Source organism: Cupressus sempervirens, chromosome 1 (assembly GCF_028749045.1).
Source record: "Cupressus sempervirens isolate cs-2001-9-10 chromosome 1, ASM2874904v1, whole genome shotgun sequence".
In the NCBI taxonomy this organism is placed as follows: Eukaryota; Viridiplantae; Streptophyta; class Pinopsida; order Cupressales; family Cupressaceae; genus Cupressus; species Cupressus sempervirens.
The window spans coordinates 526,242,944-526,387,122 of record NC_143118.1 but is presented as its reverse complement, the minus strand read 5'-3'; the positions used below and the strand labels follow the sequence as shown (position 1 = coordinate 526,387,122).

At 34.4% G+C, this 144,179-nt stretch overlaps 1 protein-coding gene across 1 annotated transcript; it reads right to left on the bottom strand.

The window, feature by feature from the left end:
- Positions 1-34,173: 34,173 nt before the first annotated feature.
- Positions 34,174-122,760, bottom strand: LOC149578537 (peptidyl-prolyl cis-trans isomerase CYP21-4-like). The gene is made up of 8 exons (XM_089829701.1): positions 122,552-122,760; positions 122,137-122,312; positions 105,811-105,850; positions 87,570-87,641; positions 80,781-80,866; positions 69,834-69,971; positions 36,013-36,163; positions 34,174-34,869 (listed from the first exon to the last, which is right to left on the bottom strand). The coding sequence occupies exons 2-8, from the start codon at positions 122,286-122,288 to the stop codon at positions 34,783-34,785; spliced, it is 726 nt and encodes a 241-aa protein (XP_089685827.1). The 5' UTR covers positions 122,289-122,312; positions 122,552-122,760; the 3' UTR covers positions 34,174-34,782.
- Positions 122,761-144,179: the final 21,419 nt, after the last annotated feature.

The window sequence follows — 144,179 nt, the reverse complement described above, 5'->3', positions numbered from 1 at the left end:
GCTAGAGAGTATTAGAAAATCTTTGACCTGGCTACAACATACAACTTATCTTGCAAATCTAAAATTACTTCTCAGCTCATACTCTTGCATGGCCTTCAATCTTTGTAACTCTAACAGCTTGCCCTCCTTTCAAGCTTAGTCTCCTTGAGTCTCCATGCTTAATGTACCAATGCAATCATCTCTTTATGACCACTCATAGAAGTAGAGCCTCTGTGCTCTTCCTTCTCCTAGATGTCTTCTCCTTGACACCCTTCTAACCACTTCACAGTTTGGCTCTTCAACAGCAACAGTATCAATAGCTCTTTGCTTCTTGGTCTATGATTACTTAAATAGAAGTCTTGGAGTTCTTTTTCCCACTTGATTCTTCCATTCTTTAATTTCAATTCGCATGGATTAGGTAGGATTCATTGCATCTAACCCATATTTTGTTTCCTCTAGAAACTTCTTGAATAATCCTTTAAAATTTTCCCAAAAATTCTTTACATAGATTTTTGTGCCACCAACTCATCATCCTTATCTTCCAACTCATTCACAAAATTCAAGACAACCACTTTGTCGACTCAGATTTGGTGAATCTTTGTCATTTGAAATAATGTAGCAGCTCAGCACTATTGAAATACTAGTGCTCGGCACATACTATGCTACTCGGCATCAACTATGTTTTTCCTGATGCTCGACACTTGAAGATCACTCGGCACACACTAGAATTTTTTGTTACTCAACTCCAACTGAGAATTTTCTTCGCTTCAACTAACTTTCTTGGCACCCACTAATGATCTTAGTTTAAGCTTTACAATCAACCTTGTTTAACTTATTCCTCCAATGTTTCTAAGTATGACCAACCTCTGTATCCTTATGTATGTTATCAATACATCATTTAACCATTTTCCTAACTAATCCTTGCACTTCAGTACAACATCATTGTTAGAGTAATTAGTTGTTTTCACTTATTAATTAAATCACTTTGATTTAATTAATTAAGTTGCCTATTACTCTAGTTTGCTTAAGCTATCTTGTAGGTACATATAATTAATATTTTATTAATTATAATTTTCAACCCTAGCTTTTTTAGGCTTTATTTTACCCTTTTTGGGTTTCAATCTCCTTTATAAGGATTGATCTCTTTGTAAATTTATCAAGAATCTGTTGAATAATATTTTTCTTCTTCGTCTGAGTTTTTCAGATCGAACCCTTGCCTCTTCTTGTCTTTTTATTCTCTGTGACAAGTTTTCTGCATGTAGGTTTTCTTAGGCTTCGTGGATTTGTTATGCGCTTTTTCTCAAATCCTACATGGTATCAGAGCCAAATCTGTTGTAGTTTGTTCGGTGTTTCAAGAAAAAGGGAGAACAAGGGTTTGGTAGATTAGATCTGGTGTTTTTTCAAAAAAAAATTCTGAGAAAATAGGGGGGTCACTAATTTTTGAAGTAGTTTGAGGCCAAATGGATATCACCGATGGATTTAGAAGGCGTCAAAACTTTCATTTCGATATAAAATTTATCCGATTTGGACAACGTTGATCTGAGAGGCAAAAAAAATTGTCATGCAGGGTCGTACGACCTCTACATGCACTCTGAGGCATAGAAAATTTTAAAAATCTCAAAAAAAATCAATTTTTCATGGTTTTTAGCCACGGTGGTTAGAAAATTGTGGCAAAACCGCTAGCGGTTACCACTACGGCCACTGTTGGCGGTCTGCCAGCGGCCCGTAGTGGCTCCGTCAGTGGCTCCCACTATGGCCCTGTCCAAGGTAGCCCTCCACTAGCCCACCACCCCGATTGCTGATCCACCGATGGCGCAGCGATGGTTGAGTTTTTTTTGTTTTTTTATTATTTTTTATTAAAAAAAAAATTTAAAATTATGCATTCTGAAGGCCCTGGAGGTTTTTTTCGTAACTTGAGCATACAGACATATTTTTTCGTTCCAAAAAATGTGCCAAAAATCTGGTTCCGAGATGGAGATGCTAGTATATGTATTTTTGAGTTTTTGTTCAGTTTGGTTGCCTATTTTGGCAATCAAACTTGGATGTTCTATTTTGCACTCTAAGAGGCATATCTTGAGCATTTGATCTCTAATTTTGGACTTCTTTATATTGTTGGAAATCTCTTTTTGTGCTCTTTTTAGTGATGTTGGTTGTTATTTTAGATTCTTCTCTAGGCACATTTTATTCAGCCTTCTGCATTTTTGCATGCTAGTGGATATCTAGGCTATTTCAAGTTCGAGGATCAATTTTGTTGCTTCAGATGCTTTGTTTTAGGTTGTACCTTCTGTTGTATCAGCCTTATGCTTTTTTTGATCATTTTTTATATTCATTGTAAGCATCTTTATGCAAACGCACTAAGATAAAGTGTCACTTCTTGCATTTTGAGATCCTTTTCATCATTGTGATTTGTTGTACTCGCACTATTTTATAAAGTGCCATGGGGGGATGGTTGATTGCCATTTAGACCCTCTTCCTTTGTCAAGTGAGTGTCCCTTCCATGACATTAACCCCATGATGTGTCAATGACACATGCCTTTATAGTTGTCTGCACCTCACTCTTGATGTGTTTGGTTCCTGTGTTGTAGGAGATTTTTGGGCCATATTTTTAGTTGCCTGTCATCTCACCCCATCTACATTAAAGGGGGGTTCTATTATTTTTCTATGCCTCCTTGGTTCAATGGTTCGTTAGTGTGAGCTATGTATTTAGTACCTGATCCTACATACTAGGCGATTGCAGTGGCTGGCTACCTATGCATTTCGATGAGATGGATCATCTACCATATAGACACACTTAGTCTGTGCCTTCTATTTCTATGGAGGTTCTATAGATCAGCACCTTTTGACAGAGTTTTGCGACTTTTTATGCTTCAATGGTTCTCCTCATGATCTCTCTTTGTTCCTATCTTCTAGAACATTCTTTGCTATCTCTTTTTGGAGTAGGGTTTTCCCCATGTGGTTTTCTCTATTTCTTTGATTTACAAAGATTTCCTTGTATTGGGTACCTGATCAGGCCTTATTGTCGAGACCCACTTTTATGCTTTCATAGTTGTGCTAGGTTAGCTTACCTCCTAAGCTTCGCTTAAGGGGGGGCGTTAGAGTAATCAGTTGTTTTCACTTATTAATTAAATCACTTTGATTTAATTAATTAAGTTGCCTATTACTCTAGTTTTCTTAATCTATCTTGTAGGTACATATAATTAATATTTTATTAATTATAATGTGCAACCCTAGCTTTTTTAGGCTTTAGGTTACCCTTTTTGGGTTTAGATCTCCTTTATAAGGATTGATCTCTTTGTAAATTTATCAAGAATCTATTGAATAATATTTTTCTTCTTCGTCTGAGTTTTTCAAATCAAAACCTTGCCTCTTCTTGTCTTTTTCTTCTCCGTGACAAATTTTTTGCATGGAGGTTTTCTTAAGCTTCGTGGATTTTTTATGCGCTTTTGCTCAAATCCTACAATCATAACTCAACCTTTCCCTTAGGTACTCTTGTTACATCTTGTCGATCAAATCCTCTTCATTAAGTGATAGTACTTGGAACTTATAAGAAAATATCATTCCTACAAATAGCAAGTTTGACATCAATGAAAAAATAATGATTGAAAACATTCTTTTAACAACAATCTTCCTTCTTCACAACAATCCCCCTCTTTGATCTTCAACAATAAACTTTTCAATCAAATTTTCAAAAATCTTCCTCTTTGGCATTGATGGAAAATCAAACTAATCAACTATCAGACTAAACTATTCAACCACAAGCTTACTAGGTTAGAACAATAAGTCAAATGCCAAAAAGTAAATTGTAGCTTCACGTCTCCTTCTACTATTCTGATTGCTTCGTTTCAACTTCTCCCTCTTTGTTGTTGTATCCTTGTTTTTTGTTTCTCTCCCTTTGTATTACTCATCTTCTGCTATTCTAATCAACGTCTCCCTCTATCTTCATTTGATCACCATATTATTAGCATGTAATCAGTTTCTCACAACTTCTCCCTCTATTTTGATTCTTATCTTCAATAGTTGTTGATCAATTTTATGTTATTTCTCCCTCTTTGACAACAATGCCAAAGATGTATTAGCATCTTAGTATGCAAGTGTAGCTTCTACAAGTTCATTCAATGTCTCTCTCTGTCACCTTGCTTGTGACTGATTTGGAACTTCAGTACATCTACTACTTTAGGTATGAATCCTAAAGTGAAGATCCTCTACATCAATGTGTAAAATCTTCTATAATCAACTCATTTGATGCAGGGCATTCTTGCTTTTGCCTCAAGTAGCCTAGCTAGGGGTATTACCCCTAACTTACCTCTAAGATATTCAAAAGCATCTTTAGGTAGTGCTTTTGTGAAGATGTCAGCAATTTATTCCTTTGAGCTAACATATTCCATCTTCACTTGTTTATCTTCCACCAACTCTCTTACATAGTGATACTTGATTGCAATATGCTTGGTTTTAGCATGCATTACAGGGTTCTTTGATATGTTGATAGCACTTGTATTGTCACAATAAAGTATCATAGGCTAAGTTACCTCTTCCTTCATACCTTGCAGCAAATGTTTGATCCATACAATATTGGTGCAATTTATAGCCATTGTAACAACTTCAGCTTCAGCAATAGACTGTGAGGTACAGCTTTGTTTTTTGTTGGTCCATGTAATCAATATTTTTCCTAAAAAAAGTGCTTCTCCACTGGTGCTTTTTCTATCATCAATATTACCTCCCCAATCTGCATCAATGTAGGCTCTTAGTTCAAATTTCTCACTCCTTTTGTAGTACAAACCAAAGTCATCAATTCCTTTTAGGTACCTCAATATTCTCTTTACTACCATTAAGTGATTTTCTCTTAGATTTGTAGAAAATCTTGCTATTATTCCAATAGCTAATGCAATGTCTAGTCTACTATGTACAACATATTACAGCTTTTCAATCATTGATCTATACAATGTCTAATTTACTTCAGTAGACTCATCATTCTTGGATAACTTATGGCCTATTGCCATTGGTGTTCTAACTGGTTTTGACTCTTCTAAGCCAAATTTTTTTAGTATCTCCTTGATGTATTAGGATTGGGTCACAAATATGTCATGTTTCAATTGATTTAATTGTAATCCAACAAAGAATTTGATTTCTCCAAACATTGACATCTCAAATTCATGCTTCATTTGATCAACAAAATCTTTGCAAAGAACATCTTTTCCTCCAAATATTATATCATCAACAAAGATTTCTAATATCAAAATGTCTTTACCTTCTTTGAATTTGATGTACAAGTTGTTGTTGCCATATGTTCTCTAAAATCCTATCTTCACAAGATATTTTTCCAGTCTCTCATACCATACTCTAGGTGCTTGCTTCAATCCATAAAGCTCTTTATGCAATTTGTAGACCATTTCCTTGTTCTTCTCATCTACAAATCCCTTTGGTTGTTCTATGTAGACTTCCTCTTCTAGTATACCATTTAGAAAAGTAGACTTCACATCCATTTGGTAGACTTTGAAACCTTTATATGCAACATATGCAAGTAATGTTCTTACTCCTTCCATTCTTGCAACAAGCGCAAATGTTTCCCCATAATCTAGTCCTTCTTGTTGTGCATAGCCTTTGCAAACTAATCTAGCTTTGTTTCTTGTTATCTAACCATTCTCATCAAGTTTTTTTCTAAACACCCATTTGGTACCAATCACATTCTTATCAGCTAGTCTGGGAACTAGAGACCATGTTTTGTTCTTCTCAATCTGATCTATCTCTTCTTCCATGGCTTTATACCAGTCATCATCTTGTAGTGCATCTTTCACTATTTTAGGTTCAATCTTGCCTAGTAGACATGATTCATTCCTCAATCTATTCCTTGTCATTGGTTTGGCATCCTTGTCCAATGATTTGATCTGTAGGGTGATATCATCTCACATACTTGGCTAATCTAGATTTTGTCCTTCTTTTCATGTTTGACCCTTCAGCTTCAGAGTCATTTTGTTCTTCCTCATTTGGCACTTCATTGTTCCTCTCATGTATACTATTTTTAGAATCAAAATGTGCATTCTCTACATTCTGCAGCTCAACTTCTTAATGCAGCTCGACATTTACAGTCTAAGACTCGGCAGATACTGAAATTTGTTGTTAATTCCCACCTTGATTTGCAACATTTTCTTCAATAGTCATTCCTTCATAGAAGTATACAAAGGATCTATGATCCTCTATTTGTTTTGACTCTTCAACTTGAACTTCTGCATGTTCATCAAAATTTACATTTGCACTCTCCACAATCTTGTTAGTGTTAGTGTTCAAACACTTATATGTTTTGCTTCTAGTGGAGTATCCAAAGAATATGCCTTCATCACTTTTTGCATCAAACTTTCCATTTCTAGTATCTTTAAGAATATAGAATTTACAACCAAATATTTAAATGTTTAACATTGGGTGAGTGACCATACCATAATTTAAAATGTGTTGCATTTGTACCTTTCTTGACTTTAACTCTATTCAATGTGTAGATTGCAGTACTTACAGCTTCTCTCCAATATTTTAGTGCAACATTTTTCTCCATCATCATGGTTCTAGCATAGTCAATCACTGACCTATTTCTTCTTTCAGCAATACCATTTTTTGGTGGAGTTCTTGGTGCTGATGTTTTCCTTTTGATGCCTTTGTCATTACAAAATATTTCAAACTCTCTTGATGTGAACTCACCTCCTCTGTCTGATCTTAGGCATTTCAGGTTCTTTCTTGTTTCCTTCTCAACTCTAGCCAAATACCACTTAAACATTTGAAATGCATCATATTTTTGCTTCAAAAACATAGTAGTCATCATCTTGGAATAGTCATCTACAAATAGCATTATGTATCTGTCTCCTAGGTAGCTTTTCACTTCTATTGGACCACATAAGTTTGTATGGACTAACTCTAGTACTTCTTTGGAAGTGTATGTTTTTCTTTTGAAACTAGACTTAGCCATCTTCCCTAGTTGACATTGTTTGCACATTGTGTTTTTAGGTTTCTTCAACTTGGGCAACCCTCTGACCTTCTTCTTCTTGCTTATGCTAATCAGATTATCAAAGTTAACGTGACACAGCCTTTTATGCCACAACCACACATCATCAAATCTAACAACAAGACATGTTGCATCTTCCATATCTAAGAAAAATAGATTACTCCTAGTTTTTTCACCTTTTCCTATCAAATTTCCATCAGTGTCATAGATCTTGGCAGTTTTGTTTCCAAATTCAACTTTGCAACCTACATTGCCTAACTGTGATACACTCAACAAGTTGTAGTTCAATCCTTCAACATAGTATGCATTATCACATGAAATTTTCTTTGTGAGTTTAATAGAGCATTTTCCTTTGATTTTACATGGGGCATCATTACCAAATCTAACACTATTCCCATCATATTGAGTAAAGGTAATGAACTTACTTTTATCTCCTATCATGTGATGTAAGTATCCACTTTCTATGATCCACCTGTCATTCTTGTTTTACATAGGTAACCAATGTTGTTGCTTCATCTTCATCTGATTCATCGTTCATGGCTACATAGACTACTTCATCATCATTCTCATCAAAATCTTCTTCAACAATGTAGCATCTATTGCCTTTCTCCTTGTAGTCTTTGCAATCGTCTTCCCTCTTGTTCATGTACTTGTTTCCTTCTTTGTAGTTCTTCTTCTATGTACATCTTGCTACAATATGACCTACTTCATTGCAATTGAAACAAATGATAGGGAGCTTACCTTTGAATTTATCTTTGCCTCTATGGAATCTCCTAGCCAGTAGTACTTGTAATTGTTACACATTTTCTTCATCTGTGTTGCTATCACTGGATGCATGTTTTTCTTTTCTTCTCTTTTTGCTTAATGTCTCCTCCTTAGTGTATTTTATTGTCATTTTGGCTTTGAAGGTAGATTCAAGGTTCTCAAGTCTATAGTTGTCAAAATTAGACAGCTCAAATGTAGTAAGTCTTCCCACTATTCCTTCAAAGGTTAGTGTGTTTCCTTGTATACACCTCAACTCTTGGATGGCTGAAACTCTAACAACATAGATAGGGACCAGAGTTCTTAAGTATTTTTTGATGGAAGTTTCTTCTTCTAGTTGATCACCTAGACTTCTTATTGCACTTACCACTTCTTTCATTCTTGCAACATATTGAGCAGAATTTTCACCTTCCTCCATTTTCATGTCATCAAACTTTCCTCTTAAGCTTTCTCTCTTGGATCTCTAGACCTTCTAATCTCCTTCATAGATATTTGATAGGGCTTTCCACATTTTTCATGCAGTATCACAATCTTTGATGTCATCATATTCTACATAATTGAGTGCAAAGGCAATCTCCAGCATTTCTTGATTATGCTCCTTCTATTACAATTTCTATAGAGTATTAGAAAATCTTTGACTTGACTACAACATACAACTTATCTTGTAGATCTTAGATCACTTCTCAGCTCATACTCTTGCCTGGCCTTCAATCTTTGCAACTCTAACAGCTTGCCCTCCTTTCAAGCTTAGTCTCCATGAGTCTCCATGCTCAATGTACCAGTGCAATCATCTCTTTATGACCACTTCACAGTTTGGCTCTTCAGCAGCAATAGTATCAGTAGCTCTTTGCTTCTTGGTCTATGACTACTTAAATAAAAGTCTTGGAGTTCTTTTTCCCACTCAATTCTTCCATTCTTTAATTTCAATTTGCATGGATTAGGTAGGATTCATTGCATCTAACCCATATTTTGTTTCCTCTAGAAACTTCTTGAATAATCCTTTAGAATTTTTCCAAAAATGGTTCACATAGATTTTTGTGCCACTAGCTCATCATCTTTATCTTCCAAATCATTCACAAAATTCAAGCAAACCACTTTGTTGGCTTACATTTGGTGAATCTTCATCATTTGAAATAATGCAATAGCTCGGCACTATTGAAATATTGGTGCTTGGCACATACTGTGTTACTCGGCATCAACTATGTTTTTCCTGATACTCGACACCTGAAGATCACTTGGCACACACTAGAATTTTTTGTTACTCGGCTCCAACTAAGAATTTTCATGGCTTCAACTAACTTTCTCGGCACCCACTAATGATCTTAGTTTAAGCTTTGCAGTCAACCTTGTTTAACTTATTCCTCCAATTTTTTTAAGTGTGACCAACCTCTGTATCCTTGTGTATGTCATCAATACATCATTTAACCATTGTCCTAACTGATCCTTGCACTTCATTAAAACATCATAACTCAACCTTTCCCTTAGGTACTCTTGTTACATCTTGTTGATCAAATTGTCTTCATCAATCAACTAAGTGATAGTACTTGGATCTTATAAGCAAATATTATTCCTACAAATAGAAAATTTGACATCAATGACAAAACAATGATTGAAAACATTCTTGTAACAACAATCTTCCTTGTTTGCAACAATCTCCCTTTTTTTATCTTCAACAATAAACTTTTCAATCAGATTTTCAACACTCGCATGGTGGTTAGTAATGTTGAGGGTAGCTAATAATTGGAATTTAGGGATTTGCAAGTTAAAGTTATGAAGAAAAAAAATTAAAAATTAGTATGTGTCATTTTAGTAATGTTTATTGATTAGTAGGTAAGTAGTGGTTACTTAAGATAATTAGAAAATAAATAAGAAATCACTATTAGTATAATCTTAAATAAATATATTTGATTATTAACACATTGCATATATTGATTATATATGTATAGTTCATATATCTAATCTATAATAACTTTATATAATTTATTCCTTCTAGAATTTTAGTAATACAGGTAATGCATAGAATGTATTGAAAAATCAATACTGATATTAATAACAATTATTTATTATCAAATGAATAATTAATTCATATTATATGATAGATATATATACTTATGAAATGAATATTAAATATTTATGTAAAATTAGCTTAAGGGATATTCACATAACCTAGGAATGTATTGAATTTTATAAATGTATGTTTCATAGGAATTCCTGAGTAGATCAGGTATGAAGTCAAGTGAAGTGGTTGTATAACTCAAGTTGAGCAAAAAAAATATAAATAGGGTTTTAATTTACAAATGATCAAATGAAACGTTTAGCTTATATATTCCACTTCCGTACCATAGAGTAATTGTCACTATAATATATATTATAATTTTTATACATGTGTTATTAAATGAGAAAGCAAGTTGGCATAGTAGTCCAATGAAGTGTAGTATGGTTGATCCAATTTATCATAATCAAGTTTACGACATGTGCTCAAATTATGATATCCTAGTGAGACCTCCAATTGAAAATGAGAATAACATATAGTCCAAACCATGATATGATTAATATAATCATATACATTGATAAACAAGATATCATATACTGTAACCCTACCCTAGATGTAGAATTCAAGATCATGTGTGTCTAAAAATTCATTTTCGTACTCTCATCTAGAACAATGCTATGATGAACCTAGGTCCGAAAAGATTAGTTGCCTAGTCTATATGTCATAATTGGAAACCTATAAACCCTAATTAATGCTAGCACCAAAGTCTTATAGAAGGTTCTAAGTCTCTTTGGGATGTTGAATTATAAGACATGTTGCCTATTAGTGTTAAACACTTAGTCATTTCCTAGGCAGAGATGGTCAATCATCACTATGGTCGAGCCACCCAATAAGAAGGTTCTAAGTCTCTATGGGATGTTGATCTCTAAGACATGTTTCCTATTAGTGTTAAACACTTAGTCATTTCCTAGGCAGAGATGGTCGATCATCACTACGGCTCAGCCACCCAATAATGAAGCTATAAGATACTTTGTAGAACTTATGAGATCACCAAGAACAACTAATGACACTTCTAGACTAGGATATTCCAAACACCTATCATCCACTGGAGAGGGTGAGTGATCAAAGAGGGGAGAACGAAGGAATGCAAAGCCCAAGAATGACAAGCCTACATGTCATCATTGTGGGAAATTTGGACATATAGCCAATATATATAGGAGAAAGAATGGTAAGAAAAATCATAAGCCTAAATTAAATGGACATTGTTTGAACTATAAGAAACAAGGACATCAAGCAAATGAATGATTGTTAAAATCTAGCAATACAGAAGTTGCATCTAGATTTGAAGTTCATTGCTACAATTGTCAAAAATATGGACATGGAGCTCAGGAATGCATATCCAAGTCAAAGTCCAATTGGAAAACCAAGAAGAAAGGGAATGCATCCAAACAAGGTAACTTCTATAACTAGGATTATAACACATGGTATAGTTGTCATTACTGTGGAGAATATGATCACATTGTAGAAAATTGCATTAAGACACATTTTAGAGGCAAATACAAGAGTTGGTTGAATGGCAGCTTAGATTTTTTTAGTTGTCACAAGATTGGACATATAAGCAAGAATTGTAGGACTTGAATACCTGCACCTAACAATGAACACAAAAAAGGACAAATAAAGGTTGATGTAGAACAAACAAGCAAGGAGATGAATAAAACTTGGAGAAAGAAGGTAGAAGGTGGAAGAGGTGGAACTAATGAAGTTGAGGTCACCCAATCCAATGGATTAGGTGATCACACCACCTCAAAGTAAGCAAAGAAGGTATGTAAGGAACTATATATTCAAATGTTACATTTTATATTAGTTCCTAAAATAAGATATGTTAAAGTCCATAACTGCATGAATCAAATACTAGGACAAATTTGAGATGAGAATTGAACCAAAGATATTCTTATGTGTAATAGATGTCGAGTATTAGTATTAGTGTCTATAGTGACCAAGTATCACTATATGTACCAAGTTCCTATACAGATTGGATTGATATAGAGATCGAGCCATACTAGAAATATCTATGGTGACTTGTTGAAGTTGATGAAAGATCAACCCCATAGCTCCCAAGAATCACCTGCATACAAACACATGTCAAAGAGAAAGAGAGAAGCAAAAAGCTATGGAGGCTAGAATTGCCAGATCCATAGATGAGACATTCTTGATGAGCAAAAAGATAAATTGCTATTATCAAAAGTGAATGAATAAATTACAAAGATATCAATCCTTATAAAAGGAGATCAAAACCCTAATAGGTAACTAACCTAGGTTGCATGATAATAATTAATAAAAGAATTAATTATTATATGCCTAAAGTTTAGCTTAAGTAAACTAGATATAATAAGTGGCTTAATAATTAAATCAATATGATTTAATAAATAAGAAAATACTTTACTACTCTAACACCCCCTCCCCTAAGATAAATTTAGGGAATAGATAAAAACCTAGAAACTACTATTGAAATAAAATTTGGGTCCCAACAACAAGATCTGATGAGGTACCCAAGCACAACCAAATCTTCGTAAAAAGGAGAAATGGAGAAAACAAAGTGGGAAAAATCCTACTCCAAAAAGAGATGGAAAACATGCTGAAAGAAACTAGTGAAGGACATAAGAAGCCTCCAAACTAGGGAATGTCCCAGAAGATAGGAATAAAATATGATCATGAAGAACACCATTGAAGCATGAAGCTACAAACACTACCAAATTGTTGATCAAAAGAACATCCACTATATAGAACATGACTAGGTAAAGAAGACTAAGTCTAAAGAGTTGATCAATCAAATATGGAAGGTATCTTCATGGCCTCCAAAAATAGGAATGAAAGAATGCCTATATGGTAAGTGATCCATCTCACCAAAATGCATAGGTATCCAGCCATTGCAATTGCCTAGTACATAGAATTAAATACTAAATACATAGTGTTGGTCATGGGTTCATTTTGTGCCTTTCTAAATATATATTGAAGTGAATATTCTCATTTTTCTTTGTAAAATTAGGGTTTGACTTTCTAAATTTCCTTAACCCTAGAAAAACCCTAATTCTATTTAAATTTGAAATGTGTTGCCCTAGAGAATTTTTGAATTAAGTGTCTCTTCTTGTTTTTCCAAGCGGGAGAATTTTTTTATTTTCCCCTTTGTATTCTCAAGAACCTGTTTAAGGTGGGTTGCATCAATTTCTAAGGTTCCCAAGATACTCTTCGCTGTCAGATCTCTCCAAGATCGACGGTGGTCACATTGTTTCTATGAGAAATAGCATGCCTTTTAATGTTAGTGACATAACGACCAAAGGATGGTTACAAGTGAGACCCACTTGGTGAATAAGCAATGATTTTAAGATGACTTGTTTGTAATGTCAGATCTCCTTAAGATCAATGGTGGTCGTGTTATCACTACCGAAAGTTGTAAGAACTTTATCGATCGCAACATGGTGACCTCTTGTGAAAAGAGAATACAGTGAGTTCCAAGTTTGAAGGTAGCACCGTAAAGATTACATGCCATTAATGGTCATGTCAACATGTTAGAATTGTATGATGTAATATGACACTAAGGAGCCTCATTCAAGGAAACATACTTGTTGATCTATGACGTCATATCTCTTCAAGATCGATGGTGGTCACTATGTCATTACGAAAGCTTGCTTGATCTTTACTATTCACAACATCGTGACCAAAGGAAGGTTAGATGGACCCACTACATTTACAATATAATGATCATGAAATGTTCACCATCTAATCAAGGCATCATCAATGATGATCGCTATGTCACTATCAGAAGTTGCTCAATGTTTATGCTTAGTGACATAGCAAGAGCATGACATGTGTCTAGAAGCACAAGTGGGTCTAGTGTAAAGAGTTAGTAGTGAAAAGAAAAGCTTATGTGGATGGATTCAATTGGTTTGACTACCAACTTGTAAGGAAGAAGCTAATTCATCATAGCTTTAATCCCTCAATCATCATTTTTTTCACAAATTGATGGCTTATTGTTAAATTTAGAAGGTGGTGCCACCCTATTTTTCCTTATGATCCATTTATGATAATTAAGGCCCCCCCAGTGAAGTAAAACTAGAGATATAGTGCAGGATTTTACAATCTTTCTCCACATAAAAAAATTTCTAATTTTCAGAGAGCCAAGAACCTGTTGAAGAAATTTTTGTGCCTAGTCAAGTAGTGAAGAAATTTTTTGCATTAGCAATTTATTGCAGTATTCAAAAAGAAGATAGTAGAGAGCCAAGTAAGTACCTTAGTGCAAAGCATTTTGGTATTCTGCATTATTGTCAAATATGCCTCCAAAGAAGGGTTTCTCCAAAAAAGTAGAATATGATAGTAGGAATATACATGATGATTTTTTGGAACAGTTAACTAAGTCCACAAATGAGTTAGCTCAAATTAAAAAGCTAATCCCTGTGAACCCTAAGCTTAAGGTGTAGATGGTTTATATGATAAAGGAAACTGGGTTAGAGATGTTATTACCTCAAAAATAGGACTTTAGCTTTTCAAGAAATGGTTCTCAGAGAGGAAGTTGTTTTCCCCCCATGGGAATATTTGGAACTTTGATTTGGGTAAACTAGTAGTCCCTAGGGTTTATATGGACTCGAACTTTCTTGTAGCCATAGCCCAAAATTATGACCCCATAGCCAAGATAGTAAGGAGAGTAGATGGGAAACCTCTGATAAGGATTAACGCCAAAGAAATTTCAGAGGTTTTTGGTTTGGAGCCAGTTACAAATTACCATGAACCCATTGATTTTTAGGGTTTGGAGAAGGAATACTTGTCTAAGAAGGATCAGGTCAGGCAAGGTGCATTGAGAGAACACCTGGCTACCATTGGGAATTTGATCGTTGTTACAGCATCAATTAAAGAGCCTTTTAAGAAGGAATGTTTCACTATTAAGGAAATAGATATCTGCATGACCATGTGTAGGGTTTTTGGTGAGGATGAAAAAAAAATATGCCAATAAAGTTCATGTATATGATGACACAGATCTCTTCTTTTGGTGTGAACATCATCTTTTCTTTTGCATCTTATATAGAAAAGGAGATTCATATAGAATTAAATGGGATTGCAAAGAGCAAGGTGGAAAAAACATTTGGCCATTACTCATTATTGATGCACATGTTCTTATTTAAAGAGGTTACTTATTTCAAAAAAGAGATGGTTTTAAACAGAGAATATGAGGGAGAGGCTCTACCAGTCCATTTGTGGAGTGCAGATATGATTTGGGATGAAGAGGATGGTAGTTTTGTTAGATTTGATAGATACTTTGCATCTAGGTTGAGACACCTCATATTAAGTGACAATCCCAGAATTCCTAGGGCACTATTGGATTTTATCAAGCTTATGGAGAATCCTTCTAGTTTGAAGGTATCCCACAATTAGGTAGACATTAAACCCTACCCTATTTCTACAATTTTTAGAGTATATGGTTTCCAAGGTAATCCCCATGTACTTCCTTACCAAGTGCCTCTAAAGGTAGGGATAATTGAAATGCTATGGCAAATAGATAGGTTGGAGGAAGCACAATTAATTGGTAGGTCTAGGGGCTCAATTTTTCCCTCTTTTACTATTGCTCACCAGTTCATAATTACTAAGGGTGGTTGGGTGTTCCTACATAAATTTTTGGACCAGTATAAAATGGTTGTCTCCCAATGCTCATATTTGTGATAGTGAGGGATTTTTTGATGTTTTTAGATGAAGGGCTAAGACTGGTGCAAAGGATCATCAACCCTACTTCCCTAAAGACATAATAAGGAATGAGTTCTCTTTGAATGTGTTAGGATAAACCACGGACGGAAATAAAAAACTACATGCAAATATAACCAATAACAAAAATAATAGAACACATAGAAATGAACACAAGGCACCAAGATTTAACATGGTTCACCCAATCCCTGGGCTACGTCCACCAAACAGCAAGTCCGATCTTATTACAATCCAGTGATTACAACCTGATTACAATCCGTAATCCCTTACAGCTCAATACCACCGCAAGAACCAATTTCGTATCACCACACATAAAAAATACCCAACCCTACGCCATTTTTATACAAGTATTAAACCGCTTTAGGGTTATAACATGTCAGCCATATGTCGGCCATAATATGTCGGCTACTTCCAAAAAAAAAAAAATTCGGGGCGATGCCTTGAACCCCACTATTTATGAAGTATGTACAGTACTTTCCTGATCAGTCACCACAATCTAACAGAATGAGCAAGAGATCAAAAAGGAAAAGTGGAGAATTTATTCTAGGGGTTTGAAATTCATTAATTATTTTGATAAGAAGTATAAGCCTCTAGATGATGCAAAAATAGAGGCAGATAAATTAAATAAATTGATGACTACTTTTCTTGAGATTATGGAAGTTATGAATGAGAAGGTAATTATTCTTTATTAATTCTTATCCTGAGAAGGCCCGATAGGTCATGAGAAGGTTGTCTTTCACCCCTACAGTAGGATCGGGGCAATTAGTTGATCAAAGAAGACCTGGATACAACATAACTTAGAATAAAAGGCCCATAGTTGTTAAAGGAAAACAAATAATAGGCTCAACCACTGTTATTTTGGAGGAGATGCCTAATGATCCTATGCCCAAGAGGCAAAAAGTAGAAAAAGAACAAGTGCCTCAAACAAAAGAGTATTCACCCACTCAATAATCATTACGCATAGGAGATGAACAACTCACTAAGGAGTAGGTGGAACAGTTGGGATCCCAAGGGGGATTTTTCATTACCACATCAGAATTGGAGGAGCAAAATCCTTATGAACCTCCTATGCCAAGCCTTGAGTTGACTGTTGTTGATAATAGAGGAAGGGAGTTGGACCCTATTTTTGAATAGGCTAGCCAAGAGTTCATTTCTGATGACAACTTTGTTAAGTCTAGAGCCTTCTATCAGTTTTCTTAGAGAACAAATATTGGATTGTTTGAAGAAAGGTGTAATAAAATGAAAATAGAACATCTTGAGATGGAAGAGGTAGTATACAAAACCAAATAAAGGATGAAATGATGCAATAATTTAAAATTCTAACCCCTAAATAAGGAAGGAAAATGATAAAGTCATCTAGGGTTCTGCTACTGCCAAATTGGGATATTACAAATGCAATGGTTTTTAATTTCATTACCAAGAAATTAAGTGTAGATGAGAAGGCAAAGAAAGAAATGAAAGGTGCCAAATTTAGTGAGGATCATGTTGCATTGGTAATTTGTTCAATGAGAAAATGATCTAGAACTAGCTCTTCCTAGCCTATTAACACTGACTTGATAGGAAATTTAATTGTGAAAAGAGTTGAAGAAACTACAAGTGAAGAGGTTGTAGAATTAGGTGTTGGATCAGCCAACTTCACCTTAGCCTCAACTCTAAGAGATAAAAGGGAAAGGTTAGAACTACAGGACAAGTTTGAAAAAGTCTTGGTTGCCTATAATAAAGAAGTTCAAAAGAGAATTGAACTAGAAAATAAATTGATGGGACACCAAGGGAAATCTAGTAGGCCTAAGATCACTTATCCTTATCCACCAATGGAGCCTTTTAAATCCACTCCTCTTATTGAGATTCCAGACACACCACAGAGACCTCATTATTACACTACAAAATATTTTGAAGAAGGAAGGAGTAAATTTTGGGCATTGCATGTAGAGTTAGAGATCCAATATGAGGATAGGTTAAGAAAATCCATCATGTATTTAGTTGATAAAATTGACTGGTTGACTTTCTATGAGCAGTTAGCAAAGGTAATAAATATATGGGATGAGTTGAAAGCAAATGATGATGCCCTAAAGCCAATTGTCAACAAATGGAGTAGAAGCGATAAAAGTGTTAATCTTCTATTTTTTTTGTTATTAGTTTATCCTGTGAGTATATAGAAAAGACTTATGATCTGACCAATGATCTATCAAAGCTTGATGACAAAAGAATTGTATTGCAAAAGAGGATCATAAATTATCTTGACAAGTATAAGAGTACTAATTTTGAACTCTTCCCACATGCCATAGATAAAAAGGATAAGTTGAAAAATGAAGAGGAATGGGCCCAAGAATTGAATGACCTATTATGTCTTTGAATGAATAAGGTCATAAATGAGAAAGGAAATGCATGGTGGACAAATACAACTGAAGAAGTTGTAAAAATTAGAATTATTTTTTGATTCTTTGAGAATAAATTTTTATTGGAATTGATAAAATAGGGGAATTTGTGATGAGAAAGTAGCATGATATTCTAAATTTTAATTGGCCAAATGACACATTTTTTGACAAGTGGATGGAAAATTTCATTCATGCAAAGCAATTAGAATATGGTGAAACTGATGATGATGAAATGGAACGGGATGAAATACAAATAATTGACCCATCAGTAAAAGTAGAAGAGGACAAGGGTAAACAACCAATTGCAATTACTAGAACAAGGACCCAAATAGATGACTTGGCAATAGAACAGCCAATGCTAACTGTCAATTTGTCAGTACAAGATGACATGGATGGAGTACCTCAGGTTTAGCTCAGCCTTCAAGTACCAGAACAAGGCTTATCACATTAAAAACCAATCATCAAACACTCTAAGGAAGAACAACAACAATAAAGTCAATCATAAAATCCTCAGTAGTGAAAAGTGTAGCAAAAAATGGTCCCCACTAAAGAATATTCATGATGGTGACATTTTGTTGCACCAAAAAAAAAATTTGTGACAAGAACATTGTAAATATATTTTTTGTCTTAAGGATATTTGTCAAATTCTCTATGCCTGAAGCTTGTTGCATCTCACACTATATAAGTGAGATTCCAAGGCTACAGAAAGGGTTCGATTTATTGTATAACTTTCAGTTTTGTTAGTTTATTTCAGTCCAGTCTTTCTTGATATCAACTCTTTGATGTATTTTCTCTACAAATTTTGAGAATACGTTAATTTCCCATGATTATGGTGTCTTATTTTGAGTTGTTTTGAATATTACCCAATGTATATGATTTTCAAAGAAGATTAATGCAAAAATGAACTGTCCCCATTATCTTTTCTCTCTAAATCTTGTCTCCATATTTAGTGGCTAGTTTTTTTGAGATTGTATGAGTAAAGCTTGTTCATTTTAATGCAACCAGGATGAGTTGTATGTCAATTCATTATTTCTTTTGATTCAATGAATTGAGTAAATATTTCAATGAATGTGATAGGATCTCCAAGCATTAGGAAGGATTTATGTAAGAATGAGTTGTAGAGAGAATTGTTGATTATATTGATTGCAATGTAGTCAATTAGGTCAAGAAATTGGATAGACTCAAAATCCCAATGGATGAGGCACTAATCAATAATTTCAGTTAGCACATGAAAGATCTTAGATAGATGTCAAGTAAACATCTAAAAATCAATATCAATTTTTCTTTAAATGTATGAAGAATGTCATAGGTGGTCAATACTTGTTTGTATTTAATCTTTGAGTCTTAGTTAGCTGCTATTGCCTAGAATTATTTGTAGATCTAAGAAGAATTATGACCAATCTATTGTAAGGGATAAATACTATTATAAAATGTCATGAAATGAATGAGAGGTGAATATAGTATCAAATTGTAAATCTTTTATCCTAGGTGCACCGGCCTTGGTTTTGCAGAGCCAAAAGAGTAGAAAATATTTCATGATTTTGTTGAAGTTGGGTCTAGATCTAAAGAACATATAGCTATTTATAGGAAGTACCTAATCCTTAGGTTATTGTGATCTTCACCATATTGGTATAAGTATTTTGTTGCTTAGTAGTCTAAAAACACCAACACATAGCTCACTCCATCAACCCAAGAAAGCAATAGAACCAACATAACTCCCCTATAATGCTAAGAGGTAAGACATGGACACTGAAACTAAATGCAATATCTCCTGCAGAAAGAAGAACCAAGAACATCGAGAGTGCAAAATAAGTACAAACACCTATAATGGCACATGTCATCGACACATCATGAGGCTAATGTCACGGAAGGAACACTCACTTGACAAAGGAAGATGGTGAATATGGACAACATGAAACCCTCCAAGGCACTTTATAATGTATTGTGAGTAAAAAAATTATAAAGATGTGCAAGATCCTAAAATGCAATAGAGTGGCACTTTATCTCAATGCATTTGCAAAAATACTACAAAATGATGTCAACAAAGATCAAAAGAGACATAAGGTTGATACAATAGATAGTACAACCCATGAAAAATCACTTGAAGAAACAAAATTGATCTACAAACCTGAAATAACCAAAATATCCATCACAATGCAAAAAAGCAAAAAACTAAATTGGATGTGCCTAGAGTAGAATCTAGAAAATAAAATATCTCAAGATATGTCTCCCAAAGTGCAAAATAGAACCTTTGAATTTGACTACATAAACTAGAAACCAAACAACATTAAAATTCCAAATAAATTATATCATCACAATCGACTTGGAATCAGCTTTCCAGCACTTCTTTCATATAGAAAAACGGAGTCCAGATGAGCAAGTTATGGCCAAAAAACTACATGTAGGTCAAAAAAGTGCTAGAAAAGCAAAAGCCTCAAGATCTGTGCCAAAATACATCAAAATGTGTGTTCAACAGTACTAGAAATTTCCTCAGGAAGTGTGTTAGATTCATACCAAAACTATCTCGATATGTGTGCCCAAAAATCACAAAATCACCACCTCTAGAAACCTACCAAAAATCTTCATTTTCAAACCAAAAATTTTGATTTGCTTGCCAAAATTCATAAAATCATTGCCTCGAGAAATGTGCAAAAATCTCAATTTTTGAACCAAAAAATCTTGATTTGCATGCAAAAATTAGAAAAATTACCACCTTGGGAATCATGCAAAAAAAAGAAAATTTTTGCCTCGAGAAATGTGCCCAATTCGGGAGCAATAGTTTTTTGCCTCAGATTCCAACTATATCCAAATTGGACAAATTCCATATGAAAATAGGGGTTTTGGGGTGCTCTGAGCTCAACGGTGATGTCCATTTAGGCTCAAAGTGCACCAAAAAATGGTGACCCCCAGATTCAATACAAAAAATTCTAAAAAGTGTAACCCTCTGAAAGAAATAACACAGATTTGAAAGCCAAGCCAAACTTCTCATGAACATAATAGGGGCATAAGATCTGGAGCTCCAATACCATGTTGAAGTTGATGAAAGATCAACCCCATAACTCCCAAGAGTCACCTGCATACAAACACCTGTCACAGGGAAAGACAGAAGCAAAAAGCTATAGAGGTTGGAATTGCCAAATCCATAGATGAGACATTCTTAATGAGCAAAAAGAGAAATTGCTATTATCAAAAGTGAATGAATAAATTACAAAGAGATCAATCCCTATAAAAGGAGATTAAAACCCTAATAGGTAACTAATCTAGGTTGGATGATAATAATTAATAAAATAATTAATTATTATATGTCTAAAGTTTAAGTTAAGTAAACTAGAGGTAATAAGTGACTTAATAATTAAAATCAATATGATTTAATTAATACAAAAAAAAATATTACTCTAAAATGACCAAGTGATGGCCTTAACTAAGCCATGAAACAAAGATATTGTGTTGAAATCGAAGACAGTTGTAATGCAACTACCATGTACAAAGCATTTATTGAAAACCTATTTTGACCCATTAAAGGTATATATTGAATTTTGAATTTCATTTTTATTCACCAAGTGATTTTGAACTCACATTACAATTTAAAGGCAATCAAAAGAGTGATTTGTGTCAAAGATTGTGATTCTAAATCGTGCCGTCGACAAATTGCAAAGTGAAGTAAGGCTTGTGAACTAAGTTGAGTTGTTTTGCAAAATTGTTGAATTTTTTTAGAAGCCCTATTTTGAAAATGACATCATCTTCATATGGTACTGACAAGAACATGTTGAAAGATAACAATGCACAAATTGTAAAGAATGGTCAATGCTCTCCACCAAAATTTAGGGCATACCTTGATATTGCGTTGACTGAAGACACATCAAGCTCTTTATCATTGATTCCTCCCAAATTCATTATGGTGCATGATGTTCACTCATGCTACATGTGCAAGATAGGGGAGATTAGAGACTTTGAACTTAGAAATGCATATGAAAGATTGCGTTAAAATGGAATGTTGAAGGATGAGAATAAGGTTGTTTCCAAAAAAGAGCTTATTTGTGCCCTAGCTTTAAATAAAGTCTTTAGAGTTGAATGGATCAAAATCATTTTAAGAAGGGTTCATGATATGAAATTATGGCTAGAAGGTAGGCTAGTGAAAATCAATAAGGCAATAATTCATCATGTGACATGGTATCCTACCCTAGATCGAGTGAAGACCTTGTGTTGCCTAGCAAGGAATGTTATTGAAGAACACACTAAGACCAAGTGGAATGGCCAAGGCATGTTTATAGATGGCATTGAAGATCATGTTATTGAATTAGTAGTACATGTGATTGCACAAAAGTTCTATCAATCAAGCCAATTGAATAGTGTGTCATGCATTGCAGCGGACTTAGGGGATAAAATTGTTAAGAAATATCATAGCTATGATCTTCTCAAGCTGCAATTGTAACAGTTATCTAAGAATCTTGGAGAAATCAAGAAAGCAAAGAATACATCATGTAAGATTGGATCACTCCTGATGTGCATATTTTTCTATGTGCAAAATTCATTTCCAAGTATAGGTATTGTAGTGTGGGATAAAATAAGACTAGTGATTAAGAAAATTAACAACTTTATTGAACAATTGGGAGAAAATTTTGAGACAATGTAATGCCCCGCCCGGAGATCCTTGGAACAAGGATGAAATACAAACCAAAAAAAAAATTTGTTGAACAAGTATGAGTGCACATGAAAACATCATACACAGATCACATAGATTGCAATGGAAGACTTAAACACCATCCCAAAAACCAACAAATCTCCAAATGCCACTACCTAAACTAACACACACAACTGAAAATGGAAACCCAAAATGACAACAGCGCCAAAAATCCAAGATATGTCCAAGTAAGGAAAATTGAGTAAACCCAAAGGGTACTAGAATCACCAAAAATTGATCCCCAAAAACCAGTGGAGATGACCCATGTTTTCACGTGAGGACCACAAACTAACAGAGTCTCACATGAAGAGGTGTAGCATGTCACACAAGGAAGTACCTTCTACTTGAGGATGTGCACCAAAAAACACAAGGTACTTGGCCAAACAACCAAGACACCCAAAACTAGTGTTGGGTTTTGTGTGAGAAAGTGCCAAAGACCATGCAAGGAAACCCACCCGCCATGTGAGATCTTGCATTTTCACATGAGAAAGTATGATTTCATGTGAGATCCCAAGATAGCAAGCCAGAAAACAAAAAGGTAAAAAGCTAAGACATAAAGTTCCTCTGCACTGGGGAGTACCGAATCCACATCTCGAGGCAAGGACACTTGAACAATAATTGAAAGACGAAAAGCTAGAATCTAAATCTAAACATCTAATCAAGCAGTGAAGGGAAAGTACAAAAGGAAACATCGCAGTGTATTGAAACATCACATTAAACTTAAACAACATCGTAATGAACAGTACAACCAAACTAAGTACACGGTTCCTCCCAACCATAATAGCATCATAAAACCATCATGGGCCCTAGCCATCCCCCGCACGTAACATCCCAAGCTACTGATTATATCATCAGTACTATCATATAAGGATGTCACCACTAAAATGTGCTACAACATAAGCATAAGGAAATCTAACACGCTAGAAGTAAAACATAAGATAATCCTAAAATTACAGATAACATCATATATCATATGCTCATCATCATAATAAGGAAATGCATCAATAACTAACAACATCTAAACATGATATACAAGCATCCCAACAAAAGCATAAATCACAAGAAAGCATACTCTGGAACCCAAAGCACCAAGTGAAAATATCTAGCAACGGTTGCACTAGGATAGTAGATTGTCTTTGTACACCGATCCCTAGTAGTGGTATAGGTAGCTATGCCTCCCAGCCACATGGAACCTATAAGCCCACTCTCGTTGTGTTGATAGAGATAATGATCCAACCACAAAAACACGCAAAGAAAATGTCTATGGCTAACACACAAACCAAACAGTATGATGATTGAAACGAAGAACATAGACAATGTATAAACTATAGTTCTTGGTTAGACACTCAATGGGCTACTAAGTAGGGGCTAACATCATGGAGAGTTTCTTGGCATCGACAAGCCCAAGCTCGAATTTGTGTGGACTCAACTTCTGAATGGAAGGCTCACACACTGAAACATTATTTTATTATCATAATTTTTATTACCACAGAGTGGTTTATTTAGTTGCCACTTACTTAAAAAATTCTCTGCCAACCCTATGGCATCATGACACCAAGCTGCGAGATAAAAGCCCCTCCATATGCTACCTTACCCTACCCATGCTCATCTAATGATGAGTGCCCGTAGGCATGCAAATTCTCAACCCAACCTCAAGGATTATAACTTTTGGAAGTACCACAGAAGATTGGGCCTCACAAGTCACCCAACAAATCTATGCGCATGTACTCATGTGTAGTGCACCACCATTATGAAGATCATAACACAAGGACTATATGAGAACACAAGAAGAAAGTCACTCAACCGAAAATAGACTCAAGAGGACGGATGTGGTAGGCACTTCAGTGCAACATAAAAAGTGCAAAAAAGGTCCGACCAACATCCAAAATAGATAATCCAAGTCCATGACCAAACTCATGCCAAGAAAACCTAAGAAAATAGGGTGGCATGCAAAATGAGGTAAAAACCCCAAAAACTAGAAAACTTCAAAAATAATAGCCATTTGGTCCTTGGGCACAAAACTCTCAAAAATCCAATAATATTTGAGTTCGGACACCATATGCAAAAATGGCCAGTATATTGACACGAAACCCCAAACCCCTATCCCAAAAATCAAGAAAATGTTCATACCCGACCAACCAGGTAGAACTAGCAAACAGAAATGGAGGGGAATACTAGTTCTTAGCCTCCTAACAAACTACTACTAGAAACATAAGTTGAAATGAAGCAGAAACAAGAAAACTAGAAAGCCCTACCTGAAAGCAAAAGGAGCAGAAACTAAAATCAGTCTGATAAAATAAATAATCCATCGATGCTATCAAAAGTGACAGCAAAGCAAGGTCTCCCCAAGCTGTATCCAATGAGATTGACCTCGTGAAAATCTCACACTCACAGCTCTTAGAACGAATAGATGTTCATCCTAATGATGGATCACTGTGTGTGATCTGAAACATTGATGCTAAAAAATGCTACACAATCAAAAAACTCCAAAATAGAAATCCAATCCTTCAAAAAGAGGATTTCAGAAAAGCTCTCCAATTTCTAAATTGCAAAATTGAAAAGTGAGAATGCAAATCCCTTTTTCAATACTTATTCACTTTTTGAGTGAATAGTTGATTAGAGAAAATAGCTAGATAGACTAGCTAGACTCCAAATCGACCCAAACAAAAGTAGGTTATTCCTTGTAATAGGAATTCACCTAAGAAAAAGCTACTAGAAATTAAATTTGAGAAGATTTAAAGCCCAAAAATCCAAAATCACAAAAATCACTTAACAACTTTTGTGATAATGCAGACCTCTAAATGCATAGACATGCTCAATGGTCTTATCACATAATGCAGATGAGTTCGGATTTAATAATCACCAAAAGGTTAATTTAAACAATTAAAATAAGGATATGTCGACCATATAGGGACAACATTGGTAAAATATGATTAGCTGAATCACTAACTCCATGTGCCATTGCTAGGGATATAATTCCTGCACACTAAAACACACGATCAAGTGCAATTGCATATAATATAGTCGAAGAAATAAATGCATTAAATAACTAATTTAACCATTTATTCAATTATACTTAAAAATCCATTTACATCACTCATATTCACATAAAGCATAAAGAGACAAGAATGAAGTAAATAACCATAGCACAAAATCCATCACATAACATAATTAGATAACATGTCCAAATACCAGATAATCAAATATCATCACAAATCTACTGTCATCTCAAAATGGCATCAACATGCAAATATGATAAACTGAATAGCATAGCAGTACAACATCTATGATACTGAAATCAAAGTATAACATTCGACCCTTGAGTCATCTCAAAGTACATAGAATAAGAGTATCGAGTATCTCTTAAATAAAAAATAGACAAGGCACAAACTACAAACACGAGAGGCACTACAAACAATCTAGGATGAATATTTTGAGGAGTTCAAAGGAAAAATGAGGAATAGATTGACAATTCCCCAATCAATCATTGATTACTATTATGATAATATATGCTTCATGGTGGACACTGACTATACATATGCACAGGCTAAAGATTACAAAACGAGAGCCAAATAGCTCTCCATTCAGTCTATGTTGCTACCTTTTGTGGACATGATGAAAAAGGAACTTTCAGCTACACAAGAATTGGTTGAGAGAGATCATCTTTCTACAACAAATAGTTTGGCTAATCTAGTTGCTCAGTTAGAAATAAAGATACAAGTTTTGGAATCATTCTAATCTAGTTGGGATCATACATTTGCAATGCTTATGCAGATTCATAAGCCATTTTTGAAAAGTTTAATCTAACCCCAACACCCCAATAGCCATAAGTGTCAAAAAACAAGGGGGAAATAAATAGAATAGCTAAAAGGGAGAAATTGATATAGATCACAGATCATAACAAGGGGAAATAAATTGCATACGTGATATTCCCTTATTTTTGGGAGAAACATTTTTGAGAGATATGTATATATAATGTGTGTAGATTGAGTCATGGTCATGGTGGGGTATGTATTTTGTAATTTTGGATGTAAAAATAATTCATGAAAAAATGTGTTTTCCACTAATGTCAAAGGAGGAGATTGTTGATCTCTAAGCCATGTTGCCTATTAGTGTTAAACGCATAGTCATTTCCTAGATAGAGTTGGTCGGTCATCATAGCAACCGAGCCATCCAATAAAGGCTAAGAAATATATAATAGACTTGTTCACATTTCATTTTGAGTCGTGTTGGTCTTCAGTTGTCGAGTACTCTAGTTTATGCCAAATGTGATAGTGTAGGTTGAGCATGTCATAAGTCAATAAACATTAAGCAAAGAAGGGTTAGTTTATGTCAAGTGAGAAAATTATTGTCAAGCATTCAAAAGCTGAGGAAAAACATGTATATCGATATGAACCGAGCGTCAGGATGTTCAAGTGTCAAGTAAACCAATTTTGACATATTTGTTTGTGATGGCACAAACACTTGGGTAAATCATTTTTTTTTACTTCTAGACTTAATTTACAGATTGTAGAGACATCTAAGGATGTAATTACATGTTTTATTAGGACAGAAATCCATATGAAGGCAACATAACCAATCAGAAAAAATGGAAGGACTAAATGAAAAAAGGGATGAATATAGATCATTGATCTTGAACTATAAGGTTCATCAATTGTTTATTTAAAGAGGGACCCAAACCCTAAATTTTTTTTTTTATTTTTAAAAGGATGAGAGCAGCATTTGTGTGATGTAGAGTGATAGAAAAGGTGACTATGTTTGTTAGAAGCAAAGAGATCAGACAGAGCAGCAAAACAGACAAGTGAAGGGGAAAACTAAATATATTTGATAAGGAGATCAAATCAAGATTGGAAATAGAAGATCAATAATCTAGCAATAGAGAGCTAGCTAAAGGATCGGGTACTGAGACATTCTAACCAATGTATCAGGGTAAATCTCTTAACAAGCCTATTCAAATCTCCTAAAAAAGTGCTTACTTAGTTGTAAGTTTAAATCCTTTAATCAAGGTAGACTGAATAAGTCTTCTAACAGGGCAGACCCCTCATAGGGTAGATCACCAGAAGGGATCAAACATTGTAGCCTTATCAGGAACAATTTATTGCAGTTGTAGTGAAGATTTGTGGGTGTCATCCCCACTCAAGTTTTACCATCACCTTGGAGGGTTTTTGGGTAACCAAATTTCTTGTGTTATGTGTGTACATTTACTTTCATGTTTATGGATGTGATGCATACTTAGGACTATTACATCATTACAGTTATATGTTTAGTGATCTAGATATGAGATGAGTAAGTGGTGAATGCATTCGTTTTGTTTGAAGAAGTTAAAAGTTTTGTAGATCTTGATTCACCACCCCCCCCCCCCCCCCCCAAAAAAAAATATCTTACTTCCTAATGAGACTTCCAACAGGGACTTCACATAACAACTCTTAGCAAGTGGGGTTAACTTAGGCACTCTATTGGGTTTAGTTTTAGGTTAAGTGTTTCTTGTCATTTACACATAGGCATTACAAGTGTGAAGTGACGCCATTCAAACACATTACAAGTCATATGTCACTAGTTTACAAAATGATTTTAATCTAATGCATAGATTCAATTTACATTTACAAATTAAAATACATAACAATGAGGGTCAAATATTTTCAATAAATTCGACCTCAGCTTTACTATTGCACAAAGGTTTGGTCATTGGTTCTCCAATTTAGTACCATGGTTAATTCCCTGCACACTCAATGTGAATATCAGTAACTCAAGAAAAGGTCACACACACAAACACACACACACACACACAACGTGCATGATTAAATTCAATCTTAAGCATTCCTTTTTTATTTCAATAATATTTTCATTTCTAAACAATGGTCATAAGAAGCACTTGTATAATTAAAACCCATGATATATCTATCAATTCAACTCTTAAACTTTCAACCATAATTCATCCAACGCTCTAGATTTAATCGTAAAATAACTTGCATCATTAGAATGAGCAACCAAATGCATATAATGTTAATCATGAAAGGGTATAAGGTAAATATTAATTATCATCATAAGTAAAATCATTATAAGGTAAATCATCACAAATATCTCACTAATATCCATTTCCATTTAGATACCTAAATCATAGAAACCCCTAGTTCATTTTTGTCTTCATTAACATCTAAGTCTATTAATTTCATAACACCTAGGGTATACAAAGGTACCTTAGGTCAATATTCAATGTTTATAATTTATTCACATTTTTGCACAATCAGTAAACTCATCTCAACCTAGAATTATAACCTTTTGTAACACAAAACTTTTATAATATTAAGGCACAGTGATTCACTATTTCATTTACCAATTAAAAACATCTAGTTCATCCTTCTTTAAAGCCTATAAGCATCACATTATATTTCTATCTAAAACTTCACATAACACCTTAACAATATATTTCAAATACTAATCTTTATTTACCATAGTTCAATCTACAACATCACAATAATCACCTAAATAGATATCATCAACACATATGCAATAGCTTCTAGCATCATCAAGAGATGACATGTATGGATAAATATTAACACGTGTAGGGGGTCTTAGCCCCATCCTAATTCTCTAGTTCCATCAATCGTAGAATATACATATAGCGTATACAAAGGTGTCTCAATCCTATAGCATTTAATTCATGTTTCCACATAGTTGGTCCAACTCAACACGATATAGTGTTTTAACAGTTAATAACACAATATTCTCCTACAGTTACTTGCACAATAGTTTACCCTAACTTCTAGTATTAAGTTATCTTATGAACACTTTAGAGTGTGATAATAGTTTAATCTTCGAGTTTCTAACAATCCTTATGAGAGTGTATTAAACCATAATGCCATAATAATTGTTCATTGCATCTTCTCGTCCCACTCTTCTATCCATTTTATTCTCTTATAAAGAGAAATAGTAGATAAATTCACATTTAAACAATTGCATGGAAGGAGGGGTCTTACAATAATTTGTTTTGGATGGGAGATAGAATAGTAGAAATTACAATTGAATTGATTCATAAAGTTTCTAGTTTAAATAAAAATGGCATAATTCCCATAAATGAGAAAAATGTAAAGAAGATTGTAAAACAAAATTGAGAAATGGAGTGGAGTGGAATGGAAGAGGGATGATGCTAAGTAAAATCAAACAAGATGATGTGAGGTTTATAAGTAAGATTTTGCCATACAAATGAATTCTAGTTCTAGGGAAGATGAAGTGTTGGCTAGATTTATCAATGCAGCATATACAATCTGTGTAGAGAGGAAAGAGGTTAGTCTGTGGGAGATTCTAAGGCATCAACTAGTTGACAATCTAGAAAGGATTAAGAAGAGTAAATATGCTACATTCATATTTGAGTCATTGATTACCTACCTATTATTTCATGTCTAGAAAAGATTTCCTAATATGCCCAATTAGAATGGAAATCTGGCAAATGTACAATGGAACTAGAAACATAAATAGCTTGATCAAAATATTTTAGTCTGATATGAAAAAGAGAACGAAAATTCCTAAATTAGTTGTAGACAAGGAAGAGATTGTTAGAAAGTAAAGTCCACCAAGATAACTGAGAGGGAGGGGTGGGGGGTGAATGAGTTATTCATTTAAAACAACTCTCAATATCTTTACTAACCTTGAAACATGTAAACAATAGATGCAACAACTATAGAAAGATAAACATACACAGTAACACCAAATATGTTAACTAGGGAAACTCTTGATTAGAGGGAAAACCCCGGTAGGAATGATGCCCAAGAGATGATGTACTAATATAAAAGTTCCTTGTGAAAGAATACACCCTGTTAAGAGTCATTGAAATACAATAAGTACATATGAGTCCATATTAGGAGACTTTGAATCCCTGTTAGGAGATTTCACCCGTGTTAGGAATTAAGAAGACAACTGAATCCATTGTCTCAATAGCCTCAGTACTATTCTTTCTGAATAATACAAATATGAAATAACAACTATCCAACAAGCAACTTATCTTTCCATATCAATTCCTTTTAATATCACTGTGCATCAACCGCACCAAACTCTACTCTAATCCTCACAAGCTCACATATCAAGCTTGCACATTACATATTACATAGATATACCGCATATCACACTTTGCATCCAAGGAAAATATATTTCCTCTGTACCAAGTCCTAAAGAATAAATATTGAGTCACCCTTGAGGCTTTCCCAATTTAAACTAATAATAGGACCATCTTAAGATATTACAATACATGTTACATTACAATTTTACACTTTATCTAAGTTTACAAGCAAATTGTTGGCTCACAATCTGTATAACTCTTCATTCGATGATCTTCTGATTATAATAGTATTTAGATAGAAATTTTTCTAGGTTTAGAATTTCATGCATGGCAAATCAAGTTATAATCGATCCTTACTAAAAAGGATATGTGGGATGTAGCAAGTGGTAAACTAACAAAGTCAATTGATGTTGCTAAACTTGCAAGCTGAACTACCAAGGATCAAAGGGCACTACTCTAATTGTTCTCACACTTTCAAATGCATACCTCCATATCAACTTAACATAATTCTCAAAAGAATTGTGGTATAGTTTGAATGCTTCTTTTGGATCACAAACAGCAAGTACAAAGATGAGTTTAAAGCAAAAAAATTATGGGCCAAAAATGATACAAGGTGATAAAATTGTTCAACATATTAGGAAATTTCAATCCCTGTTTAACCAACTAGCTAAGACAAAAGCTAAAGTAGATAATGATGTTTCAAAGGCTAATATGTTTTATAAAAAAACGTCTCCTAGTTATGGCAACATTGTTTTCACACTAAACAAAGTAGATGCTACCCTAGAAGAAATAAGATCTACTTTGATTGATGAAGAAACTAAGAAAACTAAATGAACTACAAAGAAAATTGTAATGTATGGGAAAAATAAGCCTAACCATTCCCCCAAATCTAGCTCTTCTACATCAAAGGAAAATAGTTTCATCAATAACTAAATTTTGTGCCACTATAGCAATGGCACTCATCATGCTATGAATGGCACTCATCATGCTATGAATGGCACTCATCATGCTAAGGATCTTTTTTATGGCAAACTAAATATAGATATGGCATTGGCTACAGAGGATGAAGAATACCTTCATAGGATGGCTACTATAGAGCCTCAACATGAAGATAGTAAGGATGAATGTGTTCTCTAAATAAATTCAATTGGAAGTTGGAGGCACCAGAGGTTAGAGGAAATTTGGCAATCTCTCATTTGTGACCAGCAACAGGGTCTCTTATCAACTTTGGTGACATTTTTTTTTTTTGTTATTTTCTATATGTTGTGTGAATAAGTGCTAATTCCACTTGGGGGAATAATCACCAATGTTTTATTCCCATTTTGTGCTAAAAAGACTTAAGCCAAGACCATTAATGATAGTTGCATTCACAACAAGGACTTGGTTCTCAAACCTTTGATATTATGGTTGAATGTTTTTGTTCCCAATCATTATTGTTGGTTGTATGTGGTTATGTTTGTCTGTAAAATAATATAATGTGTGAGACTGGAAATGTTTGTCTCCAATTACATTTTCTTGGTAATTATCATTGATGTATTTAAAATAGTTGTAAGTAAAAATATATCCCTATTCATAACCTTGTTTTTGAATAGATGTGTTTGTCATCATCCACATTTGTAGACCTTGGATAGATGTGCCAATCCCTCTTCATAGTTCTATGAGTAGATGTCCTTATCCTTACTCTTATAGTGTTTGGTGAAGTGAACAAGTGATGTTCACACTAAGAAGTGTTAGAAATTAGTGCTTACATAAATAATATGAATAAAGAGTATATATGAGTGGTGATAAATGACAAATAAATTTCATAATAATATTAAGTTGTTAAAAAACTTAATATTATTACTATTCACAATTTATTTAATGTCATTTTATTAATAATCGTATGTTAAATTATTAAAACAATTCAATCTATCTATTGAAACGTGTTGTTTCTATATGTAAGTGTATTGAAATGAAAAACTGTAAAGCACATATCATATTTTTAATTATGTTTGGTGCCTTTATTTATCCTTAAATTTTTATATCAACGAACAAATCAAACAAGTTCAAATCATTTGATATTAAGGACAGACATTTTTAACACATCCACAAAATGTGATAACTAGATGACCAAAAAAACATTCTTGACAAGTCACTATGTATACATGAATATGAATATTAGTGTGAGTTCATGAAAATTAAATTCAAGTGAACTACAGACTAGGTCCAGGTATATATTTTAACAGAACAATTAAATTTAAAATTAAAAGTTCTTTTAGAAGTTAGTATCTATACAGTAGAATATGCATATAATGTTCCTTTTGAATTAGTTATGAACTTATGTTAAATACATTTTTCTCCTAAGACTGACATCTCTATATTTTATATTTTATAGCCAATACCTTTGTTCATAAAGATTAAATTCAAGTGAACTACAGGATAGGTCCAAGTATATATTTTAACAGAAAATTAAATTTAGAAGTAAGCCCTTTTGAAAGTTACTATGTATACAGTATAATATGTATACATGCTCCTCTTGAAGAAGTAATGTTAAATACATTTTTCTCCTAAGGTTGACATTTCTATATTTTATAGGCAATACTTTCATTTCCGTGATAGCACTTACATACACACAAAACAGCTATCATATAGTCACGGGTTGCTACTAGTTATTTGAATATCAAGATGACAATTCAAATAGCATTCGAAAGTAATTACGTTCATAGCTTTTAAATTCAACATGGCAACGTCCGCACTGGTTTTCTTTTATCGAGTATTTTCAATGCATTACTTACCTACAGGTAAGTAACTTGTTAGAATTCATCAGCTGAAGCTCCAATAATTAATGGTCAGTTTAAATTAACAGCCAAAAATATACAGCTTTGATTTTTTCATAATTCAACCAGACTAAACACTCCACACTGGTTTTAACTTCTATCGATTCTGTTTGATGCATTAAATGAAGCCAAGTAACTTGGAAATTTAATTCAACACCAATAATAATCTCAGTGTAATTAGCAGCGAAAAATATACTGATGACGTCTAGGACCTCAGAAACGTATTACTCGGTTGGACAAATTAACATGGTACTAACTTTGTTATACAAGTAACATCGGAGTTGCTCCTCATTATTGCTATCCGCGATCATCTCTCTCCTGAAACTCTTATAGCTGCAAGTGTCCGGTCAACATTTGGAAGATGATACTTCTGTTAGTTTTTTTTACAAGCCTGGCCAACTTCAAAATATTTAGTTTATTTAGAAGAGGATGACACAATAATTTAGCTTTTGAATGGGAAACAGAATTACTTTAAGTAATACACAATCTCTCCCCTTTAGCTGTGGAAGCATTATAGTACTTTGCAGTTGATAACTCTTTATTCTGTATATTGGGATAATGGACAACTTCTAAATAAATATTCTTGGAAGATATGCTTCTTAAAATATTCTCAAATTGTACAGATTTCAGTAGCAATATAGAAAATTATTGGGAGATTTTTGAAGTGCGATGTACTTATAATTTCAAGACAACAATTTTTTAAAGCAAGACCTACAAAGGAACTGCCTCTAAACAACGGATATTATATTGTTCTGCACCATTTTTACAATAAACCCACAAATTTTCCCAAAGAGTACCAATGCCCTTGTATTGTAAGAATGGTATACTACAATCCTCAATTTCAAATCAGAACTTCCAGCAAAACAGGTTAACAAACCTCACTCCTGTCAAACTTGGACCCCAATCTTTTCCTTTGCTCCAAGAACAGGAAGTAATTCAATGTTCATTTCCCCTTTAGTCATTATAGCTAAGTCACTTTCAATGATTTAATCAAATCTATTGTCAAAAGAATTAGCAGAAAATTCAAATGTTACTTTGCAAGACGTGATAATCATCATATCAATCTGTGCTGAGAACATAGACTTAAACTTCAAGCCCTGACATAATCACAGCCTAAAGGAATCACAGCTCTATTAGTTGACAATAATATTCAATATTCGGGAACTACATGTAAAACCTCTATATAATCAATTCTTCCACTTAGGGCCTCCACTGACTACATTGAAAAGTCAATTGCTGAGACATGAAGTCCATGGATTCTTGCCCACTATTCACAGCTCTGCTTTTTGTATGGAATAAACAGCACTACAAGTACAAATTGCAGCAAGCAGCATTTCTAGAAGCTCAAATATAGATCAAGAATTCCTATATGAAATCTGACTTGCATCTCTCATAGCTCATCCTTAAAGCTAACATCATTAATCATGATTTGAGACTTTGGCCGAAAATGTTCATCTGTGTCCACCTCTTCTATTTCCTGTGAACATAACCATCATATTCAAAAGAGGGATCATTTACATTTGTCCTCCAAATATTAAACAAACATGGAAGTTGAGTTTTGTAAGTAAATTATACATAAGTAATGACAGAAAAAGTCTCGACTATAAGAAACAAAATCATTTGAAAGAAAATGTTTAAAAAAACATGTTGGGTGCCTGAACACTCTGAAGAGAAAATAATACCAAGGTGAATTACAAATCTGGTGAGTCGAAATATACATATACAGTAAAGAATCCAATTACGAAATATTCTCTTATCAAAGAAACCAAAAAATCGTTCTTTATACAGTTCTACATGATGTTCCAGAATCTTAACTTCTGTCATATAAGACAAGTGCAATACCTTAAAAATAATTTTCTAATGAAGCCCAAAAAATTTCAAACACTAAATACTATTTATGGAGCATTTATAAAATCAACAATAAGAACAATCATTGGTCTCACAATTTTTGCAAAGTTCCACATACAAATTATACCGAAGTATAACAAAGATGGGCAAAGAGAAAAAAAGCCTGAAATATAAAAACAAAATCATTTGAGAGAAAATGTCACAAAAACATGTTGGGTGCCTAAACACCATGAAGAGAAAATAATACAAGGAAATTTACAATCACAAATCTGTTGCGTGGAAATTCGCACATACAATAAAGAGTTTGGTTAAGAACTATTCTCCTGTTAAATCATTGGAGAAATAAATAAATCGTTCTTTGCATGGTAAACATGTTGGTTGCCTAAACACCATTAAGAGAAAATAATATGAGGAACTTCTGAATCACAAATCTGTTGAGTATATATCCACACATACAATTAAGAATTCGATCAAGAATTATTCTCTTATCAGACCACTGGAGAAATTAATAAATTGTTCTTTATATAGTTTTAATATTTACACATCACAGAATCTTTACTGCTGTGAAATCAGAAACAAAAGTACAATGCCTTAAAATTAAACATTAAAAAACATTTATAATGAAGTCAGAATAATTTCAATAACAGGTTACTACTCATGGAGCATTTATAATATCAATAAGCAAATGATATCCTAATTTTCAGAAATTAGTCCCGTGTATAATATCTCATCTCAGAAATCAAATGGAATGATTCGGATCAAGATAGTGTACCTGAACCACATCTTCACCCTTTATAACACGCCCAAAGACAGTCAGTTTATCATTTAAATCTGGAATGGGTGCTGTTGTGATGAAAAGCTCAAAACCATCTCCCTGGTCTTCTGACTTTGACGTTCCCAGCATGAATGCTTCATGCTTTGGACTGAGTATGATTTCAATGGGACCAGAGAAACCAATTAGGTAAGAAACATAAATAGGAAACCATAAATTTTAAAGAATCTAGTAAATGCACAGCCTTGTTTAAGCAATATTTTTGAGCAATCCTATGTTATGAAGTCGAAGCCTTCATCTGAAAGATAATGGCAGATTATTTTTTGATAGACAAGAATTGAGGCATCTCATCAGATACATAGATAAATAGTACCACAATGACCGAGATAAATAGTATCAAACCATCCTTTATTAGGGACTGAGCTAAGAATCCTAATAGCGCTATGGTGCAAAATACATAACTCCAGGTCCAGTGATTCCTGGAGTTACCGCCTGATATTGCACTAAGGATACATGCAAAAGGAATGAGATTATTACTCTTACATATAACAGGAGACAAAAGGAATAATTATTAACAATAATAGTGAAGTTTTGTAGTCAAAGTGCAATTGTCTAAAGATTTATATTCAAAATACTTTTTAAGGGGCAAATCACAATTAGACTTATTTTAACAGCCTCTACTTGGCATTGAGATATTGCCTAACCAGTGTATAGCCCAAGGAGACTTCAGTGTTACATTTAAAGTATACAAACATGGGTTCACCAAAGAGTCTACATTGTGATAAGAAAACCCTACCAAAGGGGATAGATAGCCAAAATATGCTGATATACTAAACCATCACCATTGGATAGGGAAAGAATAGTCTTTTGAGGTAGATAATCCATCCTCTACAACAGCAATACAGTAAAAGTTCACAGGATTAACCATAATGTAAGGTGGCAACATGGTACTCCAAACACATTTTGGCAATCTGTGCTCTACTTAATCCCTTTGTATGCACAGAATTGCTGTGATTCCACATTTGGGTTGTCTGATGGATCTTGGACCCTCGAGAACAAAAGCACATACATTGTTTCTACACCTAGCCCCAAGGAGCTTTGTATTCCTTTCAACTGACTTCCAGCCCAATGTCATATATTCCTGAACTAGTCTTGGCCTTTGTTCGGTGCTCCATAGTCTTCTATGTTTTCACCTTGTTGCACATTTTTTCCCCTTGAAATAGGCAAAGCTACCATGACACAGATGCAGCCTGATGCCAATTGCAACTGTATCATGGCAGTTTGGCCTTATTTTCTTTTGGAGGAAAATGAATGATGAGCTAGGAGGTCATTCAACCTCCTGCAGTCCTGAACAAAATTATCCAAGTTGATGGAGATGGTTTTATGAATCAAAGGATGCACCATAAATCTCTTCAAAGGTCCCTAGCACTGTATTTGAAGGTACTAGCCACAATCCTCTACAATGATATTATGTTTCTCCTCCTCAATCAAAACATGTTTATGCAAGTATCACGTATCACTGAAATACCTAGTTATAAAGAATTATTCTTTAGGATCAAAATAACAACTTCAACAAAGCAGAAGCAGGAAACTTATTAATCCACCCAAAACATTTGAGCTCAAGTAAAACTCATTGTTAAGAGTTATATTGCGATACTATTCCATTCATATTCGTTACTCCTCTTGGAACAACTCCTCTTGAACTAATGTCACAAATTTAATCCATCCCCTCTAAGAAAACTGCAAAAACAATTAAATACAGGAACCCATAAAAGCTGAAGCAAAATGCTTCTGGGTTATTATTAATAAATATTCTACCTCTCATCTTGATAAATGTTCAGCAGAACTGGATTCCCCGGATAATAAGAGATGGAACTGATATTGTTTCTCCAAGCCAGCATGTGTAGTTTGGCCTACTACATAGCTTTTTTTTCAATTTAGAAATGTTTTAAATAAAAAAGAAATGTGTCCCTAATTTCTTTACGAGCAAAAAATCCTTCCTTCTGCCTTTATGAAAAGTGTTCCCAATAGGCACCCTCCTAACTCGAAACAAAAATAATGCTAATTCTTTTGCAATAGTGGGTGAAGACCACTGATATGTATCATTAACTCTTACTTTTCGTCAATGGTGTCTTCAAAATTATAACCAATTTTTGGTGCTCCAAAATATAATCCAACACACTTTTATGTTGGTGACAAGATTGTGAATTTATCCTCAGTTGACATTCTATGTTACCTAGAAACACCTACCTAGTCGAAATTGGGCTGTCATAGGGTAGAATAAATGTGGGGTACATGGGGATGGCTTGAATGTCCTTGACCATCCCCAAAAATCCAAATAAAATTTGGACACATTTCTAGTACATCCCCAAAACATCCGGAAATGTCTAGGATGCCTAGATGACTCCCAAACATCTTGGAGACTTACGGAACAGGGAACAATTTGACGTCCCCGATACAATAGGGAATGCCTGGATGTCTCCCAATTGTCCTGGCCGCATCCCCAAAAGAAAAACAAGGGAATGTGCTTTTACTCTTTAAGTATGAATTTGTTTGTTGCATCAACTGCATAGTTAACAAGCTTTTGAATAGATGACAAATGATTTCCACCAAGATATAAAGGAATTACCAATTTGACATGCGAAGAACCAATAAAACATTCAAAAAATAAGAGACGAACTCATTCGGTATTATCTTATGAGACTGAATACAAAATTTATCATAAAGTATCTCCAAATATTTCTCCAAAGTTACCCCCTCTATAAAAATGTCTCCTTAAACCAACCAGCATTACGATATTTGCATGTATATTTGAAGGGTCACGACCCCCAACCATCAAAGGAGTATATAAAGTAGACAAGTAACAGAAGAAAGGAGGGATATAGAGAAGGGCGGAGAGAGAAAAGGATCAAACAGAGTGCAGGAAGGAAGAGGAGGCTCAGAAAATAAGACTACATTTGGGCCTTATACAATCTAAAAAGAAGAAAGATATACTGTACTCATAATACACGTCGACCAATCATAGGCGATCAAAGGACAAAGGCATATCAATCAACAAGGACAGGTGGATCGTACATACAATTGTATCTCGCCCAAGACACATGTACCATCCACGAACATAAGACAAACGAGAAACAAGGAGTACATGAGTGACGCGGTCCTGGCTAAGAATAGGAAAGGTGCGTCAAACATTGAGGCACCACCACTCTCTTACACGTTCACCACAACCACAAAGGATAAGCCAATACTGGCTAGAGCAAACATAAGAAGACCTCATATATTAATAAGGGGAAGTATTAAGGAAGGTGACAACCAAAGTGAAAAGGCTAGGCCCTAACCATATTAAAAGCATCAGGATCCACACATCCTGTGAAGGTATGTAAGGATCTTTCTAAATTATTAATAATCTAACAAATATACATATATATTTTGGAATCCATAATTATGTAGTAATAATAATAAATATTTATTTGAAGTTTCTTTATTTTTGGGATTATGAATATGGATATTAGTTCTATTTATATTGTAATATAATAAAATGAAATTGATAATGAAAAGTAATAAAAGGTTGAATTGATATAATATCTTCGATCCAAGCATGTCTTGGTGGAGGACATTCAATATGAGCATTATGATCCAAATGTACTTGGTGGAGAACAATCCAAGTATATCTTGGTAGAGGGCATTCATTGCAACTGTCATAAAATGATCCAAGAATAACTTGGTGGCAAATGATCCAAGTTTTCTTGGTGGAGGGCATTCCATATGTAATAATTTGATCGAAGTTTTCTTGGTGGAGGGCATTCTAAAGGAATGTCATACATGATCCGGGTTATTCCGGTGGAGAACATTTGTTGCAAATGTTAATTAGTTCTTAAGGATATAAGCTATTTAACTAGATTTATTGTGATCATATCAATCTTTTATAGTTTTTATGTATCCCAATCTAACCATAATAGTGGGGACATTACAACTATTCACCCCAAGGCATTTGAATTTAAGTATGCAATTAATGTATCAAACAACCATTAGATTGTGAAAACCCAACTACCATTACATTGTACATGATGATATTCCTCTTGAGGCATTCATGTCAAATAGTTAACTTGCCTTCTCTACGCTTTGATATTTTGCATTATGTTTTACTGGAGCAATAGTAACTACCAATGCATGGAAACATTACTCTGACCTTCACATCATGATGGATTCCCATATTCTGTTCAAAATCTCTGATTTTGGCATGGCCGGGTGTTAAATTCTGAACCAGAAGTAAGAGATGAAAAAATAAACGCACAAATAAGCAGTCAGCGCAAATCAACTATCCTGGGAATCAATCCAACCCACAAGAATCAAATCTTTTATTGAAATTCTCAGATATCAATTACAATTTCTCAGCACCTCACAACCAGAGAATCAAACTTAAATATGAATCAACAAGCTTTTTATCAAGTCGAATAGAGCTACTAGTCATATGCAGAAGATAACTTCAATGAATAACTTTATCGCAGAGATAAATAAACAAGCTTGTTCCAGAAAGAAACAGATAATAATATAATTACAAAGCTTATACGCTGTCCTGAATAAAGGAAACAGAGAATACTGTCAAAACTCAGCCACTGCTTCAAAACTATGACCAATCATTTCCGATTGGCAATAATTATTCATTTATTGTGATGCCAGGAAACTAGATCATAATGCAAATTTCTGTCACTTTGAATGCCCAGACGGGAAGTAGAATGCAGAAGAATGAATACCAAAAAAAGACGTACATATCCAACCAACCACGACTGCAGAGAGAAAAGAAAACGACAGAGGAGACTCTTAGCAGAAACCATAACTCCCGCAAGAGAGCCTCTTCGCATTCCATAAACTCATCATGGTCTCTTAATAACATAACGTATGCCGTCTGCGGGAGCATCAAAAGTCTGACTAGGCAGATACGTAAGCACGAGCTGGTTGCCACAACATCACCCAAGGACAAGACAAATATGCAAGAGATGGACAATACAAAAATTGTCGAAAATAAGTGAAGATACATGGAACAAGCGGCTGTGGAGGAAGATGGCAATAGATACATTCATGATGCCTTTATTCAATGACTACCTGCTCAACAAAACTGAAGAAGAGTTTGAGAATGATAGAGAATACTGAACAGAAAGGAGCTAATTGATCAAACACACTGTAGCAACACAAACAATAGGTAACTGAGAGTGAAGAGATCTCTCGCAGCTACATAGGAATTCAACACTCCCTCTTAGCAAGAGAGAAATCTGTGGAATTTCTTCCTATGAGAAGCACTCATGACTGCAATCAACAGAAATGTCAATACAAGTCTCATCAAGGATTAAAACAAAATGTTATCTCAACGTAACAATGAACCAATACTTATCTCATCATAACAATGAATACTATTGTTATCTCATCATAACCACAAAATAGAAACTCACCATAGCTACTCCTAGAGGGTGAGAATAATAAAACCTCAAACTTAAACCATGCCTCCACACAGAGGGTGAGAAATAGGAGCTTAAAACTCAAACTTCTCCCAGAGAATAATGCACTTCCATCATGCCTACTCGCAAAGGATAGGATTGAGGATCTCACCTTGAGCTTCTCTCATAGAGAAGAACACATCATGCAATGAATCACTATAGCTGAGGCTCTTTCTCAACAAGAACGGCATTCTCCACAAGGTCAAGCTTATCCTAGAAGTAGCAAAACTTTATTCTAGGAAGAGGCTTGGTGAGAATGTCTGCAACTTGTTTTCCAGTACAAATGTACTTAAGCTCAATAGCCTTTCTTTGAACCATATCTCAAAGATAATGATATTTGATTTCTACATGTTTAGATCTGTCATGAAAAACAGGGCTGAATGAAAGCCTTATGCAACTTTTCTTATCACACATAATCATAGTATGATTAGTGAGATGACCAAAAAAAACAGCAAGTAATTTGCGAAGCCACACAATCTTTTGCAGCCATACATGCTGCAACATACTCTGCTTCAATAATGCTTTGAGCTACGCAAGTTTTCTTTCTGCTGCACCAAGAACCCATAGCTGATCTCAAGCTACAACAACCAGAAGCACTTTCCTATCACGCATGCACCCTGCCCAATTTGAATCGGAGAAGCCTTTTAAGGTTAATAATATTCGAAAATTTTAATCCATATCCCACTGTTCCACAAATGTATCTTAAAATATGTTTGGCACCAACAAGATGAGTCTGCCTTGGCTCACACATAAATTGGCTCTATGTAATTTTTTCAGATTTCTTTCCATTGGAGTGACCATGGATTTACAATCTACCATTCCAAATCCTTTCATAACATCTATAGCATATTTTTTTGACTTAAAATAACACCCTTTAATTCCTGCCATATCTCAAGCCCAAGAAAATAATGCCACACACTTATTGATCAGATTGTTATCACCTGTCAGAAATAAATCATCAACATATAGCACAAGAATCAACACCTTGTTATCATTCATTTGAAAGTACAAATTTGGATCAGCATCATTCTTTCTGAAACCCAAACTTAAAATAATTGTCAATTCTTTCACACCAAACTCGAGGGGCTTGCCTTTTACAGCTTGCATACATGAGATTCTTTATCATAAATAATAAATCCTTCAAGTTGTTCAAAGTAGACTTCCTCTTCAAAGACTCCATAATGATGTTTTAACATACATTTCATGAAGTTTCCAGCACTTCACTGTTGCAATAGCAATTATAGTTCTAATAGAAGAATAGTGAGCTACAGAAGCAAAGGTCTATTGATTACTCCTAATCTATGTCTTCCTTTGGAAGAAACCTCTAGCAACAAATCTAGCCATATATTTCTCTATACTACCATCAGCAACATGTTTAATTTTAAAGAACCATGAAGAAACTATAAATTTACCTTTTGGCCTTGGAAAATCTCAAATATCATTTTTAAGAATAGACTGATACTCTTCCATCATAGCATCTTTCCATACTTGTTGGTTAGAAGCTTCTTCAACACTAGAAGGTTTTGAAGCAATAATGCAACATAGCCAGCAAATTTTTGAGGCCTCTTACTTTCTCTAAAAGTGCCACAAGGAACTGCATAGTTTTCAGCTTCTTCCATGTTGTTCCTATCCCATAAAGACCTTTTCTTATTGGTTGAAGAAACGTTAGGACCTGCTGAAATATCAATGGAATCAAGAGGATAAGAAGAACCATTATGAAACTCTGAATCTGCAATCTCACTCTGAATCTCTAAAAGTGATTCTGGATCAGTCATCACAAGGTCTTGAGAATCTTTATTACTACCTTCATCATTTTCAGAATTTGAGGCTTTGGATAATTTACAAGCCACAATTTCATCAACTGGGATATCCCTGCTGATTTCAATTTGATTTTGACATGGAACATTAATTCTATATGCTTTTGAAGAATCACTATAGCCAGCAAAAACTCTTTTCTTTCCTGAAGGTTCCAACTTTGTCCTTTTCTCATTAGGAATGTGAATGTATGCTGGACAACCAAAAGTTCTGAAATAACTAGAAACTGGTTTGGTACCTAAGAAAGCTTCTTCAGGGGACATGTTGTCAAGAATTTGATGAGGACAACAATTCTGAATGTGTATGGTTGTCCTGCAAGCTTCTGCCCATAGAAATGTAAGAAGACCTTGATCACGAACCATTGCTTTTGTTGTTTCAACAATTGTCCTATTCTTCCTTTCGACCACACCATTTTGTTGAGGATTGTAGGGAACACAGAACTCACTCTTAATCCCAGCTTCAACACACAGAAATTATGAAAAATTCTGGACACAAACTCTCCACCATTATCTGATCTTAGAATCTTAGTTGTTTTATTGGACTGATTTTCAATCAAGATTTTGAACTCTTAGAAACAAGACAATACTACATCAGATTCCTTGCACTTGAAAAAATAGATCCAAAACTTATGGGAGAAATCATCAATGAAGGAAATATACTACCAATATCCACTAAGAGATGCAACAAACATTGGATCACATAAATTAGAATGTATAAGTTCTAGGGTTACTTTAGATCTAGATTCACTATTATAAAAAGTGCTCCTAATGTTCTTACCTAGAGTGCAACCCTTGCAAATTCCTTCATGATCATGATATACTATAGGAAGACCAACAACAACATTTTCCATAGAGGTTAGAGTTTTGAAATTTAAATGTCCAAACTTCTTGTGTCATAATTTACTTGAATCAGAAGAACTTAGAGCAAGTGCATGAAGAGGACAAGCTGAAAGTTTGTAGAGACTGTCAATCTGTCACGACAAACTCCAATGACACAGGCTGATTTAAAATCAGAATCATTTTTCCATGCCAAAAGTTTACCATGAACAAAAGCCGCATGATATCCTTTATCTTCTAAGGCTGAAATTGAAACCAGATTTCTTTTTATACCCAAAACAAATAACACCTTGCTTAGATGAAGGGGAATACCGAAATCCAATTTGAAAGAAGTAGAACCAGCACCTTTAACTGAATAACTAGCATCATCATGATGACTTGCAAATGAGAGTCCTTATCCTTTAAATCAGAGAGCTGTTCTTTGAAACCAGTAATGTGACGAGATGCACCACTATCGATTCACCATGTATCACTATTTGTGGGAATGTTATTGAAGTGTGCAGAAATAAAAAGAATACCTTTGAGATTTGTAAAAGACTCCTCTTTAGGAGAAGAATTTTCCACATTTGCAACAGCAGCTGCTTCAGAAGGTTTTATGTCCAACATTACAATCTCTTGCAAAGTGACCAAATTTATGGCACCTAAAACATTGAATACGAGAGAGAACTCTTTTCCTTTTCTTGAATTCAGGAACGGATTCAAAACTCTCATCTCTGAATCTTTTGAAGCTCTCTTTCTTTCCCTTTCCTCTTGAGATGTGAGTTGCAAGAACATGATCACCTTTAGAAGAACTTCGAGAGCTCCTTCTTGCTTCCAACCTACATTCTTCTTGAATGCAATCAGCCCTTAACCGATCGAATTTTGGAAGTTCATCTCTTCCACTAATGCCTTGAAAGATTGAGGAAGACCGTTCACAGCCAACATAACAAGACCTTTGTCACCAATAGCAGCAAGTTGATCTTTACGTTCAGAAATCATCATGGAGTAAGAGACCACAAATTCTCCTCTCAACATCTTAATAAGCAGCAGTTGATGCCTTAGAGCTAGGGCTTTGTTGGTGTTATTATTAAATTCATATAGATCTTTTAGAGTGTTGAACATTTCTTTTGCAGATTCCAACTTTGAAATAACTTGAATTAAATGACACTTGACAAAGTCAATCATGATTTTTTTGGCCATTATTTTAATCTTCTTCCATTGAGTTATACCAGCATCATTAGATGGTTCTGCAACATCAGACGTTTTATATTCTAAAAGATCTTTTCCTCGAGTAATCAGAACTCTTGGCTTCCATGAAGCATAGTATGAAGAACCCTCTAACCTGTCTTCAACTTTTAAACCATTCACCATCTTCACACACTGATAGAGAATAAGAGACGATCAAGATGGAACAGCTTTTGGCTTAGGATCAAATTGCTTCAAACCCGCTCTGATACCATGTTAAGTTCTGAACTTGAAGTAAAATATAAATAATAAATGCACAACTAACCACTCAACACAAATCAAGTATCCTGGGAAAAACCCTCCTCAGCAAGGGAAACAACCTAGCCCACAAGAATCAGATCTTTTATTAAAATTCTTAGATATCAATTACAATTTCTCAGCACCTCATAACCAGAGAATCATAATAAAATATGGTTCAACCTTTTATCAAGTAGAATAGCACTCCTATTCATATACAGAAGATAACTTTTGTTGATGTTGTAGGTTCAGTCAGATTGATTTGATCTAGTCTCGATCCCCTATGGTTATTGTTTAATCGTTATTGCATTTGATTAATCACCACTTATATATATATATATATATATATATATATATTTGTTAAATGTTTAATAAAATCTAACTTAACAATAACCAATATTAATTAATGTAGAGACAAGTCTCTTCATGAGACATGTCTCTTCTATTTATATACCTTGGATCTGCATTTGAAAAACACACAGCACAAAAATGGCAGTGCCATTACATTGCAGTGATCCCAGGAATTCAACATGGTATCGAAGCCAAACTATAAATGTAAGAAAGAATACACCACTCACAAACCATTGATACATCTGATTGTCATCTTCACCAAAACCATAATCTCTGATGTAATAAAATATATCTGGCAATGACATAAAACAAAGCAAAACAAAAACAAAGAATATTCAGGAAAGTAACCCACATAATGTGAATGCCACATAAGCAGAAGACAAGATCGAAAGACACAGAGGTTCAATTTTACAGAAGAAATAAGGAGAGCGGACCAGATAGCAAACACAGAGAAGTAAGAAGTGTGACAGGGAGAAATGAGATTGAAAGACAAGCATTCTTGCAGAAAGACACGTAGATTTTATATGAATGGATCATACTCACCTATTGAATATTGTCCACATCAGACAAAAACCTTTGTTAGCAAGTAATTACTATGGACTACACTCAAGAAACCCGCAAGTGGGTTTCACCACATACGAAGCAAAGCATTGACCAGGCATAATATAAACATGGGCATCAAGGATATAGAAAAGAATATCACAGTCATTAAATTTGAAAACATGTGACACGGAGGACAAAGAGAGACTGCACTTCACCCACCTAGGTCCTCAATAAAGTTGTCACCGCTTGGATTGAGCACCAAACTTTGAATGGGCGCGAGTTGCATTCATCACATGAAAGGTCAGCTTCCAATAGAGTAGCCAAATCATATCAGATCGCATGGGACCCATACTACAAAAAGTCTTGGTCATAGCTCATAATATATTATTAAGTTGATTTGTTTAGTCATAATAACATGTGTTTGATAAGGTGGTAAATATAATAAAGTTGAGATATATGATTATATATATCAAGAGGATATATATGATATATATATATATATATATATATAAGAAGCCTATTGGATTAGATGGAGATATAATTATTATTGTTTTGTTAGATAATTAATTACACACACATACACATACATACCCTTGTTATTAGATTAATAACATTTCTAATATTATCATTTAAATTATTTAAATCTCTAAGTATTGTATTTCTAATGTAGTACATCTTTCTTGTGTTTATTTCTATAAATACTATAAGAGTTACTTGTCTTGATCTTTTCCTCTGAGTATGTTCTTGTAGAAAAGGGGAAACTAATATCAAATTCAGAGGGAGTTTGACACGTCTAAAGGTGACGGAGCTCATAAGACTCATGATTTAGAGGAAGATTTGACTTCATGTAAACTTTTGATGTCATACGTGTGACTATGTGATTTAATGGACCTATCCCCTATGTACATCATGAGGAAGTGACAACTTTCAAATGATTATCACTTGCATCTATCAAAGTTATTGAAAGATGACGATCTCTCAATAACTTAACCTTCTATTGTGATAGACATTTTTATGATGTCTGAAATAGATCATAATAGATTGTAAACTTGCATGGTCGATTAAGTTCCTTAAACAGACCATGGCCATCTATTATGATTGACATCTTTTGATGTCTAAACAGATCATAATAGATGATATCTTGCATGGTGGATTAAGTTCCTTAAATAGACCATGGCCTTCTATTGTGTGGACATCTTGTGATGTCTAGGTAGATCACAATAGAAGATTACTTGCATGGTGGATTAAGTTCCTTAAATAGACCATGGCCGTTCATATGGTAAGCATTATGAGAATGCATGTGCACACACCTTATGAACATTTTTTTTTTATGTTATGCAAATGGATGTTTTAGAGGCCAATGATATCAAAATGTTCAATATCTTCTAATTAAAGATATTCTTATATTACATTGAGGTGATATATGGTCATGTGTTCATCCTCCCTAACTAAGAGGGAGTGTTGATGTTGTAGCTTCAATCGGATTGATTTGATCTAGTCTCGATCCCCTATGGTTATTGTTTAATAGTTATTACATTTAATTAATCATCAATTTTATATATATATGTTAAATGTCTAACAAAAATTAACTTAACAATAACCAATATTAATTAATGTAGAGATAAATCTCTTCATGAGACATGTCTCTTCTACTCCTATTTATATACCTTGGATATGCATTTGTAAAACACATACCACAAAAATGGTAGTACCATAACATTTGTAGTGATCCCAGGAATTAAATAGCTTCAATGAATAACTCGATCGCAGAGATAAATAAACAAGCTTATTCTAGAAAGAAGCAAATAAAAGAATAATTACAAAGCTTATATGCTTGTCCAAAATAAAGGAAACACAAAATATTGTCAAAACTCAGACACTGCTTCAAAACTCTAGAAAATCATTGTCGATAACTATTCATATATTGCGATACCAGAAAACTAGATCATAATGCAAATCTTTGTCACTTTGAATGCCTAGACAAGAAGTAGAATGCAGAAGAATGAATACCAAAAATGGCATGCATGTCCAACCAACTGCGACCACAAACACATGATTAGAAAAAAGAAGCCCACGGAGGAGACTCTTCGCATAAATGTAATATCCCTCCTTAAGTTGTCTCTCAATGAGATTAGCCTACAAAAATTTGTTATCAAAAACTATCAAATTTAATTATAGTAATTTATATTTTGCTATTCACTTGTTTCTACATAAACCTTAAAGATTCCTTTCCTATATACTAGAGAATGGTCCTCAATTACTCTATACCTTCTTCCTTGAAATTGTTATTCAAGTCAGACTTCATAACCCTCTGGGAGGAACCCTGTATTCTGCAGAATGACCTTCGATTAGTTAGCCATCTTTGAAGGGCATCCTTTAAGGTCTATAGGATTTGTCTTTCGAATCCCCTACATTTCCCTTAAATGGGATCACCTGAATCCATGTCCTTCCACATTTTATTTGTCATCTATGTCTTTTTGAAAAGTCACAACTCTTTATAATCATAATCCTTTTGAATAGTCACATCCCTTCATAATCACAATCCTTTCAAAAAGTCATGACACTTCATACCTTACAATCTTTTTGAAGAGTCGCAACCATTCATAATTATAACCCTTTCAAAGAGTTACATCATTTCATCATTGCAACCATTTGAAAAATTCAATTCCTTGTTTTCTTCTCATTCCTTTCCTCTTCCAGTAATCCTTCTTTAACACCTATATTCTCCATCATCCTTCATCTTTAAAATGAACTCTCCTCCTTTTTATATCTTAATTTGAAGGCGTAGCATCTTTTCGTTATATATCTCTTGACTTTTCATTAGATTTAGTTAATTTAAACTATTCTATATATTATATTATTTATTTACTTATTACTTTATGTTTATTATCATTTATTTCAAATCCCATTAAGAAAGATAACATATTTTCTACAATATTCTCTCTTGTATTTAATTTTATTTATTTATTCATTCATTATAATTTTATTATTATTTAATTAAATAAAATCTTATGCTAAATATTTTTTTAATATTTTTGGTCGGTATACTAAATATTATTTTATTGATAATAGATTATATATAGAATTATTATTTTTTATTTTTATATTTATTATCATTATTTATTTGATAATATTGCATTATCTAATTATCATAAAAATTCTATCTTAAAATGAGGACATGACAGTCCACCCTTACTCTAATTCCTCAAGCAATTAGATAATTTCTTCTACTGATTTTATTGGCTAAAATATTTTGTAAGTCACTAAAACTATAACTTACAAAATTGTGATTTTAGGCAAAGGTGTAGTGAGATAAATCTCTCCTCTCAGCAATAGATGAGGCTCCTTTCTTACTGTATGTAGCTCCAATAGGATCTTAGCTAAAATTACAAAAGGGGTGGTTCTCTCAATCTTTTCCTCTCCTTGGGAAAGATACACAAGTGAAAACTTACGATTATACAAAAATCTCCTATTGCTATGATAATACTGGTGGCTCAATGGTTGACGTAAGAACTCCTAAGACAACAATTTACTAATAATAACTACAGTGAATTAAAAACCGGAATTTAAAGTCTCCAGCGATTAATTCGAGCAATGATTCAATAACCACAACACAAACAAATAAACTAGATAAGAATGGAAAGTATAGCTCAAAATCTATTACTAAATTTCTTATAAACTAACACACTACAACCACTTCTAACTTCAAGATTCATTCTTTATTCAAGAACTTACCTAAATTGCTCCAAAGATTCATATGACAAGCTATAAGCTGAAAAAAGGATGAACAATTGATGAAGGGTTGCTTTGATACCACTTGATGAACGGTGCTCGCCTTAATACCACAATAAATAACAAATAAAGAGAAAACACAAATTGAGAAAACAAAATATGGGCTTCTTATTATTGCCGCAAATGCAGAATTACAAAATTACAATATACAAACCCACATGGGCGCCTTCCTTACAACAATCTACAAGACAAAGCTGGGACTACCACCCATAACTGCTCTAGACAACTTACGGGCCTTCCCTATATAGGCACTTTTTGCTACCCAGGAAGGTTATAGACACTAAGCCCTAACCGTTGAGGCCAACCAACCTCGTATTATATTATTTCATTACACTTTATTACATAAGATTGACTTAAGACAATTTACAAATTATATTTTCGGATGGGTCCACTTCTGGAGACCATAACTAGCAAATTATTGACCCGATGGGCAATTATAACCCCATTCTAGAATCCTCGACTAGCAACCTACAGCAACTAATTGTACAAGCTTCCATAAGTCAAGGTACTGCCTCGTTTTGGAGTCATTTAGACCTTCATCCCTAGACCTAAAGTTTGGATAGCCAAAATTCATACCAAAAATTTGCAAAGTCTGCACCAGTACATATGATATGACAATAAAACTCAACTGGTAGACTGATATGTCTAAGATAAACCTCCACATATTTGATTAGAACAATTTGAGCACATAATACCAACTTACTAAAATTAGCAAGCTCCCTCAAATAGCAACTCTGTATAGGAATAGCCCTTATTAAAAAAACAAAAATAAGAAAACAAGAAATAGAAATATTTTTGGGTGATGCAAGATTGCCCATATACCTAACATGCTCCTGCATCAGATACCCAAGGTAATTTGAGAAGTGACTTTGTCGCGCCTCAAGTAGTCAGAGGAAAATCAAGATGATCAACCTCCTCCCGTACTTGCCATGATGAATCCTCCACTGGCCTCCCTTTCCATTTGACCAGATACTCTTCATATGTTTTATTCCTTGTGCTTCTTTCCTCAAAACTGTCCAATATCTCCTCAATCTCTTGTGTAGCTGAAGTAGATGCCAGAATACTCCACTGTGCTTCTGCAACCACACCTCCCTCATAATATATTGATAAATTTGAAATGTTAAACACTGGTGAAATATTCAATTCATCAGGCAACACTACTTTTATGAGCATTTCCAGAATCATGCTTTTTCACTATCTTGCATGGTCCAAACTTTTTCATTTTCAACTTATTATATGTACCCACTAGAAATCTATCCTTCCTCAAATGAACCATGACTTCATAGTATTATCTTAGCCAAGTTTGGTGCTCATCCCTTCAGACTTGCAGCCATATCTAATTTGATTTGGTTTCTCCATCGCTTTCGTGGTTTTGCGGATTTGACTGCTGATTGACAAAGATATTCTTACCTAGCCTACTGCTCCTTTGTTACGATTATGAGCTCTGATACTAGCACTAGAGCTTGTTGTTGATACGCTCAGGTCACCTCTCTATTGAGCTCGATTGGGATTTATATTGATCACCTTCCTCCATATCAGTTCTTGTTGGATGCCCTGGCTCACCTCCTTCCCTCACGTCAGGAATTGAATGAGCATGTCAAATTGGATATCTACAAACAGTACATTACCGCTACCTAGAGTAACCCTCCCGGAGGGTTACGTCTAAGGATGGCCTTCTATGCAGAGAATTTTTTAGAGATCCATGATGGGGTTATTGTTGGCCCTATCTACTTATCTCGACGTTGGTGTCATGCCCTACGTATCTCTCTGGGCTCCTTCAGAGTTGGCTCCCACTGTCTTCGAGCCCATATCAACCACCATATGGATAGAGATGACTGGATCTGTCGACTATGTAGTTTGGCGGAGGTTGAAACTGCGAGTCACTTTATTTTCTATTGCCCTGTCTACTATAAGATCAAAGGGAGATTTTATTGCCTATTCAGAGATTGTTTCTCTTTCAGCATTCTTCAGCTACATTGACCAATGGCGCCTTGCACTTTACCTCTGAGAGGTCACCCAGCTCCGCAATCATACCCTACAATTACTGCTACCTCAGTCATACCTCTAATCAACTCATCACTCCCTTTTCTTCCCGTTGTGTCCGCCACAGGGTGTGAAAAGTTTGTCCAATATTGTTGACTCCAGATCTGTGATACATTGCACTAGTATTTATAGGCAACAACACTCCTCTAGTGGTTCTCAGAGACGATCCAAGGCTCTAGATCGCCCACGGTTATACCCTTCCATGATCAATTTCTTTTTTCCAAGGACCCCTAGTTCTTGCCTTGGCTTTTCTACTCTTGCTTCTCATTTTTTCTCAGACACCATTTGGTGCTCTCGCTTTTGTCAACTCTCTTGTTTGTATGCTCTTAGTCCCATAGACCCTTTGTAGTCTTTCGTTGGACATTAACAATATTATCTTATCTTATCTTATCATCTCTAATCTGAAATTCCTTATATCTACTTTTCACATCTTCATTAGCCTTATACTGTGTATTCATCTTTGTAATGTGCTTTCTCACCTCCTCATGGATGTTCTTCAAGTGTTCAGCAAAATCTTTTGCTTTAGCACTACTTATTTCTCCTTTATCCAATTGCCTCAATTTAGAAACATTTTTGTCAGCAAAACTTGTCTTCTACTAAGAGCATCTACAGCTTTGTTAAACTTCTCGTTCCTGTGTTTCAAACAAATGTATAACTCTGCAAAAACTCAACCAATTTCAAATACCTTTGATTCTTTCCTTGACTATTTAAATATTGCAAAGCTTGGTGATCAGTATACAAAACAAACTCCTTAGGAAGACGATAGTGCCTCCAATTCTTCAAGGCCTGGACTATAACATTAAATTCTTGATCATAAATAGAATACTTTCTTTTGGCATCATTCAATTACTCGCTGAAATAAGCAATAGATCTACCTTCTTGGCTCAAAATAGCTCCTATTGTAGTACAACTAGCATTACAGTCTACTTGAAACACCTTATTAAAATCAGGAAGTGCTAAAATAGGCTGCTCTGTAACTTTCTATTTCAACAGATTAAAACTCTTATCTACACCTACTGTCCACTTAAATTCTTTTCTATCCCCTCTCATTGTTTCAGTCATACTGCTAAAACCTTTGATAAACTTTCTGTAAAAACTAGCTAGTCCATGGAAAGATCTTACTCAATCGCACTCCTTGGAGCAGGCCATTCAAGGATAGCCTTCACTTTCTTAGGGTCCATTTTCAAACATTCTAATAATACCACAAATCCCAAGTATACCAACTCCCTCAACTTATCAAACACATTACAAATGTGCACCAAATGCTCCTCTAATGTCTTACTAAAGATCAAAATATCATCTAGCCAAAAAATCCTTTAGTACCTCATTCATGAGCCTCATGAAAGCGCTCGGTGCACTAAATAGCCCAAAAGGCATGACTAACCACTTGTACAATCCCTCCCTTGTCTTGAAGGCAATCTTAAACTCATCTCCTTCTCTAATGCGAATCTGATGGTACCCACTCTTCAAATCTATCTTTGTGAAATACACAACTCCACTCAAACAATCCATAATATCGTCCATCTGCGGCAATGGAAATCTATATTTGATTGTGATCTTGTTAGTAGCTCGAGAATCTGTACACATCCTCCATTCTCCATTCTTCTTAGGTGTCAAAACTGCTAGTACATCACATGGACTCAAACTCTCTCGAATCAACCCCTTCTACAACAACTCATGCACTTGTCTATTCAACTCTTCGCATTTTGTTGGTTTCATTCTGTGCATTGCCTTGTTTGGCAAACTGGCTTCTAGAATCAAGTCCATGTAGTGGCTAGTCTTCCTCTCTAGGGGTAATCCATTAGGTACATTATCTGAGAAAATATATGGAAAACTCTTAAAACAAATCTACAACTTTTGTAGATACCTCCTCTACTTCTTTACAATCCTTTGGAATTACAACAAAACACATATGCTCTCACCTCATCTCCTTGAGAAACTCCTTTCCGTCAACAAAACATATTCTGGCAGCACTACATATCTTCTATTCTTTCTCCTTCGATGGCTTCAACTTATGTTTCACCCCATCCTTTGTCAAAGTGTAGGTATTTGCAAGTCCATCATGTACAGGATGCTTGTCAAATTGTCATAAACTAGCCAGCAACATATGAGATATGTCCTTAGTTATGATATCACACAACACCTCATCCTAGTAGCTTCCAATCTTGAACTTCAGTAGGCACTGCTCATTGACCATGACCTTGTGGCCATCCTACACCCAGGCAATACAGTATGGACGCAGGTGTTTCCACCTCTTCAGCTTTAACTTCGTGGCCATCTTTTCTAACACCAGATTGTACTACTTCCACCATCAATGATCACATCACAGCACTTATCTTCACAATTACACCTTGTGTAAAACAAACTCCTCCTTTGATCAGGTTTATTTTCACCACTTAGTGAGACTCTTCTATTGACTAGGACTTCTCCTCTTTCAACATTTTCAAAATGTGATGATTTGGCATCTTAATCAACATGCGCTACTCTATCCTAGCCTTCACTCCTATCATTCCTTCCTTGGTGCTGGGAACACTCAAATGCTCTATGCCCTTTTTCACTGCAGTGAAAACATTTTCCACAGAAACCTCCTCTTCCAAATCCTTGCCCTCTTCCAAATTCTCTCTGATCTTTGTTGTTTTGACCATGGAAACAATTGGAATTGTTTCCCCTCAGATTTTGACTACTACTACTGGCATCATCCTTGTTCTTCTGGACATCATCTCGGCCTCCATAAGACCATCCACCAAATCTTCCACCATGACCTCGGCCACTATTTTTGTTTTCAAACTTCTTGTTTAGCGTTTCCTCAACTCTTAGTGAAAACTGGTATGCCTCTTCAATATTGATCATTTGAATCCGACTCAATTCCTCCTGAATGCTTGGCCTCAACCCATTAAGATAACATGCAACTTTCTCCTTATCAACTTCCGCATGGCCAGTTCTAATGAGAACTCAGTAGAACTCTTCTATATACTCCTGAACAGATCTTCCCACTTGCTTCAACCCTTGCATTTTCTTCAATAAATCAAGCTCTTAGTCCACGAGAATTGAATTGTCACTTCAATTTGGCTATCATCTGGTCTCATCTTGTGATTTTGTCCTTTCCTCTTATATTTTGCTCTAACTAGATCTCCTGCCACCAAATTGTTGCTTCAACCCTTGCATTTTCTTCAATAAATCAAGCTCTTAGTCCACGAGAATTGAATTGTCGCTTCAATTTGGCTATCATCTGGTCTCATCTTGTGATTTTGTCCTTTCCTCTTATATTTTGCTCTAACTAGATCTCCTACCACCAAATCTTTGCAAGACCCTTCAGTTTGGCCTTTGTAAATTTGACCCTATTCAAATCTTCAATATCTTCATACTCAAAAGTATTCCTCCAATTCATTGATCCAATTGATCAACTCCTCAAGGTTAAGATTTCCCAAAAATGTGGGAACCTCAAACTTAGATCTTTTACCAATCTTGGAAATGGCCCTAAAAAGCCTCTCTTCTTATGGGTTCAAAACGGCCTCTTCTTCACATTTGCTTCTTCATCCTCAATTTCATCTCTTACAGAAAGATTTATTCCTCTGCACATTTGTTCTTCCAATGTTTGCATCTATCTCTACGGGGCTCTAAAATCCTCAAACGTAACACCTATGACTCTTCCACCACACTCTCTTCATGGAGGCATTTTTGCGCTACTGCTGAAACCCTAGTGCAAACTACCTCACAATCGGTGATCTGTCCATACGCTTAGCCCAAACCACAGTCTTGGGGAAAACTACCTCCCAGTCTGCGATCTGTTTACACAATTAGGAACTCCAACTCTAATACTGCTTGATGAAGGATTTCTCTGATACCACTTGATGAAGGGTGCTCCCCTTAATACCACAACAAACAACAAAAACAGAGAACAACAAAAATTGAGAGAACAAAATATGGGCCTCTTATTATCATTGAAAATACAAAATTACAATATGCAAACCCATATGATCACCTTCCTTACAACAATCTGCACGATAGAGCTGCGACTATCCCCTAGAATTTCCCTAAAGGTCTTCCTTATATAGGCACTTTTGCCGCTAGGGAAGGTTCGAGATACTAAGCCCTAACCCTTGAGGTTGACCAGACTAATATTATATTATTTCATTACACATTATTAGATAAGATTGACTCAAGATAATTTACAAATTATATTTTCAAATGGGTCCACTTCTGGAGACCATAACTAGCAACCCATTGACCCGATGGGCTATTATACCCCATTCTAGGATCCTCGACTAGAGATCTACAGCCGTTGATTGTGCAAGCGTCCATCAGCCGAAGGTTTACCTCGTTTTTTAGCCATTTAGGCCTTCATCGCTAGACCCAAAGTTTGGGTAGCCAAAATTCATACCTAAAATCTACAATGATTGCACTAATACTACATATGATATGACAATAAAACTCAATTGGTAGACTGATATGTCTAAGATGAACCTCCACATATGAGATTAGAACAATCTGAGCACATAATACCAACTTACTAAAATTAGCAAGCTCCTTCAAATAGCAACTCTGTACAGGAATAGCCCTTATTAAAAACACAAAACAAAAAGAAAAATGGAAATAGAAATATTATCGGGTGATGCAAGATTGCCCTTACACCCAAGATGCTCCTACATCAACAATCAATGCAACATAAGAGGTACACTAATTAATGCCAAGAATCACAATGCCAAGTTTGATAACTCTTGTTTCTTTTTATTCAATGTAGAAAGTTCGCACCAAGAAAGACAAAGTTTTCAGGAAACAAGAAATTCCAGCATAGTCTTTCTTACACAAAGCCAAAGATGATTATTTACAACGAGCTCTCTCCTTTGTATAGGAAAACAAGGGAGAGAAAGGTGAAAGGAAAAGGGGAAATCCTCAACCACCTTGACTTATTCTCTAACAAACTTCTAACTAACTAATTTGACTTATTCAAAGTTGCATGGCTAATGCAACTACAACCGCAACTTGACTACATGAGCTAGTTGTATAGGTAAATGTTTCCTGTACTTACAAAATAATTGCTCTTTACATGTAATCTGCCAAAGATAACTACTATCTATGAAAGCATGATAAAACAAGAAGAACACTTCAAAGAGTTTTGGCAAAACTTCTAACTTCTTTATGGATTCTTGTAAAACAGTGGAATCTGGTTCTCAATGGTTTTTTATGTCTGTCACTTTCTGACTTGTTCTTGCATCTTCAAAAAGAATTTTCCCACACTCCCTTACTTTTTCCTATAATCCATTCATAGAAGCTTGATATTTGGACAACTTCTTGAGATAATTGAAATTTAACATATATGCACTAAGCTCCTTGCGAATCAAATCCATAATTTCTGACATTAGACTTTTGTCAGAAACCAATCCACTATTTTCAGTCATGAATCTGCATGTCAACTCAACAAAGGATTCATTGATCATACCCTTTATACTGCCCAACTTTTCTAGAGCAACTTCAATTTCTGATTTTAATCGTTGTATAACCCTTTCCTCGTTTGCCAGCAGACGTAAAAAATTGTAATACATGGTGATGCAAGAAAGGACTTGATATTCACAAAGCATGTCTATGTCAACTTTGAGCATGCTTCTCCATACGTCTAGATCTACATCTAGAGATGCCAATTGTTCACTATAAGATGTCAACAATACTTTCATTCTTTCTATCACCTCCTCTCGTTTCAGCACCCTATATGTGTCATGAATCACTTGAATTCCGTGTGATTCAATCATTGCACACCAGTCATCCACCACCCTAGCTTTCCTTTTGATTTGTTCAATGTTTTCAAGATAGGTTGTGGAAATAGGAAGGACGTTCTGTGAAGAATTGCTCACCTTTTCAACGGATTCCACAAGCTAAAAGTTTTGAAACTGGAGCCAATTCTTATTTTCCCACAGCTTGTCATTTCTTTGTGCGTGAAACAACTGCATCCTGAGCATCCTGCTAGCAGCCAAGATGTGTTTGTCTTCCAAGTTCAACCTTAGTGAATTTGAAGCCACTGGGTTGCATCTTTTCCATACTTAATGGTTCAGCAATCTTTTGGTCGTCAACCAATACTCGACAAACCATCTTAGCTTTCTTGGTTTTTGGAATCTTAGGCTTGGTAATGTTCTTAAAATCAAAGTCCTCTAGGAGGACTTTTTCCTTCTTCCTCTTTTAAATGATTGAACTTAACTATGGTGGCAAATAGAAAAAAGATGGCGCAACTGATATAGCAATCGATGAAGTATCAACAAGGGTTTGTGTTACCACTATAACAATAGCAAGTGTCTCGATGAAAACCGCTGCGAGAGTTGGGCTATTTTGAGTCACCACTTCCATGAATTGCTCAAAATGTGTAGTGGTGGTATTTATGAGAGGCAAGGATGCAACTGACATAGATGGGATATTCATAGCATAAGCATCAAACACATGCTCAAACTGCTCCTCGGATGTTGTTAGAAGTGATGAAGAAATGGGCAAGGCATTGGTGATGCCGAATGAGTTCGATGACAACTCTTGTGCGGCAGTGAAGGAATCCATATTTGTTTCAATAGCTGACTCAGGTGATTCATCTGATGCTGATGCTAGTGCTGACTCTGGCAATGTGGTTGTCACTGGCACATGCTCAAGAAGGGGATCCTTTGTAGTATGCTCTTGTGGCTCAAGTTCATTGATATTCTCATCATCATTCTTTTCCGATTTCTACTTCAGCAGTTGAAGTTTCAAGAGCTTTGACTGTAGTATTTCCACCTTTAATTATTAGCTTTGGAATAACTTGTGTTAGAGGCTCCGATATGGAAGTAGAGGTACCATCCTTACCTCTTCCTCTTATTTCAGATCTTAAGCCGATTAGACCATCAAGATTAAGGTCTTTGCTTGATCTGACTTTGATAGTTCAAAAACCCCTTTTCTTTAACCAAATATTAGTGTTAGCTAATATTGACTGAAATCTGCCCCAAATTGAAACACTTTCTTTTTGAGATCATGTTGGAGGCAAGATAGAGAGATTTTGAACATGAAGTTCCTCATAGTCTGGATCTAAAATCTCTCCATCATCTTCAACTCCCACAAGGATTTCTGTGAGATTGACGTCCACAATTTGCCTAAGGATAGGTCTATAGTAATATAGTTTCATGATCTCTGCTTCTGGGCATAGATCAATCCATAGATCCTCAAGACGATGTACATGAATGAATGGCCTCATCTTGTCATTCAACCCTCTCTAGTCGAATAGCTGCAAGACATGAACTTCTTCAAAGTGATGCATTGAAGCTCAAATTCCATGATTTTGGCTTTGGGCACCGTATCCAAAGAGTAACCTCTTATCTTTAAAGGATTTCGTGAAGAAATCCCTACTCCTGACCTATGCCAACTATTTTGATGTACTTGTACGACCATCAATTGCCTCAGCAACTCCATTAGCAAGATCTTATCTGTAGGATATCTAGGCAGGGTATACGGTTCACCATGAAAATTGCCAACCCTCATCTAGGTGAAGTTTGGGAACTGAAGAAATAGGCAGCCGTATTCATTAACCTTATTCTAGGCTTCATCTGACACTTCTTCTTAAGGAGATCTTTTTCCAAAGACACATGAAGTGTCTGAAGAATGTGTCTTGCACTCTCCTGTAGTGTGAGCAACTTGCCTTTAGAGGCAATTGATTATAGTATCCCCATATAGGCATGAAAGCACAATTTCCTTTTGTCAAGAGACTAGATAATGATCCTAGGGAAGCAGCTATGTAGACCAAATAAGAGTTCATGTAAAAGGTACATGTGCTCGGTACTTGTGAAAGCTGCTCACACAAGGTATTACTAATGTTTTCTCCCCAAAACACTCGTTTGGATCACAATATTAGGGATATAAATGTATTCATCCATGGCTCAAAAGCATTTGATTCTCAGAGCTCATGAATTCTACTAAGGAGAGTAATGAGGTCATTGATCTCTTCCTTGAATTCAGATCTATGTAACATCGTTGGCCGTCTCGAGAGATTTGGCCTTTTCTGGATCAGCCAATGTTCATTAATAAACCTCATCCAATATTGCTTGTCTTCATCCCATCTTGCCAGAGCTCTTTCTTTGTTAAGATCTGATACCATAGGAGTGGGAAGCACTTGAAAGATTTGGTCAATGGTATCCACATCAAGATTGATGATAGTGATTCCCGCATGATCCCGTATGGTCTTTGATGGAGCATCAAATTTACACGTGCATGCAAATATAAATTCCAGCTCTAGGGCAGCAAGAGGGAAAGCAGAAACAAACTAAATGTGACTCTCTTTGATACGGACCATGTTACCTGAGCTGGCAGTATTAACCCTCTGAATGAAGTTCTCCATATCAAGATGAACAAGTTCGGTACCCTAAATCTCATCACAATAAGAAGTGACTTGAGATGGAGGATATGAATTTTGAAACTTATCATTGAGATACTTCATTTTCTTTTAGTCTTTATTGGGGCAGCCTCGCTTGACATGGCCAATTTTTGAATACAAGAAGCTGACATGAAAATCCTAGAGTGTAAAAAATCTCCCATTAAAGATTCATTTTGGCCAAGCAAAGAAATGTGTTTTTTGAGTAGAAATGTGGTAATGACACAAGGCAGGAAACTTGTGGACAGCGAATATAAAGTTATGAAATGGATGAAATGAAGTGATGACTGAAACTTGGGTATATGGACAGCAGGATTTCAACAAATGGAGTCAGCTTAACATGTAATGGAAACGGAGCATGTTCGTGAGCACTCTCATCCTACCGCCAAGAATTTGAAGTCTTGGGACAGCAACAAGAAGTGTTCATATTGTGTGGAAATATGACTTGCATTTATCATGAAAATGGCGCAAAAAGAATTCGACGTAGTGTACTTAATGTATACATCTGCACATATGATTTCGTAGAAGTTAAAGAGGAATGGTGCTTGCTTCCTTGTGTTATTTCATATAAGAATGGCGATTTTAATCCCGATTACACATGCCATGATAGACTTTGCATATGCAACTTAAGAAGACGAAGATTTGGGGGGGGGGGGGGGGGGGGAGAGAGAGAGAGAGAGATAAACAAATAATAAAATACAATTCTGAAAATGAAATAGAGAAAATTGCATACTTGTATAAATCAACAAAACTTGAAAATTTACAAAGGAAAAGTTAACTTGGAAATTGTGGAGGAAACTTCTTCTCAAGAGCTTTCAGAAAATCTGAAAGTAAATCCAAGAAGATTTTTGGAATTAGGAAAAGATTTTGAATGAGAGATTTTATAAGCCATGGATTTGACTCATTCATTGCGAAAAATAAATGCATTTTCCAGTCAAGTTGGATTACTTGACAAATGTGCATGTTTGAGATCAATAATGCAAAAGAACAGCAACCAATAGGAAAGATTCAAACCTCTTGATCACAAAAAGTTATTCACATGCAATGGAGGAAGAAAATGTTGAGATAATGGGTGTTGCACACATTGCATAATATTGCTTAAATTTTTTTGTTTTATTTTATTATGTAATGTTGCACCTAGATGGACGTGCAACATCTAAAGATTCCCATGGAATATTCTTGATGAGTTGTATTGTAACATTGTGATAATATTTTATATAATTATTTAATATTGGGGAAAAGAATTAAAAGCCCAATCTTAAATGTGGGGTCAATGGGTTAGGTAGCACATGGTTGTAGCACATGGTTCATGTAATACCACTTAGTGGTTTTGTGGGACTTGCTACTATATAAGCAGCCACAAGGGTAGTTGTTGTGTGACAAAGAAAAGAAAAAAGGCAAGAGTCGAGCGGGACAAGGCTTGACAAGTTAGTCAAGGGAGCATTTGTGAAGGTTGAAAGTATGGCATGGGATGTGTGGATTCATGCTTGTTCACATAATTTGCTCAGTGGTGGCTATGGCTTTGAAGGCTTCCATGGTTGTATTGCAATGGTGTTTTTGCGGAATAATACATGGTGATGGATGCTTTTGGAGGCTGGGTTTTTCCCTCAATGAGGGTTTCCCAGGGTATATCTTTTGTCACAGAAAATGGCATCATTGATGCCCTAGACATTTCTTCTTGGCAGGTTTGCATTCAAAACTCCTCCCAAATGAATTGTTTTTCCTGTAGATGCCCTAGACTTTGATTTTAATGGAGATTGCAGCTTAGAAGATGCATTAAAATGCATGTGTTTGATGCTGGAAATGACATTTAAAGCTGCTCTTCATAAAAAATCACAGAACCACCTTCTTAAATTTCATATAAATGCATATGCATTTCCTCCCAATTTCGACATCATGAGAAAAGACTTTATCTAGGGCAGTTCAAACGTTATTTCTTAAGCCATTTGCACATAAAAAGAACATGCAAAGCTTTCACAAAATTGACGTCATTGAAGGGATGTCTTCATTTTCCATTTAAAACGTTCTTTTTGGTAGACTTTACATGTTGAAACACTAGGTAATCATGGAGAAAATCGACGTCATTAATGAAAGACAGCCTTGAGTGTTATTAATGCACTTTTTGGGAACATTTATATGTCTTCTCAACATGCAATGTTGAAGAAATTTGACGCCTTAAGTCACTTATGCATTAAAACAAACTTTTCTAAGTTTTTCGCATATGTAATTGGTTAAAAATTTAACACCATTAAGTGGAAATACATGTACGCTCTTTTACATGTAAAATAGAACATGTAGTAGGCTCTAGTTGGACATCAAATAGAGATAAACATAATAAAAATGTTATTTCATGTCTCCACATATGTAATGGGTCAAAAATTCAACGTCTTTGATAAAACATTGCAATGGGTCAAAAATACCCACATATGTAATGGGTTTTTCAAAGGAGAATCATATACCTTACCTAGGTATGCTACTGACAGAATCATTATTATGGAGTTAGCCAAATAGCTCATGGAGGTACAGTCTAATCAAAATACTATGCATAGGCCAAGTTTTGGTATCACTTCTGCCAAACCTTTGGCGATTGGTCATTACATGATCAATTCAATATACAAAGCAAAGGCAATGGAAGCAGAACTTCAGTTGATTACATTGAAGAAGTTCAAAGCCAAATATGATTTTGATTACAAAGGGATGAATTCAAGAATTAAGAGAGCATTCAGTCATGTCCATCGTATAGAAGGCGTTTGGATTGATATACGGACAAAGTTGGATATTATGAAAATGGACTGCTATAGGGCAACATTGCAGCAAATTATTGATCTTAATATGCTTGAAATTCCATCTCATCTTCAAATTGAAGATGATGATAATATTCTTGATCCAGAATATCATCAAGTTGGTTTTGATAAACGATGCCCTTTTCCCATACAATGGCAGCAAAAAGAAGGTACTTCTATTCTTGATCAATTTCAGTCCATCTTGGCAAACACCAATTAATGGTTGAAAATCAAAGGTCTTAAAAGGGTGAATCCTAAGATAGGGGTGGATTGTGGAAGTTTTGGTCCACTTGCAAGGAAATCACATTTAGAGATTATAGGCAAAGATGGTGCATCTTCCTTTGATATAAACAAATCTCTCAAATTCAAATTGAAAGGTAGAAAAGGATTTAAAATCTCGGACACCTAAACAAGCTCAAGAATCAGAAGAAGAATCTTATGAAGGACTTGATAAAATAGACGAGGAAGAAGGAGAAGTCATGATTTACAATAAGGATCAAGGCTGATTTAGATTCTGAAGATTTTGGTTCCCATACAATGAATAGGTTTGCTTTGTACAAATCCTTAGCCAAGCACTTACAGGATTCTCTATCGGCAAATTCCAAGATTGTGAAATCAGCATATGTCATTACAGTGAGAATAGAAGCTATGTCCAAGACAACGGAGATTTTGGATCTTCCTTCAGTGCGTGATGTCATCATCAAATTCAAGGCACTAAAGAACACTCTTTAAGATTGTTATTTGTTTTTGTTGTCATGTTTGTAGATTGAAGTGGATGTATTGCATGAAATTGTGTAATTACATGTAATACAATTTGCATGAGTAATGACATGTAATCCAATAACTTCTCTTGTTAGTTAGACCAAGTCAAAGTTGGTTGAGTTGCTCCCACTTTTTCCTCTTTTTCCTCAACTCCTTTGCCTATATAAAGGAGTGCTCTCTCATTGTAAAAATCATCTTTTATTTGTATGCACGAGAGCTCTAGAGAAATCGTGCAAGCATAACTTCGATTGTGTAGTGCCATTTTGAAAGAAAAGTGAATACGAAGAATCAATTGAAACTGATCTTTAATTGAGTGCAATTGTTACTTGTGCAAGTTGGAAGCTTTGACTGTGATTTACATTTGTTATCTCTAATTCATGTCTTTTTTGCATTCTTGATAATTGAGTATTAAAAGAGTTAGGAATCAATCAGCGCCAAAGCTTTCACTGGAAGTGTTTGTAGAGATATATAGACTATAAGCTTTAACTGTAGCTTATATCTCTTTCTTGATTCACAAAATAGTTAGAACCCTTACTTCTAGAAGTCTTTGTGCGCCAATAGTAAAGATTATTCTTTTAGCATAGATTAAGAGCAGACTTAGAGCCAAACTGGTACACTTTCAGCAAGCCTTTCAATTAGTGCTAGTTTATCGGTATCACTGTTTACAACTCTAGATAGAAATGTAGTTCAAGATTTCATTTTGCCCATTACTCGCTCCGCAGGTTAGTGGATTCTTTCTTGAAAGCTAAGAGAAAAGAATATTGGTAATACCCTTTCAAATCTCTCAATTTTTTGCTTACCTTGAGTTCATCCAAGGAACGGTGAGAAGGGGGAGCCTTCCCTTTTAAGCTGGGAGAGACTCTGTGTGACACGCTATGGCTGGTCTACCTATTTTGCGACTAGATTTTACCCAAAATTGTCGGTTGCAAAATATCCACCCAACAAATTGTACATAGTATTGAATGATTAATACAATGAACATTTACATATTTCAGTTTGGCTCATAATGAAACATAATTTGCAATAGAAGTGAGCTGAATGTAGGCACCAAATAGACATGCATTTGTATGAAACCTTTCAAAATGATAATTTTCTATAGCTAAATTTTGGCATGTACAGAAATTTAGTAAAAAGTTATAACAGTTAGAATTCGGTAGCACTCACACATGAAAGTTCAAGGCTTGAATCCTAACCTAGTATGGTTGGCAAACCCATTAAATTGCTCATATCATTTCAGAAAAAACCCATCCTATTCGAAAGATTTCAATTGTTTCTGCATGACCACTAACAAACTTGCTGATAAAACTCTGAAGGCACAAAAGACAATATATCCATAACTTTTGACCAAAAAAACTCATCATAAAATTTTGCCAAGTCAACAAAGACGGCAAAATTACCAAAACCCAAAAATATTGATCCATAACGAGTAAATGAAACTTTGAATTTAATATTTTTATGATTTGGCAAATAAAACTCAAAACTTTAATATCTCAAACTCAGCAAAGTAAATGCTAAAATTGGTTGCATCTGCTGAAATATCATCAAACATACCGATAAATTGGATTTGCACAGAACTATGTTATTCTCAACATTTGATCGTTTTAGTAATTTAGGCCAATGCACATGATCAATTACAAGTGCAAATGGAACAATGCATACGATATTTTCAATCTAGCAACTGACATGGGATTTGACATCCCCAACCTCTTTAAATAAATTTGAATTGGGTGCTTTACAGTGAATTTGATGGATGACAACAGCAGGACACAACACAAATAACTCATGCTAAGGCTTCTAGATAACAACTACAAGCATGCACAAATATTCATCAACCTGAGGACACTTGAAAAATATGCATTCTCAATTGTCTTGAATCCCTGATAATGACTTGGATGAAAAAGATTGAAAATAGAATCTAGTCGGAAATAGGGGTAACACAATTGAACTCCAATACTGTATATTAAGGTTCTATGATGTATAAGATTATTGCCCAATGCTAAACTATGAATATCTGAAATTTTCTTCTTTTTTAAATTTTTCCCAAACATTTTTAGTAGTTGTCCCCCGTCATCCTTGAAAAGTTACTCTATCCCATCCCCATGCCCAAAACTTGAGGTGACAACAAACATTTTTCTTTTTTTTTATTGTAAAGGAGCACTATTTTTGCTAGGTGTGGATGTAGATCTCCAGCCATATATACCATGCATCTCCAACATCCATAGCCAAATGATTTGGAATTGAAACCTGCAAATTCCTCAACTTCTAAATCTAGTTAAGGATTTTCAAGTTGGCCTTCAATAGAAATGACAAACAATTAGGGTTTCATTTAAACTAATGCTCATCAGTCAAGTTTGCTCTACAAGAGTCACTTTCCTCCTTTAATTGAACAATCATAAAAACAGGTAATATACTCATCAAGGTCCGAAAAATTAATTCCTTTAAGCAAATCATTTTGGGATCAACCATGCTTTTTACCACCTTTGTTCTTCAACTCTATAGAGGTCTTTCACGATGTATCCAACTTCTAATTAAATATTGAAATCCAACTCCTAACACCTAGCATTAAATTGTTTACAATGTCCTGCAAACTCCAATATCATCTTTTAGCAACATGAAACAATTCACTAGTTAAAAAATGACTTCGAACTTTACTAGAAATTACCATTCAATAAAGAAAGTTTCAACTAGGAATCAACAATATATCCCTCGGTAATAGTTACACTACCTCATTTGTTGATGAACCCATTGTTGAAGCATACCCCTTACATGTTGACAATACTATAAAAACACTACATATGGAGTCTTCCCAAGTTTCTCACTTATTTATTGAATGTTGACCCTTTAGAAATCATATAAGAACATGAATAAAACTAGTCACACACATGGTGGTAGACTTCATCAAGTTAAAATGGGACACTATAAAACAAAATGAGCAAGACAAAGCAAAAAATTTGCAAACAAAAGCAATAAGAAAGTTGGAAAAATAATTAGGTCTATAGGCAATTACATTTGAGTAAAATGTGGGATTATTTGGGTCTCCTTCCAACTTAAGGTGTGATTTTGAAATCTTTTCTTATACTAGCAATCCTTTCCTCAATTCCCTACATACCCACTTCCTACTTCCTTCTCTCCCATGGGTCTTCAAACTTTTGTCTCTATGTACTTGGCATCCCAATTCCCCACCCCCTACTTCTTTGTTCCTTCAAGACTTTTCATGATAACCTACCTTTACAAAAGTGTCAAAGGGGTACACCGATCCCTTGTCAACATGCAAATCCAAAACCCCATCATACCGCATCCTAGCACCCTAACATCACATTCCCTATACCCCTAATGTCAAACCTTCAAAGTATTCTCTACTTGACCTTGGAGCATGGATTTCCCTAGATTCCCACTTTCAAGCATTGACTTTTTCACAAATCCTCACCATTTTAAGGTTTTCAACTATTAACCAAGGGCAACCAAGGATGCCATTAATCGCCTCATATTTTAATGTGATAAGATGGCCAAAAGCTTTATGCCTTTACAATGCCTTCAAACTCCATATAACATAAGAAAATTCATCAATTTGGATTACCTTTCAGAATTTCTATCGACCCAAAACCCTATTTCAAGTACTTGTGCTCAAGGGTTGGGTTTGAGGCTAAAACTTTAGGTTTTGGAGATGAATGGATCACAACCCATCAGCTTCCTAGAGATTGAAGGATGAAACCCCTTTGAGTTCCTAACAATAGCTTCGTACTCAAGGTTGCATTTGTGTCTCAAGCTATATAGGCTTTCAACAATTGTGGAAGATTTCAATTTTTGGGTATTTCATGATATATTTGTAATTGATGTGGAAGCAAATTTCTGTATAATTTGCAGCAGAAGTATCTACTTAAAAAAGAACGTTAGAATGAAATCAATTATATCCCACAATTACATCTGCAAAACTATCATGTTTTCTAGATATTTTACATGACAAATAATTGTGGGTATTTTAGATGTAAGTATTTTATATGAACATTTTAACATAGTATTATTACAGTATAACTGAGTACCATTTGCTAGTGAATAGAACCCACTGGAAGGAATTCCTTCTCTTTAAATCCTACGCAACTGAGCTCAAAAGGAGGCAAATGGACTCCTTATGGCAACCCCAAATCCCAACCAATGGCCATATTCATACATTGGTATACCCCTAGAATTCTAAAGAAAGAAAATATATTGATAAATAACACAACCAAAAGCATTGCTAACTTCATTTACAATTGTGGCAATGTCCAGTTACATGATTAGCCTTATCAGTAACTGAAGCAATCATTTTTAAAAATAACATAATTCAATATTTTATAAGGTTATTGAGAATTATTCATTTTGTTTCCGAATTATAATTGCCTGATAGCTAATGGGCAAGCCAAAACCAAAATTGTTGGTTGATCATATCAATTATTCAGAAATGAGAAAAAGTAATGGGATGAAAGGCTTCCAAAAATCTTGTGATATCCAACATCACAGGATAATTTGGAATTTATACCATTCTAATTAATATATGGTTTTTAACCATACAAATTCCAATCAAATATCTTTGAGAACAGGTAGTAAAGCTTTTGACAATTTTTTAGACCTACTATACATTACATGTAATCACATGATATCCTATACCTATCCAGTAAAAGTATTATTAAAAAACTTGTGCCCATGGAGATTCCGATCACAAGAAATCAAGTGGAACCAAACCCTATATTTTAGATGAATAAAAGAAAGAACTCAAATGAATACTGAGAAAGTAACACATGGAAATAGCACAAAGCCAGAATCAAGTTTACCATAACCGGCATATGAGATATTAATACTTGGATCTTTCTTTATGGAATATGATGACAAGTTTGAGTGAATAAATGTTAATGACTGCAGGGCAAGACAAAATTATATGGAAAGGGCTAGTGAAGTTGGAAAAATGTGGATGGTACATTCCACAGAAATCTGTAGAACAAAGTAATTGTTTTCCAATATAGAAGAGAAACGGAAAAGGAAATATGCGTGATAGATTCATATATCAAAAAATTAAAGCAGCAATAACCAGGGGAATTTCAAGTTGGCCAACAAAACAAATCACACCATATTAAAATGAAAGCTCAGAATAATTTTGACAATAATGATTTCCACAATAAGCACTATGCTAGAGTTATATGACGCTTAATATGAAAAATCTAGCATTAATATAACTAATATGAATGTTACTGCTTCATGCCTTTTAAATAAGTATTTCTACCCCTTCCAAAATGGAAAATATAAATCTGGAAATATCAGTTATCAATAGGTCAAACATGATGGTCATTATGGCATCAATTTAGATATTACTAAGATGCCTGTCTACATCAATTCCATATATTAGAAGAGAGAAAAAAGAACTTCATGAACATTTGTGGCTATCACATGGAAAAATACTAGTCAGGAAATGCTCCACACTGCACACAAAGTGTCAAAATTATTTTTAAGTGGTTCTTTCATACAATACATGAGAGTACAATGTTAAGGTACACTTCAAAAATTCTAAGTACCAAAGAGACAGAATTCTTGCAATACTAACCTAAACTCAAGCTGAGTATGAAGCTGACCGCCAACAGTCCAATCTTCCCTGGTTCCAGCAAATTTCGGATCGCCACCTTGAATTACAAAGTGTTTAATAACACGATGAAAACACAACCCATTAAAGTAACCACGATGACTGCAATAACAAAAGCATGGTGAGATACTCTGAAAAAGCAACAGCTTGCTGCTTTTAAAATTGAACTGGTGCTACCCCAATGTCTACAGTTAGTTTGGACAAAGAGATCAAACATTCCAGACAAATTTTTCTATTCATACCTGTATAGATTTCAATTTCTAGTTGACTCATGCCAGATAAATATGACAAAGGGTGTGCTTTTTAAGTGACAAAAACCGAGAAATTATGGAAGGACACAACGAAAACTAGCTAAACTTCTAAACCATTTCATAATCATGACTTGACACGGCAATTTACCAAAAAAGTCACTAGAAAATTTAAGAAAGTTGCCAATTTAAGGTCCAAAGGCGTTAGATAAATTATTCCACATTAACATGTTATTCTGAAATTGCATATGCCCAGACCTCTAAACTTCCTACCTGTTCTCCAAAATGTAGAAAAATTAATTTAGAATATTTACAGATTACATTTAAATTGCCTGGTCAACGAAATCAAAACTAACTTGAAACCTTCTCCAAAGATCTTTCTAAGTTGCATTGTGAATTCTCTCGCACCCAATATTGCATTTTACTTCAAAACAAGGCTGGTAATTTCATAGAGGTGGCAAAAAATAAAAAAGATTCCACTAGGTTGCTACTCCAAACTTTATTAGATTTATTGTTGTAAAGGTGGTTAATTATGTTACTATTATTTAGTAGCAAAAATGACAATGTAGGCTATTCAACAATATCAACCTTTACACCAAGAAGAAATAATTACCCACCATATAATAATGGCAATGAGCATCATTTGCATGTTTCTTCAACAAGGTGAGCTTTGGAAGCACTTACTACTCATGTTTCATCAACAAGGTGGGCTTTGCAAATTTCAAAATATTGATAGGAGTTGATGCAAGAAATTGTCTAGAGAAGTAAGGGTTCATACAGCCATTGCAAGTTTCAAATGTCATCTTGATGAACTTGATGGATATGTGAGGGATATATTTGTAAGGTCATCTTCTCCTCAATGATCATTTGGGTGGTTGATAAGCTTAATCTACTGTCATCCCATAAGGCTAATTCAGAGATATAAAGGATAGAAGGCTTGCATTTTCAATTATTTCTTGATGGGGAGATAAATAATATTATTTTGACCCCATAAAGTAATATTATATATAAAGAGACTTGAGCTGTAAACTGAAGTCATAAAGTGACTTTATTAAGAAGGTAATAAATATAAAGTCACTTTATTGTGAAAGCAAAGTTATGAAATGAATTTATTTAATTTATTAAGCCTTCTAGTAGTGGTGCAAATCCTTTCGGAGGGAAAAGTTTACCAAATATCATACATTGTGATTTGAGGTACAAAGGCACCTTAGAAAATCTATGTAAGGGGTTTCCTTCTTCAAGGATTATGAAATGTTGATTTGATACTTGATAATTTCTCCATCATTATTGGTTTGACAGTAGCAGCAATATCTAATGATAGAAACCCTTGGATATTTGTTGAATGGACATCAACCAGAATAACAGAACATACAAGAACATACATTCAATGTACGGGAATCAAAAGAACAATTAATGCAATTATCATACATACCAAAGTTGGCGAGGGAAAACCATATATTTTATTGATTACCAACAACAATTACATCATTCATATTTCGAAGTTCTTAAATAGAGATCGGTTGGTTAGGAAGACCAATTGACACTTGCCCTCGCCAACAACTACTCATCCCCAAAACTATCTATCTTTAATTACAACATTGCATCATTAGGCCCTACATCTATCCCCCCAAAAAAGAGACATCTTCCAGACGAGTGGCCCACAAAACCAAAAAGAAACTATACTTCAAGAGGCTGGAACCTCAGTGCTGAATACGCTCAACTCTTGCTCGAAAGCCACGTACTTAGCTCAAAATCCTTGAAGTAGGCGTAGGGCATCCATTTTGTCCTTTTTTGCTTCTGCCAATTTATTTCCAAAGTTGCTTTTTCAGCATGCCATTTTGTGTCCTTTTGCCTTGCTAATTCCTTTTCTTCTTTTAGTCGTCTTGCTAACTCCTTTTCCTGTTGCCATGCCAGAGAGGTGCCTCGGAACGCTTCCTCTATCCGTGCAAAGGAGTGCATAAGAGGTGGTTGCTCAAGTGTCCAAGGGACTATAGTTTTGGCCTTCCATATCTCTGTTGCCTCTTCATGCACGACTCCACTCTCCATAAGTACACTACAATCTGTATGGCAATTGGTACTCATAAATGCCACCAGCGACTCTACTGCCCGGATGATGGCATCCACATTCTGCCCCTAAACCTATTTCATGATCTCCTTAGTGACTTGCTCCAAGTCCCACAACTCTTTGAGGATATTTTCAGCATTTTCACCAAATGAAGGTATTGCCATCCCTGCTCTGACAGATGCTAATGGCTCCTTGTGAGTTTCTAAATGATCCTCATTTGTCTCCATTCCCAAGGAAATTGGTGAATGGGGTGGTATCATTTCAAATTTGCTCAATAAACTATCTGCCTCTATCAACATGAGTGTGTCCTCATTTTGTACTCCTGGTGGCGTACTTGTATTTGTTCTCTCCATGGATTTCTAGCTCTGTACCACCTTCTTGCCAGAAGGTTGTGTTGGTACCCAAAACCGCAGATTGGAAATCCAAGAGCTTGCCACTTCTCCGGTAGGATTTCTCAATCAAATTTTTGGCCAATGAACAGAAATCGCTTAGATTTCCCTGCACTTTGGGCTCCACTACACCCAAGCGGGTTAACCTTCACCTTAAACACTGGCTGTCCGGTTCAAGGTTTTTCTATAGCGAATTTAAACTTGGAGTTCTTCGACTGGCAAGGTCCTCGAACTTGATGACTGAAACTGGATGCTGAATACTTGATAATTGAATGTTTTGCATAAACTTTGTAAATAATGGAATTGATGCTTGTAGAAGAAATATATAGATTTTCTAACTTCAATAAAAAGACCAGTGCCTTTGCTCATCCGGGTGATAGACACAACTTCGGTAATTTTTTACATACAACTTCATAATGTTCAATGCATTTATACTGCCAATAATTTTAATAATCCAAATGCGATAGACCAATTATAATGCAATCTTAAATTAGTCCAGATTGAATTTTAACTCTGCAGGGAGACAAACTGGACAAAGGTACGGAAACAATTTAATATTTCACAACACCAATGATGATCAAATCTAAAATGCTAATTGACCATGTCCACTTATCCGATATCAAAATCATATACAGAATCCTAAAATATAATTATGAAGGACGATTCACCTGCAGATTAAATCTCCATGCCATTAAAGATAAACAAGAGATATTTTATTTTATTTAAAAATAAAATAATGGACTTTATATTACAAAATCATAATGTAGCCCTTATCCCTCCTTACAATAATAAAATAAAAATACTCGTTTAGATTGTATGAATGTAATTGTTCCGATGATGAATATTGTTCTAAAATACATCTTCTATTTATGTCTTCCTATTCTAAAGTTATGACCTTTTAAAATTAAAACTTATACCCCTTCAGAAATAAATTGCACCGATTAGTTTCATCTTTAGACCTTTTCAAAAGTTAATAATCCTCTTTAACTTTAAATTTATGACTTATCAAATAAAATCATACTTCCTCAAGATAATAATCGCTCCTTTTAATTACCATAAACAAAATCCCCAAGCTCCTTGTCTTAAAATATAATTGCACTTTTCCAATGGCTTACGGGCACCAACAATTTGCCTAATAATTATTATTGGACTTTATCGGCACATTAATCTTTATTCCTTCAATTACTTTTGAATGCAACCTCAATATTACTTCCTTTTGTCGCAAATAACTTTGTCCATCCATTTTTTAACAATGATTTTATGCGCTTCAAAAAGTGCTCTCCATCTTGGACTTCACCATTAACACATACTCGACCCGCTGATAATTTCAAGTCATTCCAATTTGGTGGCTTTCGATATTGACTGGCTCTTTGTTGCTGGCCTTCCACGCTACTTTTGTCTTCAGTCTGCTATCGGGATGCCCAGCACTGTATGCTTTTGGCTGCCAAGAAGTGAATGGTGAGGCTGGGTGAGAACGGTGAATAAAGTCTTCATGTCTGCGATTCAACTATATACTTCCGCCCTTAGAATATAACCCTTTTTTATATTGTTTACTACATCTTCGTGGTTAAACTAGTATTTGAACTTTTCAACATCGTGAATGACATTTGCTCATTGGATGAAATCCATGCATAGACTACTCCGCTCCATTGCGTCAATACAGGTGGAGTTCGCTGCATCCTATTCTTCAACAGTTGAGGTCCTTTCACAATTTCACTGCTTAGGGAAGTGACAATACTACCATGCTCGAGATTGTCCCAGTCTAAACTGCTTATGTATTAGGAGTATTTCAATTTGATGCCTCTGCAATTTATGTTAACAAATTTCATATCTACCATTGTTGCTTTCACGCCTTTCAAGAACCTTTGTCATAATCTCAGACATATCTAGTGAATTTCTTTGTCTCTCAATCCTAGCGGCACTAGAGTAAACTATTTCTAGGCAACGATTCAAGGTTTATACTCCATGTCAATTATCATGGTAATTATTTGTGTGGCTAAACTTTAAGAATCTAGAATACTTTGACTTGAATAGTCACAACACTTTCAAGGCTTTAGATATACATCTTCCAATGCCCAAGTTTCAAGTTTATTCATTCCTCTTTGTGCAGTCATAGATATTATCACTGTTACTTGATTTTCTTAAAGGTTGCAAAGCTAATATTTATAGTGAATCTAACTACATAACTTGCTCAACCCATTAATATGGGGTGAGGATGGCATGTCTCCTACAATTAGAAACATCACTTTTAACAACCTGAACATCAACACATCCAAGACTCAACAAACATCAGACTTGTGAATAATCTGTGGTTCAATTCTGGCATCAACAATACGTCTTTTAAGTCTTGAACATTAATCCTCAAATGGAGATCCTTAATTCACAAAATTTTTGAGCTCCATCAGGTTGAACCAATAGTGTAATTGGTTGAGCCACCTCAATACCTTCTAGTGTTGCCAATCTAACACTCTATGAAGGTTTCTTGTGGCCCCAAAGATCTATCATCTTAGTGTTAGGCAATTGGTCCAGAGAAACAAAGTTCATTGGAATGGAAATGTGTTTAGCACCCCGTTGCAAAAGTAGTTGTCCACCTCCTTGTGTCCCCTCTTCTGTGCCCGTCTGCTCATTATGGATTCCTTCTGCAGCCTCGATGTTCCCTTTCGTACCACTATCACCAATATTTGTACCAATCCCACTAGCAATTGTACAACCACCTTGTACTCCTCCCTCCACTATATGACCTTTGTGTAGTCTTTCCTCCACTGTACGACATCCTTTGCTCACCTCCGTATGGACACTATCCTCTATTTTCTCCTTCGTACGTGTATGGGTACTTCCAAGTGGCTCACCATGGATTTTTGGAACTAGCCGTGGTAGTGGATCTCATTTAGGGGTAAGAATGTGACTTCACCAAGTGTGCCATTTAGATGACTCGAACAAAAGTCCTCTTTCTTTGCTTCCTCTAAAGAAGATGCTCCTACACTGGTCTATTCTCCATCTAAACTCTCATCCTCTTCATTTGTGGTTGGTGCTTGGAGAGACATATCAAGTACTGTCATTTGCCTTGGTTTCTTTTTCCTTGGCTCTCCCCCTCCAGGTCCTATTCCAAAGATATCAACATGGAATTGGTACACCATGGCTGGTTTATAGGGTTTCGCTCTGCTTGCTGGTATAAAGGTCCTTCAATGCGTTGGAGCAACTTGTGTTCGACCTACTTCCAAAAATAATGTTATGGCATGATGAGACATATAAAAAGCTTTATGTTTTAACTCCGAAAATTCCCTAAATCTTTCTGACAGAACTTGTGCCCAGTTGAAAACCCTTCCCATATTCAATGGGCAGCATCCAAATACCAATATCAGATGTGCGACACCCCCCAGTCAGTTTGCTCTTTACCAAGTCTACGATGCACGCTCCATTCATAGTTCAATATGAATATTATCTTCAATCCCCGACTATTATCCTTACCCAGAATGCTATCCTATTCCTAATCTGTATGATCATTCCTACACATCAATCCCAGCCATTTCTTCTTTTCCTACGTTATCATCTTGGTTGGTGTCTTTGTTACATCATGCCCTTGGTTAGGAACCCCAAAATTTTATTTCTCTTTGGAGAATACAAGATAATGAGGGTTTGCTGAAAATATTGAATAACAGATTTATGACTTTTCTTGTCGTATCCAGCCACCATCGTTCTTAGCATAGGGTCAAACTCCTTTAAATCAAAAATAGGCATACAAATTATTTTATCTATATATGTTTTTCGTAATGCCTCCTTCAGTATATGTGTCTCCTCTCCATTCTTCCACCATGTCCGACACTCGCTCCTTGCTACACTTTCCAATGTGATATTGGCAGTAGTAATCCATTCTACATTTTTTCCTTTGTCCTTCGTAGCCAATTTTCTCACCTTCAATGCCTTATTTTTTCTTGAATCAAAAATGATGCCTTTTCTTGGGTTGCGGAGACTAGTCTTCACCATTTTATTGTACTAAACAAATCTCTAGGCTGTTTTCCGGTACTTGGTTATTGCTTCCATGTGCTTCAACCCATCCTTTGCCTCTTGCTCGTATGTGGCCTCCTTGTATGTAATTCCCTTGCACTTGATCAACATTGTGTGCTCCTTGCACAAAAGAACCTCCAATCCCACGCTCTTCCTTTCTACGTACTCCAATACTGTTACGTACCACAATTCCCTTATGTAGACACCATGACTCATATAAAGGAAAAATATTAGGTTTTGATTTAATTAATTTCCTTTTAGTATTTTATTTTATCTCTCCTTCCCTTTTTATGATTCTTTCTTTTAATTCTTTCGTGTCTTTTTCCTCTTTAATGTCTATGAAATGAGTGGAAAGGGACTCATTTCTTTCCTTATAACATTTTAGCATTGACCTGTAAACTAAGTCTTTTAAGGGGTGATTATCCAAAGTTGTCAACTTTATTGCTCCATTCTCCCTTATTTCCATTATTTTATATGGTCCCAGCCATCATATTTTGAATTTACCCGGTTTGATTTTGTTCTTGCCATTATACTGAAGTACGAGTTGCCTTTGTTTAGAATTCATTTTCTTCAAATGTTTATCGTACCAATATTTTTCTCTTTGTGCCACTTTTGTAGCCCACTGAGCCATAGTTCTTTCATCCAATTTTATTAAGGTATTTAGTCGTTCTCTCAAACTTTCCATATCCCCCAAACTATTTTCAACTTCTACTCATAGACTCAGTACTGCATATTCTACTGGCACCACAACCTCCTGCCCATACATAAGATAAAAGGGGGTCTAACCAACGGTGGCCTTGTAAGTAGTCATGTTAGCCCATAAGACTACTGAGAGCCTTTTGTCATGTCCTGTTACATCCCATTTTTTGACCTACCCTGAAATATAGCCGTTGAGGTTTGTATTAAGTCAGTTGGCAGTTTAATTTGGTATAATCTAGCAAAATGGTAAGATAGATAGTCGTTATGATTTCAAGTGAAGATGACATGTTAGTTGATTGTTAATCGCGAATTCATGGAATTGAGATGAAAAGATTACTGTTATGATTATTTATGATTAAATAATTTATAATTTAATTACGGAGAAATTCCTTGCAGAAAGCATGTCGAAGGGGTGGAAGCATTGTCAGAAAAGAATTATGCAGGGCATCACTATCACTGGGCAGACAGGCAGAGGATATAGCGATTTGAAATAGGACACATCTATGGAACCACATGAGTTATTTAAATAATTAATTTAAATAATTAAGTTAAAATATAAAACATCTCTCAAAGGATTTTTACTTTCATCATATTACTTTAATAAATATTTAATTACGTACATTTAAATATAAAATGATGTGGCATCATTATAATTTAGTAAAGTGATGTTGCTTGTTCATATTAGATTTTAATAATATAATAACTTTTAAAACCTTTCATCTTCTTTCTTTCTTTCTTTTCTCCTCCTTTCTTTTTATTCTTTAAGTCGATTGAGTGACTTTTGATTTTAGTCTTGTAATTGAAGGAAGTCGATGAGTCAAGTTAAAACTTTATATTATAGTCTCACGAGTTTATGGAATTCGTTCACTCTTTCCTCTCTGATTTTTTATGACTCTTGGCACACGTCTTTGAAGGAGTAAACTGCGAAGTACATTCTGACTGCTATTTCTTCTTTTCACCATTCCCAAGTTCTGAGAACCACGGCTCAAAGCAAGGCTTGGGTCATTTCCATTGACATAGCAGAATCCAGGAACAGTTGTAAGTCACGTAAGGATATGTTAATACATTTGATATACTTTCATATGCTATGTTTTGAATGCACCATCGATACTTGTATATTCTTATCATTCTGCCTTGCCGACTAAAGGTTTGACAATCCATTGGAATACGGCTGAAGTAGAAGCAATTTCTTTTAAATTTCATTCCAAGATTTTGGATGTGTTGTGTTATATTAAAATGCTTAAGTCATCTTTATTCTTACTCATTGATGTGGGTGGTTCTCAAGAAACTGAGAGTAGTTCCATCTGCGATTTAATCCAACTGTGAATAATTTCAATTGAGTTTATTGCCTTTATTTTATTTCTCCTTCACCTTTCTTGCCATGGGAATCCAAACCAGTAGTGGAGCCGAATTCCCAATTTCAGAGTAACTCAAACAAAATTGAATGTGTCAAGTAAGATTGCCGTTGAACTAGTGTATGCCTTCTTTTTATTTTTCTTTGTAATGATAAGCTTGTCGGAATTCATAGAGTATCCGGAAACTGATAATAATACAGACACTTGTAATCTTTTATTTATTTCCAAATCACATGAGCTGTATCTTTGTGCCATGATGCATCAAAATCATAACATTCGATATCTACTATTTTCAGACCAGATTCCAGGGAAGATTATATATAGATTTTAGAATATTGATGGTTAATCATGAAAACATATCAATCATGTGTAGATAAAAATCTCAGCTCAGAATATAATTCATTCTTTTATATCACATAGAAATGGAATTGAAATCAAGAAACCAAACATCGAGCAATTCACCAGCAATGATGCATTCCCTGATTTTCTATCAGGGTTCATTTGTGAATTCATTTGGCAGTTGTATTAAACTTGATTGAATACACAACAATGCACATGTTTTTTATAAATTTTCCAAGCATGTTCAAAATACTATTAACACCGAGGAATTCACCGGCAGAGAAGCCATGAAATGGTGAAGAGGTGGAATTAATCTGCAAGAACACGAAAGAGAATTCAGTTATGATTATAATTAATTAATTAAACATTTAATTTTGAAAACCTTAAAGAACATTATTATGTTATCACAGATCGTGAAATGTTTAATGCATGTATAATTGACAAAGCCGTCAGCTCAGAGAATACCAAATACCTGGGACTCACCCGGCTGTGTAGCCAAGAAGATGGGTGATGAGGTGTGAGAAAGGAATCATCAATAATATGAATTAGTATCAGTTATGACATTTCAATAATTATCATTTAATAAAATTAATTAATAACTCATGCTTAAATTGTGATCTCCTGCTGCCAAATTGCATGTTAAAATACCATGAAGCCCAGTGGTTGGCAAGATGTCCCCTATTGATTCCGGGTAGGGAGGGTCTTTCTCGTTAGAGATCGTGTGGGGATATGTAGTGGTCCATGGTTGGGTGGTTAAGCCCCTGACAATGTTTCACCTCTCCTCAAGATGTCGGACATGCATTAGACAGAGATAAGCCATGCATTCAATTGTTTATCGGAAACAAGTATTATCATTTTTATTTATGAGGTAAGATTAAATTGAATTAATTCATTGTTACCGTCCAAGGTGGGTCTTAGGCTCTCAACAACAGAAGCATGTTTTAAAGAATTTGTTACCAAAAGACAGCTGTTAGACAATGACTATTAAGGGAGGGTATTAGAATATTATAAAGTTTCTATGATGGTCATCTTAGTCAATCTTTAGTTTATTAGATAGTTTCTAATTATGTCTTTAGTTCACAATTGCTTCTTTAAGAAACATCGTCTTTGTAAATCTATATAAGGAGCTTTCATCTCTATTTAATACAACAATAACACCAATTTACCATAACATTATAAGCATCTCTAAATCATCTTCTAACAGAGCACCTATGAACATATATTCCTGCGATATTTGTGGATGACTACAAATCCTACTAAAATTGGATCCCTATTAAGCCTCATGATAGTTCATTTTAATGATACCTTAGATGATTCAGATTTCTTCTTAACATGTTTATTGATTATATGGTTGGCATTCCAAATTATGATGGCTGGAGACAAGTTGGTTGCAATCACAACTTATTGATGTTCTTTATTGGTGATTAATATCATCATGATTGAACGCTTGCCTTTAAGTGCAATCTGTTGATTCAGATTGTCTTCGTCCACCCAAAGATCAAATGGATTTTCTTATTAACAAAATATATGTTTCATGTACAGGTTCCTAATATTGCAGGTTTTATGTGCAGATATTTTCAACCATAATGGTAGCTACATGAGAACATCAATAACATCCACAGGTTATAAAGGATGTCAACAACAAAAAATGAGTCACTGCTGACTAGCAAACAAAAATCCAAACTAAAACAATAAATATGACAGAACATAGCACAGAAAAGACAAGCCAGAATTCAAAAAGGGGTAATGAACTTAGAACAGCAGTATTCAAGAGAAATTCATTTGCTTGCATGCATTGAAAAAATGTATACCTGCGCTCTATAAATCTGGTAACAGTACTTGGAGAGCTTTTGACATAAAGCTGCATTGTGATCAGACCTTTCGTTGTATTTAAGATCTGCATTTTCCAAGAATATACAAACGTAAAAATCAGACATTATTAGTTTCTGCAAAGCCATATGAGAGGAAAGATAGCTTGAACTGTGGAGAAGGAATTGACAGGAAAACAACAATCATATTAAGGTCAAAATACTTGCGAAGCATGTAAAATTTTACTTCAACTGATTGTGACAAAAATTCGGTTTCATTTTTCCACAGCTCAAATTTCAATCCCAATGACCTTTCATCCTTATCTTTGTTAATATTAACAGTCCTTAGAGGACACTGCAGCTTGTAGAAACCATTCAACCAGAAACTTCAGAAAGTATACAGCCCATCTTTGAATGTTGTTTTTTGTAATGTATACCCCTAAATTATTATTTTTGTGTTGAAGCTGCATGGAATTAATTTTGGTGTAATGACATGAAATGAGTATCATAAGCATGGGTAGATATTGTCTTCGCAATTCATTCATTTTGCATTTCACGATCATTTGCACATGGTAAAACAAGATAAACCAGACAAATTAAAGTTCCTTTCTATTATAGTTTCTGTTTTTTTCATTAACTAAACATGCTATGAATTAAAAAACTTGAAGAGTGATACTCAAAAAGGGCAAATATTACACATGTAAGAACTTTACATAAAAATTAACATGAATACCTTCAGTCTAGACTCTAAATGATCCTATTGCTGCTACAGGTTTGAAAATCATACCAATCACCACAAAACACTCACTAATAAACTCCCACAGGTCTGCAATACAATTTTAGTCACACCCAAATGCCATTTATTGCATTCCAAACCCTCTTCAATCTAAAAGTTAACTACGAAAGTTCTGCTCTTGCCAACCGAATGCCTCTCTTCACCTCAAAAATGCTGTCAACAACTAAAACCTTATTTGTTGAAACCTAGGTGCTACAGTTGAGTGTATTTGCAGATTTCAAAGCAGAAGTTAATGCCTCCTTGAACCCCCACATGTATGAGAATGGAGTGTACAATCATGTCCCTGGCAACTTTATTTTAGAAAATTCAAATACAATCCAAAACTCATAAAATAATATCTTAGTTACCGATGCGTTCAGGAATTCCTTGGATGCTGGTGCAGGTGCTTAAGGATGCGCAAATGCGTTTAAGTGCTGCACAGATGCGCACAGGAAGCTCTTCCAGCGCCTGTGGATGCACACAGGATGCGTCCGAGAGCATCCGGAGAGAACCCAGACAGCATCCGAGTGCATTAAGAGAGCATCTGTATAAAGAAATCTATAATGTTTCTTTTGATCGATGGAATGTTATTCATAACAAATAGCTATGTATAGGAATTCTGAAGCAACCTTTATCTATTTTATAGATGACTGCAGGACTGATTCGCAGAGCTAAACACACAGATAATTCTGCAATTAATTGTCTGACCTTAACGAGCAGCAAACTGTCAATTCTATATATATATGGACGCACCCAAACGCATCCAATATTCCCCCAAAAAAAAAATTGTGCATCAGCACCCCACACCCACATCAGCATCAGAACCCACATCGGTAACTTAGAATAATATATGTTTTTCATCGAACAACTATAGAAAGAAGGATATGCCAATTACCTAGAAGCCAAAAATGATCTCTCCAAGAATTATTATCAAAAACTAAGGTTCCTGTACATCTGACAATGTACAGCCAGCACGAAGAAAACATCCAAAACTCACACCAAAACTTACAAAACCCAAATTAAAAAAACTTATACATCTTCATTTCCATCAAAACCCACATCACCAACCTCAAGGAAATCATTGAAATTCCGACTGAAAATCAATAACCAGCAAGGGTGGATCTTTCACTACTGAAACCAAACAAAATATGTTGAGGGTTTTCGTCCTCAACAATATCACAAGGAACTCTCTAGGGTCATTCGACAGCATTTCACTGGGTGGGCAAATTCAAAATGAGAATGAATGCCCAAATCCCAATATTCAAATATTGGAAAGTGAAATTAGGACAAATTCGAATATTCAAATATAATATTCCCTCAAAAAAGGTCCCATATGACTTTTAAAAACAACTTATGCCTCCCAAGCTTAAGTTGCCCTCTTTCGAAACACTCTTAAGTTATAATAAAGAGTTCACATTTTTTAACATTTAAGTGAGAAATATAAACTATTATTTTCCATCACCTTAGATAACTTCACCACAGAACCAAAAAAGAGAACACACAATAGCAGAGTTGAAATTGAAATTGATGCCAAGTGCCCAAAGCAGCACTTAATAAAAATAGCATATGCCAAAAATAAAATTGTTGTTGAAACCTGCTGAAACTAAAAGTTTAAGTTCTCCATAGAACTTTGAGTCCCCTAACCAACTCCAAATAGCATACATAAACCTTAGAATAGGCTAACAGGAACCACAATCGACTAGGTGCAATAAGGGGGCATCACAATCCACCCTGTCCAAGACTGCTTATCCTCAAGCAATCGTAGGTCTAAATGCTACAAAATCTACTCATTCTCCCAAGTTGCATCCTTCATTGGTAAGCTTTTCCACTTCAACATGTATTTACTAATAGTCATCTTCCATAGACTACACTCCTTGAAATCAATCATTGCCTTTGGAATCAATATTGATTTGTCTTCCTCTAAAAGATGCAAATATAAAGAAGGAATTATGTTATGCCTAAGTGCCTTCTTGAGGTGTGATAGATGGAGAGCACTGTGAACCTTGCAACCCTCAATTAGCTCAAGCTCATATGCCCCCTCCCCTATCTGCTTGGTGGCTCAAAATGGTCATTGAAACGTAGCTTTAACTTCTCTAAGCCACTCTTCTTAAGAACAAAATATATGTAAGGCTGCAATCTTAAGTAGACCATGTGTCCTACCTGAGATGCATGCAATATGTTGATGCACTGCCCCAACATAATCTACATCATCACACTGTCATCAGTGAGCAAGCAACAACTACAATCCATTATCCCCAGTTCATCTGTGGACATCATGACCATTGCTATGGTCTTCCACTAGTTTGACTTGGATGGATCTTACTAGCAGGTGAAGGGCATGTTAAAAAAGCCTAATAGTGTAAGCAAATACTATAAGTCTTATGTCGTATTTATTTTTCTCCTAGTAGAAAGATCTTGTCATTTTTTTTTTGTAAGATATTCTTCACTATATAATATCATGTCGGGTAAAAAATAAAAATCCATCCCAGAAAACCAGTTTCCTTGTCCTCAAAACTCAGGGTAGCATAGTTTGAAAACCCACATATTCGAGGATCTTAACACTGGAAAGTTGCACATCAGCAAACAAGAGAAAAACCAAGTTCTTGTGTTCCATATTATCGCATATTTCAAGCATTTTTCTTGTGGTCCATTTTGATAAAAAGGATGATGATAATGGTAGTGGTGATCAACTCGATCCTCTGCCACCAACATCTACAAGTCCTACATAATGAATATCCAAGCGGTATACCAGCACCATGCATGATGCAAACTTAGATAAAGTTCCAAACACATCAACATCAAGACCAAGAACTCACTACATGGCTCAAGGTGAGATGATTGTAGACCTTATGAGCACAGTTATTAAGAAAAATTCATCTTCAGCCTTAGAAAGATAAATATGGATGTAGAACATTAGGAATTGATCGAACGTGACATATGGAAAGTCGTTGATCTTCCAACAAGAAAGAATGTCATTGATTGTAGATAAGTCTCAAACAAGTTCAAAGCAGATAGCAATATAGACAAGAGTAGGGAAGACTTTTGATTAGATATTCTTGCAAGGTAACAGGTAGAGACTTTTGCCCTTAGAGTCAAGATAAAGACTATTACAACAGTCTATATTGCGGCTGCATAGTTTGGTCAGAAGGTAAAACAAATGGTCATAAAAAGTGCTTCCCTCAACAAAGTTTGCATGACTCCACTAGATGGATTTGTCACGCATTGCCTCTTAGAGTAGAAAATGTGCAGGCTCATCAAATCTCTCTATGGTATCAAGTAAGCTCCTAGACCCCTTGCATATTAAAATAGAGGAACATTTAAAGTAACATATACACTGTCAAAGCCTAAAAGATTTGAATTTCTACCTCAATGAGCAAGGGAGAGAATAGCGATTCTTATCGAACATGTTGATGACTTAGTGATCACAAGAAATTCAAAGATGTTGATTAATGCAACAAAGAATGATCTTAAAATTGCTTCCCAAAATTGATTTCATTGTCATATTGTCTTGGTTCGGCGGTATGGCAAACAAAACATCACATATTTCAATCTTAGATGAAATATTCAAAGAATTGGCTCAAGAAGTTCCAAATAGTGGAATGTAAGCCCATGTAAACACCCATGGAGAAGAGACTCTAGTTACCTTGAATTACACATCTCTTGGATTAAAGGCACTCTCTTCGCTTAATTGATTTTGATTCTTATTTAACTTACACACACAATATAAGCTGTGCTATCATTTATTTTTCACAAATCATGCACAACCGTAAGTTATTTCAATGGAACACAAAAAAGAAAGTACTAAGGCACGTCTTTGGTATATGGAGCAAGGCCTGAGTACAAGAAGAATGGTTAGTTCTTGTGCGGTTACACAGACACAAACCATGTATGATCTATTGCTATAAGGAATTTACATTACAATTTGACTTCATTTCAGATCCAATTCAGTTTCATGGGGAAGAACAAAGCAAGACACAAATGCTCAATCTTCAGTGCGGCATAATATCATGCCACAAGTAGAACTCTCTATGAGAAATATGATTCTATCTATCTATACCAAAGTTCCTAGACTCAATCTTGGCTCAGACTCAGCAAGGCTCAAGACTCGTGACTTAAAACTCGGCAAAGTAAAAAAAAAAAAAACACAAGAAATTTTGAGATTTTTTTAAGATTTAAAACTCGTCTCGTATACCCTTTTATTGAATAAAGCTTATAGACATAATAACATCATCAATAGAAGCTACTTTTGGAATTTTGATCACATACATGAATATACATTGGTCACATAAGTGTAAACACAAAATGCAACTTGAGGAAATAGAAAACTCAGATATGTATAGGGGATGAAGGGAATTCTTGGAAAATCCAAGTATATCTTGGAAAAGTAACGAAAAGCTATGGGAAACAACATTGATGGAAGCATGTTGATTACTTAAATATGCCTATGTCTAAAGAAATTTAGGATCTTCCAAAATCCAAAATCTCCAGTATAACACCCTAAAAGCATTTATGTAAAATATAACTTTAAAGCATAAGAAATGAACATATGTAACATATACTTTGATGTTATATTTTGTATGAGAAAAAAAACATAATTTAAAACACCCAATCTTTTTTTTGGGCAAATAACTCAAGCTCTGTTGGCCGAATCTCGTCATCATGACTCGGTGAGTCATGCTATGACTTGTGACTTGGCGAGTCGGGGCGGCAAGTCGCATCCTATACTTGTCCGGATCTGAGTCTGGTTCCCTAGGACTTACCCAAGGTTACCCAAATTGTGACTCGCCCAGTTTAGGTGAGTCCCGGCAAGTCTGGGAGCTCAGCAAGAATATATACTACTACAGATTGGATGTACAACATGAACAACCAACAATACGAAAATAAGACAACTGAGGATTTCTACAACTTGTCTATGGTCTCGTTTTCAGTTATTGCACAAACCACATAGAGGTGCAATGCTACTTCATATTCAAACATTTACAGCAATATGATATTCAACACCAGTTTTGTTGCACTCAAGATTGATATAAAACATCTTTACCAAATCATTTGCACACATAAAATTTGGCTCATTTCAAAACTAAATCTTTCACACTCTTAAGACTGTGATGCATTAACTCTTAAGACTACGATGTACTAATCAATTGATCTAACACATTGACAATTTCCAGCTGCTTTATGTACATTCAAGCAAGAAATTGCTAGGCAAGGTGCATAGCAGTAAAGCACAACTAGTAGAAGCCAAAAGTTTCATTAAAATTCAACTAATTGGAGAAATCAACATATGGACAACAAACACAAAAGAAGGGAAGAGCAGTTATTTTGTGAGTAACTGAAGAGCCAAATGAAAATGTAGACTTGAATATTTTGAATGTTCATGAACAAGTTAATGTCAATGCTCAGACAAACGTTACAGAAAAAGTTGACAGGGTGACTAAGAAAAAAGGATAGTGAAATGATACAAAAATATGAAAGATGCTGGCATCCTCATTAAGCAATATCCTGATGATGCCATTGCTGTCAACAACTGTCACAGAACAAGCAACCGTGTCAACAAGGACGAAAATGTATAAAGCTACTTCATCCCCTGTCAGACAAAAGAAGAAGATAACGGTTGATCTTGACGCACATACAGGCAGATATCAAAAACTTAATGATGAAGGTTGTGTTCCTGCTGGCTTTTCTCTATTTTGAGTATAGTTTAGCAATATGCTTTAAAAATCTTGTTATAGATCCCAAGATGAGTGTTAATGCACTTGTGTATGATGTCTCACGCATGTCTTTGACTCTACTCTCCTATGTAATGTTGACATATTTTTCATCTTGGCCCAATTATATAACTTTAATATTTTATATTAACAACTTTCATTATTTGTAAGGCAAAAGAAATGTCACAAAATCATTACTGCCAACAAATCTAACATGTGTAAATCACTTCAAGCCAACGCATAAAATGGGCATTCATAAAAAATTGAAAATGAATTTTATTTACATAATCTGGTCCAAAACAGACTTACTGCCTGTTGTGGAAGGTGGCTTTCCTCATGCGGAAGGGTGATCCCCCCCATTTCATCCATGTTTTCAATTTCCTGCAAAAGAGAAAAACAAAGAAGATGCGTTAAATGCATCCATTTTCTTGCATCACTTGATATATTTCTCAAAATGCTTGATATCTCTGCCAAAAACCACAAAGAAGGCAATAAAAATCAACTGAAACATAGCAATATCAGATATGAGCTAAAAGGAAAATGTTGAAATCAATATTTTGCAAGTAGAAAGGTTCCACATTGTGCTAGGAAATGGAATTATAGCAAAAAAAATCCCCTTGTTCGTAGAGATAAGGATACCCCCAAGATTGCTGAACTATAGGGAAATGGCCCTCTACCATAGCAACACCATCACCACCAAGCAGGAGATATCCCCAAGATGTCTGCTTAGTAACAAAATATTTGAAGACTATCCCATCTAATGGGAACATAGAGGTGACGCATTGACATACTTAGAACCGTCAAGAAGCTCAACCATATTCATTGTACATCCCCTGCAGCCACACCCACATCTGGCACTTAAACAAACATTTTGTTTAAACTAAGGCATTTTCAAAATTTGGCCCACTAATCCTAATCCCAAAATTATAATGGGCCCCGCCCACACCTAAGCACTCAAAAAAAGCTAAAATAACTCTATAGCCCTCATCATTTAATTATTTTAGACCAATCATTTATTAGTCTCTGCCTTATCTATAAGGCAGGGAACTAAAGTTCCCAGTTGTGGTCGACAAATTAATTTTTATAACTAAAGTTACCCTATCACTAAAGTTCAAAAATGATTTATTTTTGAATTAATTTTTACACATTAATTCCTTAATTTTGATTGGCTGACCTCAATTTTCCTAGGGGTAAAATTGATTTATTAATACCAAAATTTCCAGAAATTAAATTCCAGAAACTACTTTTAAATCTCTGGAATGTTGGTTGTCTGGTGCGCTTTTCCAGAAGAAATCTGATCCTGCTTTGTTCCTTCCTCTCATGCAATCACCCCATGCTTATCCAGCTTTGAAAGAAAAACTCTGCAGAAGTGCCCTGCTGACCTGCCTGCCTGCCATGCCAATCTCCAGCAGTACTGCTCAGAAACCCCCAACAGCAATCAGCAATCAAAAGATGATAATACTAACATTAACAGTGTGCTTTCTCAGAAGAGGATTAACAATAAAAAAGAATGGAGATCCGCTGCCCTGAACAGCGGCCAGTCTGCTCCCTCCCAGCTTCTTCACCCTCAGCCAGACATCTAACCCAACTCTATTCGCATACACCCTCCTCTGCTCACATAGTGGACTGGGCGGAATCACCGGACATAATGCTGAATTTGGCTTGCGTATTGCGCAGTCACCATACCAAAAATAATAATATTTTTTCCTATATGCGTTTTCATTGGGAACCTTAAAACAATATCATAGAACACCTCCATGAAAACGTGGCATAAAATATTTTATTTATTCTTTTCAATTCATACAGCTTGTTACTATTATAACTATTCAACAACAAAACAATACTAAATTTCTAAGGTTTGTTTTAAATGTTAGGACTTGCATGTTAAAGATAAGTCTAATGTAGTACTTGTTGGAGTAACCACTGACATTCCCCTTAAGGATTGGTGACATGGCTTAACCGCCTCCTGTGTTCTATAAGCCTAGTGGTTGTTTCGGGCATTGACAGGTTGATCTTTTGATGCAATGACAACTCTAACTTGTAACAAGTGGTATCAGAGCTTGATCACAGGGTTGAATCTCCCCAGGTAACGCGAAGGGGGGGATTGTTGGACTAACCGCCAATGTTCCCCTTCAAGATTCATGACATGGCTTAACCGCCTCCTATGTTCTATAAGCCTAGTGGTTGTATCGGGCATTGACAGGTTGATCTTTTGGTGCAACAACAACTCTAGCTTGTAACAGTACTTTGTACCTTAAAGAAATTAGTTCGATTGCACTCGGTGGACAAGGAAATGATCATATGCAGCCCCACAATTTTTAGACAGTAAACAATTTTCCACAAATATTTACGACATCTTTCTTTTCAAGATAAGATTTGACAAGAGGGGTCATCACTATTCTTTATAGCCTTGTTTTTCACTTGAATTAGGCTGGTAGATAGGGCCTCATTCACTTTAACAACATGCTACTCAACACAGTAATGAGAAGCATGATATAATATGCCACTGATATAATTTGTCTCTTTTTTAATTGGTAGGAGCAGCATTTAAAGGTTATATGTCAGATTGTAGTAATGAGAAACATTGAAAAGTTGAAAAAATTAGATGGTGGTAATGAGAAGCATGATACAACAGCATACAAATTATTATTTTTATTAGTGGGGAATCAGCATCATTAACTAATAATAGTAATTCTGGGCTATAGATGGAAAAATATTTTAAAAATTAAAAAATATTTTTGATTGATTCATAAAAGTCAATCATTTGTAAAATGTTTGATCAGAAATTAAATCTTGTTCAAATAAGATCAGTAAACTTTTAATAAAATAAATATTTTTTAATCATATCTGATAAGTTTGAATAGAATAGACGACTTTATAATCATAGAATTTGTTAAATCAGTAAATATTACAAAATAGATCAAACAAAAAATTATAACTCCATTAAATTATATTTGATAACACTTTAATAGAATAAATACCTTTTAATCATAAGCTTTGTAATGTCAATTACTATATTACAGAATAAATAATATTAATAACAAATAAAAAATTACGAATTCCCTCCAATCATATGCAACGGGATTTTAATAAAATAAATACCCTTTAATCATAAACTTCATTATGTCAATTAATATTAGAAAATAAACAATACTACAAAACAAAAAAATAACTTGTTGCCTGAATAACATGGATGATATACTCATACCATTAATGGTGAAGGTTGACAATGGGCAGGCTGCAAGACATTTGCCATGTGATGATGCATACATAACAAAAAGTGAAGCAAAGGAAATATTTTCCACTACATTTGAACTGACCTGAACACTGAGATCTGCTCCAATTTTGTTGGCTCCTGAATTTAAACCAGATTTTCTATATACCATTGTTTGGTTTACTTTGTCTCGTCGTAAAAAGCTTTAAAAAATCAAGGCCATGAAGACCAATCTTTATAAAACAAGATTCCTGACATATTAATCTTAAATGATTTTAAAATAATATTGTTTGACTTATACTATAAGTTTTTAGTATCTTGCAATTATCAGGATTTTTTACAGTTTAATTGTAATGCATTAAGCAAAGCATAGTGATTAATGGTGGAAGTCTCCCTCTTCAACCAGCAGATGCCTATCAAAGCTACAACTAAATTTGGTGCATAAAAAACCCTGGACGCGGCAATTCTCCACATCTGATCAAAATTTTAGCATAATGAATTTTAGATCTCTCGTTTCAATTAAAAAAACAAATAATACAGAGGCCAGAATCCTAAATTGTAAAGTGGATTAGGTTGTATATTTGTTGCTAGAATTGCAGGAAAGTGAAGATTTCAAACGCTGACCCAACAGCCAATAAGCAATTTCACAAATCTATTCTATTGCTGTGAAAAAGATGCAATTTCATTTCAATGACATTGAGATCCAAAACTCAAATGCACCATAGCCAAGCTAGAAGTTTCTAGAATTAAGATTGACATTCAGAGTTTGGGAATCGCCGCCTATTGCAGCGACAGCAGCCAACATTCAGGTTCTCTCTTTTGCATTCAATCACTATGCTTCAACCAGAGAAATAATAATCAACCTTCTCTTTTTTGCAAAAGGCAGGGACTCTAGCTCTTTCAGAGCTCTTGTTGTATGTGATGTCCCCTTCTTAGCCAGTAACTATTAATCAGGGTTAGTCTATCAAAGGTCCTCATAGACTAACAGGACGGATAGAGGATGAATTGGAGGTATCAGTTATTATCTTCAAATATATACCAAGTTTAAGCGATTTAAGCCCAAGTAATATTCTGTCAAAAAAGGATACAATTGTAATATGAGTGTAGTGAGAGAAAGAGGTGTTTGGAGAGAGAATAAGGTATTATGAGTTGGTGCCTTTCTAGGAGAGAGAAAGAGGAGCTATACGTTAGGTGCCCTTTGCGGAAAGAAAAAAAGTGACTATATATTAAAAAAAAAGAAAAGAAAAAGTAAACAAAAGTCACTTTACTTGGGGGTTACTCCACTTAGATGGAAACAATAAAAATAGAATTAAATCAGATTTAAGTGGGAAACCCTAAGAAAACCTTACTGGGGCACATGGTTTTGGAGTTTGATAAAAAGGTCATTTGGAGATCATTTTGGTTATGTTATATTATTATTCTCTCTATTGGCTGTGAAAGGAGCTTAGTTGAGGCTGAGGGTCTGACGCAACTTGTGGGGATGAAAACCTACACAAGGCATCACACCTACAATTGTGAAAGATCTTCCAAGGGTGTTTACCGCATAGATCAAATGATTAATGCTCACAGACAATGAACAAGAACAGCAGTACTTTTATTATTCGCATATGCCAAGAGATTACATAATGCTTCCGATGATTACAATGTTTTCCCACGGTGTACATATACTGTTCCGAAGAACCTTCCCAAGGGGGTCCGTCGACTACATAATAAATAATTACCATCTGTCGGCTACACAATATCTACCGACGACAAAGGGTGTGCAAGGAAATCCTAAGTCAAAGGTTACATTTGAGCAGTAATGAAATCAGCTTTTTTGAAGCAGTTTTCTGATTATTTTTGTGAGAGCACCCTTTTTGACTAGCTGCACCTTCCTTGGCCTAATTTTAGAGCTGAAGAAGCCCTTCTACTGCTGTTCAATGTTGGTCTACAACAGTTTCTACATTCTCAGTGGTTTGGAACACGGGTTTCATCAATTTCAGTGGTAAAAGGTTATAAAAAGCAAAAACCAGACTTAGGCCAATCCATTCAGCACTGTAAAGGCGAGTTTTTTCTCAGTCAAGTTACCTAGGTTTTGAAGTCCCCAGTTAAACTTCTTGAGTGGCCAAATCAAACTACCCTATTGAGAGGGTTTTTAGGTTGGAAAGGATAGATTTATTGTAGCTTCAATAAGTTTTCTGAGTGACCTATGTGGCTACCACCATGTGTTTCAGACCTGCAGTCAACAGTTTGTAAAGCTATCTTCATCATAGTGCACAGATCTTTTTCTGGGTATGTCTAAATCAGATATGTAAAACATTTTGCTAAATTGGGTTACTTGTTTCTTCATCAAATTTTAAAGTTATAGCTCTGTAGTAAAATCTAGAATTTGTTGCTATATGAGGCTATTACACGATTTCACCTATTAATGGTATTCTAGTTGATAAGACTTTTCTAGGTATTTGATAAATTGAGTTTTGAAGCTATCTTAAGTATATTCATTGCAAGTTCTTTTAATAATCAGAAATCAAACAAGAAATAACTTTGTAGTTTACAGTGCTCCAACTTTGAGGCGGGACAGTACATTGTGCAATTCCATTTCACGTAGCCAGATGAATAATAATTAATTTTGTTTTGAAGAATATTAGTTGATTTATTTCTCTACAATTCCTGAATTAAGAGATTTGTAGTATTGTACTTGTAGAATTTGATTTTTAAACTCTAAATTTTATAATTCCTACAATATTTATTTTATTTGCTTTAAGCCTCCTTATTGGCAAAATTTGGTGGATGTCATTATTGTTTGTGAGTTGGGGTTCAACGTCCCCAATGGTAAGGAGATGCAACATTCCATTTTCGACCCAAAAGGTGGTTGATATGAATGGCATAATTAGGACTTGATGTGAGTTTTATTCCACTAACACATGCAAAACTGAGTACTTAGTATTTCAGGATAAAACACCAAATCTCTAACTCTCTCTTGAATAAGGATGCTCAAGAGCATAACAATGTAGATGAATTGTGTGATCAAAGTTCCTTGGTATTGTGTACTTTCACTCAATTTTATAATGTGATATGCTAGTTATCAGAAAGGGGCTAATGCAATTCATTCAATGGATGCCAACTTGATTTTAACTTCTTCCAATGACAAACTACTAAGGGAAAGGGTTTAGAAAGCTAATCTAACTCTAAGAATGTAAAGACAATGTTGATGATTGGGTGAGTGTCATGTCCCCTGTTTTGCCAATAGAATTTAAAAATAAATAAATGAATCAATGTAATAATTTTGGTGAGTGAGAGAAACAGCCTGGACGATCACAGCTTTTTGCTCATTCTCCATCACTCCTTATATTCTATAGGCAACTTGCCTGCTTGCAATATCATGATGATAATTTAATTGAGTGTTCATTGTCAGAAATTTAACTGACATAACAAGAATTCAATTTTATTCAATGAATATTATTTAGTAATAGCTGATAAAAAAAGATATTAATGAAAAATAAAAATAAAATGAAATGCAATAATATTATTAACTGAATACAATATAATAATAATAATCAAATAAAGTATAAATGAATAAGATGATAAAGATGATAAATAATAACAAATTAATAAATAAATTATATAACAACTAATATTTATTCCTTAGCCGACTGAAACCAAAGGCTGTGACTCTTGAATCACTCATGATTATATATAAATATCATGATTCGACAGAACTGAGGGATATGGAAAAAATAACATGATAAAGAAGGAAGCAACAGGTATCCACATCTACAAATGACATTATAAAGAAAGCAACGATCACACATGGAACATGGCATTCAACCAGCGGAAGGGGAGAAAAGGCAGTGACAACTGGAGAAGGATACACATGGAAGAAATAAGGCGATAAGGGATTGAAATTGACAAGGAATACTGCGTGTAGAAAGCCATTTGTCTTCTAAATTGGCTTAAATGAAAAATATAATTAAAAAGTTTGAATCGTAGACTTAGGGAGATATATATATATATGGTAAGGTACGCCAGGTAGACAACAAAATATAGCAGAATAAACATGTTACAGATATTGCAGAAGTAATGCTTAAATTGCAGAAGATAATATACTTATTGTAGAGGAGGTATCTAAGGAGAACCCAAGACGGTGATAATGGGAAGTATATTATATATATATATATATATATATATATGGTAAGGTACGCCAGGTAGACAACAAAATATAGCAGAAAAAACATACTACAGATATCGAAGAAGTAATGCTTAAATTGCAGAAGATAATATACTTATTGTAGAGGAGGTATCTACGGAGAACACAAGACGGTGATAATGGGAAGTATATTATATATATATATATATATGGTAAGGTACGCCAGGTAGACAATAAAATATAGCAGAATAAACATGCTACAGATATCACAGAAGTAATGCTTAAATTGCAGAAGATAATATACTTATTGTAGAGGAGGTATCTACGGAGAACCCAAAACGGTGATAATGGGAAGTATATATATATATAAGGTATCGATAAAACATGGAAGATGTCAAATATGCAATGGACAGAAACTGACACCATGATCCAGCACACAAAGAGTACTGTGGTTGAGAGGAAACAGATGACAATGATAGTCAAGTTAGCAAAAATAAATATCATTTGGTGTGTTATTTAATAAATTTCCACCGTACACTCTGAAGATAGAATCCAATCAGCACTGAGTTAGATAGAAGATAAAGGGCAGTGAACAGGAATTCAGTCGCCAATGTTTCAGAGGAGATATCAATTCATTATGGGAGCCAATCTCATCGTCTCTGCAGCTTTAATCATACAGTGAGTGGTCTATGTAGACAATCAGTGTTAGGAATGGATATGTATAAGATTGATGCTACGATCAGATTCGTGTTCATTAGATAAATATCCTTGCAAATACTATCACTCGACCAATTTCCAGATTACAGAGTATTGAGATTGGTGGGCTTCTTTAGAGTATCAAAGTAAGATCGATGAATGAGTGCGTCTATTCTCTCTTAAGTTCAAACTGAAAAAACTAAATTCATACTTTGCAGAGTTGAATGCCTTCATTACATATATCTCCAATCATTTAGTACAATATTCTTTATTTCTTTCTCCTCGTTGGATTATAGCAATTGTATTCCATCGGATTTGCGAATAATGAATATTGGATCAGAGGACTGTTTGAGAAAAATAAACCATAGCAGAAGTTTTGTTTTAGAAGTACTAATTAAGGACATCAAAATCCCTGAGTATATAAATCTGTGGGCGATGGTTGATATAAAGTTGATAGAGGCATTATAATTATAATGGAGTTGTGTGAAGATTTTAATATAAGAAGATTGCAGCAATATGATTCATGAATGACATCTGCATAATATAGATTTTATAACAAAACTTTGGATTTAATTAAGGTCTATGGTTCATGAAGAAATTCAGTATTTATTACATATAAACAAGAAACTTACAATTGAAATATAAGAATTAAGTGCCAAATCCTATAGGATCGGATAGGGGACACCACAATTAGCCTATAATCAGTCCTTGTTTTGTCATGTCAACTAGGCATAGGAGGGTACTATCTTCGAAGGATGCGAGACTGGTTATCACAATGTCAATAATCATTCTGTTGATGTTTTGTAGCTTCAGTCGGATAAATCCTATGAGACTAAACTATTGAAGATATATATACACATATATTTTATTATGTGAGATATAATTTATATATAGATATATCTAATATACAATCAAGAGAAATCAATATAATTATATATATAGATAGATAGATAGATAGATAGATAGATAATCAATTGTCATATTAATCACCTAATAATGAATATAGAGATCGCTACATTTGAAAAACACTGAATTTACAGGCAGTGCTATTACATTTGCAATGATCCTAAACTCAACATGGTATCAAAAGTCAAGCTGCAAATGTAAGAGAACATGTTTTGGAATTACTAGAAACTTCTTTTGTTGCAAAGAGGAATTAAGAGAACATCAAGTACAGATGTATTATTGACAACTATGATGTGGCAAATTTTGGATTGGACTTAACTATTGTCGAGTCTATTATTGTCGTACCTAAACAGAGAAATCACATTAATGAAATTTTAAGGAATTGAGCTTTTTTTTGTGTTGGGATTCATTCATGACAACAATCAACATTGGAGATTATTGTTGACGGGTTAGTTACTTCATTTGGGGGATCATTCATACTGGACACGAAGAATCTTTAACCTATGCATAAAGAAGAATAGTAGACCACTAGTTTTGTGGACAAATGAACAGTTTATGGTGAGGCTTGCTATCATTCTCAATCATTACCTATGGGAGAACAGAGTGACAATGAGTGTGGAGGGAGAGTGCATTGACCGTTCCGTATAAAAAGTGGGAAGCGCAGAATAAAGACACGAGGTTGTACAGAAGGGATCGAGCAGGGGATCAAACCCAACAAAGATAAGTGTTTTAAGGAAGAAGGAATAACCTATGCTCCACGGGGACGCGTCCCCTGCCTCTGTACCCTAGTACCCGTACCGGGTACGAAACGGGGACGCGGGTACGGATTTTGGCCGTACCCTGCGACGTCCCTTTTTTGAAAAATTCAGAAACGTCCCCGAAACGGCCAATTTTTTTGGGCAGGAAACTTGGGGACGGCCAGCAGTATCGGGGACAGTTTTGCCGTCCCCTATCCGTCCCCGAAACTGCTGGCCGTCCCCTTTTTTCCAGTCAATCTGGTAAAGGCAAACCATCCCCAAAAAAACATTTTTTCCTAATTTTTGTTGTTCGTGTGGTCCCTAGTCATCTTAAAGACATAATAACAATATGCAACCCATATTTGGTCCATTAAAACACTAACTCTTCTACTCATTTTTCGATTTAACATACTTGCTAAGAGGAAGGAAAAAAACATAAGAGCAGTAGCAGCAATGAGCAAAGATTGTGTTTAGTGAGGCAAGACTGCGTTCGGTATTTACTATTTACTAACTATTTTAGTTGGACTTCTCTTTATTTCATTCTGATTTCAGCATGATACTTGAAGCCTTTAGGCATTTTAATTTTTGCTATATATGTATGTGATATTGTTATAATGGAAGCACTTAGTATTTGCCATTTGATAATATTCCATGTATTTATCTTCTAAAATGTCTATGGTGAATGGTTTATCAATGTTATGATATACATATTTGAATTTTGTCTCTATATTAAAAAAAATCCCCTATGTTTTTAATCGCCGTCCCCTGATGTCCCGTCCCCTAAATTTTAGCTTCGACCCGTACCCGTACCGGAAACACGTCCCCGTCCCCTAAAACATCCCCGTCCCGGAAACTCCGTGGAACATAGGGAATAACATTAACACATAGACCTTGCCACATCTGTGCACAATTCCATGTGCATGCAAGGTGATCGGCAAAGGTGAGAAGGACAGCGACTTAAGTGGGAAAAGGAACCATTGCATAGAAAGTGGAATTGATAGCAATACATCAAGAGAAGAAAAACACACAATTCAATAGGAAGCAGATAACAGGCAAATAACAGCTGAAGGGCCTATGTAAGCACGTACATGATCCACTATTATAAGCACATCGTACGAGGCTTAAGCAGCAAACCGAGGGACATTTTCACAATAAAGGTGATTGGAAAGATTAAGCACAGTGACATAGGAGAAACCATTGCATAGAAAGTGATTACGATATTAAACAATGTTTGACTCTATGTTAGGAAATGCTTGGAAGCGATCAGTTTCTAGATCATTAAAAGGCATATTATTCCACGTGGTGTGAGAAATGTTTCACTAGCAAAGATGTTAGAGTAGATCTATTAGATTTCCACAATCCATAATAGTAGTGCTATTATTTTTGGGTTCAATTGTAGGAGAAATTGCACATCAACGTTTTAGATCACACTTTGTAATTCATCATCAGTATGTAAATGTAACAAGAGAGCAATAGGAAAATAGGATAATGAAGATATATATGGAGGTTATTTCTTATACCACTTCAGGAGAAGACTTGGTATGGTTGAATTGTAATCCATTTGTACTCTTTAAATTATTAATAAAGTAATTTTATTGTTAGGATATTGACTATTATGGGCTCCACCATTTGTAATCATTATTTAAGAGGTAATGATCTCTGAGATAATGAACACTTGTATAAAAGACATTATGCGAGATGACAATCTCTTAGATAATATGCTAAACAGTAGAGTTTTATTCTAAGATCTAGATGAGTTCAAGATCATATTGTGATGTAGACATTGCTATGTCAGTCACAATTTGGATAAAGGAAGAATTTTATTATTCTCTGGGTTTTATCATGTGTTATGGTAGATCTTAACTCAAGATCATGTTGTGTTATAGGAATGTATTTGTGAATCACAACTGGATAAATGAAGAACTTAATTATTCTTTAGATTTATCCTGTATATTGTATTCTTTGCAATACTGTTATCACTAGTAGCAATGATTTGTCATATCACAAGTTTAGTAATATGACATTGTATCATGTGTTCTATGATACCACATGCTAAGAAGATTCAGATAGATATATAGTATCAATTCTTGCTTGTTCATCTTTATTGATGTTGCTAGATATGCTATCTCTCAGTATGATTATCAAGTTAAGAGGGAGTGTTAAATTTGTAACTTATAATCTTACTGATCTGATAACAAATCGGTCTGATTTGTTCTTACATGACATAGAGCAATCCAAATATCTTTACATTATCCTCTTAGGGATATCGGCATCTACCCTTAGGATTAGTTTGGATTTAACTAAACTCATTTTGTGTTAAGTTATTTTTAAACTTATTGTTTCTTGGGAAAGTCGCCAACTTCTAGGATTAGCTAAAGAATGTTTTCGAAGGGACATGTCCCTAGGTCTCTCTATTTATAATGGGTACGGTTGAAGTCTAAGAGCACACAATATACAAAATAGTCTGCTCCTTAGTCAATACTGCCCATATACAATTTGCAGAAGAAAAGACAGTTCTCAAAATTACATTTCTAATTCAATTCAAGACAATACTTTGAAGTTATTCACAGCAAGACTAAAGAACATAGAAGAAGGTTGAATCTAATCTCTGATTTAATCATAGAATTTGCAGAAACTTTACCATTTTTAAAAAATTGTTAAATATTATTATTACTTAAGAAATATTCCTATCAAAAATGTTTCGGAAATTAATTAAAGAGAGAAAGCAAATTAATTTAATTAAAGATATTTTAAATTGCAAAAAGTGTGCATGAAAATGTAAAAGTTAATAAAATATTAAAAAGAATTTGATCAATGAGTTCCCTCGCATGATTGCACAATCAAAGCCCCAAATTAGGGGAGAACTCTTTATTAGAGATCTGGAGCTCATTTTTCAAGGACTAGGTCTTGGAGAAGCGATTTTCAAAGAAGGAAGTTTTCATAAGAAAGGGGTTTTCTCATGTTCTTCATGGGATTGCGTGTTTGCGTGTTAGCATCAAATTCAGGTAGAATCTTGTGATTAATTTACGCAAAAAGATTTCCATCTTTCCAATCTTCTGTCTGCTTCGTGTTTGGATAGATTCGTTCTCAAATATTTGTAGATTTGTTTGATATCATTGATTAAATCATGTTGTGAATCTTAATTTATCTTTGTATCGAAGTTATTTGTGTTTGAGGAATTGAGTTTGGAACCCTTGTTCTATGAATTTTAATAGTTGGGTATTTTTAATTGGGAAGGGTTTTGAAAAGAAATTGAATTATAGCATGCAAATTCGATTGATTCATTAGGTTTTCCCTATTATTAGATTAAATCCGAAATTTTTATTAAAAAAATATATTGAGGGGACGTATTTTGTTTTGTTTTTTATAAAACAAACAAAAAATTAAAAAATAAAATAAAATATATAATAATTGGTGAGTGGGGCCACCAAACCCCCACCCACCTACCACCTTGCCTTATAGTGGTCGACAGCAGAATATGTTGCGTACACAGCAAGTACTATCGTTGTCACAGCAACACCTTGTTGCAGTCGCAGTACGCCTTGCTACAGCAGTTATACCATTTTGCAGGTCGGCGGGCCTTTAAACACGCCAATTTTATTTTATTTTTAGTTTTTAAAACAAGAGACGCAATGCGTCATAGTTCCTGCCTAACGCATAATGGTTGTAGAAGTGTAGATGAGTGAGAATCCAAATTAACATTGTGAATGCATTAATTTTTGCCTAGAAATGCACTTGTGATCTGATAGGATTAGTCATATTTTGTTGTTAAATTCTCGTCCTAAAAATGCGCTTGTAATTTGATAGGATGGCTTATATTTTGTTGTTAAGTTCTCGTGCTATATTATTATATCTTTGGGCATTTAAGCCCAAGAATAAGAGGCCAAAGTCCCCAATATGGCACTAAGTGCTTAATATCATACTACAAGCAATACATATCCTTTAGACAAATTTGAACCTTCTACATTGACAACTTAAATTATGTGCAATGAGGAAAGATATCCATACCAATATTTGAATTATAGAACTTGAAGAAGTGGCGAAGCATTTGGAGTATCACATTATATGTTTAAACATACCATGCATGCTACTAGAGAACCATAAGTAGTTGGAATAACTCCCCCAACTATGTATTATTCTCATTTTGATTATCAAATGGAACTCACACTATTTTTAATCATTAGCACTAGACAAAAACTAGGATAGAGATATGGATAAAGATAAATAGCAGTATACAACAATAACAACATAAACATATATGCTAAGGAAAAAAAAAAAAGATAGATAATATAGAGGAAGAGGAAGAGAGATAAAATAGTAAGATAGAGTGATAACAACATAGTTGTGTGTGTGTGAGAGAGGTAATTAAATATAATTATTTTTCTTAATAAAACAAATAGTCAAAATAAAATTATGGTTATAATAAAAAATTAAAATATATTATATTTTAATTAATGAAATTAAAAATTTAATTTTTATATTAAAACTCACATTTCTATAAGAAAAAATGAAATGTATTGAAATATAAAAATATTTTATAAGTAAAACTAATTGTTTAATTTTACACAATTAGAGAAGGTTTACTATTTAATGTTTTGTATTTATAAATTTTTCATAAAATCAAGTAAATTTTAATTATGAAAAATATCTATATAGTTTAATATGTACATTTGTAAATAATAAATAGATGTAATACATATAAATTTGATGTTGATGAATAAATATGATGTAATAAATAAGAAATAAAATATAACTATTTAATTTTAATACATAGTTTATAAAAACATAATAATAATTTATATATCTTTTAGAATTGAATTATTTCTTTTTTTGGTTATTTCTTTAGTATTTTTTTTTATATAAAATATAATTATTAATTTAATATTATAATATATATTTAAGTTTTAAATGTATTTAATCTAAATGATAAATTGTTTAAATAAAAAATAATAATAATAAATGATATAATTTATAAATTGTAACACTTATCAATTATACATATTACAAACACTATTATAAAATATAATTAAAAAATAATATTTTTTAATTTATTTTTATAAAAGTAAAATAATAGTAATAATTTAACTACTTTTATTAAAAAAGTAAAATTTAAAAAAAAAAATTAGAAATTCAAATGCTAAGATATAACATATTGAAATTATATTAAAAAAAGCGCACACACAAACACACATATATATAAGAATAATTTGAACTTATGCATTTGAACTTATGCATTAGATGAAGTTTTAAGAACAAGTTATATTAAATAGTAAAAAAGAACATCAATGTAAAACTAATAATAAATATATTTAAAATTAAAAATTAAAAATATTTAATAGATTGTGATAATTAATATTGATTAGACATGTTGTTTGAGATGGAAGATAAAATGATTGAAAAAATAAAATCTTATCAACTTGTCACAAATGTGGAAAAGATAAAGTTGTAATTAATACATTCATTAATGCAAGATAAAGTTGTTAGAAAATATTTATATTTTTTGTTGAAGAAAATTAATTTTCTCCCCCACTAAAAATAGTATGGACTAATAGAATGGATGAAAAATATGATTTATAAAATAATGAAAATTTTGAAAAAGATATAAACATTTGAAATCTCATATAATCTTTTAAATTTTTTGATTTGATTGGTTAGTGTTAATGTCATATTTGCATTGACATGAATGCATAAGTATTCCTGCCTTGGCAGGAACTAAAAATGTTTTATTAAATTTAAATATTATTAATGTGTTTTTTAATAATAATTTTTTATTTAATTATTAAATGTATTAATAATTAATAATTTTATTTATTTTAGTTTAGTATTTATTAATTAATTTAGTTTAATTTAAATTTTATTAATAAGTAAACATGATTTTTATATGTTTTAAATGGAAATGTTATTATTTAATGATTTTGATTATAAATAATCTTATGATTATTTTATGTAAACTAATCGATAATTATTATTTAATAATTTAGTAATAATTATTTAAATTACTTTATGATATTCAATCGAGGCATGATTTTGTGAGTTAATGGTAATTGTGTAATCGGTTATTAAAAAAGGTGAAAATGGGTTCAATTATATAGAGATTTTATGAACTTAATCAAACCAAAACTTTCAACGAAATGAAATCTCAAACCTTACTGTAAACTCAAACTGTGTGTTTTCAAAATCAAAGAAAACTATGAAACTACACTATTAGTTGTACATTTTCTTGTATGTCAGGTTTGGGGTTGACTTAAGAGTGTTGACCAATTTCAGGATCTCTACCAAAGGCCGGGCGTATACTATTTTTGATGATGTCATGTTTTGTTGCAAGTATGTACTTGTTTTTGAATCAATCCTGTTAGGACGATTGTTTGGGTAAAATATGTGATTTTGATCAATGATGCCTTTTCAGTCTTTATGGCTATATGAGACTTTTTGCTTTTATTGAAGCCTAGGGTAGGTTATATGTATGTGAGGTTGGGAAGTGGCTTGCAATGGAGGCCAAGGCCCTAAAGAGGTTGACGGGTAACCCATTGTAGGCTATTTTAATAAGTGATAACACTACATTAAATGAGAGTAAAATAAACTAATAAGAGTCTTTTTCTTTCCTTGCCTATGCCTCAAGTGCTAGTAAAGACTAGGATGGGAGTAGAGAGGACGCTTGGTTGCAACCTTACTTAGTTAGTATGCTTTGTCAGTACGAAAGGATACTAGTGCCGCATAGAGTCACTAGGGAGCCGGAGTATTAAAAGACTAGCCGGGTAACCTTAGAGTTGGCTCATGCAATGACACTTGCCCACTTGCATAGTAGATTCCCTACATGTCTTTGTTTGCCCCTTGGTTTAGATGTTACTTGTGTCTTGGTACCCTGAGTGAGATTGCTTTCAGGTTTTCCCTTGACCTAGATATTACTTTTGACTTTTGGGATTGTTATCCTATTTGGGAGTTGAGACTATCTCCTCAGCGCGGTGGGAGTGGACCCTTTTCCAGTTACCACGAGGTTGGGTGGTAGTGTTTTTAACTTTTACCATTGAAATCCATCAGTTCGATGCCGTGGCTGGAGTTCCTTGTTCTGTATTTCCTTTCATTCTATCTTTGTGTACTATGTTAGATGGTTATACCTATTGTATGTATTTTATTTCATGGATCTTAAAGAAATGATGTAATCTATTTTATGATGTATATTCTTTCAGCCTTTCATACCCTATGACCTGTACAGTGGATGATTGTGTGTTCCGATTATTGCCAAGTGACATTTGAGACAAGTATATTATTTAAATAGATTTGAACGTGTAGTTAATCTTTAATGTGGATGTTATATATATATATATATATATATATATATATATATATATATATATATATATATATATATATATATATATATATATATATATATATATATATATATATAGGTTTTAGTATTAATTAAACTTAAATTTGATTCTACATCATGGGGCCCCTAAGAATTGTAATTTGTTCTGTGGTATGTGTTTATGTGTTTATGTGTATGTTATTGCTTCCACTATTTTATATCTGTTGTTGTTATGTTATTATCTTCTTCTTTTTTTAAAGTTTGGCAAACTTAGTGAAACCTTAGGTTAATTTCTTTTTGGTTCCTTGGCAGGGCATTACACAAGCAGATGAAAAAAATGAGGCCTTTTAAGTTTTATGAAGAAAATTTGAAGGCTCAAACATGATAAGTTTTGCAAGTATACTAGAAAATCGAAAACTGGAATTCATTAAAAAGTGAAATCTTAGAATGTTTGTCATAAAAAGGAATAACATTCGAAAAAAATAGAAATAAAATGTCTTTTGATAAAAAGTCCCTCTTGCATTTTTACTTTTGTTCATTCTTAGCATATTAGTTTGGCAAAAAAAAATTAAAGAAAATTACAATGCTATTTCAAATAGAGAAAAAAACGCTCCAGTCTTTAATGCTAAGTAAACATTTCATAAGCACCTACACCTTTCTTAATAGTTCTGGTAGGGAAACATTTCTTGGCATAGAAATGCAAAGGGCATGGAATATGAAGGACAAGCTTTGATGAATCTGAAATTGGGATTAATTTGTGGTCAGGTAAGATAGTGAAACATATTAGGGAAGGCTTAGCTATTGAAATTCTTGCCTGGTAGTATTCAAGTAATGTGTGAACTACAAAGTTATAGATTCAACCACTATACTTAACATTATTCCTCTAGACCAAAGATTTTTGTTGACATTTCTCCTCCATCATTATAGCATTTGGCATGCTAAATTACAAAATTTTATTCACAAAGCACACCTGACTTTTTAAAGAATACTAAACAAAAAGATATCTTTTGGAGATTAGCAAATATGTATGCAGATATCTAAAATATTATTCTATTACAGGTTTGACATGTCTTACAATTCAAAAACAGAAAAGTACAATGATGAAACCTGCATTTAGGCTTGTTATACATGGAGTGCAATGCCTATTCTCAATTGACAAAAGATTCAATTAGACATTGGTTTCTATCTTTTCTACTTTTTAATATGAGCATTGTGTATCTAGAACTCAATTTTACGTCACTGCAGTTTTACTATTAATTTAAATAGAGTACTTAGCATAGATGTTTAACTTCTCTTATAAAGTAGACTAACCCATGCAAAACAAGAGAACAACCCAATTAAAGACTTCAATGCCAATTGTGTCTTTCTTTGGAGTCTATAGATATGATTACAGAAGAATTGGACATGGTTAAACCCCATGTTACTTTGTAAATTTCAATAGAGTAGGCTATACTGATATATGCAAGTAGTGTAGAAATAAATCAGCAATGGGTCATAACCAAAAAACAGAGTCAATCAATGTAACTTGTGTTATCTCGTTAAGGAAAAGTACAGGAAAATACCTCCGAAATATTCGATCCAGAAGACATTCCATTTGTTGTCCTTGAAAATATGAAATAAAACAAATATTATGTCAAATCGTCTGGCAATTCTTCCTTTATATGCAAAAACAATGTTAGATTGCACACGGAAACAAAATCATTTTGATTGCTCCTTTTGAGAAAATTCATCACAAAAGATTCACAAACAACACTTCTAAGAATTTCATCAGCTTGTTCATAAATAGGAAAAACTAAAAAGCTGAAAATGGATGCAAGTTAACCTGACAATACCTGAAAAACCACAAAAGTTTCCAGAACTCCACTAATCCAGGACTAAATATTTCATATTGCAGTCTTTCTCGACAGTTTTCCATGTAAACAGAGTGATAAGGTAGAATTTTCTTCAAAAAGAAAGCACGGTATAAGAAAGAAAGTGACTACAAATCACCAGAATTGGGCACACGTGATGAAAATCTGTTGGTCACTTTGGTTCTCTGTAGGTGTGGACCTATATCTATTTAGGGTGGTTGTCTAATGTCTACTGGAAGATGTGAGTCTTGCTCAGCAAACATCCACTGAATAAAATGGATCAAACAAAACTAATTTTGAAATCCTAATACAAAACCTCCACATTATGAAACTTTAAAAAACGGAATTGCCATTATGATTGCATTAAACTGAGGAGACAATGTTTCCTTAAATAAAAAATCACATGGTAGAAGTCACTAAAAATAGCGGACTGAAGTACTAGAAATATCTAAAAATCTAAATATAGAACCTAAGATGACCATTATAGTAAATATAATATTATTTTAATACCCTCCATTAATGGTCATTGGACTACCCTACAAAAGACTATACATGTCTTGTGCTCACAAATTCTTCAGAACATTCTGCTGCTACTGAGACCCACCTGGATCTGCAGAATGTCAATGACCAAGAGTAGACAAAAAACAAAGAAGGTTGCCCCCTTCTTTAGAATCTCTACAACAAGAGGGTAGAGCCTGCCACTGACCCTCCCTGAAATTGCAAAACCAAAGACTACAAATTTTCACAAAAACAACCAGATTCGAACGTGATGCTGGATAACTGAATTGTCCTTCCCTGGAAACAGACATACACACTGAGAGCAGCTGCCACAATTTTGAGGAAAAATTGTCAAACATCGCAAACTTTTGCAGATGAGTAGAATGCCCCCAAACGGACTGCAAAATATCATGATTTGAAGATTACAAAGCATTGGTTTTTCGGAAAAAAAGGTAAAACCCCAAAAATAGGAACACTTGACATAATATCCCACATGAACTTCGCGGATAACAGGGATTTTTGAGGTGAAAATTTGATCAAAACCAAACAGATAGCTAGCACAAAATCTGAGGCACAGATACAAAAAATCATTTTAAAGAAAAAACAGAAAAACCCAACAGAAACTAGAGAGCCCTACTGAACTACAGAAACCCTGGCCAATACACAGGCAAATCCTTAATTTTCTAGGAAAAAATTATAAACCCTAGCAGATAACTTTTCGGGAAAATTTATTAAATCCCAACAGAATTTTTTAAGGGAATAAATTAATAAACCCAACAGATAATTCCTGAGGAAAAATTATTAAAATTTCCATGAACCTGGGCTCTCCCAAGAGGGAGTCATACCTAGATCGGCTCCCATTCTGATACCATGAAACTTTAACAAACAGAATTGTCTTCAAGATTGCATTAAACTGAGGAGAGAGAGTCTCCTTAAATAAAAAAATCACATGGTAGAAGTCAATAAAAAGAGTAACACTAAAAATTGCAGACTGAAGTACTAAAATATCTTTATCTAAATATAGAACCTAAAATGACCATTATAGTAAATATAATATTATTTTAATAAGAGTGTGAAACTTGGAAAAAAATAGAATGAACATTGAATTAACAATGAACTCTTAAATAGAGTTTGCAAATGCTAATTATAGCATAAACATAAAAAGCAAAGTTGTCTAAACAAAGACCACATCTGAATAAAGAACTGAAAGCACGCTAAACAAGAAAGCCTAAATGACCATTAACTAAGATTCTAAAAGAACATGGTAACTACAGTGAGATACTAAAAATTCTGATACTAAACCTCCACATTATGCATTCAAAACCAAGACTTGCAGCTCACAAGAAAGAAAGAAATCTAATCAGGCATAAGAAATTATTTCTTGAGGCTAGACAAGATAATCAGTGAAAGAAAAAGTAAATGAAATGGAACTTGCTTAGCCATCTTTCCATTATTTCTGTCCTCCTATCTCTTCCTTCTTAGAAAATTAGCAATGGATTCGTAAATCTGCCTTCTAAACATCATTGAACAGTTGATGATCTAAAAATGTGTTTTCAAAGATTAAAAAACCTTGCATTAAACATTCAAATGAAGTCATGCAATTTGCAAGTAATGTAAAGTTTCTTCTGAGCTTAAGAAACTATTAGCAAGATTAAGCAAGATAATCAGGGAACCAAAAAAGGTATGAAGTGAAACTTCTTGATCCTTTTGTCCTTAATTTCACCCCTATCTCACTTTTTATGAAAATATGATGCAACTTAGCCCACACAGGTAGCAAAGTTGGCTTGGGCATCCAGTTTGACTCCAAATCTCAAACTGACTTGATGCACCTAGCTTGCAGGTGGCTTGCAGGTGGCTTGCCCCTTCCCGACCCCAACTTGGCAAGTAAGACCAAGGCAAGGCAGGTTGGGCACTCAGATGGGTCACGGGGATACTACTAGCGCAAATAAAAAACAATATGATGCAACCTTGCTACAAGACCGTGAAGATGGCACCCTATTTTCAATCTCCCCACTATGTCAAGGACTATAACGCAACCAAAGCACAACAAATTTATGGACCAAAAGCTCACTCCAGTAAATCAATGGCATGTTGCATGAACAAGCATAAGTACTGTAGGGCCAGCCTAAGTAGGTTTTCATATCTCTCAATTGGGCCTGGTGATATGGGTAAACAGTATAAAAGCATATGAAATGGAACTTGTTTAACCATCTTTAGGTTCTTTTTGTCCATACCAATTGAACTGGTAAATCTGCCTTCCAAACATCACTAAACAGATGATGATCTAAAAAGGTGTTTACAAAACAAAGAACCTCCCCACTAAGCATTCAAATGAAGACTTGCAATTCACAAGTATAAAACAGTTTCTTCTGAGCTTAAGTAACAATAATTAATTAATAGTTAATCAATACAATATTACAAATTAATGTTATTAATCAAACGTATATTATTAGTCCATATATATAGATATTGTTAACAATCAATATTATTAATTAATATAATATCAATGTATAATTAATTAATATCAAAAAAATATAGACAAGAGCCTACAACACAACGGTAAATTGTGAGCCTCTTCTCTGAGAGGTTTTGGGTTCACATCTATTCAAGTATAACTAATAGCAATAATCATAATAATTAATCACGACAAATAATAATAACTAACCTTGGCTTCAGCCTCTTACAGATCAAAAAAAATTATCAATGTTCATAATATTATTGATCAACATAATCTTAATAATATTAACCAAATCAAGATTATTATATAACCACCACCAATATTATTATGGACAAAAGGGACAATAGCCAAAAAACACTATGAGACACCGACTCTCCACGTCACCATCCTCATGCAACAGGAAGGATGCGACTATTGCAAAACCGGGATGCTTCCCTTTCCACACACACACAAGTATAAAACAGGGTGAAACTTAAAACAAGGGATCATCTCCACTGAGAACAAGCAATCCACATAGACAGAGGGAAATGGAATAACCATTGCAAATGAAGGAAATAAGAAACAACTATCACTGAACAAATAGATTAAGAATGATGCTTATTCAATAATAGAAGGGTCCGTACACAATGGGATTGGAAGCATCGAAGATCATAACAATATACACAGTAATCGGGATATTGATCAAAGGAAATATGAATAGCCATTAAGTCTATGGTACTTGCATTTGGTGGAAGACAAAGAGGTATTGGGATGTAAACTTCCTTAGTAACAGATTTGAATGTATATACATGGGCTGGAAATTGCAGAAGTTAGAATCAGCATAAGAAACATAGAACTAGGGGAAAGACATTTATCTGCAGTCTATTAAAGATAGAGTTAAGTAATGTAAACCTTCTCTTGACTATTTTGAATACACAATAGGTTTGTACATATCTCAGGATACAAGATAAAATATCCTAGATATTCCCTTAGAAATCATATTGATATGGAATAGGAATTGAAGAGAAGAGAATCCAGATAGGATAGAGGATGACAAATGTAATGGATACCCTTCAAGGAAGAGAAGAGAAAGGAAATGAAGCATTTACAATGCTGGTAAGCATTGTGTGATAACAAAATATACTGTAACGTATGTATGAATTAAATATTGATTGCCAGAGTGTTATATCTGAATCCAATTAGGAATAAGGAATATAAATGAGTACTCAGATATGTATAAAACCATACTCTCTCTTAATACTATTTCTGCTCGAGAAGAAAGGGCTATTAATTATAATATTTCCAAAGAGGGGCTTGTCTAAATTTAAGCAATGGCATCAGTCCCAAGACAGGGTAGGGGTCAGCATCCCAGAAGCCTTGAAGGCAAGCTCAAGATAGGATATCGGCTTGGACCAGTAAACTTTGAGAAAACCCATTGTATTTTGTCTCTAGGCACCTTGCTTATACACATAATCCTTCCTTCCACAAGTTGGAATGCTAATGAGGTCAGTATAGATGTCAATAAATCTACACAGATAACTTGGATGGATTAATTGAATGAATAATTCTCTTACTTTGATTGAACTGTTGTACTTTAATATTTATCCATTTTGCTTGGACATAAATATTAGAATCGGTTTAAACTGGTAATGACTAAGTCTAATCCTATCAGGGGACATTACACTTGTTACAAAAAGTAGTATAAAATCCTACCAATAAAAAAAAGGAACAGGTGCTAGTCTCAATAAATAAGATCTGGGCCCTGAAAGAAACACGTGTCACTTAAAGGAAAGCACAGGGCCCTGCCCTGTGAGATTATCTTATATGAAGGTTCTAATCCTGAAGCTGAATGATGAGACTACCGCAGGAAGATTACTTATTTGAAAGATATAAGTAGAATTACTCAACAAAATCAAATGCAAAAATGAGAAGAGACAATTTTGATATAGCAACTGATATTGCAAATACATCTCTTAAGTTTTATTGGATAGTTGATAATCTTCAAGGTTTTACAAAAAGAGAAATCAATTGATGAGCCCTACACAAATGAATGCTAATTCTAAATATATACATATAATAATGTTGAGCAGACACCCCAACAATGCAATGAGAAATATATACAATATCAAAAATTACTCTTCTTTCTAGAGAAATAAATTCAGGCCTTCAGTACAAACTACATGTATTTGCTTTCTTAACAACTAACCTATCAAAGAGATGCACAAGGTTAATGCTTTTTGCCAAAAGGCTACAATGAAGTCCCTTAATCCAGTCTGTGGCAAAAAAATGACATGTTGTGGAGTAATCCCTAATTTGTCATCAAATCAGAACTGATATGAAATATTAAATGGGTTTCGTGAAACATTAAATGGCTTTTAAATTTTGAAGTTAAACCATTTGAAATATTCCAGCTTCTGGCCCATCTTAGTTAAGTCTCCTAACCTTCCATCCAGAAATTTTATGTTATATATATATATATATATATATATATATATATATATATATATATATATATATATATATATATATATATATATATCATAACCTTGTCATCCTAACCGACCAAATCAAAGTGTATCGAATGAGATAAGTATGAGTATCGGGCATTGAGTATAAACCGATACCATGATCCATCACAAATCTTAGTTAAGGCTGTGATTGTATTAAATGAATTGGTAACATTGATCGGTGCTTGCTAAGGTTTTAATTATGCATTGGGGTATGGTTACATAGGGTCATACCCCTACGTAAACATATCTCAATGCACACACACACATATATATATTGTATGCAATTTTGAATTCTGAGATAATCAATAACAAAGGCAATTACATCTCAGTCTAATTCAGATCTGCATATTATATATAAAACTGAATCAGTACAAAGACAAAAGGAAAATCTGTTCTTATCATATAAGGATATTTATTTCAGTTCAAGAAATACATACATATATATATAAGAATTGAATTGAAGATTGCTCAGTATACTTACATAGACAGATTATAAGTTTAGTTAGTCTCCACCAATAAACAATCATTAAAACTTTACATGGTTTCAGAGCCTAATTGGTAGAGAGACTTCTAAATTTAAATTCTTGAAACAAAAGTGATAACACGTCAAACAATCTTAGAGTAGAATTATAACAAATTCTCAAAAAATTAGAACTAGAATCATTCATTTTATCAGATATTTCAATACCTGAAGATGAGGCAGAAAACACCACTTGAAAAAGACGAAATAATAAAGCCAGGAAAATCGTTGTTGATTAAGTAAAAGATCATATTCTTCCATCCATCTTAAATCTCAAAAAGGCATTCGAAGTATTTGTTGGTAAACAGATTGTTCTTTTCGATTTAACTCTTAAACGGCCAAATTTGTGAACAACGTCTAATTACAACAGTTGGAAAGTTGTTATGAAATGACTAACTTCCCTCTAAATTCTTAGGTACAGCTCCCTATTGCATAGTGATTTGCAATGAATTATATTTGCTTCTAAATCTAAAACGGGGTGTGTTCTTAACCCGAGAACAGAAAAGGTAAACCAAGCTAGGCCTAAATAGGGACTAACTTAGGCAAGAGTTGGTATTTTAAGATTAGTTAAGTCTATGGATTCACACATCTTATGAACCCGCAAAGCTTAACGATTCAACAATGTATGCTAACTAAAACTAAACTGATATCAGCAGGAAACTAACTACAGAGAAGAAACGACTGACTTGAAAGAAAACGCAAAAAGGGATTTCTCTTGAACCTATGATAACAATACTATTATCTTCAATTTACAGTTTCGAAACAGGGGAATAAAACTCCATTCATGCCTTGATTCAATTCAGACGAAAGAGAAAACATAAAACTAACATAAACAAAATGGAACAAAAAATAATTAACACAAAATACCATTCAATTGTCTTTGCAACATCAAGTATTTCACACCAAAAATTAGCCAACCTTCTATTAATCTTTCGATTCAATACATATAGGATTTTGAGATGACCGTTACAAAATGGGACTAAAATTGGTTCATCTCCTCAAAATTGACAAATGGCAAGGAGCAAATTTGTCTATTACAATCATTACATCAAAATATGAAAGGGCAGGATATGAATCACTTCGCCTTCTTTCCCTTTTCCGACTTTGCCTTATAGGCCTTGGCGGCAACAATGATTGGAATTAATTCTTCATGTCTATGAACATGGACATTTGTGTATCTCAAGCGCCACTTGGAATGCTCTCTAGCTAAATCTTTAACGACATTTAACCACTTCTATATCTCCTCCATAGCCACATGTACACACACCAAGTTTTTGGAGCTTGGAAACTCTATTTCGATGATTGGAAGATATCTCCATCAAGCCATCTATATAACTAGAGAAGTTCTTTTGCATGACAACCACTCCAATGATCCCCTTTCCTTGTCCACTAGTCTAGGAATCTATATGTAGACCTCTTAAGAATTCATAGTTTCTGTCTTGATCCTTTTTTCACTTTCGCTTCTGTTTCTTTAAGTCCTTCCTCTATCACCAGGATCATCTCAAACTTGAATTGCATGCCCTGGAGCCACTTAAATAGAGGCTTGTCTCCCTTAGGCAGAATCTTTACTTCCACAGCCTCTTTAGCCTTCATATGGATAATCATCTTCAATAAAGAAATACAATCTTCACTCTTAACTTTTTCTACTACCAGGGTAGCTCAATTGGCTGAAATATTGTCCTCTGTTTCGAGCCTCAGTGTTGCATTGTCAATCTGCTCTATAATAGCAAGTCCTTCTAACTTGAGTTTCCCACTCCATTCTCTACCAATCTGCCCGAAATGTTTGTCTTCTTGTAACTGGGAGATGAGTGCTTGAACATCAGTAGCAGTAGGATCACTAGTAATTGACATTCCAAAGATACTTGCCGATGGGGTGACTAATTGCCTGATAAAGCCATTAAGTTCATGAGTTTCCACCTTCATTCTGACTTTTGATAATTTAAGGCTTTCAAATTGTCCTTCTATCACATCGTTTGTTGACTTTCATAGGCCAACCTTGGTGTCATGTCTGACCTCCCCGAGATCCACAGAATGCAAGGCAAAATCATCTGCAGGCATATCTTCAATTCTTCCCTCTTTAGTGGGTTTGGCAATTTCCATCGTTAGATGCCCTATGTCAGGATCTTGTCCAAGAATTGACAAGGTCTTCTGCTTTTTTACTTTGCTCAGTGTTGATCCAGAGCGGATAGCCAAAGATAAAGTCTCTTTATTAGGAACTCCTTCCTCTCTCCTCTTCCTTTTTCTGTCCAAGGTGTCCTCCAGCCATGACTTTGTGTCGATCACCTTGTATGCAGTCCCAAGTGTATCTATACTAAACATCTTTCTCTTGACTAGGGTCAGTGTTTTTGTGGCTGAAGAGAAAGGATTCTTCAAGGCTTGTGAGATGAGCTTTGAAGATTTCGGGCCCTTTTCTATCTCTATAGTCTTCTTTGTTGCTTCATAGGATTCAATTGACTCACTCTCACTGCTTCCACCATCTCCAAGATCTACTACTTGTACTTGGGGACTACTTGGAAGGAGTAGCGTTGCACTCACAGATGGGATCAGACTGCTATGTGGTGAGAGAGCAAGTGTTACTGCACCATCTTTTAATTCCTCTGCCTTCTTCTCGGCTTCTGTTGGAGTTCCAATCGGGTAGAGAGTCATCCTAACAAGTTTTGCCTAGGAGAATACTTTTTTCGGGAGGTTAATCACCTCCATCTAAGGGTATTAACCTCCATCTAAGGGTTGTGTTGGCCCTTTGGTAATAGCCAAGGTTGCACCTGATGTGCCACCTTGGGAGGAGGAAGGCGCTGCAACTTTTGGGGAAGCTTGAGCGGATGTGCCTTTGCTCTAACTCCTAGCTGTGGTCCATTTGACCCATTTTTCAGTCCTCTTGTAGATTTGAGCCATCATTATATCTAGCTCTTCCCCAGAGTCTTCATAAGGTTCTGAGCTTATTGGAGTGCCTCTGAGCTTTGTCAGGTAAGTGTTGCTATACATGTTCTGGCCATCATCCTCTACTCCTACATCAATGTTGACATTGTACATTTTCACCTAATCAACTGTTAATCTAGCGAAGGCTTGATCACAGCTCTCGAACTCGTTCTTGTAATCGGCCCAGTAATCCTATTTGGTGGTAATATGCTTAATTACACTTTCGATTTGCAAAACATCCCTTGCATAACCATTAAGGTTGAACATGGGTCTCAAGACTTTGTAAATGTCCAACTTATACTTCATCTCGAACACCTTCAACAGGTTCTTGGCGTTAAAGCAGGTGTCACAACTGAAAGCCCCCACCTTCATGGGGAATTTGCACCCTTTCTTCTTCAAGCTCCCACTCAACACGTTCACTTGAATGGCCTACCGCACGATCTCAATCAGCACGAGCATGTCATTAGGATATCTTGGTAGCTTCAAGAGGAAACCATCGAAAGTTGCAAGATGCAAATAAGAAAAGGATGAGAATTGGATGAAATAACTTCCAAATTGGCTGATGGCCGCCATGGCTTCAGGACTAAATCTCCTTTCTGGACATCTATGTAGCTCCCTGCAAATCCTCATAGTAAATGCATTATTAACTTTCACATACTCCACATAGCTATTTTTCAACTGTAAGAATGGATAAAACTCATAAGACTTCACATCATCAGGAAAATTCTTCACTCTTGGGAGGCTTGGCCATAGTTGCAATGAGGCTAACATATAGATGAGGAAAGAGGATATATAGAATGTGTTGTAAAATTTTGCAGCACGGAGGGCATTGGACAGAATTTCGCTTGCCTCATGGGCCCAATCAATATATTGGGTGTCAGAGCAAATGACTTGCACTAAAAAGAAATACTACTCAACGAAATTCAAAGCTTCTACCTCACCTTTCAACCTATGTAGGAGAACTAGGATATCAATAATCTCTTGTTTGAGGTTGGTCCCAAACAAGGTCTTAGGAACCTTACTCTTAGCACTCTGTGGTTTCTAGAACCATGTCTACATGATTTCTTTCCTCTAGGTCATCTTCTTTGTGGAGAACTGGAAAATGGTTCCTCCAAAGGCCAAGTCTGAGAATTCTTTCCATTCTGGTACTCAAAGGCAATTCACCACAATTTGCCTGTCGATTGAAATCAACATTGTGTCATCCGGTAGCACAATCTGCCTTGTCTCCAGGTTGTAATGATGTATACATTCGTAGATTAACTTCGGGGCCTGAACTGCAACCAAAAAACTAGCCACCTCGACCAACTCACATCCTAGGAGTTTCTCAATGATGGGGTGAATCCATTCAGACCTCACTCTCTTTTGAAAATCCTCCATGTCGTAGAAACGAAGAGAGGTGTTTGTGAAATTCAGCAATTGGGATTTGATTCCAGTCAACCCTTCAAAACCTACAAAACTAGTTGCCATGACTTTGAGAGTGAGACTTGAAATGAGAAAGTGAAAGGAATGGCTAATGCAACGATTACTAACTTTTCAAAAGTTATGCACATTAACAAAATAGCAGTTCAAAGAAAGAGAGGTAGTTTGTTCAACTGTTTATGTTTCCATATATATGGGAACCTTGATTCATTTGTTGATCTTCAGAATTCACGCCACACAAATGAATTGAAAGAGAGATCCGTTGAAATAGTAAATGCGAGGGTTTAACGGGCATCTAGGGGTCTTTTCACTGTTCTGTTGGGTTCAACGATAACTTTCTATATCCCCATAACTTACTTTCCCGTTTTCCTTTAAGTCCCGGGAAGTTGCCATTATAGTACTCTGCAGGAGAATGTCCGCTAAGTCGAATTATGATCATTATCTCTTTTCCGTAATGGTTAGGTTCTCTCTATTATCATTCTGAGATGTTTTATGCACAAATTGCGAATCTAACTTGATCATCGGCTTGATTTTCTTTGGAATTCGGGAAACTGTCTTCATGGGTTGAAAACCCACCGAGGAGAAGATAGTTTATGTTTCTCTGCCAACATTTCCTTTCTTAGTTGAATTTTAGACCCTTGCCCCTCTTGGAATTGGAAATGTCTAAGTGAGGTGCGAAGACCTATCAAGGACCACTTATCATACCTTTTCATCCTAAACTACCTTTTTGGAAAACCAACTTCATGGGTTGAAAACCCACCGAGGAGAAGTTAGTTCTAAGTTTTTCGCCGGGGACAATTATGAGAGCCACGACAAATCTGAAACATTTTTTGAAGTCATAATCACAAAGTGAGCATTGATTCACCACAAGATGCCTTGTTATTTTCATGTTTTTTATCTGTGTGCATCATTTAGTGCCTTTCACGGGAAATCATCTTCATGGGTAGAAAACCCACCAAGGAGAAGACAATTTTTGATTTTCCACAAGCTTCTATTTTTTAAAATAGTGGTAGGCCGTAAGCGGATATAACTTGTAATTAATCATTGAATGAGTAACATGAATCTCCATCGAACTAAGCACTAACCTACCCATAAGATCACTCAACAAAATGAAGAACCACCCGGCTATGAATGAGGAGAGGGAGAAAAGGGAAAATCCGATGGAGACTCATCCAAACTGAGAGGGTTTAGACCTAGACTCAATCACAACTAAGAATTCACTCCTCTCATTAAAACACAAATATTCACTTTTGTTAATTGGTTAGAGAATGAAAAGTGGGGCAAGAGTATTCAAGACAATTAAGGATACATTTGAAATCGACAACTCAAGTAGACTAATTACATTAAAAAATCAATTGATGAAAACAAAAATGAATAAAGGAGAGTCAATTTCATCCTACTTTGGAAAAATTCCCGAAATAAAGAATCATCTATCTTCTATAGGAAGCAAAGTAGAAGACCTTGAACTATCCATAATAGCACTTAGAGGATTACCTATATCTTGGGAAGCATTCATTCAGTTGTTAACAGACCTTCAATACCAGCTTTTGATCAACTAAAAAATGATTGCACATCAGAAGAATCAAGACTAATTTCTAGAGGGATCATTTCAAATCAAGAGGGAGAAAATCAAGCTATTTTCTCAGTCTTCAACAACAAAGGAAAGAACAGGAAATTCAAAGAAAAAAAAATATGATAACGGGAAAGGAAATAATAATTACAAAAGAAATGACTTCTCCAAAGTTCAATGTTATAAGTATGAGAAATTCGGACATACTTCCAGAAATTGTCTGGAAAGGGAAAAAATTCCTAGCTTCCTTAGCCAAAACAAAAAAGGATAAAAATATGTTATTCTATTCTACTAAATCAAGTGAGATGAAATCCAACGAAAATGTGTGAATAATAGATAGTAGTGCTTACCAACATATAACAGGATTCAGAGATAACTTTGGGACTTTTGGAAATTATCTCACTGAAGGAGTCACCATTGGAGACAACTCCACATATCCGGTAAAAGGAATTGGGACCTGTTCTATACAACTAAGAACTGGGGTTACACTAAAACTAAAAGATGTCCTTTTCGTACTGGACATAAAAAGAAATCTAGTATCGATCTTTGGACTTGTTGATGAAGGGTTTCAAGTCACCTTCAATGAAGACAAAATATTGTACTGGCCTAAAAACACTAATCTCAAGAATGCTATCACCGTAGGGACTAGAGATGGGACCCTATATAAACTATGCAACATTCAAAAGCAAGCTCTAAGCCACTAAGTGACAAATTCTAATGAAGTATGGAATAGAAGGCTCAGACATATTGGATTCAGTTCACTTCCAAATGTAGAAAAAATCACCACTAGAACACCTAGCTTAAATTCAAAACATATAGGCACTTGTAAAGGATGTGCTCTAGGAAAGAATATAAAAAGACCTTTTCCTCCTAGTGAACACAAGTCTAAATCAGTTCTAGAACTAGTTCACTCTAATTTATGTGGACCTATGCCAACACTTTCCCTAGGAGGATTCTCTTACTACATAATATCCATTGATGATTTCTCTAGGAAAACCTGGATCTATTTTCTAAAGGTCAAATAATCAAATGAGGTCCTATCAAAATTTAAAGAGTTCAAAGAAATTGTGGAAAATCAAACGTCAAAAAAAAATTAAAACGCTAAGATCAAACAATGGAGGAGAATATACCTTTGAAAATGTCAAATCTTTTTGTACCTCTGTTGGGATTAAGAGGGAGTATATAGTACATTATAATTCTCAATAGAATGGCTAGCAGAAAGAAAAAAATAGAACCATTGTTGAAGCAGCAAAAGCCATGCGTCATGATCAAAATTTACATATCTCATTTTGGGCGAAGGCCACCAATACAGCCGTATACATTCAAAACAAATGCCCACACTCAATACTAGAAAACATAACTCCTGAAGAAGTCTTTACATGAACTAAACCTAACTTAAGTCATCTTAGAATATTTGGTTGCCCTGTTTACATTTACATACCTAAAGAAAAAAGAACCAAGTTAGAACCATCCGGGAAGAAAGGAATATTTGTTGGGTATAGTGAGAACTCCAAAGGGAACTCCAAAGGGTATAGAGTCTATGTACCTGGACAAAGATCAGTTGAAGTGAGCAGAGATGTCATATTTAAAGAAAACGGTGTTTTAAAACTATCTACAAGTACAGAAGATGAGTCCATCACAAACTTAGATGAAAAACTACAAATTGAAATTTAGAGGGAGAACATATTAGAAGAGAATGAACCATTACCAGATACAGAAAATAGAGACATCACTAATATCAAGAAAAGACCATTAACGGCAAGAAAAATGATTGAAGAAAATAGTGTTGAGCCAGATGAAATTTCTAGGGAAAGTAAGAAAACCAGAAACAAATCTTGTTACACTGCACTAGTAACTAAGCTTACTAAATCTGAATTGTCAACTGTTGAAGAAGCCCTAACTTGTCAAGCTTGGAAAGATGCTATTGTTGAAGAATATCAACCTATATTACAAAATGATGTTTGGGATATTGTACCTAGACCAAAAGACAAATCAGTTGTTTCATCAAAATGGTTATACAAAATAAAATATGCTTCTGATGGCAGTATTGAAAAACATAAAGCAAGGTTTGTTGCTTGAGGCTTTTCTCGAAAGGAAGGTACTGATTATGAGGAAACCTTTGCTCCAGTTGCTCAATACACTTCGGTAAGAACAATTATTGCAATTGCAGCATCCAAAGGATGGAAGATACTTAAAACTTTACAAAGCAATGTTCTTAATTATTGGCAAAATATTGAGCAGATTTCAAAAGGATCTCCAAAAAAGCAGAAGAAATTATGCATCATAGAAAGATGTGCATTAAACTTGATCTGAAAGAGGGTTTGTCAGAAGCTATCAAACTGAACTTCTTGCAGTGTATGGAGAATAATCAATTCAACAAAAAGGACAAATGACAAGCATATCATTACAATGAGGAGAGTTATAATTTTTTTTTGAGAATTCTATTCATTGGGGGGCAGGGAGAGGGCGAACTACTAGAAGAAGAAATTGTTGAAAAGGGGGAACATTAAGGGAGGAATAACTGGCAGGGAAATAAACATGTAGAGGAAGTGGACTTTGTATGAATATCTTCACGTATGACAATGGATTATTGCAGAAATAAACTTAAGGATGTGGTGTTATTGGTAAAGTAATATCCTATTATCCTAAGTCTGTCAGTGACGAAATTTAAGAAAGGAAAGTAATATGGATGGATGAGCAACAACCACAAATCCAATAAACTAGTAGGACAACTACATCTGTCTACAAAAAGGAAAACTAAATTTAAATAATCTTATTATACAGGGAGATTTTTCACAGAATCAAGAGTGAAGACAGAGATCTCTCATGTTTAACCTCCAATTCAGAACAGGAGGAATATAGAAAGATGAAGTGCTTTTATGGATGATTAGGATACTAGTATGCATAGCTTTGTTGAATAGAATGACAGTGTTAAGTGTTGCGGTTTTTGAGTATCAATTGCTGTTAAAGAAAGTACACTTGAATTGATTTTAGAATCCTTAACCCTCTATAACATATGTAAGTGATTCCTGTAGTCATTCGATATATAAAAGTTATTTGTGTAGCCACAGAGACGGGAAGGAATCAAAGATTTCTATATTGATAAATTCTTAGCAAAACAATCTCAAGCTGAAGACATGCAAACAGCTTGTGTGATAAAAACAAAATAGACCAGGTTCAAGTTGAGAACACCCATTATTCTATTGAAGCAGGTTAAAAAACAAGCCGCTCTCAAATCCCAATTATACAACTTAAAACTTTGATGTTTGATTGTAAACAATATGAATATACACAAGAGCTTCATAGAGAAATTCCGTACATCTTTGACCAGAGAACTAAAAAGCTATAACTTTTGTTCAGATAAGTCTTTAATTGGAAAATGCAAAATAGGTATGTTACTAAAGGATAACAGTTTCGGGGAAAAATCTGCTTAATTGATTAATATTTGCCAAGTATTCTCATGTTTGCACGACCTTGTCGCAGACCATAATCCATAGAAAAGAATCTTACGAGCTGCGGCAGTACCCAGTTTCCCCATGGTAGTCACCCTTTCCTCAATGTCTATCCTCCAAACCAAAAAATCTAACCTTCGCAGTTGATACTCAAAGTGACACATACTTAAGAGCCTCCACTCACTAATGACTGCACTAAAAAAATTCAAATAATCTGATCAATAACCTGGAAAGACGTCTATAAAAGCAGCTCCACGTCTTATAAATCATTGTCTTTAAGTTCATTTATATGTGCTTGTTACACTAGGGTCAGGACTTCAGTTGTTACCAGTGGCACAACATCAGAATTCAACAAAGGAATGATTTCCCATGAGGTGGTCATGTATGAAAAGATTGACATGATAGCGAATGCGGTGAATGGTTGATTTTGGTGTCCCAGAAATCCAGAATCCATATTAATTAGCCGATGTAGGATGTCGAGGAGCCATACCGATAGGTCCAAAGGTAAGCTATATATTTCACGCCCCAGAATAAGCTATATGCATAAGTCAACGGCATTATTGCTCCATGTGCAACAGTGGAGCCTTGTCTACCAAAAATATAGTTCTAAACGTGAAAAAAATAAACACCTCGCACACGTTTAAAACGATTCGCCCTGCAAAGTCTTCAAAAGGACTTATTGAAAACAGAAAACAAATATGATTCGGAGTACTTACGGTTTAGCCCGGTGCCTGTAGATTGCCACTAGAGAAAGCATTAAGAAGATGATGATCAAATTGCAGACTACAATTGTAGAAACACTGATGCGTGTCGGCCCCTTCTTCTTCTTGCTCTGCTGCAACAACGTCTGCGGCTTGATTCTCCCCATTCTCTCAATCAAATAGAGATCGACCTTATCACAAAATCAAGATTTAGCCACCAGATTTACAAACTACGGCTTCGCATATATGTTAATCATATTACTCGAGAAACAGAGACATCAGAATATAGTTAGGTCAATTTCCAATACGTCGTATTTTAAAGATAACTTCTTCCAAAAAATCCCTTCACTGAAATGTGAATAGATCCTATTTAGCCAGCGTATTGATCCGGAAAACCGCAAAATAATAACAATGGTTACAGAGTACTTACTTTGAGCTGGAGAGCTGGCAATGGATCTAAGGAGAAAAACGAATCAATGCATGCGCCCAATTCCACCCACTAGAAACACTTCTTCCAATTTTTTTCTCTACGATAATCAGAATTTTATATTTACAATTTCGTCTGTCCCGCCCTCTAATTTTCCAAAATTACTACGTTGTTCTTCCCATGTTCGAGCCCAATTCTGCAGCCTAAGGCACAAATCTGGAAGTATGGTGGCAATGGATTATAAGGATGAGAAAATTTAACTATAGAAAAGTGTCCTGCCGTCTGTTCGGTCTCTTGCACCTACTCGACGTGTCCTAAGTTTTATTTTGTAATGTTTAATTAGCTCTATTTTACCTACAATCTGAATAATTATTATTATTCAAGTTTTTATTTTATTTTTTTGTATTTTTATTAATATTAGTTGTGACTTTTCAATTCATATGTCAAACATTTTGACTTGATCGTTAAAGGGGTTCAGTAAATACAAGTCTTATGTATTTAATATTTAATAGCATCAAAATAAAATTGTTGTTCCTTTAAAATAAACAACTTTTAAGGCAGATCAACCATCATAAACACACATACCATTAACATCAAAACCAAAAAGCAAAGTCTAGTAGCATAACACTATAAACTACTACAGTCTTAATTGAATAAACATGCAAACTATTATAACTCTTGTTGGTGTAATTAATTATTCACCTACTTACATTTTACTTTAGCTTATTTAAGATTTTGTATGTGTAGTAGTTTGTGTACGAGACACTTACGAGTTTGTATATTTAGTTGTGCATGGCATAGGAGAATTTCCACTTTAGGTGGTTATAGTTGTACACATTCGACTTTATATGTTGTCTCCACTTTTAGTGCACTTGTCACTTTATCATCCTCCACATGTTGCACTTACTTAATTGCACAAAGGAGGAGGATCCACCCTTCATAGACTTGTAATGCAGGAGCATCTTTGGGTTGTTGGCAACCTTGCATCACCCAAAAATGTTTTCTTTTAGTTTATTTGTTTACTATTCATTTGGATAGTTTTCATGTTATTTTTGCTTGTGATTGATCTAGTTGGCTCACATTCTTAAGTAATCCTTATGGCATGGTCTTGTCATCATGAAGATCGTATGTCTTGCTTCACATCATGTTTTGAGATTCCCAAATGAAGTTATATTAAGATTGGTTTGGTCCTATATTGGCTTTCTTATTCTAACGGTCACGGTGGCAAGTTGTGGCTTCCAGTGAAGATTTACAGTGTATGATGTGTAATGGTGCATTGTTCCATGTTGTAACACATTTGATCAACCCTTGTTTGCTTGACATGATAGATTCATTTGGGGTTGTTCTTATGGTTTTGAGTCCTGGCCTATCTATTTGTCATATGTTTCATTAATCATGAAAATAAATGATCAAATAAGTCAATTTATGGATGGCAATCTTGTATATGAGTATGGTAGTGGTTCTTCTTTAGGTAGTGCAAAGTGTGACAATTGTGCTACATGAATAGGAGATTAGAATAGATTTAGGGAAGCAATTGGGATAACTCTAGTCTATTTGAGGTTAATTAATTATGAGGGATAATGAGTTGCAGACCTCTAGTAGTTGTAGATCGATACTAGTTATATAATATCTACATTGGCAAACCAACTTGATGGTAGTTCTTCCAATTGTGTTTAATGCTTATTAGTTTTTTGGGCATTTTTGTTGTTGCATATTCTTGCTACAAGGATAGACATCTCCTTTAAGGATTATTTATCCTTGATTATGTCAAGTGGTGTCAAAGCAAGTTACAAGTTATACATCAAAGAAGAATAAGCACTTAGAATTTTGTGCCTTGACTTGCATGTCTTGTTGTTGTGGGGTGGTAGAAGTTGAAGTTCTCATATGCATCAACAAAGGCTAGTACAAGGTGGAAAGAGAAGGATTAACTACTAGAAGATTAGAGTTCACACTTGTGAACCTAGTTGTGGGGTGGCAAAAGATCGGACCTAACCTATAATTATGGAGGTTGCATAAGGAGGATTGGTTAGTTAACAAAGTTGATAAGGGTTTTATTTATCAAATAGACCTAGTTGATTAAGCTATATTATTAGTGTTAGTAGGTAGATTGTGAGATTAGATTAGGTAAATTAACACTTGTAATCAAATTGTCAAATATAAGGATTTGAAGATTGACATCTCGATAAACATGTCACCTGAAAGAATGGATCCAATAAGATAGAGTAAATGATGGAGGATTTTAGAAATGAGATAAGGGTTGAGATCCAAAATGCTTAGTTGGGGCTAGGAGAAACCCTGAGACTAAAGATTTATTTGAGGAAGTTATTGAAGATCTTGAGACAGTTGAAGTTGATATTCTTGTCCAAGAGGAAATATTATTGAGAGTTATGGTACAAATGGGTAAGATTCTTAGGCTTGATGTTGTTGGCAATGGGCCAATGACCCTTGTCAAATTCATGATATGGTTCAAAAACCTCTTATGTCTTTTATAAGTCTAGTGGTTGTATCAGGCATTAACAAAGCAAACTTTTACTATAACAAAAACCATAGTGGTTAACAAGTGGTAGCAAAGCTTGGTCATAGGTATGAATCCTTACAAGACGCAATGAGTAACATTGAGAAGGGAATTGCTGACAATAGTCTAGCATGCCTTGTTGAATTTGTGACATGGTTTAAAAACCTTGTGTGTCTTCTATAAATAGGGTAGTTGTATCATGCATTAATTGGTCAATCTTTTGGTGTGTCTACAATCCTAACCGTTAACAAATGTTACATGCTTTTTGGGATCTTTACATCTAGAAGAATCGATAGATTAATTTTATGAACTGAAGGATTACTTTGGGCTTGAAGATGTTAAATATCCACAAATATTTAGGTTATCATAGACTAAGTTAAAGGATCATGTTGCCTTATGGTGGAAAGAATTGTAGAAAGATAAGAAAGATAATGATAAACTAAGATAACCAAATAGAGGGTTACGATTTCTAGACTTAAGAATAAGTTCATACCAGAGGGTTATGAACTGGAATTGTTTAAGAGATTTCAAAATCTAAAGCAAAAATATCTGACACTTAAGGAGTGCACCAAAGAGTTCTACAAGATGACATTTAGCTCCGAACACCAAGAGTCATCTAAGGAAAAGGTGGCTAGATATGGTAATGGTCTGAGACTTGACATTCTTGAGATTAGTTAAGTATGTTGAGGATCAATACAATTAAGGATTCTTACCATAATGTTTTGAGGGTAGAAGATAAGTTAAAGAGAAGACAAACTACCCCTAGGGTTAGGGATAAACTGATTGTTGATAAAGGAAAAGATAAAATTGGGACTAAAGAAGAACCTAATCAAATGATTCATAGAAGTATAAGCAATGGAGAATTCAAAGGTACTTGTTGCAAATGTGGAAATTCTAGACATAGAGATTTCCAAAGCTCAGTTGGTTCCAACAAGGGAAAATAAAACCTAGTGGCACATAAGGAACAATCAGAGAAGGATGAACTTGTTGAAAGAGAATATGCACTTGATATGGGAGAACCTATAATGTTTAGAAAATTTATCCAAAGTGACAAGGACTCGAAGCCTATCAAGCTAGTAGTTATTTCAAACTGTTTTAAGTCCAATGTAAAATGTGGAATAATTGATGGTGGAAGTACAAATAACCTTATATTTGAAAAAATGGTATAGTAGTTGGGACTGAGAAGATTTAAACATCCTTTTCCTTATGGGATAAGTTTGTTTCAAGATGGTCATATGGTGGAAGTGAAAGAACAATGATGGGTTAATTTTAACATTTGACCATATCGAGATGAAATATTATATAATGTGGTTAACATGAATGTTTGCCATTTTTTATGGGTAGACCTTGGCATTATGATGTTGATACTATTCATGACTATTGAAGGATTCATATGTCTATCATCAAACATGGAAGAAGATTTACTTTACTTCCTTTGAAGGAGGAACAAATGAAAGTTGAGAACCTAACTGTGGGTACTTATATCTTAGGAGATCAAACTATTTTTTTTTATAACAAGGTGATGCATCTGCAACATGTGGTTGAAAAGGTTTATGAGGTTTACATGTTGGAAATAGAAGATATTTTTGGCACTTGGAAGTGTTATACAGGTGTTGTATCAATTACAAGTTTTTTCAATGATGTCAATATATGTTCTTTGGACCCTTATAGACTCAGATTATGTATATCACAAGTTATTGATCAGTTTAATGCAAATAGTGGTTGACAAATTTGGATGCGTGAGCTTAATTTATGTAGAATAATGATTGTATGCATTATGTTTATTCTTGTTGTACTCTATGTGCTATTATGGATGAGTTACAATTAGTTTTGTGAAGACTAGTACTAGACCAGTGTGTAGGAAAATATGATAGAAATAGTTGCAGTATTTTTGCTATATCTTGATGGAGAAAAAAAATTAATGTTGGAAAGCATGCAGAATGATAGAAGAATTGTTTGTGCATGTATATTTGGATTTGTGAGTCATTTGGCTTATGTTGGGAAGGTCATTGGTGTTTAATGTGCAATGAAAATTATTGGTATCCGACTGGATCATTGTAGCATGTAAAATATCATTGACAAATATTAATTTCATATTATATCATGTGAGAAACTTCATATAATATTTGTATAGATGCTTGAGAAGGCATGTATGCCTTAAAATGGTCCTGTGTAATTTTTTGTACATTGGGGAAGCTCTAGGAGGCTAAACTAATTAATAGTTTGTAAAGGGTGTAAAGAAAAGTTATTTTTCTCATTGTAATGCATGGAATCATAAGTATATATGCAAGCCTTGATATTGGATTATCATAGAAGATCAAAGAATTTTCTTGGATGCTAATTGTGAAGAGGTATGAGTGTAATATATCATTCCTAGTGGACTTTGTCAATAAATTTATAGATCAGTTAGTTGATATTGTTGGATTTTTTATCCATTTGTAAAGGTGGTTTAACCTTTCATTCTTTGAGTAGTGTGCTTGGGCAGAGTGCCTTTTGTTTTCACTGACCTTTAATAGTGTTATAACCCTGTAACAAGGGTTTAAGGCCTTTGAATAGGAATATGTCCTTTAATAGGGATAATTGTACTAAATGCATTGTATTTGACTCCTAACAGGGTCATATCCTTTCACAAGGAACTTATGTAGTAGTATACTATTTTGTGGGTACTATCCCCATCAAATTTTTTCCCTCTGATCAAGGGTTTCCCTCGAGAACTAAAATCAATGTGTTGTGGTGTATGGTTTCTTATTTGTGTGCTTCATTATTTTAATTATCGATGATCAATTTTATAAGTTTAGAATTAATTATATTTTCTCACAACTGATTCAGCTCCCCACCCCACCCTCTGGAGTGTGGACTTTACTTCTTAACAATACAATTGTTGAAGGATTTGATGGATGGATGTGAACTAGTAAAATTGAAAATTGGAGACAACTAGATGTTGATGATACAAAAGGTTATCAAAGAAATAGTAGTGTCAAATGAGAAGTAAATTTTGTGGATAGATTGAAGATTGGTAGCTTGGATGACAAAGATTGGAATCAAACAATATAAGATGAAGCAAATATTGGTTGCAAGATGCAAAAGCAACACTGACAATAACAAGTAGTGTAGGATGGATAATCATAATAGAGGTTGTGGAAATAGTAGCAATAAGATATCTGGTGGTGGATGTTATTCTACCAAAGCTTTGGTAAACACTTTCATCAACAATAATAAGAGTGGTCATGATACATTTTAGAGCATCCATTATTCTTCTAATGAAGAAGACAAGTGGGTGAAGAATGGATATGGAATTTATTCTGAATCTTGTTAGATGTTCATAAATTAATATTACAAAATATCTTCTTTTTACTAGAGGTGTCTGATGCAAGAGCATTCTTGGGTCATTAGCAATCTTGCATCACACAAAAATATTTTATTTCAAATTATTTGTTTATTGTTCATTTAGACATATTTGCTATTATTTTAGCTTGTGAGATCAATTTCGTTGGATCATTTTCTTATATGATTCTTTTGGCATGGTCTAGGCATCACGGAGATCTTATGTCTAGATTTGCATCATATTTTGATGTTTCTAGACGAGGTTATCTTAAGATTGGTATGCTCTTATACTGACTTTCCTAATCTATCTGTCAAGGTGGAGAGTTACAAATTGTGACGAAGATTAACGACATGTGATGCATAGTGGCACATTGTTCCATGGTGTAACTCATTTGGTTAACCCTCTTGTATGTTGCAAAAAATGATGTATTTTCCTAGGGTTGTTCTTTTGGTTTTGGGTTATGACCTATTTGCTTGTAATATATTTTTATCCTAGAAATTAATTATGAGATTAATCGACTTGTGGATAGAGATCTTGAATGTAAGTAGGGTAGTGGTTCTTTTGTAGGTAGTGTGGAGTATGGAAATTGTGCTACATAATAGGAGATTAGAATAAATTCAAAGAAGCAACTAAGATAACTTCGGTACATTTGAGGTTTCTTAGTTTTGAAGGATGATCACTTGTAGACCTATGGCAATTATATATTGACATTGGTTATGCAAATATTTTTATTTTTAGGCCAAACTGATGGCAATTCAATGACATTCTTACTAATTGTATTTAATGTTTATTAGTTTGTTTCTGCATTTTTGTTGTTGTAATCACCCTAATGAGCTAGTTAACCGAAGGCCCTATTTACCCTAATTTAGAACCAACATCCTAATTATTCTAGTCCAATTCACTTATTACTAGCATAATTCATCTAAATCATCAAATCAAGCAAGATGATCATCCAATGTCATCAAAGTAATCAATCCCCTAATTAATTAATTCAATTAATTCAATTTAATCACATTGATCAGTTAAAAATGAATGACAACCCTTCATCATGGGTTAATCCCAACCACTTATTTGATCTTTAATTCTATAAAAACTTATAATTCTAACCTCGAAGAATCTACTTCCATAATCATTAACTACATAGTGTACGATTAAGAACTCATTTTGCATTTATTAATGTCATCTTTATTAATTGATTTTTAGCTTAATTCAATCATTTTTTAGCATAAGTGGATCATTCCTAGTTTATTAATTATTTTTCAGACCCTCTAAATCTTCCACTATAGCGCTTTAATGTCACTATTGGATTAGAACTCTCTGAGAGCACATTCAATTCTGACCATACTTTCTCCAAATAGGAAGCAATTGGATGCTCTTTGTTAGTTATTTACTCTCATTATTTAATTTTCACTTCAATAACTAATGGAATTAATGTCCTATTGAAGTGTTGTATTTGTTTATTTAGGAACTGTTGGTGTAAATAAGTATTTACTTATTACACTTACTTAAGTTTTACTTAGGTTAATGCATTATTTAATTATTTTGCATTATTTTATTATTATTTTAGGTGAGACACTTGGGAGTTTGTGTAATCTCATTGAGTTACGTAACTCTAATTATGCACATGGTGTCTACAACACAGGAGTATGCATCATTCACTGAGTTGTAATGATGACAACACAGTTATCCGCACTCTTCATTTAGCACATGTTGTCTACACCACTAATTTGCGTGCTACACCATTGTAGGCTTATCCTCACATCATCGCACTTAATCCCGCGCTCAATGGAGGATAATGCATATCTGGTGGACATGTGCCTGGTTGTATGACATATCATGATGCTAACTTCTATGCATTCTAGAAGCTCTCCTGAGGCCTTTATATTCAGGCACTCCTAGTGTACTCTCATCTAGTTATTGAATGAATATCCTCGTTCTAATCATACTCTGTCTATTTTGGTCTACTGTGTGCTTGTGTTGAGTTCTTTAGTTCTTGGGTGAATTCTGGCCTAAGCCAAATTCTTACAGGAACAACAATAAAAGTACACACATGACTAACACCCAATGTAGGGAACTTGCCCTAATTTTCTATCATTTTGATTCATTTCTGGTAATCCAATTTTACAAGATAGAGTGGCATCTAGGAACAATAGTCACATCTCATAGTTCTTTAGTCATTTCCTATATTTTCCAAGTCATATTTGGGAACATTTGCATTTGGGGAGTAAAAAATTGCATTTAGTAGGCTTAGTTGCATTTTGTAAATCTTGGGTTTCATTTCATGGTTCTTTAGTTGCATTTGGAAAGGGTCATGTTTGGTCTATTTCTTGAGCCACTTCCTAGATTTCCTTAGTCATTTTTGGTACTAACACTTGTAGGGTTATTTGATTTCTAACTACTAATCGGTGAATTTAATATGTCTCTTTGATTTTTAAACAATATAACACTTATCTACAAGATGGTTTTTAGAAATTCACTAGTCAAAGATATGAAACACAAACACATTCAAATTACTAATTAGAGGAGATCAACTTGACATTATGTATTGTTAAGATTTCATAAGCATCTAGTAATTAACATTTTTTTTTGGTGATGTTTTTTTGGCTTCTAGGGGTTTATGCTCTCCTCCTCCTTAGGGGAATAAAAAACCTAGAAGGGTTAAATAGGGTGTAATTAGAAGTAATAAGAGTTTCTTTGTTAATATTTTTATTGATTACGAGGGAATTAAGTTCTTCACCTTCTTGGGAGAATAAATTTTTTATAAGTTATCAATGAATTATTATCAAAATAGCTAAATTAAAGAACATTTCTTGATGTGTTTGGGAAAGGTGAAAAGGTAGAGTTCCACTAGGAGAGTCAAAACTTGAAACCTTTGAATCCAATCCACTATTGTTTCTTTCAACTTTAGAAGGATTTTCGGTCAAGGTAAAAAGCTCCCAAGAATGACCCAAGTAAGGATAGGTGGATGCCAACCCTTCCACCTGACTATAATCAAGACACTCACTTCATATCAAAATCTCAAAAAGACTTACTCATTTTATCCTAAGATCATTTATTTGATCTTTCCTTGAATTCTTGGGTATTGTTAAGAGTAGACACATTCACGTACTCATAGGGCTAAGATGCCTCAATCTTGTCTTGCATGAGACTATAGGAAATGGTTATGGACATATGCCCAAATTAGAAACTTTATGTTAAAGGCCATCCAAATCTAAAATATTAGTTATATTTGTGTGAGGCAAATAGTAATTTTTCCAATAAATTCACCATATTGAACCCTCATTGAGACTAACGCCTAGGTATATGGTTGCCAACATCCAACATCAATGTTGGCATGTTTCATATCCTAAGGATTCTTCGAGTGTTTTCCTAAATCAATGAACAAGGGTTTCTAACATTTACCTAAGATAGGTGTGTTTAGAGTCATAAACAACATTTCTTGACGTGTCTTAATTTAAATGCAAGATAATAGACCTAATTTACACTCCCTCTGACATACAAAAAACATTTGTAGATATTTTGACATACTAGATAATATAAGAGAAAACCTCAAATCCTTTGGAAACTATTAAATTTGACCAATTTTTTTACCAAGTAGAAAATTTATCCTAATTCCATCAAAAGGTTGCATTTTGTATCCTTGATCATTTATGGTGTCTTAAGTTGCATCTGGTTAATCCTAAGTCACATTTAGTAATTCCTAGATTTCAAGTCATATTTAGGCTATCAATAATCATCTAGTATAAATCTCGAGTCACATCTTGGGTTCTCAATTGCATTTGTTGAGTCACATCATATATAATGAGTAGTTGTACACTTGTCATTAGTTAACTCTTTGCATTTTTGGATACTCTTGTTGGAATTCATTAGAATAACTGAGAGGGGGGTGAATTGGTTATCTAAGGTCCAGATGTACAAATAAAACTTTTCACAGCTTACTGAACCCATATCCATAAAACATATTCATCATGCATGCATCCATTACATCATACAATCACTTAAACTTGTAGGTTACTGTCAAATCAACTTTGCAGAAATGTAAGCATGAAACATACTAGATTCAATAACATATTTGATACAATAATTTTATGTGGAAACCCAATTTGGGAAAAACACCAATAACATGCTACTCATTCTCACTCTTCTGAAGTGATGCCCTATGAAAAGCCAACCCTATTAAAGGTTACAATACACATTGGTAAATGTGACCTGGTTAGAGGATTTCAATCACCTTGTTAGGAGTGAGCCTTGTTAGAGGGCTTTAGATCATTTGCTTGGCATGTCACCTGGTTAAAGGATTTACAAATTATTGTTAGGTCAACCTTAATCCAAAGGATTTACCCTAGACTAGAATAATGATTAGAAAGTAACAGTAAGGCTTGATCTGATAACAACTTACAACTCACTTTGTAGATTACAAATCTCTATTTTGTTCTCCATTTTGCTTGGCTTTCACACACTTTAGCTCTAATAGCTTATTCACCCTTCAAGCATCCATACCTTTAAGCATTCTTGCTTTGCTTGCCAATAATAGTCTCTTCTATTTGCTTACTGAATGAAGCAAAACCCTAGACTCCTTGTCTTCCTTAGGTTCCCACACATGACAACCTTTTTTTTTTGGCCAACCATCTTTAGAAATAAAAAATTAAGATCTTTTTTTGTTCAACCTCTATCGTTAATTTTAGGGTTAGGTAGGATTAGGTAGGATTCAATGAATCTACTCATATTTTCATTCTATTCCCTTCTAGAAACTTCTCCTTCAATCTTCTTTGAATTCACTTCACAATGGTTCATCTTGAATTCTATGCCACCATCTCATCAAGTTTATCTTCCACATGATTCACACAATCCAATAAATTAAACTTGTCAGCTTAGATTCATCGAATTCACGATCTTTCTCATAATGTTGTCACTTGGCATTAACTTGCTTCTGATGCTCGACACATACTGCATTGCTCAACATCCACTATCAAATCACTTGGCATGAACTAGAGTTTACTAGTGCTTGACATCAACTAAACTTTACTTGGCTTACACTGTATCACTCAGCATATACTGAATTTTGACTTTGCTCGGTACCTACTGTGTAGATTGTTAAGCTTAGTAGACTTAATTTGTTTGAATTGTTCTTCTGAACTTAATCAGTGTATCCATCATTTGTTTAGTGCCTACACCTAGTATACATTCAGTTATTGTTGCCAAACTCTTTTAGGCTAATTTATGTTTATGGTAGATGATTAGTTGCAGTGTTTTCTAGATTATTAGATATTGTTTTCATACTTAGTTGATTATATGATGAGACTACTTTGGTACTAGTTACTTTTATGTATGCATGATTATACTTTGATGATGATTATTTATAGTGATTTTAGTTATTTGATGATGTTGGTTAGATGGATTATTTGTATGTGTTTTATATGGTACTTACCCCATATTGCATGTGTATGGTGTGCGTGTATGTTTTCTTTATGTACGACATTTTTGATGTGGTTAAGGAAGGGAGTCACTGTCACCTACTAGTTAGGATCTACACGATGTACCACTTTCTACCATTGCCTGTTTAGTTTAGAATATTGTGTTTGCATATGGGTGGATTTTATGCAGATTGCAGGTATCGGGTGTCGACTTCCCTAAATTGCTAGGATGAGCATACCCTATCGCAATATCTCAATGGTAAGAGAGGGGAGACAAATTCTTGAATCCAAATCCTAACCTTTAAAACAAATTGTCCTAGAAAATTAGGACAAGTATCTAAGATGTTTACCCTTCTGAATTCTTCATAGGACATAAATTCGCTATTATGACCCTTGAGTTTGATTTTGTATGTTGTATTTTATGATGGGTTTTCATATTTTGTCTTGTAGGTCCTTGGTGATTTTTCTATTAATTAAGTCAAATTAAAAGGATAATTAATGATTTAATTTAATGGAAAATTATTATGATAATTTCAATATTTAATTATACTTAATTAATTGATAAATTAATTAAATAAAAGAATTAAATTTAAAGAGAAATTTGTAGTATAATTTTAGAGTGTAATAATATTAATTTAATTTAATAATAATATATTTAGGAGATTATTTTTAAATAAATGCTAAATATTATTACTTAAGTTAATAAATATTTTATCAAAAAATGCTTCAAAAATTAATTAAAGAATGAAAGAGAAATTTATTTATTAAAGATATTTTAAAATTGCATAAAGTGTGCATGAATATTCAAAAAAGTAAATAAAGAGTTAAAAGATTGTGATCAACAAGTTCCTTCTCAGTGCCTCGAATTTAGGAGAGAACTCCATATCAAAGATTGAGAGTTCATTTCACAAGGACCGAGGATTTTTAGAGAAGGGATTTTTCAGAGAGAAGGTTTGGAGAGGAGAATTCTCTGACAATCTTCAGGGTGATTGTCTATTAACATCAGAACTAGGTAGAGCCTCATGTTTTATTCACCCAATGAATTATATAATTTAATATTCCTATCTATATCGTGTTTGTTAATCTTTTTTTCCAAATTTTGTTGTGATGAATCTTTCAATCTTTCATTGTGAATTACTATTTATCGTACTGAATTCTTTTGTATATAAGGATTGAAAATTAGGAAACCCTTGTCTATGAATTAAATAGTTGTTATTTTAATCATAATTAGTTTTGAAAAGAAATCAATATTAGATTGAAAATTCGACTGGTTTATCTGGGTTTCCCTATCAGACTAAATTTGTAATGTTTATATATATATACATAACGTTTTCCAAAACAAGCCCCTCCCAAATCATTTTTTTTGGAAAATGTTATTAATATATATATATTGGAGAGGAGGCAGGGCCACCAAACCCCCACCTCCCTTTATTCTCCCCTGCAACCCTTATTCTCCCCACGGGGTCTGTGCATGCGCAGACGTACTACTGCATGCAACAACAATAATATTAGTGCTGCCTATGGCAACAGTTTGTTTATAGCCGCATGACAACTTTAATGGCCGCATCATAGCCTGTAAAGGCCAACCAACGGGCCCTATACACATTATCATATGTGTTTTTTAATTGTTTATTATTTTAATTTAATTTTAATTATTATTTATTAATAATTTTTATTAATAGTTGTTATTATTATTTATTAATTTAATTAATGATTAATTAATATTAATATAGTTTTTTTAGTAATTATTAATTAAATTTAGTTTAATTTGTCATGCCCAAACTACGAGGAAAAAAAAACACACAAATTTTTTATTTTAAAGATAATTAAAATGCACAAAGATGATAAGGTTATGCTCACAGTTTTAGGTAAAGGTTTTCTACACTGTTAAATTAATACTCTCGTTATCAAGTTGATATCGACAATAGTTACATTTTAACTTTACAATGATAGATTAAAATAATTTGAACAACAATATATATAAGTCTTAAAGGTAACTACGTACAACAAATTACCTTATCTCAGTAGTCTAACATAACTTGTTATGTACACAAACATAATGATTAACTTTCTTAATAGCTAAACTAAATTTTTATTTAACCAAAGTTTTACTAACCATTATATAAATGTGTAACATGCATCGATTTGCAAAAGAATATCACTAACTACGTTACAGTTATGATCAAAACTATTTAATATTTATTTACCAAAACTAAACTAAGTAGCTTACATAACTTTTAAACTAATTAACTTTCTATCGATTAAATCTACTAAGCATTGTAAATTTATAGTAATTACTAACTAATATTGAGCATACATAAAACTTTGAATATACTGTTTAAATCTACTACTTAGTTTTAACCACACACATTTTAAAACTAAACTAAGATTTAAACTAAACTACTTTAATTTAAAAGAAAACGTTTACAAAACTAAACGAAATTGCATTTTAAAATATATTTAGAACACTAACTAAATTAACTTAGCTAACCTAAACTAATCTAAATATTATATACTAACAACTTAAAACTTATTTAAAAATTAACTTACCTTCTAACTTAAATGCAAACTAACTAAATTTTAAAAAAAAGCATAGAAAATATCATACTAACATTTTAATTTAAAAATTAATACTAAACTCACACATCACTAACACCTATACTAACTTAAAACTTAACTAAAAACATAAATAAAACAAAATATAATAACTAAACTAACCCCCCATACCCTAAGCTACCCCTACACACCTACACCCCACCCTACACACCTACCGTGTGCTGCCCAAGGGACAGATGTGCTTCCCAAGCGCTGTCCTTGGGACAGTGGCGCTCTGTCCCAAAATGAAACCTGCGCAGGCCTCCCAAGGTGGGCGACCAAAATGGCAAGGGGGTGAAAAAAGGTTTGAAGTTTTTATTAAACAAAAAAAAACTTAACAAATGCTTAAACCTCCCATCCAAGAACATGGAAAGCGCGCTAAGCAAGATGGTGGGGATGGGATGTGGTGACAGTGACGTCACCCTCCCATCAGGGCAAGTTGACTTGCCAAAACAAAAATTTAATTTAAAAACAAACCAAAACTGACGTGCAAGGGGTTATTAATGAAAAAAAAAGTTTCTTAGGTAAGAAATAGATATTGATTCATTTTATTTATATAAATATCTTTTGTCTCTTATTCTTTTAGAATTATAATAGAACATATTTTGGATATGAAATATATTTAAGAGAATCTTTTAAAGATTCTCTGTCTCAAAGGAGAATTTAAATTGCTCTCCATACAAAATCCAGAGAGTTTTTACTCTCTTGGTAAAAATTTTTTTTTAACAATTTTTTTTCTAAGTATAGGTTTTACAAGGCAAAGTGTGTGTGTGTGTGTGTGTGTGTGTGTGTGTGTATATATATATATATATATATATATATATATATATATATATATATATATATATATATAAAATTTTATTTTCTATATTTTTGAATAGAATTAAAACATGAATACAATAATTTGTGTCACATTAACACCAAAATTATTTGATCTCTTATACAACTTGAATTGAAATATATCAACCATAGCCATTATTTTCTTTCCTTAACATAATTTTCATTTAGAACAAATAAGGAACTTGAAAATTTTGCTTAATTGAACCATCATCATTCATCCTATTTTTAATGAGCATCCATATAAATTTAAATCATGATTAAATCACATGATAACCAATTATACTCAAACACCAATTTTATTGGCAAACCTGATTCAAAGGCTCAACCGGGAAAGAACCAGGAAGAAAACCCGATGTCGTGGCCATTACAACAAAGTTTTGAGATACAAATTACGTAAGATTTCAATCCTGAATTACAACACTTAAATTAAATTTCCTTCATGACCCTCATCAAGGGTTCCATATCAATTTCTGCAACACATTTCTAAGAACCATGGAGGGAACAAAATCTGATCAGGTGACCATAAGCATGACCAAGAAACAAATCAAACATACATATTCATACAAGGCTTTCACAATAGGATTCACAATGAATCAAAACTAGGGAAAGGTGGATTTTTCCAATAGGAGATTTCAGACACAACACCAAACCAGGTGCCCAATCGGGGCTATAAACCAAGAACTTCCGGTCTTCCTTTCTTACATGCCAAAACTCATACGTGGTTTGTGCTGACAGGTAAGGGCCCATAACACCCTGCCCTCGCTCCCTCTTCTCATCCTGAGAAGAGACTCTACACTGTTGGAGTCCAACTAAAATGCCCTTTTTCGAAATTGGCCACTTTTGCCCTCTCCAAGGGTGAGTAATGTGAAAACACCCATGCAAGAAAATCTCAAAATTCAAACATAAACATGAAAGGAAATCATTCAAAATAACATGGTTTTCAAATATTCCCAACATACCCACAATCATACAAGCATTCAAGTAACAACAAGGTAGAATAAGCATGAAACAAACATGAAATATAAACAAGGGAGATGAGAATTCCTACCTTCACAAAGAGGTAATGGCAAATGAACAAGTTTGAGTAGAGCTTTTCCCTTCCTTGCTCCAATCTTCCAAGATTCCTCTCTAAATGTAGAGATTGGGTAACAACCTCAACTAGACCAAGAAGGGCCTCTAAATAAGACTCAAATTCAACCACCAAAAAGGGCAATAACTTCTCCCACCCACCTACAAATCTAGAAGCTCCTAACTCAACCCATACTATGGTTAACCACTAAGTGGAGGTGAGGTGAGACAACTCATGGTAGCCATAGTCAATTTTTGCACAAAAGCAAAAAGAGACTTTTTGAGTGGCCTCAAAAGTCAATAAAAGGGGCTTAGGGGTTGGAAAAGACCCCCAACCCATACCCATACCCATACCCCTTGGGTATAATTATTTCAAGTTTTAAAGCCTTAGGAAAAGGTTTGGAGCCAAACAAAAGCTAGGAAAATAATAAGGGCCAACTAACAACTCTAAAATGCAGATTAAGCACTAATCCGGATTAGGGTGACTAAACTCCCTTAAGAACCAAATTAGCAAAAAGACACTAACTTAATCCAACTTAGGTCCAAAGGTTACACAACTAACCCTAGCTAGCACGCTGAAGAACATAAACAATTCATGAGTGTCAAGCGACACTAAAAGATCATAGTTACGAACATTAACATTCACTAAACATAGAAGGATACATACATACATCTCATAATACAATACTTGAATTATGAACAACAAGGTTTCCAAAATTAGCACATAGGGATTAGTTTTGTTCCTCCGTCGATTTCCTCGGCTAAAATGTCTGTACACTCATTGCACACATCAGTAGTCCCAAAAATCACATGTACATATGTATATATACATATCAGGAATCACATAAATTAAAACATCCATCTATAACAAAAATTAGGGCTCCTCTCATCCTATTCAATTCTTAACCATTTAAAATATCTTAAACAAAAATGTTAATCCTACCTTTTTTCTTAATTTATCAACATACATATACATAAAACATTAAATGACAAACATCAAACATATGAAAATAACATCACACAGCATGAAATAATATAGTATGTTCTAGCATCAGATAATGTCTCGACATCTCGAGTCGTGAGTATCAAAATGATAAAGTAACAACTACGGCTACGAAGGGTCGGGGCGAGGCCTCACATAATTAATAATAAATATTATCCAATAAAATTTTTAATTTATTTAATTATTATTATTAATGATTTTTTTTATAGGTAATCGGCCAAAGCCTTGATTATTTATCATTTATTTATTATTATTTATGAAGATTAATTATTATCATTTGTTAAGCTTGAGTAGTTTCAAACTCAAGACCTCACTAATGAGAGGCTCACAAATTACCATTGTTGTATGGCTCTTGCCTCATTATTAATGATTTTGATTTTTAATAAAATTGTAATTATTTTATTAGATAATTAATAATTATTATTTTAATAATTTAATTAATTATTATTTTAATAATTTAATAAATTATTATTTTTAAATTATTTTAAAATATTTAATTGTAATCAGATAAGGAAAAATGTGCTTTATGTTCAAATATGGGAAATGGGTTAAGCTGTAAGGGTAAACTATAAATCTCATCTACTCAAAAAAAACTTACATTGAAACAGAAACTTAAACCTTACTATTAACTCAAACTATGCATCTTCAAAATCAAATCAAACTATGAAACTACATTTTTAATTGTATGTTGTCTTATGTTTTGGGTTTGGGTTGACTAGAGCATTGACCAATCTTAGGATGTTGCCAGAGGCTTGGGAATTCTGTTTCTATGATATTATAATGATTTTATCTTTGATCTTTTTAAACTCAATCATGGCAATGTGTCTAGTATGCTTTATGATGAGTTTGGATCTATTGTTTGTTACTGCTTGCAATGTTTTTGTGTGAAACTGAGATGAATGGGATGACCTATTTGACTTAACCTTTGAGTCTTTGATCAATTATTTTTGGGATGCTTTCCAGCTGCTTATAAAGAACTGAGGTGTTATTGTGAATTGTCTTTTGATGCTTTCCAGTCACTTGTATAGGACTGAGGTGAAAACTATGTTTCTTTGATTTGTACTTTTATGAGCTTAGGGTAGGTTATCTATATGTAATGTCGGGAAGTGGCTTGCAATGGAGGTCAGGGCCCAAAGTGGTTGCCAGGGTAACCCATTGTAGGTTATTTAATAAGTGGAAACATTACACTAAATGAGAGTAAAATGAACCTAATAAGAGTCTTTGTCTTTCCTTGCACATGCCTCGAGTGCTAGTACAAACTAGGATGAGAGTATAGAGGATGCTTGGTTGTGACCATGCATCATTAGTATGCCTTGTCAGTATGAAAGGATACTAGAACCACATAGAGTCACTAGGGGGCCAGGGTCAAGTTAGACTACAAGGGTAACTCTAGAGTTGATTCATGTGATGACACTTGCCCACTTGCATAGTAGGTTCCCTACGTGTCTTTGTTTTCCTCTGGGTTTAGATGTTGATTTATCTTGGAACCTTTGAGTTAGATTACTTTTAGGGTTTTTCTTGAAATAGATATTACTTTTGATTTTTGGGATTGATACCCTGTTTGGTACTTGAGACTATCTCCTCAATGTGGTGGGAGTGGACCTTTTTAAGTTGCCATTAGGTCAGGTGGTAGTGTTATTTACTTTTGCTATTGAGATATGTCTGTAGATGCTGTGGTTAGAGTTCCTTGTCTACATTTTCTTTCATTCTATATTTTTGTATTATGATGGATGGTTATATCTATTTGATGGCTGATTTTACTTATTGTATTGTATCTTGTTTTGTGGATCCGAAAGGGATGATGTAATCTATTTTATAAATGTATATTCTTTTCAGCCTCTCATACCCTGTGACATGTACAGTGGATGATTGTGCATTTTGAATTTATCGCCAAGTGGCATTTGGAACAAATGTATATTATTTAAATGGATTGGACTTGTAGTTATTCTTTTATGTGGATGTGTTATTCATTGGACTTAGTATTAATTAAATTTAAATGCAACTCAATGTCTTGGGATCCTTAAGGAATGTAATCTGTTATGTTTGCTCATGTATGATTGTATGTTATTGCTTCTGCTACTTTATGATTGTTGTACATGTTATTCTTTTAAGAAAAAAAATGTTTGGAAAACTTAGTAAAACTTTAGGTTAGTTCTTTTGCAACCTTAAGTAGATAATCAATGCACTATAACATCATTGTCTTAACTAATCTTTGTACTCCTTTTTCATACCATAACTCAACCTTTCCTCTAGGTGCTATTGTTATCTCATTTGATCAAAACCTCCTCATCAATCAAACAAATGATAGTACTCAAATCATTTAAGCAATTGTCTTACCAACAAGTAGCAAGTTTGACATGAGTGATAAAACAATGATTGAAACACATTCTCGTACTTGATGGCAAATCGGTTCAACTAGTACAACCAACAATAATACCAAAAAGAAAATAATTCCTTGTATTGAAATCTCTCCCTCTATCAACAACTTTTATCATCTATATAGGTTACAAATTTTTTTTTTATGATGATCAAACAATCAACTCATCCTTATGACTCCCTCTTGATCACTTCTTATATCTTCCTCAACACGATCTCCCTCTTACTAGGTAGATGTAATCATTTCTTTTTCTGTAGTAACCATCGAATACACTATCTCCCTTTGAGTAGATAATTCATGTTTCTTCTATCTATATAATATTTCCACCAATATCTCCAATAACTATCACCTAAATATCTCCCTCTTTGACAACAATGCCAAAGACTTGCCATCTTAATATGCAGATATGAACATTTTCAGTTTCTTCCTCAGTCACCTAGTTTGTGACTGATTTGTAGCTCCAGCTCTTTGATGACTTTAGGCAGCTCCTAAAGTAAGATCCACTGCATCAATGTGTAACATATGTCAATCATCTTGTTTGATGCAAGTCACTTCTCATGTTTCTTAAATAGCCCTCGATAGCAGTGTCACCCCTAGTTTACTTCTTAGATACTCATGAACATCCTCAGGTAATGTTTTTGTGAAGATATTAGCAATTCGCTCTTTTGTATTAACATATTCCATCTTCACCTCTTTATCTTGAACTAAATCTCTCAAGTAATGATACTTGATTGCAATGTGCTTAGTCTTTATATGAATCACATGATTCTTTGATACATTTATAACACTTGTGTTTTGATTAAATAAAAATAGGTTTTAAAGGACTTGAAACCTTTACAAAATAACAAAAGTCTAGAGATAAACAAGAGATGTAAACATCAGAGAAAAGTAGCACAAGTCAACATGAAATAGACCTCCAAAAAGAACAACCATGAGGTCACCCAAGATAGAGCTGGAAAAGATAGCAAAAGAATAGAAAAGGAATAGCAACCAACTAGCTAAGAAGTCTTTATTAGGTCAACAGGTTGATCCGCTAGAATATGCATATTATCAGCACTAGCCTTCACCTCATCCTTCTTATTGACATCCTCATTCTTCTTAGAATGAGCGCAGGTACATTTTCTTGGTCCCCAAGTCTCTGCCACCAAAGGGGAGTCTTGCCTTTTGTCATTCTCATTCCTCTTCAAGAGGTTACCCACATTGTCCACCATTTGTTTGAGTAATTTTTCCAAATTTCCCAGTTTAGTTTCCATTTTTGACACCTTCCCCTGAATAGCACTAATCTCTTTATCCATCACCATTTGTTTGGCCTCAAGAAGTGGTATCTTATGCATGAGGTTTTTAACTTCTTTTGCATTCCTAATAACCTATGAAAGTCTATCTATGTGTTGGCCCAAAGTACACTCACCTTTAGTATTTTTGCTGACTTGCTTTATTTCCTTGCCCAACAACTGCATTTGTTGCTTAAGGAAGCCAATCTCCTTTAGAATTGAACCAGGGTTACCAAAAAGACCCTTGGACGACTTGAGCCCACCTTCAATATTATCATCCAAATCTAGAATGTGCCCCTATTCTACAACATCCTCATTATTTGAGTCCCCATGCTTCCTAGTCTATAACCTATCCTCCTGTCGCCTTAGAGATTTTCTTTTCCTTTCCAACCGATGAGCCAGAGGCTCATCATCAGAAGGAGGAGAAACTTGATCATCTTGAAAGCCCTTACTACTCTTTCCTTTACCTCCACTCCTCTTATTAAAATGGCCTCTCACTAATTTCTCCATGAAGTTGCTCTCCCGGTCAGAATCACCTTCCTCAACAATCTTTTTCTTCTTTTTGGAACTGCAACTCGAGCCCTTTTTCAAACTACCCAAACCCCCTTTAGCTTCATCTTGGGTATCAGAATCATAGCCCTTATCCAAGAGACTCCCTTCCATATCCTGATCTACCCCTTTCAAACTACCACTGGTTTTCACAATCTCTTTGGACTTTAAAACATTCACTATCGGGACCATAAGACCCTCATAGAAAACATGCTCACCATTCGGGTCTTTCTGAATAGCCTGAGTGGAAATACTAAGAGACTACAATAAATAAAATGGAAAATTGATCCTAACATCATGCTGAAAATGATTTGCCAACATGAAATGGTACCCATACAGCTTAGTGAATCTCCCATCTAAAGTTAGATATTCCATTATCACAAAAAGCACAAATTGCCGTGGTCGAGAAACAGAGGTCAAGTTGTAATATGAATTATCTATTTTAACTAGGCAATTTTTCTCTTGCTCTATCTCCACAAAATCATTGATGGCCCTATCTAAGAGCTTCCTCTCCTGATAAAAATTAACCTCCTCCATGTCCAACCTTGTGGCCTCTGCAATTACTTCTTCGATAACATCCATTTGCTGGTTACCAACCATCACAGACCATCCTTCCAGGATTTGATAAATTGGTGCATAATGGCCAAATTGTTACCTCTAATCTGTTCCATATA

Excerpts from the sequence above, each read along its gene's own strand:
- LOC149578537 (XM_089829701.1), bottom strand. The coding sequence starts at position 122,288 with ATGGGGAGAATCAAGCCGCAGACGTTGTTGCAGCAGAGCAAGAAGAAG. Across the intron at positions 36,164-69,833 it reads CATACTCAGCTTGAGTTTAG|TCCAAAGCATGAAGCATTCA; the intron begins GTTAGTATTGCA and ends AATCATACTCAG. Across the intron at positions 34,870-36,012 it reads AGGGTGAAGATGTGGTTCAG|GAAATAGAAGAGGTGGACAC; the intron begins GTACACTATCTT and ends TTATGTTCACAG.